This window comes from Pseudorasbora parva, chromosome 4 (genome assembly GCF_024679245.1).
Source record: "Pseudorasbora parva isolate DD20220531a chromosome 4, ASM2467924v1, whole genome shotgun sequence".
Taxonomy (NCBI): Eukaryota; Metazoa; Chordata; class Actinopteri; order Cypriniformes; family Gobionidae; genus Pseudorasbora; species Pseudorasbora parva.
Window position 1 is genome coordinate 4,956,466 of NC_090175.1, and position 135,427 is coordinate 5,091,892.

General features: G+C 42.2%; 2 protein-coding genes across 2 annotated transcripts; both read left to right on the forward strand.

The window, feature by feature from the left end:
* Positions 1 to 18,339: 18,339 nt before the first annotated feature.
* LOC137072735 (B-cell receptor CD22-like) lies at positions 18,340 to 52,903 on the forward strand. The gene is made up of 10 exons (XM_067440660.1): positions 18,340 to 18,394; positions 26,344 to 26,688; positions 26,787 to 27,035; positions 35,607 to 35,864; positions 35,973 to 36,221; positions 36,310 to 36,382; positions 40,147 to 40,192; positions 40,473 to 40,544; positions 40,687 to 40,752; positions 52,718 to 52,903. Exons 1-10 carry the CDS (start codon positions 18,340 to 18,342, stop codon positions 52,754 to 52,756), a joined length of 1,452 nt encoding a protein of 483 aa, XP_067296761.1. The 3' UTR covers positions 52,757 to 52,903.
* An 8,875-nt stretch (positions 52,904 to 61,778) lies between these two features.
* On the forward strand, positions 61,779 to 89,755 carry LOC137073733 (B-cell receptor CD22-like). Its single transcript, XM_067442439.1, has 8 exons — positions 61,779 to 61,820; positions 69,854 to 69,920; positions 70,013 to 70,354; positions 80,344 to 80,592; positions 80,680 to 80,928; positions 88,954 to 89,045; positions 89,176 to 89,295; positions 89,630 to 89,755. The coding sequence occupies exons 1-8, from the start codon at positions 61,779 to 61,781 to the stop codon at positions 89,753 to 89,755; spliced, it is 1,287 nt and encodes a 428-aa protein (XP_067298540.1).
* Positions 89,756 to 135,427: the final 45,672 nt, after the last annotated feature.

Below are 135,427 nucleotides of genomic sequence, written 5' to 3' on the forward strand. Positions count from 1 at the left end.
CGGGTTAGCAGTGGGAGTTTCCCTTTGTGGGATAATTTCTACATTCTACATTACTATGGAATTTTAGCTAACATGATATCCATGCTAATTGTACCTGCACATTTTTAAGTTGGATGTTGAGTTATCTTGATAAAGAAGACATCTTCATAGTTGGAACTAAGGCATAGTTTGCACTATAGGACTATGTTGTTTTCTCTTTCCTATTTGAAAACAGAATAATTATGAATTTTCAGGACATGAAAACATTTTTCCCATTGGAAGCATCATGATTAACTTACCTGTTCCTCCACCTGCGTCTGAGGAGAATGATTGTAGACAGGTGTTATTTACGCGTGCACCAGTAGATTGTTCATCTGAGACAACAGAACCAGGAACTATATTCAAGCAGCTTACTAGTTAATCTCAACATGAGCTCCCAGAATATCCGGGATGTGGTCAAAATGTAAGGTGTTCCAGAAATGATAGTTTCATCCTATACCTGCTATATATAACACACTATTTTGTAGTGCAGAGATTATTTATGTTAGTGAATAAATACATAGATCCGCTGTGTATAATTATTTTCTCATTTAAACCAAAGATTTTAATCAGTGATTGTATATCAAGAACAGGGACCAATCACAATGGGTGCATTTCGTTTTGTGATTTCAACGGAATGAATCACTGACATCCATTGAACAAGTGTCTGTTAGTTTTTACCTGATCTCTGATAAGTTTTATACATGTGTAGACATTTCAAGTACACATTAGTATAATTAAAAGGACTAATAGTAGTCATTGGCCTGTTTAGTTGATCCATCCAGGGAACAAACAAAACAAGTCCTCACAATTGATAAAATAACATATAGACAATTAATATATAATTTGATTAGAAGAGGAGTTAATTGCATATAAAATATTGTACTTTCAATCAGGGGCATAGCTAGCAATTTTGGGCCCTATGAAAGAATATGAGCTTGGGTACCCCTATAGCACCCAAACATACAGGCCAACCTATAGCGATCCAAAATCGTTGTCAGCATTATATATACCAACCTGATCTCACAGATTTCCGTGAAATGAACACGGACCCTTAACTCAAAAATCCGTGGTAGTGTCACGGAATGGCCGAAAATTCCGTGATGGGTTCACAGAAGTGATGCCTATGTAAGTCAATGACAGGCAGCATCTGTGGTCCACACACAGATTCCCTGTTCCAACACCTTATATTCAACAGTTTGATTCTGTCAGCATAATTTATTTACATTTATTTTTCTTTTTATTCATAAATATTAAGATTAAATATTTATTATATTTGAACACATAACTCAATCCTTTCCCTAAACTTACCCATTTGTATTTAAAAAAAAAAACAGGATATAACAGGCAAGTAGTAATATAATCCACCTTATGACAAAAAGATTTATGGCTTTGACCTTTTGACCGATTGAACTTCCGGGGTTGCAGTCATGGAGGGGTTTCCGGTATGATTTACGACGTGACCTTTTGACCTTCCGGCGGGGTTATGGGGATTACGGGTATAATTTATGACGTGCCCTTTGACCTTCCGGGGGTTCATGGGGATTACCGGCATAATTTATGATGTTTTGACAGATGGTTTTATCCTTTGAAGTGGGTATGATATATTTGTGACAGAAAGTTTTTATCCTTTGAAGAGGGTATAATATATGATGTTTTGAAGTCGTTAATAATATATGAAGTCGTTAATAATGATAATATATGGTGTTTTATCCTTTGAAGTGGGTATGATATATTTGTGACAGAAAGTTTTATCCTTTGAAGTTCGGGCTATCAGGACCCTCCTCCTCCTCCTCCTCCTCATTCCGTAGCGACGTATATAAACTGATCAATGTGTAGTGTGTTCTACAAAAGAGAATCATGAGGTACATGAGGATGGATGGTTTATCCCCCCCTAATTTGCAGAAATAAGACATAATTTTGTTTTATTTGTTATTCTGGTAGATAATACATTTACAATTTATATTTCATTAGTACTGTTACTACTAATAAAACCGTCCTCTGGGGGCCCCAAAAGTTCATGGGCCCTTAGAAAACGTTTCCCCCCTTAGGTACGCCTGCTTTCAATAAAACATTTGCAATATATTTGTAAAAGGTCTTTTATGCATGTTTGGCCTGGGTTTTTGTTGCATTTACACTCTTGTGACCAACGGAGAGACACGTGTCAGATTGTATGAGAATGGATGTCACATGATCACAGGATGTCACATGATCTCACGTGTTGACTGAGGAGACATTAGAGATGAGACAGAGAGGAGAATACAATTCTCACTGTAAGAATACAAATCTTAGAAGATCTCTAAGTTGTGGTTTATCAAATGCATGAGCAATTATTTTCTTGGCCGTATAGGAACAGGTTAATATATGCATGCTCATGAGCATCTCTACAGACTGACATAAAGTTTCACCAGTTTAACTTTTATTACTTTAGTCTAATGTCATCTCTGATGTTGTCTTGTTTAAACTGTGCTTCTGCTATATGAGCACTAGTCAATCAACTTTATTTATATAGCGCTTTTACAATCACGATTGTGTCAAAGCAGCTTCACAGTGTCAAACAGGGTAATATTGCGACAAAATTAGATTTGGCTGTACAGCCGTACTGGAGAAAACAGTGATGTTATCAGCTTATTTTGATTTATCATATAGCGACAATGTTGGCAGATCAGTATTATAGTTTATAGAATTAAATAAGACCTAATTCATATATTTTATTTGTATAATAAGTTGAATAACTTTAATCATATTTTTAGTGTCCCCAACTGAGCAAGCCAAGCCAAAGGCGACAGTGGCAAGGAACCAAAACTCCATCGGGGCATGATGGAGAAAAATAAACCTTGGGAGAAACCAGACTCAGTCGGGGTGCCAGTTCTCCTCTGGCCTATTAACACACCGTGTAAGATTATTATTCTGGCAACCTTACAGGTCGGAAATCATATTAGATCGGATTATTCAAAATTTTCAGGGTATCACGGAAGAGACAGATTTATTTAGGATGGGGCGTCAATTACACAAGAGTATGAATACATGAAAGATCGGAATTATTGCGCCGAAGACGGGTTTTGAGCATGTCGTGCCAGTGAGGCAAATTCGGAGGAGACACCATTTGACACGGCTCAGCAGACACTCCAGGATGCGTTGGTCATGTCCAGGCAGGTCCACCATCCGATCCGGACAGGGCCCAGATCCGGGATAAACCTCGGGATAAACAGAGAGACTAACATTAGCGTAGATGTCACTCTTTTTATGATGTAACGAGTACATCAGGTGTTATGGGAAGTGTTCCCGGTTCCGGCTGACCTAGTTAATGCAGCCTAACAATCAGTCAATTGAAATGAATAATGAAAGTTAAAAATGTTCTATGTGTATGCCATAGTAAAGAGATGTGTTTTTAGTCTAGATTTAAACTGACAGAGTGTGTCTGCTTCCCGAACAATGCTAGGAAGACTATTCCACAATTTAGGAGCTAAATAGGAAAATGATCGACCGCCTGCAGTTGATTTAGATATTCTAGGTATTATCAACTGGCCAGAGTTTTGAGACCGCAATCGACGTGATGGGGTATAATGCGTTAAGAGCTCGCTTAAGTACCGGGGAGCTAAACTATTTAGTGCTTTGTAAGTAATAAGCAAGATTTTAAAATGTATGCGATGTTTAATAGGGAGCCAGTGCAGTGTTGACAGAACTGGACTAATATGATCATACTTCCTGGTTCTAGTAAGAACTCTAGCTGCTGCGTTTTGGACTAGCTGGAGTTTGTTTATTAAGCGAGCAGGGCAACCACCCAGTAGAGCATTACAATAATCTAGCCTTGAGCTCATGAACGCATGTACTAACTGTTCAGCATTTTGCATTGAAAGCATGTGCCGTAATTTAGATATATTTTTAAGATGATAGAATGCGGTTTTACAGATGCTAGAAACGTGGCTTTCAAATGAAAGATTGGTATCAAAGAGCACACCCAGGTTCCTCACAGACGACGAGGGCTTGACAGAGCAGTCATCAAGTGTTAGACAGTATTCTCGGTTACTACTTGTGGAGCTTTTCTGTCCAATAATTAAAAATTCAGTTTTATCTGAATTAAGTTGCAGAAAATTACTATTCATCCAATTTTTTATATCAGCTATGCATTCTGTTAATCGTGTGAATTGGTAGGTTTCATCAGGGCGTGAGGAAATATAGAGCTGAGTATCGTCAGCATAACAATGAAAACTAACGCCATGCTTCCTAATGATATCTCCCAGTGGTAGCATATACAGGGTGAAAAGCAACGGTCCTAACACTGAGCCTTGCGGTACCCCATACTGAACTTGTGATCGGTGTGACATCTCTTCATTTACTGCTACAAACTGATAACGGTCAGATAAGTACGATTTAAACCATGCCAAAGCAGTTCCACTAACGCCAACATAATTTTCGATTCTATTCAGAAGAATATTGTGATCGATAGTATCAAATGCAGCGCTAAGATCGAGTAACACTAATAGAGAAATACAACCACGATCAGATGATAAGAGTAAATCATTTGTAACTCTAATTAGAGCAGTCTCAGTGCTATGATACGGTCTAAATCCTGACTGGAAATCCTCACATATACCATTTCTTTCTAAAAAAGAACATAATTGTGAAGACACGGCCTTTTCTAGTATTTTTGATAGAAACGGTAGATTCGAGATTGGCCTGTAATTGACTAATTCTTTAGGATCAAGTTGTGTTTTTTTAATAAGTGGTTTAATTATAGCCAACTTAAAAGTTTTCGGTACATATCCTAATGTCAAAGATGAATTAATGATATTAAGCAGAGGATCTATGACCTCTGGAAGTATCTCTTTTAATAGCCTAGTCGGTATAGGGTCAAGCATACATGTTGTTGATTTTGATGATTTTACAAGTTTAGCCAGTTCTTCTCCTCCTATAGCAGTGAATGAGTGTAATTTTTCCTCAGTGACCCTACAATGCTCTGTCTGAAGTGATACTGTAATAGACGGCTGCATGGTTATAATTTTATTCCTAATATTATCAATCTTACTAGTAAAGAAGTTCATAAAGTCATTACTGCTGTGTTGTTTACAAACATCAGAAGCTGAAGCTTTATTTTTTGATAATTTAGCCACTGTATCGAATAAATACTTAGGGTTGTGTTTGTTTTCTTCTAAAAGAGATGAGAAATAAGCAGATCTAGCAGTTTTTATGGCCTTTCTGTATGCAATCATGCTCTCTTTCCACAAATTGCGAAAAACCTCTAGTTTTGTTTTCTTCCAGCTGCGCTCCATTTTTCTGGCTGCTGTTTTAAGGGCCCGAGTGTGCTCGTTGTACCACGGCGTTGGATTATTTGCTTTAATCTTCTTTAAGCGCCGGGGAGCAACTATGTCTAAAGTGCTAGTAAGGATAGAGTCCATAGTTTCGGTTGCAGCATCAAGTTCATCTTGGCTATCTGTAATGCTGAGGAGATGGAACTGATGAGGAAGATTATGTACAAAGCAATCTTTAGTCGCAGCGGTTATCGTCCTGCCATATTTGAAGCGAGGGGATGGCTTTGCAGCCTTAGGTAAATTAAGTATACATGATATTAGGTAATGATCTGAGATGTCATCGCTCTGCTGCAGAATTTTAACAGTATCAACATTTATTCCATGTGACATTATTAGATCTAAAGTATGATTAAGGCGATGAGTGGGTCCTGATACGTGTTGTCTAACTCCAATAGAGTTTAGAATGTCTCTAAATGCCAATCCCAATGCGTCTTTTTCATTGTCTACGTGGATATTAAAATCCCCAACAATTAGTACTTTATCTACAGCTAATACTAACTCCGATACAAAACCAGCAAATTCTTTGATAAAGTCTGTATTGTGCCCTGGTGGCCTGTATACAGTAGCCAACACAAATGTCAGAAGGGATTTATCATTTACACTACACAGTGTTACATAAAGCACCAAAACTTCAAAGGAATTATATTTGAAACTAGACTTCTGAGTAATACTGAAAATATTATTATAAATTACAGCCACACCTCCCCCTTTACCTTTCAGACGTGGCTCATGTTTGTAACAATAATCTCGGGGGGTGCACTCATTTAAAGTAATGTAATCGTCAGGTTTTAGCCAGGTTTCTGTCAAACACAGCACATCTAAGTTATGATCTATAATCATATCATTGACAACAAGCGTTTTTGGCGAAAGGGATCGAATATTCAGCAACCCAAGCTTTATCAATTGTTCATCCGTATTATATCTGTTGTTTATTTGTTGGACATCAATTAAATTTTTACTGTTGAATGGTTTTGATGGTTTTTTGTATTTACTAATTCGGGGAACAGACACAGTCTCTATGTGATAATATCTAGGTGAAAGAGTCTCTATGTGCTGGGATTTAGCTGACTTTGGTGACGTGAGACAGCTAGCAGACGGTTGGTTTAGCCAGTTTGTCTGCTTCCTGACCTGGGCCCCAGTGAGTCAAGGTTCTAGGTGCTAGGTGAGGTGTCATTTCCTTTTGTTAAATATAAGCTGTTAACCACATTAAACTCGCTGCTGGTTTCATTCTGTTCATTTGTCACTGGTATGAGTGTTGGAGAAACAGGTAAGAGCATCGTTTACTGATCGATCTTTAGATTCAAATGTGTAATGGGGAGAAAGGGGCTAGTTGTCACAAATGGAGGTTTGAGGTCAAAAGTTAAAGTGGTTTCGTATCCTGGTTACAATCTGCACACTACAGATACCTCCGTACATAAGGACACTAAATATGTATGTAATGAAGTAGATCTGAACTGAGAGCTTGAATTATGAACTTAAGGTTTGGGGCATGTGTCACATGTTTTTCCCTGAGTAATAATGATGATGTTCATTGGTTTTTGATATACAAGACTTTAAGGTGTGTCTCAGTTAGTGGTGTAACGGATCACAAAACTGGGTTCGGATCACATTGCCGATATTGAGTAAAAAGATCGGATCATTTTTCGGATCATTTTTCGGATAATTTTTGTGATCACAAATAAAGGGGGAGGAGACAATTTTTATTTTATTTCCATAGCATAACCTATATGGGATACGTTTTTAACGGGATCATGAATTGAGAAATAAACTTTCCCTTGACCTTTCGATATATAAAAGTTCATAGTAATATAAGATTATCCTGTAAGTTTCAGAGCTGAAAACACCAGACCCAGCAAACGAATATGAATATGCCTCACAATATACAGAATATGCCACACCTTAACATAATCGTGTGGTGAAGCACCGCCTCAACAGAAGAAGAACAATGCCTGATTCTGTAGCCCTGCCCACCGTCTTGTGCTTGACATGACATAGGCCTACACAGAGCTACAATGCATCGAATTTCTAAGCGGTAAACATATCACACAAGCTTAATTTGGATTCCCATATTATGAATGCATATCCAGTTCACATGGGGAAGACATTGCACATCTGTTTGCTCGTCCTTCATTTAACCATGGATTTGTTTGTAAACTTAAGTCTTGGACTTGCAGACAGGATGCGATTACATAAATGAATGAAGCAACTAATCTGAGAAAAACTTGTTTTTTATGTGATAGTTTTGCATTGTTACAGATAGTCTTGAATATGTGTTGGCTACATGTCTAACTGAACATACCTTAGAATGCTGTCACAGGCTGGAGAATCCTTTATTTGTAGTTTCATTGCAATTCGGGGTCAGCGATTTCCCTTACAGTAACGTAACTCACTGCATAACTACCATAGTACACATCGTTGAATAAATCAACTAGCTACTGACGACTGTTTCCCAAAACGGTGTTGTCACAAATCTTTTGTTCAACCACGTTAGTTAATAATGTCACGCAGGTGATGGAGCAATAACTGCTTTTAATTAATTAATTATTTTGAGATCGAATTCATGCTAGATTTTTGCTATAAACTAGGAACTGAAGGAAGTACAGAGGTGTAGTCCAAACCGGCTGTTCGCTGTAGGCTTTGAAAGGGAACTTCTGTTAAATAAAATATCTCTTACAGCAACATTACACACTGACTAAAGTTTGAAAGATGGGATCACGAAGAACGGGACCTTCAAATGCAGCCTAACAATCATTTAACTGATTTGAATAATACAAATTAAATGTTTTCTATGTGTATGCCATAGTATAGAGATGTTTTTTTAGTCTAGATTTAAACTGACAGAGTGTGTCTGTTTCCTGAACAATCCCACTAAGCAAAGTTATGTCCAAAAGACAGTTCCCTTTCGAAAGGGAACTCGCGCTGCGTCAGCTGACGCTACGGGGAACGCCTTCAGCGTGACAGGTGTCTGAAATCGCTATCAAATCACAATCCTACTGACCGTCGGCAGCTGGTGATGTCATCACCGTGCGACCAGGAAGTATAAAAAGGCACCGTGCCAACATGACAACATCCTTTGGTCTTCAGGGACTGTTTTGTCTGGTTCGCTGGAAAGTCGTAAAATGAAGTGCACACGCAAGGTTAAGGGAGCGTACAGGAAGTGCGCTGATCCGTGTCCCAGGTTTCTTACGCCTGAGGACACACACACCCTTTGTGTGCTCTGCCTGGGGGAAGAGCACGCGCGGGAGGTTCTCGAGGGGGCCTCCTGCGCGAACTGCGAGCGTTTTCCGTTGAGGACGCTCCACTCTCACCTGGCCTTCTTCTCGAGGGAAGAAGAGAAAGTCCATGAGTGTCACCTGTTCTCAGGGAACTAAGGTTACATACGTAACCGGGGACATTCCCTTTCGAAAGGGAACTCGCGCTGCGTCAGCTGACGCTACGGGGAAGGATATAGCCACGCTGCCATGCTTACTGGCAGTGAGAACTGCCTGGACGAGTGTTCGCGGAAAGTCTGAACCACTCCCCCTCTAGCCACACAGGCTGCCAGTGACATCATTCCCTACGGTCATAGCCCAAGCTATATGCCTAAGAGAGAACCTAAACAAGTTTTAACTGAGGTTTCCTACTCTCGGCTTGCTCGAGGGCCTGGGACCTACTACTTTCGAAGGAAGGGGTCCCTTAAGGGAATGTGGCTAGGGGACCCGAGGGCGCCACCAGCCGTCACTAGTTCGGGAAAAACCTTCACCGAATGCCACCAGGGAGGCCTCACTTGGCATCACTTCTGTGGGACACCCCAGCTTGGCCAACCCTGTCTGTCAAAACAGAGCCTCCGGACATCGCTCTTACTCATGAGCATCCAGACTGAGGGACTGCAAACTGGCAATGTCCTCCTTAGACCGGAACTCGGAGATGGGAATCCTGGAGAGCAGTACTCAGCTTAGTGCTTCTTACCCTTGCCATCGAGGGGAGTCTCTTCTGCTCGATCCTAGGATCTACAGAGCACATTTATTACAGGGGTGCTCAGGAGGCCTAAAAAAGGCCTATGGACTGATCTACCCGGGAGGCCCCGAGGGGGGCCTGCCCGTCTGATCAGACTCAAGCTGCCGTAAGCTCGCAGATGACCCTCAGTGAGGGGAGCTCTTAAGCCAGCTTGGTAGGTAACCCATGCTGTAGGCTCGCCAGTCCCCTGTCCTGAAGGGACTGCGCAGCAGAAACGGAGTCTCGTTGTGCTAGGGCATGAGCCCGCCCTTGAGTTATACCGGCTCAGGCCGGGACCCACCGGCGGGCAGCCACTAGCTGTCAGCCCAAAGCCAGTTATACGTTCCCGTTCCAAGGAACCGTTTTCCCTCCAGGGAGGCCATGAGGCGCCTCCACCCAGCACCGTTAGTGTTAGCTGTTTGCTGTTAGCTGTTAAGAGCCGCAGGAAGGTGGCTTTACTGGTTCCTCAGGGGGCTCATGAGGCTATAACGCCAGAAGCCACCCACGCTAATGGCTAGCTTGTCACCGAGACCTTGGTCCGGGAATCCTCTCCCAAAAAGGCCCAAAGAGGCCTGACAGCATAATACACTGGCCTAACGAGCGTCCCAGCTCGAGGCTCACCCTCAGGCGACCTGCAGGCAGGTGGCTTTACTGGTTCCTCAGGGGGCTCATGAGGCTATAGCTCCAGAAGCCACCCATGCTAATAGCTAGCTTGTCACCGAGACCTGGTCCGGGAATCCCTCCCAAAAAGGCCCAAAAAGGCCTGACAGCATAATACACTGGCCTACCGAGCGTCCCAGCTCGGGGGCTCACCCTCAGGTGGCCTAGAGCGGCCTACTTCCTGCCAGCCAACGTGCAAACTGTTGGGAGCTGTAGTGTTCCCGGGGCTCGCCTCCAGGGAGGCCTGTTTGATGCCTACGTACAGTCCGGTCTTTTAGGGCGGCCCGGAGAGGCCTATTGCCGAATGGCAGTTCCCCATTAGATTGGTGACATACGGTGCTTATCCGATGGCAAATCCCACCGGAAACCCCGCAGGGCCGGGAAACGACCATAGTACGGCCTGAAGCGGCCCGTCCCTGATAGCAGACTATGCTAGCCGCCTGGCTAGCACCCACGCACACTGTTGCAAGACCTGGGACCCGGGGCTCACCCTACAGGAGGCCTAAAGCGGCCTAGATCCTGTCAACCAATGGTCGGAACCCTAGGTCACCCCCTCAGGGGACGCCATGTGAGGCGTGCTGAAACTCAGCGAGCCCTCAAAGTCGGGCTGACAGTGGCTGTCTGCTGGCTGATGAGGACTGGGTATCCAGTCACTACCTGGGGACTCATCCCCAGGGAGGCCGTTAGGGGCCTACTTATGACGAGGTTTCTGCTGCAGCCGACATCGTTGGGGAGAACCCTCCCCGCTCACATGGGCCACGATGTCGGAACTCACCCGCAGGGAGGCCTACTGAGGCCTACCACCTGACCCAGAGTTAACTGCCCGGACTGCCTCGGCTGGCGTCTCCCGCCAGCCAGCCTTCTATAGTCGGTCCGCCCCAGCGGCCCATAGCAGCCTTCTGCGACGGCGCAGTCTCTCAGGCAGCGCCTACCAGCGTGGACCTAAAACACAATGCCCACAGCAGTGCACTCAGCATAAAGCGCCTTGAACCCTCTAAAGCGAGGGGAGTACAACTTACGCCACCTGCCTCCAGGGCGGCCGTCTGGTCGTCCAGCGGTCCGCCGTCCGCGCAAGAGCATCAGCCGTGACAGTGTTTCGACTCCAGGGGAGCATCCTACCAACCGATGCTTTCAGATGGTTGCGAAGTACAGCTCGACCCGAGCCTAAAAGGTGAAGCAGAAGACACAGAGCAAAAAGTGAAAGATATTGAACACACACATAACCGGCCATTTCCTGAACCAAGCCGGGGGGCCCCCAGAAGTGGCGGCCGCACTAGCTCTGGGGGGCGGGGCTAGCAAAACCAGTCTAACTGCGCACCGCGAAGAGACGCCTACCCCGTCCCCACGACCACTGGCTGAGTCGCGATTCATTCTGCTAAACACCTTTATGCATTAATAATAACCCCCAAATGCAGAAGGGGGGTGGGCATTGGCCGGACGACCCTACTGCGGGGAGTCCGGGTAGGGATATAAAGCTCCTGCGGGACTACCGACAGGAGCCCGGGGCAACTGCCAGGGTGATATGCCACCGCGAGACGCCACCTTCATCCCATCAACAGCCTAGGCCAACTTGATGCACTAGCATCGGTCTGATAATCCCACAAACAACGGCCCTAAACAGGGCTGGGACAGACCTTACTGTAGTTCATGCGCTAGCCTAACCTCACAAATTCATCTAGAAATTTCACTAGCAGAGGTGCCAACGCTACCCAGAGGTGGCTACAGCTAAAAACGTTCGCCAGGAGAACATACGTCAGTTTATATCGCCGCTACATGCCCGCGGCATGTGCGGTGGCCTCAACTGCTCATATTACACATATCCAGAAGAGAAACAGCCTTATAAACTACTGTTGCTACACTAGCAAACATACAGCCTACATAAACACACTGTGTTTATACAACACATTGTTCTAGCCACCTTTACCGGGGAACTACAGGCCCACTTCTCCAACTGTTACACTTTTCTTCATCTTTTGTAGACAAAATATCCCTCAGGGAAGCATAGAGTCCAAACATACGGCATTAAAAAGAAGAATGTTTGCCCTAAAAGGGGACTCACCCGCTGTCTTCAGTGCCTCATCGCTTCATGTAACATGCATGCTTCGGCGCACTAACCTGACGGTGGGGCGCTTCATTCTCAAACAAGGCCGATTTTGGAGGCGGCCGCGAAATCCCGCTATTCCCAGAGACGATGCACTGTGTGCGGGCAGAGCACACACCGGCCTGGCAGGCCGTCAGAGTCTCACATCCGCTCATCATCGGCCCGCGCGGCCTGGTGTGAAGCGCGCCCGGGGAGAGAAAAGAAACACAACAGAAAAACAAAGGAGGGGACACCTTACATCACTTCCGCGCCCTCGGGGGCAGAGACTCACCACCCCGCTTCCGGCGCTGGAAGCGGCTCTTCTCCCCGATGTCTCTCCTCCTGTTGCGGGTGTCCTGCCTCTTCTGCGTCCTACTCCTCCACGGAGGGGGCGCCCGAGAGGCTACGCTGCTGCGTTGGCCCAATCGATGATCCTCGGATCTCGAAGGGCCAGGGACACCCTCCTGCCTGGGCGCCGCCCCGGACCTCAGCGGAATACACGTTCTATATGCCGCTGAGCGCGCCCTTGCCTCTCTGAACTTTCCCACCACCGCCTCGACGGACGGGCGAGACCGGGGCATCAAGGAGAAAAGCCTTTTCTTTCCCCCCGATGTCCGCCAGGTTCAGCCACAGATGCCTCTCCGTGGCGACCATAGGTGACGCTCATGGACCTCAAGGTTAAACACCTGTTCAAATCTGCTCATTGTGGACATTTCATTTTCTATTTGTAATTGCAAAGCAACTCACAGACAATGTGTGTTTATCCAAAAATAACCCTCCGTGTTCTAGGATTTCATTCATTAGGTGCTCCGGAAGTTCCTCCATGAGTTTGTGGTGGGTCGCAAGACTTAAAAAATGGGTCACCAGGACAATTAAGAAAATTGGAGTAATTTGCATAAAATCAGTCTATAGGCCTATATAAAAGGAATAAATACATTAAATATATTCGAATTAAATTTCATTTTATTTAATTAACAGATTGACACAAAAAAGGGAAAAAAATGTGCAACAGTTGCTGCTGACTGGTTCATTATCGTGAGGCGCAACGCTCCTCCAAACAAGTTCATGGAATAGAAACCCAGACGACAGAAAGCCAATCTTGTTTTCTTTAGGCTTTTTTACAATAACAAAATGTAAGTAAACACTTTTACAATTTTGAACAATGTCCTTCTCTTATTATTTGTATGACCATTACAGATTCTATTTGTTTCCTCTGCTCTGCGCACAGGCGCCTCACACGCACACAACATGCGAACTGCGATGCCATTGCAAACTTGACATTGCAGTCAGTTCATTATCAAAACAAAATAGCCAACCTAATATATAAAAGTTACACAGCTCAGTTTAAATAGTCAGTAGAAGCCAACAGTTATTGCCATTCAGCGTGAGCACTGCTCCACTGAGGTGTTTCCAAGTAGACACCCGCTTGCAACATTCATGTTTTGTCCCACTCCTGTCCGCATACAAATAAAAATCTTTTTTTACTGTACGTCCATGACACTATTTCAAGTAATTTAACGTAAAATCAAGCATGTGCATGGTTTGGCGTGGCAGAATACGCGCAAAGTGTGCGCTACCTTCATAATTTCAAAAAAGCGATCATCTCAATTCAATGCGATCTCACAAAGCTCTGTTATCAATAAAAATGACTGCAGAATGAATCTTTCAAAATGTCTAAACTTTCTTTGTTATAATCAGAGGATTTCAGCATAAAGAATTCAGCACTGCACAAAAACTCTTTTGAGTGGATTCTCTCTTAAATGCATCGATTTGGCCATTGCATTCTAGAAATAAACATGGGCTTGGTTTAACAATATTCTGGTTACATTGCACAACGCAGCAAAAACGTGTTATACTCTGCCTCCACCCGTAAATCGTTTGTTTCTAGATGTTTTCTTTTTAGATTTTTCTTTTTATTTTGCGGTATAGTCATGCAAATAGTTTTATTCTCCCGAAATTCGCACACACACGAGAGTACCTTACCGCCCACACTCAGCCATCAAATCTAGTCCCGCAGCGCAGTTAAGTAGCCAAAACCTATAATAAGTAATGGTTTAGCATCCAAATACATCACGAATATGGAAACATTTGGACTCAAATGAGGAAGTTAGGCTACGTGAGTCCAACGCTGGTTACTTTCAGTTCCCCATTAAATTATTTCATTTTGGCTTTATATAGTTATAGCCTACTGTTCTGAATACCCTTAAATTTGAAGGATTTGTTGTGGAGTGAGGGGAGCTAAAATAACCTGTGTTTGTAGTATTTAATGTTTGGAGTGTATATTATTTCGCTTTATTTACTGGTATTATTTCTGAATGCAATCAAATGCTAGCCTGACAAGCCAGACCCACATCAAGATGTTTGGTCTGGAAACTCACCATTGACAGCTCAATCCGAGGGGCGGGATAAACAGTTGTCTTTCAAACTCCCTCTGCACGCGATAGGATAGCGCTACAACCAACCAGAGCAATGAAGGTGAAGCAGAGCTTGTTGATAGATTAAACATTCGCCGTATCCGGTTAGCAAAACTCTGAACACATCTTCCCTTTTTAAGAATGACTTCAGTGCCATTCTTTGTTCTTTTCTCAGAGAAAAGCTTAACTCCAACTCTTCCAGAGTCGCGATCAAAGCTGATTCGAAAGACCGCCGTTCCCCAGTTTCTGTGTTTACTAGAAGCACGCAAACGCAACTCGGCCATCGTCATTATGGCCCCGCCCACCGACTCTATACACGATGTGATTGGCCTGGCAAGAGTTCATACAGTTCAGAAGGGTATTGAGAGTTGCTAGACGACACTCGCGGTCAGATTAAATTTGCTGCCGCTAGGATGCATCTAGGTTTCTAGGCTAATCCAATGCGACTTATACATGACATACCTGTTTTTATCTCTCTCTCTCAAAACTCTTGTTGGTTAACGGTTAACCCGTTATTAGGGTCCCATATATAGGCCTAGCTATCAAATTAGTGCAGAATCAACTTTCCGTTGCGAATGCATCAAGGATCAAAAGCGGTTGTGTGGAAAAGTGAGCTGAGCTGAATATGTGTGCCATCTAGTGGTTGAATGGAGAATACACTCAAATGACCCATTGTATACAAGTATTGTTATGCTTGGCTTGACTTATTTGAATGTAAATGGTTGTAGGCATATGGGTCGCGACATTAAAATAAAATAAAATAAAGAGGGTCGCTCTTAAAAAAGTTTGAAAACCACTGGTCTACATTGATGACATCCTTATCTACTCCTGGAGCCTGGCCGAACATTGTCACCATGCTGCGGAGGTCCTCCGACGCCTGAGGGACTTCCACCTGTACCTAAAAGCGTGAGAAGTGTACATTCCATCAACCCTCAGTGCAGTTTCTCGGGTATAACATCGACCGCAGTGGCATCTGGATGGACGAGGGGAAGGTGGAAGCCGTCCGGTCCTGGCCAACTCCCTCCACTGTTAAAGAGCTCCAAAGATTCTTTGGTTTTGCTTACTTCTATCGACGATTCCTCCATCAGTACAGCACCATTTCCAGTCCTCTCACCAGCCTCCTCCGTGGTAAGCCCAAGTCTCTGTCCTGGACTCCATCTGCCACCGAAGCATTCCAATCTTTGAAGAACGCCTTTACCACCAATCTAGAGCTCCCGGGGTAGAGGTAGACCACCACCGCGTTTGGGTTCTTCGGCCCTCAGGAGATGGCCGTGGAGAGGGGGGGTAATGTTACAAGCACGCCAGGCTCCACCCTTTCCCAGACACCATGCTCCCAGTCACCAGAGTACTGATCACACGCACCTGCATTCCATCAGCACACCAATCAACACCAGCACTTAAGCCCCGCTCACGCACTCAGTCACTGTCAGGTCTCATTTGCACATGCTACTGCCTATGCTCACTACCACGGACTCACCTGTATACTTACCTGTGTCTCCTTGTCTCCCGACTGTTTCCTAATCTTGTCTTCTGGCTCCTCGTCTCCATCGCTCCAGCGCTCCAGTCTCTCGGTCTGCCATTCCACCATTCATCTGCAAGAAAGATGTATCATATTACCCTATTGTCATTCTGCCCGGATTCATCTTTCCTTCACTCACCTCAAACTGATCCTGGTTCAGCTCAATAAACTCTGTGTTTCACTGTCCCCAGTTCTCCGTGTCCTCTCTGTTTGTAATACTTCCATTTATTGACATGACATGGTTAAGATTCAAATGGTAAATATCTTACTTTGGGTGTCCATCTTAGAGGTAACAGCATATTTATAATAAAAATATATAATACAAATATATTTAGTTGTTGCAACGATAAAACTGTATTCAATTATGATGGGATCTCATTCATTCAGTGTTTTTAGATTATTTACTTAAAAATTTGATTCTGTATTTTAAAAATATTTTTATATTAACATTTTAATTATAACTGAACAATAATTATGTTATTCATCTAAATGAACATAAAATACTGCAAATGTTGCTAGAGATTTTTTGCACAACTTTTTTGAAAAATTAGCACATTTTTTTAGGGTGTGCTTTAGCCCCATTGTACCCTGATATAACTAATTTATATTTATAATAGCCTTTATTACCTTTTTTAAATTGTGTATACAATTAATATGGTCTAAAAAATATTAATATGAGATAAGTTTATAGATCGGGGGTTTTCAACCTTTTTGTGTGTGTGGATCACCTAAAACAATTCAACCAGTTGGAACAAAAGAAACATCAAGATAAGAGATCATACATAATATTAGATATCAACGTGAGATAAGCAAAAATTACTGTTTCGTTGCATTTTGTAAAAAAAAAAAAAATGGTCTTTTAAAAAGTGCAGGGTTTATTTTACTTGCTGTTGCACAATAAAGCTGCACAATAATATTTTCAAAATTAAAATGAAAAATAGGTACATAATATCAAATAATTTGCTTAAGCAGCATAATGCATATCTGTATGATACATATTCCACCTCCTGTTATTCACATTGATTTAAGACATAATGGACTGTGTCTAAGATTAATACCTCATCGAGATTAGCCTTTTTATGGAACTTTGAGTTTTAAAATGGGAGCGAGCGCATTTCACAAAACAAAACTCTGTCAGTGTCAGTTTGGTGTTTATGTCCACCATAGACTGAAAACAATATGGACATGTCGTCTTCAGTGCCTCCCATTGACGAAAAGTTAAGTGTTATTTGCTTATAGAAGAAAAAGATTAATTCCCACAAAGCTGCAATGCCTTTTGATTATTTGATCAAAACTTCTCTCATGGTCCACTTACACACCCACACATACGAGAGAAGTGCCAATCATATGCATATTCCACATTTTATCATAAGTGTGGGGACATGCCTTGGTCTTGGTCTTGTCTTAGTCTCGGTTTAGGTGGGCTTGACTACAACACTAGTGCTCAAACTTCCAATTTGCAAAAGCTACCTTTGAAGTCGTTGACATGTCATCGCTCTGACTACTCCTGGTTGTCGGCTATGTTGGTCTATGTGGTTTACAGGGACTCTCCATAGGCGTAATGGTTTTTATACTGTACAAACCGTATTTTCTATCCCCTTACACTGCCCCTGCCCCTAAACCTACCCATCACAGGAAACATTCTGCATTTTTACTTTCTCAAAAAAAAACATCATTTAGTATGTTTTTAAGGCCATTTGAATTATGAGGACATTTGATATGTCCTCATAAACCACATTTATAGTGTAATACCAGTGTAATACCCATGTAGTTATACAAATTTGTGTCCTCATAAACCACATAAACAGGCTCACACACACACACACACACACACACACACACACACACACACACACACACACACACACACACACACACACACACACACACACACAGGTTGCATGTCCGCCTGCTCGGGTAAATAAAAAAGACTTCAGTGAGCTCAATTATAGTAACGCCACATTTTATTTTCATTAACTGTCACTGAAACTAATTACTGAAAAAAAATAGGCTTTTTATCTATTACGCCGTTATTCCCATCACTGGTGAAAACGCCAATGCTGGTTCCAGCCTGATCATTTACTGCAACAGTGCACTGACACAAAAGTCAACTAAGGTGCTCTATAATATTTCTTTCAGCATGAAAATAAAGGGCATCATTCTGGCAGTGTTTTACTGTCTATAATGTGCTGTCATTCAAAACGGGTCAAGGAAAGATGTTGGACAGTTACAAGCTCATGTAGTGCAAACATGACTGTTGCTGTCATTTTCTTGAATAAATAAAGTAGTGTTTATTATGTTTCATGCAACATTAAAACTGAAAAATAATCCACTGTACATTTGTTGTAGGTGTTGATAGTGATGTCAGTCAGAATGGCTCCTCCTCTTCCTCTGATCGTTCTGCTCATGATTCACGGTGAGTCAATGCAACACTTCAGAAATGCTCAGGAAGTTTTGCTTAGTGCATTTAAGTACATGCTGCTGCTAATTTGTCTACTGTGAACTGTTCAGTGGTTTATAGTCAGAAAGAGGATGTGAGTTTCTGTGTTTATTTCTGCAACATCCTTCTACAAAGCTCATAAAGTATTAAGATCATTTATCACTCAATAGTTTCTGAGAAATTGATCTTATATTTCCTGTCATGAGTCACTGTACATATATGAAGTTTTCCGGTTTGGATATTTTTGTGGAAAACCAAATAAGAACGTTCTGGGAACGTTCTCTATTGGTTGTATTTTTTTTATCCTAAAGAGAAAGTTCCCAGAATATTCCCTCCAGGTTATTTTTGGGTTATTTGTATTTTTCATTACTGCACGCTTCTGATCTGCATTCGCTTCTCCAGCACATGCTTTCTTCTGACTTCCAGAGAAAGACGCACACTTGGCTAATTTAAAGGGGTGATGAACTGAGAAATCAACTTTCCCTTGAGCTTTTGATTATAATATAATATTTGATTATATATTCATGGCTGAAAACTTCCTTGTTCGTCAAAGAAAAGCTTTTATTGACACCAGGTCCACAAAACACTCATTCTTAGAATGAGCCTCATACTGACGTCATGTATTGGCAAAAAAACCTCTACAGAATAATAAGTATGTGTGATTCAGTAAAATAAACATTTTTGTTAGTTAAGCTGAAACCGTTTATGCTAATTTTAAATCACTTATACTAAGGAGTGGGGGCATCTTGCCTGTCTTGTTAAACATGGGGATGGTGGGTCTTGCAGAGTTCCCTTTCAGTCGGTCAATATGACGTACGTCGGGTAACTGACAAATTGGGATCACTTCTGGGAGCCCCTATCAGCTTCGAGATATAGAAAACGGGCCAATGAACATTGGTGTGCGTGCTTTGCATATCGCCCCCCGCCCTGCTGTGTGGGTATAAAGCGGAAGTGATCCCATGAGGAGCTGACTAGGTCGTGGAAAGCACCGTTTAGCGCCCGCTCAACCTGGCCGATATGAGGGAGACCGATAAGACCCAGTTCCTGGACTCCCCTATTTCGTCGGCTGGGTTGTTCGGTGACGCGGTCAAGAGCTTTGCCCAGCAGTTATTGGCCGCCCAGAAGCAGATGGAGGCCATCCGGCACATCCTGCCCCAGCGGTCCACCGCCGCTCCCGCCACAGCCCAGCAGCAGCCTCCACCCTGGCGTAGGTGTGGAGCCGGCCGCTGGAAGGACGTCCAGCCCGCTCAGGCCGCTGCCAAGCCGGGAGGCAACATCGTCAGAAGAGATCCTGAGACGGGCCACCCAGAGATGGAGGAGTCTGCTCTACAGGATGTGGCAGCAGCACCACTTCCTCCCCCCGGAGGAGGGCCGGGGGGAACCTCTGCCGTCCAGGTCGGATCCCTGCATGCCACGGCGCTGCCCCGCTGCGGGTACCTCTGTGGTACCGTTGGTCCCGCTGGTTCAGTCGCTGGGGGCCTGGCTAGCGCTCCCCAGCCCATCTCGCTGGCTCATCCGTACCATCAGACTCGGCTATGCGATTCAGTCCACCCAGATTCAGTTCAGGGGCATTCACTTCACCTTGGTGTCGAAGGAGGGCACCCCGGTGCTTGATCGCAGTCGGTCACTCCAGCCGATATGCAGACCGGCTTTTACAGCCTGTACTTCATTGTACCCAAGAAAAGCGGCGGGTTACGGCCGATCTTGAAACACAGAAACGCATCTTCAGGTGCATCCGTCCCCAAGATTGGTTTGCAGCGATCAACCTGAAGGACGCATACTTTCATGTCTCGATTCTCCCTCGACACAGAACGTTTCTACGCTTTGCGTTCGATGGACGAGCATATCAGTACAAGGTCTTACCCTTGGGCTCTCCCTGTTGCCCCGTGTCTTCACGAAAGTCGCGGAGGCGGCCATTGCTCCCATTAAAGAGAGCGGGGTGTTCGCATCCTCAATTACCTCGACGACTGGCTGACTCTAGCCAGTTGGGGCTTTGGGTCAACTGGGAGAAGAGCAAACTCTGCCCCACGCAGAGGATCTCTTTTCTCGGTATGGAGCTGGATTCGGTCGCTCTGACAGCACGCCTCACAGAGGAATTAAATCCATTCAAACGCAGGACAGCGGTCCCACTGAAACAATTTCAGAGGCTCCTAGGGCATATGGCATGTGGTCACGCCGCTCGGATTACTCCATATGAGACCGCTTCAAGGCTGGCTACACGACCGAGTCCCGAGGTGGGTGTGGCACAGCGGGTCCCTCCGTGTCTTAGTACACTGAGGTTCCGCCAAACCTTCAGCCCGTGGTCGGACCCTGCATTTCTACAGGCGGGGGTGCCCCTATAGAACAGGTATCCAGGCATGCAATTGTCTCCACGGATTCCTCATCCACCGGCTAGGGTGCCATGTACAACGGGCTTGCAGTTTCGGGTCTGTGGACGGGGCCTCAACTGCAATGGCACATCAACTGGCTGGAGTTTTTAAAAGTTCATCTTACCCTGAGCCGTTTCAAGACACCACTCCAGGGCAAGCACATTCTGGTCCGTACGGACAGCACTGCGGCCGTTGCGTACATCAACAAACAGGGTGGTATACGCTCATGTCACATGTCACAACTCGCCCGCCACCTCCTGTTTTGGAGTCAGGAGTATCTGAGGTCACTTCCTGCCACTCACATTCTAGGCCTGCTCAATCGTGCGGCCGATGAGCTCTCACGACAGCCAGTGCTTCCGGGAGAGTGGAGACTCCATCCCCAGGTGGTCCAACTGATTTGGGACCGCTTCGGGGCCGCACAGGTAGGCCTGTTTGCCGCCCTGGACACGGCCCATTGCCAGCTGTTTTATTCCCTGACCGAGGGGACCCTCGGCACGGATGCTCTGGCGCACAGCTGGCCCCGGGGCCTACGCAAATATGCGTTTCCCCCAGTGAGCCTTCTTGCACAGACATTGTTCAAGGTCAGGGAGGACGAGGAGCAGGTCCTGTTGGTAGCTATGTATTGGCCCAACAGGACATGGTTCCCGGAACTAGTGCTCCTTGCGACAGCACCTCCTTAGCCTATTCCTCTGAGGAAGGACCTCCTGACTCAAAGACGGGGCACCCTCTGGCACCCGCGTCTGGATCTCTGGAAACTCCATGTTTGGTCCCTGGACGGGACGTGGAGGTTCTAGGTGATCTGCCACAGGATGTGGTAGATACCATCACTTCCGCTAGAGCGCCCTCTATGAGTCACAGCTATGCGTTGAAGTGGAACCTGTTCGTCGATTGGTGCTCTTCTCATTGAGAAGACCCCCGAAGATGTTCGGTCAGGGCCGTGCTTTCCTTTCTGCAAGATGGGTTGGAGCTGCAAGCATTTTTGGTCTATGAATCGTGCCTGGAATTCGGGCCAGACAACTCTCACGTAATCCTGAGACCCCGTCCTGGATACGTGCTCAAGGTTCCCACCACTCCCTTTGGGGACCAGGTGGTGAGCCTGCAAGCACTGCCTTCGGAGGAGGCAGACCCAGCCCTGGCATTTCTCTCCCCCTTCTGAGCCCTTCGGACTTACTTGGACAGAACGCAAAGCTTTAGGACCTCAGAGCAGCTCTTCATCTGTTACGGAGGCCAGCAGAAGGGAAAGGCTGTCTCCAAGCAGAGGATGGCCCACTGGATAGTGGATGGTATTGTCTTGGCATATGAATCCCAAGATGTGCCCTGCCCGCTCAGGATTAGAGCCCACTCCACCAGGGGTGTAGCCTCGTCCTGGGCGCTGGCTCGTGGCGCCTCGCTGACAGATATTTGTAGAGCTGTGGGCTGGGCGACACCCAACACGTTCGCTAGATTTTATAGCCTAAGTGTAGAACCGGTATCTTCCCGTGTACTCACTTCCCATAGTCGGTAGCACCGGAGTGCCCGTTCTAGTGTCGGTTTGCTGCGCCACTCCCTTCCTCATGGAACGGATACGTGCGCTTATATGCTCCAGTCGAGTTCCCCAGAATAGCGAACCCTGTAGAGTCCTCCGCAACCAGCGGCAGTCAGACGTGGCAGAGCGTCTGATGGCAGGTCCAACCCTCGTATGCATTGGTGGAACTTGTGTTAGGTTGTGACCCCCACGGCGGTCCCATATGTGTATGATTCACGGTACGGCTCCCTATGGTGAGCCGTCTCAGTGCGCTTTCCCAGCGTTATCCAATAGTCCACTGATTGGGTCTTGCGGGATGGCAGTGTCACTCTCCCTGCAGGAATTTCCCCGCCCGTACAGACGGGGTCCAAGAGACCCCGGTAGGGCGCTGGAAGTGGTAGTAACTGTGGCGTTTTCCATAGGGATCCCAATTCTTCGGACACCCGACGTACGTTGTAGTGACCGACTGAAAGGGAACGTCTCGGTTAAGACGTACATCCCGTCGCCACAGTTGCTGTACCATCACTGCAGGCCAAGCCACTAGTTCGGCTCCTCAGTGAAAAACAACAGATATGCGATATGCAAAAGCACGCACGCCAATGTTCATTAGCCCGTTTTCTATATCTCAAAGCTGATAGGGGCTCCAAGAAGTGATCCCAATTCGTCGGTCACCCAACGTATGTCTCCGTTCCCTCCTTCAGGGAACGAGGGTTACCATACGTAACCGAGACGTTTTCTGCACTTCCGGTGGCTGCCGTGTATTGAGTAAATTCTGAAGCCCACCTCATCATTTATTCATTTTTTTATATCTGTGAATAAAATTCATATTTTAAAACCCTATATTGTGTTGAAGTAATTGTTATTTGGCACTTAAACGTAAAACCTGGTTGTGCACTGTCAGTGATCCAAGATACGAAATCTTACTTATTAATGCATAAATTCAATCTTATTTAATCCTTCTGTCACAAGGGTAACTCAAAAATAAGTGCAAGAGGATCCAAATGCAAGTAACAACAGTTTCAGAATAACAAGTTTTGATCGCACATCAAGTCCATAACACAGGGCATAGAACCAGAGTCCTGAGCAGGTAGAGACAGGCAGAAGATCTGATCTCGAAGACAGGTGACTAGTGACGCATAGACTCAATGGGCAAACCTCCACGAAGGGTGAAGCCAGGACCAGAAACCGAAAACTCAAACTTCCAGGGAAACAAACACCAGAAACATACACACACGAGGGAGACACAGGACTCTCTGCAACGAACTGACAACAAAATGTGGGTGAGGAGACATTATATAGGCAGGTGAGATGAGGTGAAGCTGGTGGTGATGATGAGATTGGCAGTAATCAGTGACCACGCCTCCAACACAATCAACACACACACAGAGACAGAATGAGTCCATGAATAGATGAACCGTGACACCTCCATACTAAAGACCCTGTAAAGTCAAAATTAAGTATGTGATCTGAGTTTGTCACACCACAGAAAAATATGTTATTAACCACCCAGCCAAATTTGAATGATAATAAAAGTCGCCAAGTAAATAAAATAAGCTAGAGATCAAAATCTTGCAAAAATGAGCAGTATTCTCTGCTCTTAAACGCTGGGGCGTGTCCGCTGGCTGCGCCAAAACAACCCCCACTCGCAGGAAAGCTACCTCCACCTCACTCAAATGCCATACATACATGTTTGAGCCTCCAGTATTTTTTTACGGTCTATGCTCCAGAGCCAGAAACAAACTAAGGCCAGTTTCACACTGCACGCGTTAGCAGGGCGCAAGCAGCGCATGTTTTTTCCGGTGTCCATGTTAACAGATTAGAGCATTGACACCGTTTACTGATAATACTCACTGTTAATAATCACACAAATTATTAAAAACTACCTATACAACATGTTATATGCATGTGTTTTTGGGACAGAGGGGAAAACGGTCGCATTTACAGCATATATGCTTCCCATCATAAAGCACGAGAATGACAGTGTCGGAGGAGAACGAGCCACGGTTCATCTGCGCGAGACGAATGCTGAACAACCACTCTCCATACGCACTGCTCCTGCCCTGAAACTTAATCTCATCGGTGTGCTCATAACGTTATTGCGGATGATGTCGGCATCAGCTGTCAGCGGGACGGGAGGATGAAAGCAGGAGATAGTCGGTTCAGCCCCATTCACCAGTAACAGCGGAATATCAGTGAATCCCAGTTGTCTCGGACAAAAGTTTATAAAACTATCCTGTGTAAAGTCATCACTACAGAGGCAGTTGTTGGTTAGCTATCCTCAGCTCTTCATCAAAGTGGCTCTTCATAAAATGAATCCACCACTTCTTGATATGATCGTTTTTCGGAAATTTAAATAAGGACACCGATCTGTTTTGTAAGTGACTACATCCAGGTAGTATGCATTTCCCCGACGAAGGCATAGCTAGCTAGCAAACTGTAGGCTATAGTAACTAATAGTAATCGCGATTGAGCGGCAAACTGATGCGAATGTGCTCTAGTTATGAGCCTCAGTGGCTACAGTGTGTCATTGACAGTAGGGGCGCAGAAACGTCGTGAGAAGAGGGGACGTGAGAAAACGTGAGCACAGCAATGGTGAAAAACTGGATAATGGTCTAATTCCACAATTTAGTACTTCACAGTTCATAGTCTTTGCAGTGTGTTTTAGCAATACATTTCTAACATTTATAATGTGTTTAGAATTTTTTCATAGAATTGCCTTTACAGGGACTTTAAGTGCTTGGATTATTTCTATTGATTAAACAAGTCCAAAACAAGACATGGTTTGTAGTAGGCTACTGATTATTGACATCAATTTATCGGTCTTCATATACCATATGGGATACAGGAATTGCTGGCCGATTGCAGACATACAGCAGTGTAAATGATATCGGAATAAAGAGGTTAGGGAAACATTCTCCAAACCAACAGGGAACGTTATATTTACGTAAAGAAAACTTTCCTGACTAACCAATAGAGAACGTGAGGATCTGGGAACGTTCTGAGAACCAGAAATTGTTAACTGTGGAGCAAGACACGGGGCCGGCTTTCTGGGAGTCATAAGTGCTCTTTTATTTATCTTTAAGTCAGTAAACAAACTGTGTTCACATCACACAAGACATAAAGCAATAATCAAACTCTCTTTGCAAACTCGTCTGTTTAATTAGCAGTTCCTCTCTGTGTTTGTGTCATTAGAGTCCCAGGCTACATCTACATTAATCCAGATTATTAGTTATAGTTTTTGGATAGTTTTCTTTTCAAAATTCTCTCTGTCCACACTAACGTCAGTAAACGGGAAAAATTAAAATTACTGCACATGCATAAAAGCTCACTGAGATGATACAGACGTCATTAAGATATCACGCAATTCTTCTGGCAGGATCATTTTATTTAGCAAAATATCTCATCATTTACTGATTCGTCAGGTCGCACTCGGTCAACCATTATTCTGTTTGGTCTAAAACGCAACTCCACTCGTGTTTTGCCACAGGACGGCAAATGCAAGTACATTTTCTGTCATCCTTGCAGGACTGTGATATGAAGTGTGCAAACAATGTATTTTACAACTGTGTGAATGTGAATAGTGCACAACTGGAACAATATGCATGTACCATATATTGGTACAATATGCACCACATGACTAAACATGCATCATCATTTTCAAATCCCACTGCCTTCACAGTCCACACTACAGTGACAGCATTTTCAAATTTATCTTCTTTGGAGAGCATTTTCAAAAAGCTACGTTTTCATTGCCTTAAAACGCCATCTCAGTGTGGACGGAAGGCCAAAACAGAGAGAAAAAGATGCGTTTTCAAACAAAAACGTATTAATGTGGACATGGCCCCAGTCTGTGTGTCTCTCTCCCTGGTCCTCATTTCCTGATGATTTTATTATGTCTCCCCACGGCAATTACTGCAACAAAAGACCTGTTTATCATTTGCAATTGACCCACTTACAGCTTGTCCTCCAGATCTCTCTCCCATCACAGACCTTGCTAGACCGAGCCCCCTTACCACAACAACATTTAAAGTTTGATGAATTCTGTGTTTCAGGGGTTTCTAGTGCTGATTGGGGTGTGAGTTACAGTCCTTCACACATCTGTGCACTAAAGGACTCAACAGTGATAATGAGATGCTCTTATACATACCCTACTGGACATCAGATAATCAAAGTGTTCTGGACTAAAGACTCTATAAGGGGTGAAGAGCATCCAGATCTGTCTAAGGACCCTGAATACAGTCAGAGGCTTCAGTATCTGGGAGATAAACAGCAGAACTGCACCGTCAGACTGAGTCATGTGACACTGAAGGATTCACGCGAGTACTATTTCAGATTCATCACTAATATAACAGGTGGAAAATGGACTGGTTATCCAGGAGTGACTCTTACTGTCACAGGTGAGTTTCATGAGGTTTATCTCTTCTTCTGTGCATTATGTTGAATAATAATCAGTGTGTGACAGCAGCACTAGATATAATGTGTGTGTTGTGTTCAGATCTTCAGGTGGAGTCTCCTGAGAGAGTGACAGAGGGAGATTCAGTCCGTCTGACATGTAAAAGCAGCTGCACTCTGACTGACAGAGCAATATTCATCTGGTCCAGAAACTCACAGCCATTAACTGAGAGAAGAGACGGAAACAATGAACTCCTGCTGCAGTCAGTCAGAAGAGAGGATGCAGGCAGATATAGCTGTGCTGTACACGGACACACTCACACATCGCCTGATGTTTATCTCAATGTCACGTGTGAGTACAGATTCATTTGTTGTTTTAAAATTATGTTTTATTATCAAGGTTCGTGAGGATCACGGTCAGATAATTGGCACAAGTGGAGAGCACTCAGCTAATCAGCAAAAAGAGGTATATATACGCAGCAGACCTCTGATCATTGACAGTTTATTAGCATTCTCAACATGGCTCCACATACTGCTATAAGCAATTTCACAATGCTAAAATATTTTCCTTACAATTTTCTAAGCTACCTAAAATCCCCTTTTCGGCTGCTTCAACTTGGATTATTCCAAACAATGACTCATCATCATCACGGTAAAATTATTTCTGCTTTTCCTGAAGTGGGTTTTTGCTGTGATTCACAATCACGATTCTTTCTAACGATTCACAAAAAACAAAAAAAAAACAAAAAAAAGTTATCTCAATAACGTGGTGTTTTCGGAGCAATGATGAGTGTTAAGGCAATTTGTCCTTAACTTAAAATCAAACAAGAAATCAAACGGCCACTGAGGCATTTAAAGATTGTATCTTACGCAGGATACAATAAATCCAATGTCCAGGCTTTCATATCGTTCATGCGGTTTATTTCCATTTGAGCAAGCATACAAACAAAGGGTGTCTGCAGCCTCTCTTTCCCTGGTAAAAAACCAACAACCTTTCCCAGTGCCTGCTCGTCCTAAGTGTAATCACCAATATATCCGAACAGGTGCTCAGCACTATCAAAATAAAAGTCCCCAAAATATGGCTCAAAATGATGAAAATAATAAGTTTAACGTTCTGTATCTATATCAATAAAATAATCATGCAAATTAGCTAAAATAAAACAAAAAGTAATTTAATGATTAACTTAATTACAAAACAAGAAAATAGCTCCAACATTCCAGCCCCCAATTGTGAAATGTGTAAACCCACAATTACTTTTCTTTCTGTAACGGAGCTATTATCTAGCTAGGCTCTAATTATAATACATAAATTCTTCTGATCTTCTTCCCGTGGCTATCTGGAAAAGAAACAAATCAGAAGAAAAATAGAAGAGAAGAAAGAAAAGAAAGAAAGAATACATGTCCATGATGCTACACTGTGGCCTCCAGAAGATCTTCGTTATAGGTCTCTCCTGGTATGTGTCTTAGTTTGGAGGAGCACAGAGCGAACCAATCCTTTGGAGTCGGACTTAACACTCAGAACTCGGCCCATCATCCAGGATCCTCTCGGTGCCGTGGCTACAGCAATGATGACAATATCCCCAGGAGAGAAACTTCTTCTTGGTACAGCCCATTTTGTCTTTCCTGCATTAGAAGTAAGTATTCAAACGTCCATCTTTTCCAGAAAAGTTTGTCAATGTACTGTACTTGTTTCCATCTTCTCCTGATATACATGTCACTTGGTGCAAAAAGTCCTGGTGGAAGGATGGGCTTTCCTTTTAGCAAAAGTATATCGTTTGGTGTGAGAGCCTCAAGGTCATTAGGGTCATCAGAGACCTTTGTAATGGGTCTGTCGTTTAGTATTGCCTCTACCTCACAAAACAGGGTCTGCAGGCCTTCATCACCCAAAACTTGCTGCCCAAGAACCGAGGTGAGTATGCTTCTTACGGAGCGGATCAGACGCTCCCAAACACCGCCTTGATGTGAGGCTGTAGGTGTATTAAAGCTCCACTTAATCCCATCCTGAATCAAAGCACCTTGGATCTTTGCATTATTCAAAGCAGCAAGACTTTGTTTTAACTCTTTGTTTGCTCCAATGAAATTCGTGCCATTGTCTGACCTTAGGCTGAACACAGGACCTCTCCTACAAATGAATCTCCGCAAAGCATTAATACAGGAATCCGTTTCCAAAGAATATGCCACTTCCAGGTGTATTGCCCGACTGGTCAAACAAGTGAAAAGCACTCCATTTTTAGAGCGCTTCTTCCTCTTTAAACTTCTATGGGGCCGAAATAATCAACTCCCACATCTGTAAAGGGAACCTTATCTGGCATAACCCTCTCTTCAGGTAAGTCTGCGATCTTCTGCTCTCCAAGCCTTCCTCTGTAACGTCTACATGTTGTACATTCTGCAATTATTCTTCTTGCAGCAGAGTTAGCAGTAATTATCCAATATCTCTGTCGTGAGCTTATTCAGCATGTGGTTTCTACCCGGATGTCTTAGCTGTTGATGGAGGTGAAGCAAAATCAGTTGGGAAACATGCAAATCTTTGGAAAGGATAACAGGATGTTTAATCTCTGATGGTAATGCAGACTAGTGTAAGCGACCCCCGACTCTGAGAATGTCGCCTTGCAATATAGGATCCAACTTGTACAATGAACTGTCCTTAGGGACATTAACCAAACCTTTCTTCAGGGTGGCAATTTCACTCTTAAACCTACGGTTTTGAACAAAACAAAGTATTGCCTTTTCTGCTTCAACATAACTTTCTGGAGTAAGAGATTTTCCCTCCAAGAGTGGCTTTAATGCTCTGAAGTTTCTGTTCAACAACCCCTTTGACTCCTATGTCTTTGTCACTTTCAGCAGATTTTAACTCTTCTCTCTTTTGGCTCAGGAGCAAAATAACTCTTTTAAGCTGGAGAAACCAGGCAACAGATGTTTTAAGCTTCCTCCAAGATGAGAAGTAATTAATGAGATAGTCTGTAGGATCCTCTAAGTGCTTGACAACAGCATTCACAGCGACTTCTCTCTTGACCTCTGGGTCCTCAGAGGGAATTACAGCTAAATCCACATCAGTGATTGGCCACTCCTTCTCTGACAAAGAGAGTAACTCTGGACCTTTAATCCATTTCTGGTGTGTGAGAAATTCCTCTGCTTTCAGTCCACGGGATGCTGAATCGGCAGGATTGATCTTAGAGCCCACATGTTTCCACTGGTCAACTTCTATGGCTTCTCTAATAACCGCAACCCTGTTTGCAACGAAGGTATGGAAACGTCTAGTTTCATTGCAGATATACTTGAGGACAGTTGTGCTATCTGTCCAAAACACTGACCTCTCCAGTGGCAACTGCAACTCTTTCTGAAGCATTCTATCCATTCGGACAGCCAGAACTGCTGCTGCGAGCTCCAGGCGAGGAATGGTAACTGGCTTCAGAGGCGTAACTCTAGTTTTTCCTACAAGAAATGAAACATGTATTTTATGATCATCTTTCCATCTCAGGTACGATACTGTACCGTATCCAACTTGACTGGTATCTGAAAAGTTATGAATTTGTGCTGTTACGGATGTTCCAAAATCCGAAGGTTTAATGCAGCGATCCACCTGGAATCCAATCATCTTTTGGAGATCCATTAGCCAGTCAGCCCATTGTTTAGAGAAGACAGGGGGTATTTGTTCATCCCACTTCAAGTTTCTTCTACAGAGTTCCTGTAATGTTAACTTAGCTGACATGATAAAAGGACCCCAAAACCCCAATGGATCGTACATTGAGCTGACCACAGATAAAATACTTCTCCTGGTATGTGGCCATTCCTGTACTGAAGTCCTGAACCTAAACTTGTCAGACTTAACGCACCATTGCAGACCAAGCGCTCTTTCAACAGGAAGCTGGTCCGTATCTAGATCCATTTCTTTTGTTTCTGTTGCTCTGATGTCACTTGGTATTGACGTCAACACAGAATGGCTATTAGTCACCCATTTTCTAGACTAAATCCACCTTTGTCACAGAGCAAAGTCAAATCCTTTGAATTGCATCTTTTTCTGAGGCTATGGACTTCAGGCAGTCATCCACGTAAAAGTTATGAAGAACTGTACCGATCACTTCATCTGGAAAATCTGAAGCATGGTCCTCTGCAGTTCTTCTCAAAGCATAATTTGCGCAACTTGGGGACGATACAGCTCAAAATAAGTGTACCTTCATTCTATGTTCTACTGGTTCTTGATCAGTATCACCATTAGGCCACCAAAGAAAGCGAAGAAAGTTCATGTGTTTATCAGGGACCTGCACTTGATAAAACATGGCATGGATGTCGGACATGACAGCAACACGTTCTTTCCTGAACCGAATGAGAACCCCAATAAGAGAGTTGGTGAGATCTGGACCCTGCAAGAGCTGACAGTTTAGTGATGTTCCTTTATATGTAGCTCCACAGTCAAACACAACCCTTAACTTTCCTTTACTAGGGTGATGTACTCCATAATGGGGTATGTACCAGACTTTTCCATCCACTTGTTCCAGTTGGTCTATGGGTACGACTTCAGCATAGCCCTGAACCAACATATCACCAAGAAATGTGGTGTATTCCTCCTTAAACTTATCGTTCCTCTCAAACTTCCTCTTCAAACCTTGGAGGCGCTGTTCAGCAACACAGCTATTATTTGGTAAGACAGGATCTTTTTCTCTAAAAGGTAGGTCAATGCAATAATGTCCGTTTTTCAATTCTGCTGTACTACTCACAATCTTCATGAATTTAACGTCCTCTCTTGACATCTCCAATCCCCCCTCTGATGTTCTTTCATTAAAATCATGATTGTATTGTTTAATGAGCATTTCCTCCAGATATTCCACTGAAATACGATTGGTTGTAACAACAGAGCAGCCAGTCTTTACTCCATTGCCACTTCCACCTCGAAGTGGTCCATTAATTATCCAGCCAACTCTTGTTTGAACTACATATGGTCCTTCACCTTGGCTGTTGATCACCTCCCATGGTTCCATCACTTTGGCTGCATCAGTTCCAATGAGCAAATCAACATTTGAATCCACATCATGAAGCTTTATGTTCCCCTAGTAAGACCATTTAGCCACATCCTCTTGTCGTGGAATTTTCAACTTTGACACTGGCATAATCTTTTGAGTTAAAACTTTAGGTAACTTGATAATATCATCAGTATCCATGCCAGACACTTCTAAACCAGTCAAAACATTAGTACTCACAATCTTCTTCTGACCCATTGTCCTTAATAAAATGTTTGCTGGCTTTCATCTTAGACCTAGTCTCCTTGCCAAATCAACAGTGCAGAAAGTACCTGAACTCCCAGGATCCAGAAATGCGTAAGTCTGCACAACTGTATTACTCATCTGGCTTTTAACCTGAACTGCAACAATTGAGAAGACTGCATCATCCTCTTCACCAGCCCCTATATGACCACATGTCTGTTGTCCAGTTGACACTTTTAGTGGAAGGCTCACAGCATCCTGTGCTTCTTTGACTGATGTACCCTTTGTCTCAATGTGAAGGACTGATTGGTGCTTCTGATGACACACACTACAATCCAAACGACTCCTACAGTCTTTGCTCATGTGACCAATCTTTAAGCAACCAAAACAGATTCCATTTTCCTTTATGAAATTTATCTTGTCTCGGTGCATATTTAACTTAAACCGTGAGCATCTATCCAGAGCGTGATTGTTCTGTTGGCAGAGTAGACATTTAAGATTACTTTGGGCAAACGAGGACTTAATCTTATCATCACTGTAGACCTTATCTCCTTCCTTTACTGAAATGACACTGGTGGCAAAAGTGCTTCCAGTTCTTCTCTGCTTTGCATGGCCAGTGTTGGAGGCTTTAGTATAGCTGGTATGTTGACAATCCTGTATATTACCAAACAGAGGGTCAGAGATAATTCTTACTTGTTTTTCAACAAAGGTCACAAGGTCAGTAAATACAGCCCTGTTTCCACTTAGCTCCTGCAGATCACATGCAACGTTTCGCCACTTTTCTCTTAGTTTATAAGGCAATTTCATCACAAGGCTTCTGAGGTTGGATGGCATGTCCAACTCCTTCATATACATGACTTGCTGTGTTAGATTGGAACAACCTCTAAGAAACAGAGAAAAAGATTGCAATGCGTTCACATCCTCTGGCTTAATGAGAGGCCATGTAAGAATTTTGTCCATATAAGCAGAGGCAACTTTGTGCTCATTGCCAAAATGTTCTGCAAGAAGGGATTTAGCTCTTTGGCATCCCTGCTGAGGAGGCAAGTGCTGACAACTTTTCACCAGATCTCTTGGCTGACCCCTGGTGTACTGTTCCAAAAAGCTCAAGCAATCCTTTGTATTATCAGTCTTTTCTTCTACACAATTTACAAAAGCTCTAATAAAGGTTCGAAACTGAAGAGGGTCGCCATCAAACAAAGGAATACTTCTCATTGGGAGAGCAGAAGCTAAATTTTGCTGAACCAACAGTGTGGTAATATCGTTCTGTCATTGCATAATGCTCACAATATCATTCTGAGAGTTATCATTGCCTGCTGAGTTAAGATAGGATAGACGTCCTATTTGTTGAGCATCATGAACCGTTTGTGTCCTTTGTGTTTGTGTATCACCTGTTGCGAGTCTGATTGTTTCTTTTCCAACATTTTAGGCCTGACAATCTGAGCCTGTGACTCAGAGTGAGATTCAGTGTAAATATTCTTTATGTCAATTTGTTCTGGAATGAAATGGTCAGCGTGCGGATTCAGGCGGCCTGTACCTTGTTTGTTCCTTTCAAAATAGGAATTCATTCGGTCAGATCCTTTTGAACCACATTTTGAATTAATTTCCAACACCCGGAGTTTAGCATTGGCTGCAGCCAGGTCAGTTTCCAGAGACAATTGTTCCTTTTCCTTCCTTAATTCCTCTTTTTTGGCTTCTAACAAGTGTTTTCTTTTTAATGCAGACATGCGTTCCATAAGTGCTGCTTTATAAGCTTCTGCTTTTATCCTTGCATATGAAGTTGAGGATACTCTTGATACTTGAGAGGGTAATCTGGAATTATTCTCCTTTACCAATGAGATATTAGAGGCACTTTCTTCAGGTCTAATCCCATCAGAAGTTACACTTTGGTTATCAGGATGTTCAGCCGCAGTATCAACTAATTGTACGTGTGGGTGGGCAGCCTTAGACAACCAGCTCTCCACTTCCTCAGTGAAATCACGGAACATGGTCATTTTTGTATGAAATTATTCATTTTGTCTTTGAACTTCACTCTCAGGCATTTTCAAATTCAAGAAGGATTCATGCGTGTCATTAGCTTCCTCATAACAGTTAATGCATTTTGCCAACTGAGATTGCACCGAGTTCACATTGTCAGTGGACTCCATTAAGGCACGAATTTGTTCCATGTACCTCTTAGCCTGCTTGCATTTCAAAGACCTCTTTTCTTTACACGTTTTTGCAAAAAATGCCACTCCTTTTTCCGTGAACTTCAAACTTCTTTTTACAGAGTGCGAGGACGCAACGTCACTCTTAGCTCTTTATGTGTCAGATTGTTGCGACATGGTTTTTCCTCCAATTCCTATTGAGCTCAATTTTCACACAATTTGTTTTCCATAGAGCAAAAAAAAAAAAACAATTTGTTGCATTGAGTCACTTTAATGACATAGCTTTCCTATGAATGATGGGTAACGCTTTAGATTACGGCCCGGAAAGTACTGCATAATTAAAGTGAATTTACAGCATAACTTTCTGTAATTATAGTGTAACTATAAAGTAAGTATATGGGAACAATATGTAATATTGGGGGAATAAAGGGGTAACTATCAGGAAAATTTACAAATTATTCATACTGTAAGTATTTTTTATTTAAGGGGTAATTATACTGTATTCTTTAATTAAGGGGTAATTATACTGTAAGTATTTTTTAATTAAGGGGTAATTATCCATGTAGTTACGGGGTAAGTATGAATGTGCGGGCTGTAAATTAAAGTGGCTCTTGTTCTCCTCTTGTTTTGTGTAGTTATGGGGTAAGTATGGATGTGCGGGCTGTAAATTAAAGTGGCTCTTGTTCTCCTCTTGTTTCGTGTAGTTATGGGGTAAGTGTGGATGTGCAGGATGTAAATTAAAGTGGCTCTTGTTCTCCTCTTGTTTCGTGTAGTTACAGGGTAAGTACAATAAAAACAAAAATACATCTGATATCACTCAGAAACCTTTATTTAAAAAATGAAAAATAAAACAAGTTCATAAACAAGTGAGACAGGAAATCTTTGTTTTTCATTTAGTTGCATAATAAATCTGCACCCTAATAGTTGCCTAATACCGTTGTACATATAGATATTCTCTTAAGAAGGCCAAAACTTCACTTTTGCTACTTAAATGTTCAGGTTTGAGGGTTTGTTAAAAACTTGGATTGACCATGAGCACTGTAGTTGTACAATAACAAAAGTATTCCTCAAAAATACATCTTGCCTAATAATTGTGCACACAGTGTACTTACTGGTAAAGTTAATGAACATATTGTGAGGTTAAGTCACTAAAATGATGGCAATACAACAGCGCATATTATGGCAAACGAACCATCTGATAATCACTGCTTTTGATCCAATACTTCTTAACTTGACACTCACATAAGCTCTGTCACACAGGGCTGACACAGTGTGACCATAATCACATTTACGTTACATAATTAAGATATTATGTTGATATAGGCCTACTGTTGTCAGCTTTTGTTGAGGTAGATGTATCGTCATTGTGAGATAATGCAGATTATAGCTTTCTAACCAACTCTATAGACAGGAAATAAATTGCCACTCTCAAGGCCCAGAAAGGTAGTAAAGACATCGTTAAAATATTCTTGAATCTTGATCTTGAATGGGATGACTTATTTTATTTTATTTTATTTTATTTTATTTTATTTTATTTTATTTTATTTTATTTTATTTTATTTTATTTTATTTTATTTTTAGACCCTCCCAGGAGCGTCTCAGTGTCCATCAGTCCATCTGGTGTAATAGTGGAGGGAGATTCAGTGACTCTGAGCTGCAGCAGTGATTCAAACCCTCCTTCTCTGAACTTCAGCTGGTTTAAAGGAGGAACGATTGTAGGATCTGGAAGAATCTACAGCATCTCAAACATCAGATCTGATGACAGTGGAGAATACAAGTGCAAGTCCACCAATGAACATGGAGAGAAATACTCTGATGCTGTGACTCTAAACGTCTTGTGTGAGTTTTATTATAAAACAAGATGCTAATTCTCTGTTTTGAACATTTCAGTTCATATTAGTAATTTTAAAAATAAATTAAGTGAAATAATTTGGTGATTGTTATTAGACCCTCCCAGAAATGTCTCAGTACTGATGAGTGGATCTGGTGTAATAGTGGAGGGAGATTCAGTGACTCTGAACTGCAGCAGTGATTCAAACCCTCCTGCTCTGAACTTCAGCTGGTTTAAGGAGAATGAAACCTCAGCTGTTGGATCTGGACAGAGTTTCAGTGCACTACAGAGTGGACGCTTCTACTGTCAGGCTCACAATCAACATGGATCTCAGAGATCAGAAGCTGTAACTGTGACTGTGAAAGGTAGAGCAGCTCATACATTTATATTGTTACTTATTAAAGTGAAGAAACTATTTTTTTCTGATGTTTTATTCATTTATCTTGGTTTAAGGACATCCGGTGATAATATACATATCCATTGGAGTGGTTTGTGGAGCTGCAGTGATCATCATGATGCTGATTTGGTAGGATATGTATCTGTAGTAATATGTGTGTGAATAATAGACTTAGTCAAAAGGTTGTGAATTAGTGCTAAGGATAGATTAGTTGAAGACTAAAAAACTACATCCCACATTAAAATTTAATTGCAAGGTAATCTATTCACAAATTGTCAAAGCTTGTTTATAAAAGAGATGCATCATAAGTATACAGTTGTTGTTTAAGCCATAATTATAATAATATCACTAAGATTATATAGGCCTAACAGTCTTAGGTTCAAACACATCACACATCAGTCATCTGTGAACATCAAAAGGAGCATCAAAGACTGACTTAAAAAAAACTATGTTTTTAACAAGCAATATAGCCTATTGATTCAGTTTTTTTCACTGTCATTAATGTCTACACGAAAAATATTAAGTCAGTCAATTAAGATATTATGTTAATATAGGACAACTGTTGTCAGCTTTTGTTGAGGTAATTTTTTTCATCATGAGAGAATGCAGAGTTAGAGAGCTTTCTGACCCCTCTATAGACAGCAAATAAATTACCATTTTCAAGGCCATTTCAATATAGATAGATAGATAGATAGATAGATAGATAGATAGATAGATAGATAGATAGATAGATAGATAGATAGATAGATAGATAGATAGATAGATAGATAGATAGATAGTGGACAAACAACAATAAATAGACAGACAATTTCACACAGAGCGTTACTGCTGAAGAGCGATAACTGACACTACTATGCGCCGGCCTCCCCTTTATAGCTTCCGGTTATGCCATCACATCTACGTCATGACGTAACACCAATCAGGATTGGACTAGTTTCATTCATACTTCAGATGCGTTGATGCTTAGGGAGCATCCCCAATTCGTCGTTTCGACGCAGTGCGAAGTTTCCTCGATATAGGGAACCACAGACCACAGTAGTGCAGACTGTCTTGAAGACCCCCACAGCGGAGCAGACAGCAACCACAGTAGTGCAGACAGTCTTGAAGACCCCCACAGCAGACCAGACGGAAACCACAGTAGTGCAGACGGTCTTGAAAACCCCCATAGCAGAGCAGATGGCAACCACAGTAGTGCAGATGGACTTGAAGACCCCCACAGCGGAGCAGACAGCAACCACAGTAGTGCAGATGGTCTTGAAGACCCCCACAGCAGACCAGGCGGAAACCACAGTAGTGCAGATGGTCTTGAAGACCCCCACAGCGGAGCAGACGGGAATCACAGTAGTGCAGACTGTCTTGAAGACACCTACAGCGGAGCAGACAGCAACCACAGTAGTGCAGACGGTCTTGGAGACCCCCACAGCAGAGCAGACGGCAACCATAGTAGTGCAGATGGACTTGAAGACCTCCACAGCGGAGCAGACGGCAATCACAGTAGTGCAAACTGTCTTGAAGACCCCCACAGCGGAGCAGACAGCAACCACAGTAGTCCAGACGGTCTTGAAGACCCCCACAGTAGAGCAGACGACCAACACAGTAGTGCAGACGGTCTTGAAGACTCCCAGAGCAGATCAGACTGCAACCACAGTAGTGCAGACGGTCTTGAAGACCCCCACAGCAGAGCAGACGGCAACCACAGTAGTGCAGATGGTCTTGAAGACCCCCACAGTAGAGCAGACGACCAACACAGTAGTGCAGACGGTCTTGAAGACTCCCAGAACAGATCAGACTGCAACCACAGTAGTGCAGACGGTCTTGAAGACCCCCACAGCAGAGCAGACGGCAACCACAGTAGTGCAGATGGTCTTGAAGACCCCCACAGCAGAACAGACGTCAACCACAGTAGTGCAGATGGTCTTGAAGACCCCCACAGCAGAGCAGACGACCAACACAGTAGTGCAGATGTTCTTTGTAGATCACCATGGCGGAGCAAGCTGAGCAGGTGGCACAGCTAGAGACACAGTCCATTCTGGATTTGGGACATGAGACGGAGTCCTCTCTGAACTCGGGACAGGGGAAGGAGTCCTCTCTGGACTCTGTGCAAGAGACAAAGTTGATGTGTGTGCAGGCCACACACACAAAATGGCTGTTACCTAACAGTCAGTGCATCATTGCCAGGAACTGACACAGGTTCAGGTAGAGGAATAGGAAATTCTCTCTCTGAGGAGAGCTCGCAAAAATATTTGTGGGTAGAATCTTTCTCTACTTCCCCAACTTTGTAGGAGGAACCAGACAACTGTTCATGTCAGGTCCTTTTGACCTTGTGGCATGAAGGAGTTCATGGGTTCATTTAATCCATGAGTATAAAAGTCCTTAAAAACAGTAACCTTCCAATTTACTATAATAGGCCGAGCACAGAACTGTGAGCTGTAGTCCTCAATACTACAGGTACCTTGATGCAGGAATAGTATATCTAACACTGGATCCATGTTTGGCGAAGTCTTTTGTAATAAACTCATTAGAATGAGGGTGTTTTTCACACTTGGTCCTTTTCAGGGGTCGGAGCGCGGTTTCGCATAATTTTTGGCCCATATGTGAACACTCTTAACGATCTCAGATCCCTTTATAGCGAACCGAGCCGAGACCATCGCGAGAGGTGGTCTGGGTATGGTTCGATATCATGTGGTATGGTTCGCTAAAAACACGCAGTCCGAAGACAAACTGCTCTGGGCTTACTTGATTTTTCTGTTCGCAAATTCCTATATATATATATAAAATGTTTTTTGTAGAAAAGATAAACTAGTTAATTTAATAGCATTTGTAGCAATGTCATAAAATACTAATAATCTTTACAAACAAATATTATGGTTACTGATGAACAAACAATGTAAGCGAATGGGATCAGATGTTGAAGGCCATAAGGTCAGCCATCAAACACTGAGCTGGACTAGATCCAAAAAGCAAAAGTCTGAACACAAAGGGGTCTAAGACCACATTCCTACTAAAGTGGACCAAAAATGATCTGAGTCCTCTTTCAGGTACAGGGACAGTGTGAACGTAAAGAGAACCAGGTCATTTTTCACTTGGTTCACTTCTTGGTCCACTTAAAGGAGTTCGGTTCTTCTAAATAGGACCCAAGTGTGAAAACACCCTGAGTCTCATTTGATCCCCTTTGCTTACATTTTTTATTCCTCAGTAACCATGATATATTTGTTTGTAAAGATTATTATTACTTTGTGACATTTCTATAAATGCTGTTGAATTAACTAGTTTATCTTTTTAACAAAAAACATTATATATAATACTACATATTCTTACACTAGCTATGCCTAAAAGCAGCATTCAAGTAAGAAATTGAATAATCACATGAAAAAAAACTGCATACATTGCCTATTCTTCACTGTATGATGGTCTCGGCTCAGTTTGCTTTAAAGGGGTCTGAGATCGTTAGGAGTGTTCACATATGGGCCAAAAATCCTGTGAACCACGCTCAGATCCCTGAAAAGGACCAAGTGTGAAAACACCCTCAAAGATTGAGGATCCAAGTACAGTATTTATCCAGAGGGTATTCCACAATCATAGTCAAAAACATTCAGTGAGAGCATTCTCTGACACAGAGCACTTGCAAAAGGCACAGAAGCTAGCGCTGGTCTGTTTGACTGGCTTTATAGCTCCTGGCTCATGGCATTACCTGCCTCTGACGTCTCATCTCACCATTGGTCTGATTTCACACATGCTTCACACCACGATCATGCAGAGCGTTCCCACAGTACCAATCGGTGCAGCGCGAGTTCCCTTGAGAGGGAATCTCATTGGTTCGAAATCATAACTGTGTATGAAACATCAAATACGTTCTGATTTGTTGTAATTGTGTCAAATCATTGTCTTTAAAGGGGAAGCAGGTGGATGAAAAAGAGAAATATCACACAGGAGACTCAGGTGAGAAAAGTAATGTTGTTTTCATTAGTTTACTGACCAGCTAAATGAACTGGTAACAAAGGTTACAAAGTCTGAATGTATTTATGACTTTATGTTGTGACTTTATCTCTATCTAGTCTATCTATTCTGTTTTTTTTTATTTAATGTTGTTGTTTTCAGTAGTTTACTGATCAGCTAAATAAACTGGTAACTACAGTATAAGATTAACTAGACTATAGTTGTTACTTTATCTAGTAGTAAGTTATTTTCTCTATTCTGTTTTTTTTCTTTAATGGCAAAGATGGTCCCTCATCATGACAGACGCCAAGCTTGTGGTATTGAATTGAATGAACCTGTGTATGAGAATTTATCGGTAAGTGTTTTAACTGAGGATTTCCTACACCTTTACCCAAAAGGAATGAAACATTCCTCAATACCAGTTAGACAATATCAAATGTCTTTTGACTAAGTAAAATGTATATACTTACACACTCTCGTTTTTCTTTTGTCCCTAGGCTTCTCGACTCGGCTCTGATGATTATAAACCCGATCTGAACTCGCCTGTGTATGAAAATGTTCCAGTAAGAATACTCACTATAGAAAACCCAAACTATTATCCTTTCCTCATGACTAATGTTCTTAAAGGGTTAGTTCACCCAGAAATGAAATTGATGTAATTAATGACTCACCCTATTGTTGTTCCACACCTGTAAGACCTCCATTCATCTTTGGAACACATATTTTATATTTAGTCAGACAGTGTATCCAAGTGTATGCACACTATACTGTCCATGTCCAGAAAGGGAATAAAAACATCATCAAAGTAGTCCATATGTGCAGGGCCCTTTCTAGCCTTTCTGGCACCCTAGGCAAGATTCATATGTTGGACTCGCGCCAGTTTCATATGTTTTAAAGGTTAATCACATATTTTTTTAGGGGGGGCTGAGGCATAAGTTCATAAAAAAGGGCCTAGTGACGCCTATGGTTATGACCGTATTAGCCTACTTGATCAATTTAAACAGATATCTCTGATGTAATGTTTTTTTAATCAAATTAACTATGCTATAATGTTCTGCACCTGAAATGAGCATGGCGTGTGGTCCGTCCAGTACTAATATTCAGTGTAATGTTTTGCTCAACGTTATGATAGAGCGACCAGCTTAGTAGAGAACAAGTAACCAATAAGTAGACTAACATACCTGTATATTTCGCATTCTTTTTTATATTTCCTCTTTTTTCTTTTTATGATACTGAGCCCCTGATGGCTTTGACCTTTTCATGATGATGAAACTAAAGCACGCTGTAACGAGTAGAAATATAGTGTGGCCCCTTTAAGAGTTGCGCGCGCTCCCTGCAAACGAAGTCTGCATTTTGTGTATGTGCACGCTGAGTCTTGAGCTCCCATGTGTGGGGATTATTTTCTGTTTTCTGTTTCTAACAGTCAGTTATTTTGTTTTATTAAGTAATATGCTGTGGACGGAAAGGGAGTTTGTGATGAGAGTTCAGCGGGGAATAAAGTGCGATCTCTTTGATGTTAATCGCCATCGTGTTTGCATCCACTCCAGTTACATTAAGTGAGCTATACGCCCGGACACAAGCGTTACAGCGCCACGGATGACAACGTTCCCTGCCGCCCTCTACATCAGGGCTATTCAATTGGCGGCCCGCGGGCCACATGCGGCCCGAAAGCAACCTCCAAATGGCCCAGCCCGTGGTCCCGCCAAAAAATGCACATCCCTACGTAAATTCATACAGTAGTACAGACCACGTAGCCTAGCAACAACGCAAACAATGCAGAGCGAGCCGGTTGTAGCCTAGATTACAATCAATATGTCTTTCTCAACACTAAAACGCAAAATTGCCAATGAAAACCGTCAGTTTAACCCTGCCTGGACTGACAAATATTTGTTTATTTTACCGCCACATCCAAACGCCAAACCGATGTGTTTAATTTGTAATGAGTGCGTTGCCGTATTTAAAGAATACAATGTGCGGAGGCACCACAGCGAGAAACACCAGACTTTCCGCACCAATTTTCCCGAGGGATCTCAAGAGAGGGTAGCAAAAGTGCAGAGTTTGATTGCATCTTACAAACGGAGCAGTACTACCATGGTGCGGTCATTCACAGCCCAAGAGAGAGCAACCGCAGCATCCCTTCGTGTTTCCTGGATACTGGCAAAAAAGAAAAGGCCATTCACAGACTCTGAAACCGTGAAGGACTGTATGCTGGCAGTCGTGGATGAGGTGATAAATGACGATAAAATTAAAACAAGCGTGGCTTCTGCTATAAAAAACGTACCCCTGTCAGATACTTCCAACATTCGTAGGGTTGAAATTCTTGCTGCAGATGTGTATGAAACACTGTTAGGAGACCTGATGAAAGCTGATACTATGTCTATAGCAGTAGATGAGTCCACAGACAAAACTGATACTGCTCAGTTGTGCATATATGTCCGTTTTTTTGACAGCAAATGCTTCAGAGAGGAGCTTCTCTGCCTACTGCCGTTAGAAGGACACAACGGGCGATATAGTCTTTGGGAAAATTTCCGCTTTTTTTAAAGACAATGGTCTGGATATGACGCGTGTGTGCATGCTTGTGACAGATGGGGCTCCATCCATGACAGGTAAAGTGAATGGTTTGGCAGCACGTTGGTCCGCTGTTGCACCTCAGTTGATCTCCTTACACTGCATTGTGCATCAGGCGGTGTTGTGCGCGAAACTAAGTGGGGCGCTCAAAACGACCATGGACAACGTGATGGCTACAATTAACTTTATTCGCTCCACATCAAGCCTCCAACACCGCTTGTTCCGCATGCTGCTGTCAGAACTGTCTGCTGAGCACCACGACCTGCTTTTGCATAATGACGTGAGGTGGCTGTCCAAAGGCAAAGCACTGGAGCGGTTCTGTGGTCTCAGAGAGGAGATCATAACTTTCCTCCGCAGCAGCAAGCAAAAAAAGGCAGAAACGCACTTGAGTCGCATACTGGACGACAACTTCATGGCTGATGCCTGCTTTCTGTGTGACATATTCAAACACCTGAATGATCTCAATTTGGCACTACAAGGCAGAGACAAAACTGTCATCGACCTTGTGGAACATATGCGTGCATTCCCAGTTAAACTGGACCTTTTCGCAACTGATTTGAGCACAGGCCGAATGCTGCATTTTCCGACACTCCGCAAATGCATCTCATCCCCCGCACAAATCACGGATGTGATGACAGATTTTATTGCGAGGTTGAAAATTAACTTTGCTGGTCGATTGGATGGACTTGTTCTGCCCACAGAGGTGGCCGTTTTTGTCAGAGACCCGTTCACTGTTGCAATAGAAGGGGACTTATCCGCCAGAGCAAAGCAAGTGGTTCCTTCCATTGACGAGGGGAAATTCACACTCGAACTTGTTGACATGCGGTCATCTGTAACCATGGCACAGGAGCTTCGCACTAACGGGCCTACAATGTTTTGGACTGATGTCAACGTACATCAGTTCCCTAACATTAAGAAAGTAGCGATCGTCATGCTCAGTATGTTTGGTTCAACTTACACATGTGAGTCAAGCTTTTCACACATGAACTCCATAAAAAGCAACTCTCGTTGCTCCCTGACAGACCGTACTCTCCACCAATGCCTTCGGATTGCATTGACAACGTATGAGCCTAAAGTCACTGCTCTCGTTCAAAATAAAAAATGTCACTTCTCCCACTAAATTAGCTGAATAACTGTAGCCTACATCAGTATAATGTTGGATGTGTATAAAGGCATGCCTAATCACAAATGTGGTGATTTAAAATATGTTCCCTCAGTATGTGCAATATGTGCAGTAGTCCACCTTGTATTCATGTGTTAGTTGTGAATACTGTGCACTTTTTTATGCACTTTGAGATGTTCCTGGGTAAAATGTGAGCAAAATGTTTATTTTGTTTCAAAAGGAAACTTAATGTTATTGCTTATCTACTACTGTGCACTATTTTGTTTTATGCACTTTGTGATCAGATAAGTGAGATATGTTGCCTAGATAGGCAAAGACAAGAGGTGCCTAGATCAGTTTTTTTGAAAAATTAGGGGCTACCTCAGATTCTGTTCAGTAAGCTCTTTTATAGTATTTTGATGCACCTTTTGATGTGCAAACTAACCAAAGTTAAAAGAGAAACAATGAATAAACATTACATGTATTCAATACATTTGTTTGTGCTGGTTTTAAAATGTGTCTTTACGAGTTGCTTCGCCGCTGAAATAACTGGCCCAGCTAACTTTCTTAGTTTGAAAATCTGGCCCAGCTGATTTTGTAATTGAATAGCCCTGCTCTACATGATCTCATTTCATTACAGCAGCATCACTATCACCATGGCGACTTCACTCCAATAATCACAACTAATCATAATGCCTTGAAATAGCAAAAGTACAAAATATTAATAATAAAATCTATATGAAATAACTAAAAAATCATGTTGGGGCGGGGGCTCACTGGCGGCCCCCAGCTGTTGGCGCCCTAGGCGACCGCCTAGTTTGCCTATGCCTAGAAACGGCACTGCATATGTGACAAATCATTGATCGATTCATATGTGACATCAGTTAATTAATTAGAATCTCTTGAAGCATCGAAAAATACATTTTGGTGCAAAAATAGCAAAAACTATGTCTTTATTCAGTATTGTCTTCTCTTCCTTGTTTGTGTTCACACCTCAAATATAGATTCAAACGGTTGTAATTCAGTGAATCGATCAATGATTTGGATCGCATGCCAAACTGCCAAACTGCTGAAATGACGTGACACTGGCAGGGCCGTACCCAGGATTTTCTAAATACCGAGGTCCAAATATGAATTTTGGAGGGTTTGAAAAAAAAAAAAACATTTCCCTCCTTTACATATGCATTTTAAGACATAAGAAAATCAAAGAATCAGCTAACTGTAGCTTTAAAACCATGTCAGTGTGCAGTATAAATTATTTTAAAAAGACAACAGATTTTTATAAATGAGAATCTGGTTAAATGTTGCAAAAAAATTAGACTCCAAATTAAAAAATCTGAAAATCATTTGTTGTTAAATTGAGCCAAAGACGACATATGTGTGACTCCGTCTTTGAAAACCTAACTAAAGTTAATTTTTGTGATTTACAGTATGTAAAGAACATTATTTGAACATATAACCTTGATATATTTAATGTTGAACGAGTAAGATCATTTCAAAGATAGATATCAATGTGAAAATATAACCAATGAGTGAAATCAAAATTTGATGCTCCTAATCTCAATATTAGATTATGAGACTTTAGCGTGGATTTCACAGACAAGAATAACATTATGTGTAGCAATTAGGAATATATTGTAGGCTAATGCTTTTTCTATTCTGAGCACAGTGGGCTACCTGCTCTTTCTGTCTCATCGCCATCATCTTCTCTCTTTCTTTTTCCCCCAGTCTCCTGCTTTTGCCCTGTATCTTTTCTCTTTTCAAAGCTGAGCTTTGTTTGAAGCAGTCTTTTCATTTGCGTCTGTATCGGTAAAAACAAAAGTTGTAAATGTAAATTTACTGAAGGCTTCCAAGAAAACGAGGTAAAGAAAACGTTATTAGTTTGCATCCCTGATTATTAAGCGCTCTCGCGGTGTTGTGATGTCAAACATCAGTTGTGTTCGAAGCGCCGGTTGGTGGTTGTGGCATTTGTCCCGCCTCTCCTCCACTGTGATTGGACATTTATGTTCACCCAAAGTTGAACTGTGGACGCTCAACGCGTAAAAATAGACAAAACCTGCCAGCTGTTGGCGCTATTGAAAAGTGCGGCGCATCAATTGGAAAAAATTGAAAACATACGCCGGGTGAGGCGAGAACACCTGTTTGTACACGCGGCCTTAATAGGCTATTATTTTGCAACTTCTTTTATGTACATCTCTGAGAATTAACGGGGTCCGGACCTCTGGGACCTCAATGGTGGGTACGGCCCTGGACACTGGTGATCCGAATCATTGATTGATTAATTGATTCATAACCGTTTGAATCTTCATTTGAGGATTGAAAACAAACGCGGAAGAGAAGACAATGCTGAATAAAGTCGTAGTTTTTGTTAATTTTCGACCAAAATGTATTTTTAATGCTTCAAGAGATTCTAATTAACCCACTGATGTCACATATGCAGTGCCGTTTCTAGGCATAGGCAAACTAGGCAGTCGCCTAGGGCGCCAACAGCTGGGGGCCGCCAGTGAGCCCCTGCCCCAACATGATTTTTTAGTTATTTCATATAGATTTTATTATTAATATTTTGTACTTTTGCTATTTCAAGGCATTATGATTAGTTGTGATTATTGGAGTGAAGTCGCCATGGTGATAGTGATGCTGCTGTAATGAAATGAGATCATGTAGAGGGCGGCAGGGAACGTTGTCATCCGTGGCACTGTAACGCTTGTGTCCGGGCGTATAGCTCACTTAATGTAACTGGAGTGGATGCAAACACGGAGGCGATTAACATCAAACATGGTTAACATTAACATGGGTTGTTATCTTAGCTATCCAAATCCAGTGTTCTGTATTTTCCGTACGTGAGTATTTGTTGTAGCTGGCTATAAAAAAAAAAAAAAAAAAAAAAAGTTGTGTACTCTGCTAATTAATTGAGATTTCTTACAGCTCTTACAGGTTGTTGGCTTTGTTTGTTACGTTGCTTCTGTTGCTCTACCCTTTTTTTGTAAGTCGCTTTGGATAAAAGCGTCTGCTAAATGATTAAATGTAAATGTTAAATGTAATCAAAGAGATCGCACTTTATTCCCCGCTGAACTCTCATCACAAACTCCCTTTCCGTCCACAGCATATTACTTAATAAAACAAAATAACTGACTGTTAGGTTTGAACACAAACAAGGAATAGAAGACAATACTGAATAAAGTCATAGTTTTTGCTATTTTTGCACCAAAATGTATTTTTCGATGCTTCAAGAGATTCTAAATAATTAACTGATGTCACATATGGACAACTCTGATGATGTTTTTATTCCCTTTCTGGACATGGACAGTATAGTGTGCCTACACTTGCATACACTCTCGGACTAAATCTAAAATATCTTAAACTGTGTTCCGAAGATAAATGGAGGTCTTACGGGTGAGGAATGACATTAGGGTGAGTAATTAATGACATCAATTTCATTTTTGGGTGAACGTCTCGGTTATGTCTGTAACCCTCTTTCCCTGAAGGGGGGAATGGAGACACCACATCGGAGTTGCCGACGAATAGGAATCTTGCTTGTGAGAGCCAATCTACTTGGAGTCTAACTAAACGAGCCAATGCACATTGGCATGCAATGATTGCACCAGGTGCTCATGCCACGCCACACGGGTATAAATGAGACACAGGTGATTGCATCAGATTATCTTTTTTGCTGTGAAGCTGAGTAGGTAGCCTGGCACCCCGACAGGGACAGAGGACATGGCGACGGGAAGTGGCGTCTCCATTCCCTCTTTCAGGGAACGAGGGTTACATACATAACTGAGACTTTCCCATTCAGTCAGTCACACTCGACACCACGTCGGAGTTGCCGATGAATAGAAACCCCTACCAAAGCACCATGGACTCTGCCCCCTTCCAGTGCCCTGTGTGAGCCACCTGAGCTCTCTTACCTGATGAGACGGGGCTCACACAGAGAAGTCCATCACTTCTGTTCCGTCTGACCCGTTCAGTGACTATTGGATAACACTGGGAAGCATGCCCAAAGGGGCCGCTGCGGAACCACATCATACCAAGAGGAGTTATGTGGAGACAGAGCTGAGCCATAGCCCGCCGCCGTGAGGATGGCTCCATTCCAAGAAGGGAGGGCTCTCCCAAGGGAAAGACATGAGCTTCCAGGAGAGCAATCATGGAATAAATGTGGGATCCCCAAGGGGTCGCTCACATAGCCCAAGCCAATACCGGTTCTCAAGGATTCAGCGGCAAGAGGCCTGATGCTGGGTGCTGCGCCACGTCCGGCACCGAGGGCGGTGGAGGAGTGGCAGAGTTTCATCTATGGAAGAGTAGCGCTGAGGCGCAGCAAGCTGACAGGAACCGGGCCTCTCAGTGCTTCTACCTGTTTGAGGTGAGAACACAGGAGGAGACCGGCTCCACACGTAGACTATAGAACCTAGTGAACGTGTTGGGTGTTGCCCAGCCTGCAGCTCTAAAGATGTCTGACAGCGAGGCGCCATGTGCCAGGGCCCAGGAGGATGCAGCACTTCTAGTAGAGTGTGCTTGCACCCTGAGCAGACAGGGCACACCATGTGCTTGGTAAGCCAAGGTGATGGCATCCACTATCCAGTGGGCCATCCTCTGCTTGGAGACAGCCTTTCCTTTTTGCTGGCCTCTGTGACAGACAAAGAGCTGTCCTGAAGCTTTGGGTTCTGTCCACGTAGATCCGCAGAGCATGGACGGGACAAAGCAAAGCTAAAAAGGCTGGGTCTGCCTCCTCCAAAGGCAGCACTTGAAAGTTTCACCACCTGGTACCTGAAGGGAGTAGTGGGAACCTTGGGCACGTAGCCAGACCGGGGTCTCAATACCATGTTGGCGTCACCCGGCCCGAACTCTAGGCACGATTCGTCGACCGAAAATGCCTTCAGGTCCCCTACCCTCTTGATGGAGGCCAATGCAGCCAACAGCAAAGTCTTCATGGACATAATCTTAAGCTCTGCTGACTGTAAGGGCTCGAATGGGGCATTCTGAAGTGCTCGGAGCACCAGAGCAAGATCCTAAGAGGGTATGGAGGGAGGTTGAGGAGGATTTAACCGTCTCGCCCCCCTAAGGAACCTGACAACCAGGTCGTGCCTGCCAACTGAATTGCCTTCTACGTGGTCGTGATAGGCAGAAATAGCAGCAACGTAAACTTTGAGGAGGGCGACAGCCTACGCTCCAACTTGCTGGAAGAAGGAAAGCACCGACGCGATCAAAAATTTTCGGGGGTCTTCTCGGCGGGAAGAACACCAATCGACGAACAGGTTCCACTTCAAGGCATAGGCCTGTCTTGTAGACGATGCTCTAGCCGAAGTGATGGTGTTAACTACTCTTGGGGTAAGTCACCTAGAACCTCCGAGTCCCATCCAGGGACCAGACATGAAGTTTCCAGATGTCTGGACGCGGGTGCCCGAGGGTGCCCCTTCTCTGAGTCAGAAGATCCTTCCTCAGAGGGATCGGCCAAGGAGGGGCTGTCGAGAGGAGCATGAGTTCTGGGAACCAAGTCCGGTGGGGCCAATACAGGGCCACCAACAGGACCTGCTCCTCGTCCTCACTGACCTTGCACAGTGTCTGTGCCAGTAGGCTCACTGGGGAAAAAGCATATTTGTGCAGGCCCCTGGGCCAGCTGTGCGCAAGTGCATCCGAGTTTGCCCTTGGTCAGCAAAAATAAAACCACTGGCAGAGGGACGTTTCTGGGGAAGCAAACAGGTTGACCTGTGCCCTCCCGAACTGAACCCAGATCAGCTGGACCACCTGGGGGTGGAGCCGCCACTCTCCCTGGAGCGCCGCTCGTGACAGCTCGTCGGCCACACGGTTGCGCACACCAGGAACGGCCCGAAGCGACCTCAGATACTTCTGACTCCAGAGGAGGAGATGGCGGGCGAGTTGCGACATGCGACGGGAGCATAGACCACCTCGACGATTGAAGTACACAACGGTCGCCATATTGTCTGTACGGACCGGTATATATTTGCCCCGTAACTGGCCTTTGAGGCGGCTCAGCACACAATGTACTGCCAGCAACTCAAGGCAATTGATATGCCAATGCAGGTGCAGGCCCGTCCAAACCCCAGACATTGCATGCTCGTTGTACGTGTTACCCCAACCCCTGGTCTAGGCATCCGTGCCCATCTTGGGACTCGGGCCGTGAAGCCAATGCTGAAGCGGTCTCATATGAAGTAGTCCGAGCAGTGTTACTGCTGCCGCGGCCGCCATATGCCCCAGGAGCCTGTAAAATTGTTTCAGTGGAACCTCCATCCTGCCATGAAACGTGTTCAGGCAGTTCAGCATCGACTGGACTCGCTCTTCTGTGAGGCGTGCAGTCCGCTCAGCCAAATCCAACTCCATGCCAACAAAAGAGATTGCTCTTTTCCCAGTTGACCAGCACTCACAATGAAGTACGGGCTGTAGAAGCCTTTCCTCAGATCGGCTGGAGGGGCTGGCTCTATCGAGTCCTTCGACAGTAGGACTGCGATTTCCAAAAGCAGGGCATGGACGTCTGCAGCATTCACTGAAGTGGACGCCCGTGAACCTGGCTATGAATCGCATAGCCGAGCCTGATGGTCCGAATGAGCCAGAGAGACAGACTGGGAAGCTATAACCAGGCTCGCAGAGACCAAACAAGCGGGATCATCGGGACCACCGGCGTACCCACCGTGGGGCAGCAAGGTAGAATACAGGCACCGGTCTGGGGCGGCTGTCTCGTGGAGGCGGCCCGCAGAGAGGTGTGAGTGTGCTACGCGACACATTCCTGATTCCACGGCTGGGCAGAGGGTCCCTCGGAGGTTGTGGTGTGTCCGTGCATTGTCCGCTGCTGCCCGCTGGCGACACAAGAGGAGGATGAGTGTGTTCCCTTGCCTTTGCCCCTCGTCGGGGCTGCCTGGACGGGCGGGGCGGCCGGCTTGCGCCCGGCTCCATGACGCCGCTTGTTTGGAGGCTGCTGCGATGCGGGAGCGGAGGCAGACGCAGGCGGCTGCACTCGGCGACGAGCTGGCTGAGGCACTGCCGGCGATGGGGTGGAGGCAGGAGCTGACCGCCGTGGCATGATGTGACTGAAGTTCTGCACCGCATCGCCGAAGAGGCTGGTCTGGAACAAAGGGACATTAAGAAACCTGATCTTGTTGGTATCCCTCATGTCCGCCAGACACAGCCAGAGATGGCACTCCTGGACCACCATAGTGGACATTGCACACCAACGGCCCGCGGTGTAACCTTCGTCGCACAAAGCACGAGGTTTGTTGCAGCTCTCAGCTCTTGTACAACTGCGGGACCGTGACCACCCTCGTGCAGGTCCTTCAGTGCCTGGGCCTGATGGACCTGAAACAACGCCATAGTGTGTAGGGCGGAGCCTGCCTTTACACAAGCCTAGTAGGCCTTCCCGATCAGATCGGAGAAGTACCTACAGGTCCGGGAGGGGTGACACGGGTCCCCCCTTGATGTGGAGTTAGGGCACAGTTGCATAGCAACGGCCTGTTCCACGGGAGGAACCTGTGTGTAACCCTTTGCAGGTCCATCAAGGGTGGTGTGGGAGGAGGACCCACTGGGCCGGTTTCGGGCAGTATAAGGTGCCGTCCACGACCTAGTGAGCTCCTCGTGCACCTCTGGGAAGAAAGGAACCGGGATGGGGCGCTGAGAACCAGCATGGGCCACCCCGAGAAACCTATCATCCAACCTGGATGGACGGTGGAGGGCTCCACACGAGCCCGACCTTCTCGGCGGCCCGGGAAAGCATGGCCATCATCTCCGGATCAGTATCAGGCACAGCGGGTCTTTCCGTAGGAGCCCCCTGTGCCGACACGTCATCTCCAGACAACTCTGATCCTCCCTCCGATGCAGCGATTGACATCTCCTCATCGCGGGGAGCCCCGAAGGATATGGGTGGTGCGCATCTCGAGGACGGCCCACCTTGTTCCAATGGCAGCTCTACTGGCTGCGGAACGTGGGAGGAGTGAGGATTCCCCATGGGTTGGTTCCCTGGGGGAAGCGTGCTCATCGTCACCCTCAAATCGACCGCGCTACTACCGGAAGTAACCCTTTGTGGAGGGTTAGATCGCGGCAGAGACCTTAACTCCCGAGATGGTCATGTTCCCACAGTAAGAACATGAGTCATCCATCAGCGCTGCCTCAGCGTGCTGAATGCCCAAACACGAGATACAGCGCTGATGACCATCCCGCGGTGAAATGTAACCACAGCACCCAGAAACACACAGATAGAATGTCATCTTTAAAAAGCTGCAAGCTCTATTTGTGTTGCTCTTTTAGAAGGGTGCTCTCCTTGGTGCTGAAATATGCAGGGGTGGGGCCGCGGTGACACAGACAGGAATGTAGTGCAACCTGTCGTGCGTACGCTCTCTCACAGGACGCTCTCAACAGCCGTGAGAACGGCTTTTTAGCGCTCTCCACCTAGCGCACCGAACCAGCTGGGAAAACAGCCCATGTAGTTGCTCTTATAGACAGCAAAGAGAGAAGATCCGAAGAACACACGACCTGCTGCTGTGTACTCACACCAACACTGACCGAAGAGATCTCTTCCAAAAGGCAAGCTCTTTCTCAGTCGAACTGCGAATTGAGACGTGATATCTGGCAAAACCCTATACCACTTGGCTCCAAAGCAAAAGGATAATCTGATGCAATCACCTGTGTCTCATTTATACCCGCGTGGCGTGGCATGAGCACCTGGTGCAATCATTGCATGCCAATGTGCATTGGCTCGTTTAGTTAGACTCGAAGTAGATTGGCTCTCGCAAGCGAGATTCCAATTTGTTGGCAACTCCGACGTGGCATCGAGAGTGACCCACGGAATGGTAACTAACCCTTTAATGCTTTTATTGACAAGTTTCATACGTCTTTTAACTTTCTTTCTCAATCAGGCTAACAAGAAGAGGCCGTATCGTTTTGGACACACATGAAATGTATGAAAGGCAAGGCAAGGCAAGTTTATTTGCATAGAACATTTCATACCAAATGGCAATTCAAGTGCTTTACAAAGAAATTAATTAAAACAGTGGTAACAAATGCATGAGAAAAAAGAATACCATATGGACAAATAAAAAATTAAAAACAAGCATAGTTAAAACAGTTGTAAAGATAATAAGAAATAAAATAAGAAATAATAATACAAAAATAAGATAAAATAAAATGGTCAGATCCACAATAATGGTCTGATATAAAAATAAAACATCCTTCAGTTTACAGCCTACATACATGTACCATCTTTATTAGAACACCTCTCCTTCATTTCTTTCTCAAACACGTTCATAACATCCATTTTAATCACTATTCCCTGATTTTTACTCAGAAACCTTCTTGTTAAACCCATTTTCACTCATCATACCCTCCACAGACTTCCACATACTCAAACCTTATTGTCAAACTTACTATTTCCATCAAACCCAGTTTTCACTCATCATATTTAACTCAAATGAACATATAAAATAGCAATAACCAAAGATAAGAACAAAGGTAAACTAAAACAATTATAAAAAGAATAAAGATAAAAGATAGGGTGCAATCAGTCGGACATACAGTGGCTCAGAGCTCATTCAGTAAATGCGCAGCTAAACAGATGTGTTTTGAGTCTGGATTTGAATGTGGCTACTGTTGGAGCAAATCTGATCTGTTCAGGAAGCTGGTTCCAACTGTGGCTGGCATAATAGCTAAAAGCAGACTCTCCTTGCTTTGAGTGAACTCTTGGTATTTCTAACTGACTTGATCCTGCTGATCTGGATGATCTGTTGGGTTTGTATTTAATCAGCATATCTGCAATGTATTGAGGTCCTAGGTCATTGATTGTTTTATAAACAAGTAATAGTACTTTAAAATCGATCCTAAATGTAACTGGAAGCCAGTGTAAAGACCTGAGGACTGGTGTGATATGGTCATATTTTCTGGTTCTGCTCACAATCCTGGCAGCAGCATTTTGTATGAGCTGCAGCTGTCTAATGGTCTTTTTGGGAATACCCGTGAGAAGGTCATTACAATAGTCCACCCTACTGGTGATGAAAGCATGAATGAGTTTCTTTAAGTCTTGCCTGGAGACAAAACCTCTAATTCTTGCAATATTTTTTCAGATGATAGTATGCTGATTTAGTTATTGCTTTGACATGACTACTGAAACTCAGGTCTGACTCCAAAATCACTCCAAGATTCCTGACTTGATTTTTTGTTATCAGGCCTTTAGCCTCAAGATATGCGTTCACCTTTGAGAATTTCATCTTTGTTTCCAAATGTAGAGATTTCGGTTTTGTCTTTGTTTAACTGAAGATAGTTTTGGCACATCCTGTTGTTAACTTCATCAATGCATTTGCACAGGGAGTCAGTGGGGCTGTAGTCATTAGGTGATCGTGCTAGGTAGATCTGGGTATCGTCAGCATAGCTGTTGTAAGCAATATTGTTATTTTTCATTATTTGGCTCAGTGGCAGCATATACAGGTTAAAAAGGACTGGTACAAGCATGGACACTTGTGGGACTCCGCATGTCATGGACGTCCACTCAGACTTATGGGCTCCTATACTCACATAATAACCTCTCCCTTCTAAGTATGACCTGAACCATCTGAGGACCATCCCAGAAAGCCCAACCCAGTTTTCCTGCCTATCTAGAAGTATGTTGTGGTCAACAGTGTCGAATGCAGCACTGAGGTCCAGTAGTACCAGAATTGATATTTTGCCTGTATCAGTATTTAAGCAAATATCATTTATAATCTTTATGAGCGCTGTCTCTGTACTGTGATGTGGACGGAAACCAGATTGAAAATTGTCAAAGTATCCATTTGAGCGTAAGAATTTATTCAGCTGATTGACAATTCAATGATTTTGCCTATGAAGGGGAGATTTGAGATTGGTCTGTAGTTGCTCAGTATGGAGTTATCCAGATTTCTCTTTTTCAGAAGAGGCTTAACTATTGCAGTTTTAAGGGAGTTTGTAAAAGTCCCATAGAGAAGTAAGGAGTTCACCACTTCTAGGAGATCTGCTTCCAAACAGTTAAACACACTTTTGAAAAATGAAGTGGGGAGTGTGTCTAGGGCACAGGTTGATTTTTTAAGATGCTGTACTGTTTCTTCTAAAATTTTGCAGTCAATTGCTTCGAAATCTGACATGGTAATTATCCGAGGGTTTGGTCTGATCTGACTGACCCCAGAGCAACTAGAGGATGTGCTGATCGCCTTTCTGATATTATTGATTTTCTCTGAGAAGTAGGAAGCAAACTCACTGCATTTACTGTCTGAGAGCATTTCACTAGTAATAGTCATAGTAATAGTAATAGTTAATAGTCTTGCGACAGTATCAAAAAGAGTGTGCGTGTTGTTTATGTTTATAATATTTGAGAAGAAGGTCTGTCTAGCTTTTGACTAGTTCAACATTGAAAGCATGAAGGGTGTCTTTATAGATATAGTTATAATGGACTACAAGTTTTGTCTTCTGCCACATGCGTTCAGATTTTCTATTTTGCAATATTGAATCCAGTACAACAAAAGAGCTCATGACTGTTCTTAACACTTTTGATTTGACATAGCATGAACATGGACCCACACACAATCATGGACACACTCTAGATTTACTTATCAGTAAGGGTCTAAACATTTCATCAATTGTTATTAAGGATGTGGCCCTGTCTGATCATTTCTGTATTTTCTTTGACATATCAATGTTGTACTGGATTCAATATTGTCTATGTGAATGTTAAAATCCCCAGCAATAGCAAAACAGTCAAACTCTGAGGAAATTATTGATAACAGTTCTGTAAAGTCCTCAGTAAATCCTAAAGAGTATTTCGGAGGCCTGTAAATAATGATAAGAAGGATGCGTGGAGCACCTTTTTGGTCGATATTTGGGGGGTCACAGCGATCAAGTGAGATTCCAGCATGAACCAAATCCTCCATTTTCTCTGAGAAGCTCAGATGCGGGGATGCTGGAGAGAGGAATGACATGTCCGGTGAGAGGGGCTATTGCTCTGGTGTTATCGGAAGCTGAAATATGTTGTCCTGGCTTCCCTGTCCATTTTCCAGAAAATCACCCTTGGGTGCTGAATCTTGGAGCAGTTCTAATCCTTCACAGTCTTTCTGTGGTGAGCTCTGTGGGCAGGGCCCAGCTGGGAGTGTGTCTGTGAGCTATTGTTGTTGTGGCGGCGTGGTCTTATCATTGTCCTTGTGGGATGTGTCAGCCACATGTCCATTCAGCTGCTGAAAAGTCCTGTGGTTGGCCATACTCTTTATCAGTTTGAGTGGGTTAAAACACACAGCTGAAGGATGATGAAGGGAAAAATAAATATTGTCCTTTAACACTCTTGCACCAAGTTTGTTTGGGTGGTGGCCATTTGATGTAAACAATTGTCTCTGACTCCAGAAGAGATTAAAGTTGTCGATGAAATTCACTCCCTTCATCATTCAGGTTTTTTTGCAGCCATCTATTAAGCCCACGCAACCGTGAGAATCTATTTGTTCCTCTTGCGTGCAGTGGTCCACTGATGAACGGCTGAACTTTCAGTTTGCTAAATGTTTCAAAAATTGCATTGACAGTTCTGACTGCTCTCTCTGAATATCGTTCTTCCCTACATGAATGATAAGTCGATTTGCAGTCTTATGTTTTATCAGGATCTTCTGAATTTCCCTGTTTACATCAAAAATGGTTGCTTGTGGAAGGCAGCCTGTAGTTGTACCTCTGCTGCTAATGTTTCTGACTGTAGAGTCACCCACTATCAGAGTCCTTGGCTCGGCTGCGCTCTGAGCTGAGGGCCGCTGTCTGCTCGACCTTGAGCGCCTGTTAGCATTAGTGTTAGCTGTGGGCTGATTTAATCTGTGTTCGATCACATTTATCACGTTTTGGGATTCATCACCCTCATTTATTAATACTTCAAATCTGTTTTCAAGATGTATAGATGGTGTTCGGAAACTAGTGTTTGAAATCCTTGTGTCTGGGGTAGAGCATGCTACTGCAGCAATATATGAAGCACGTGACAATCTGACGTCTCGAGTGCGTTTGGGTCTTGCCCCCTGTTTGTGCCATCGATTAATGTGTTGATCAGTTACTTGTTTCTCTATCTGTTGAGTAGCACTACATTTATGGGACTCACCAGCTGTGTGCAGAGGACGTTTGTGATGAAGCTCTGCTGTGTGATTCGTCCGGTTTGGTAGTTCCGCAAATAACTTTGTTTCAAGAACTGCAATCCGTTGTGAAAGTCTGTGGCAGTTTGTGCAGCAAGTAGATGCTTGAATTAAAAGAGGCATTTTCTTATCCTTTCGATAGTAGGCAGCTGTGTTTTCCCTTCCGTAATGTAAGCTGATGGCAGGGAGAGGCTGGTCAGATGAAATGTTCGCTTTTTTGTAGTAATCCAGTCTCCAGAGTTTCAAGTTTTATCATCAAAGTCAAGCTTTGTTGTTTGAGCACTGTGATTGATTTGCTGAAGTTGAAGTAATGAGATAAAATATAGAAGCGATAGAGCAAAGCGCGGAGCAGTAAGCAAGAGCGTCCGAACAGTAGCGAAGCAGGAAGTAGCCCTTTATGCATCTCTTTGTGGCTGGAGCCGTGGATGATTGACACTTTATGACTTAATTCATGTGAAGATAATTTTATAGATGAATTAACAATGCAAAAGGTTAAAGGTGCCCTAGAATGAAAATTGTTTTAAAATTAATTGATATTTCCACAATTTTGGTTGCTGATTTAATAGAATATACAATGTTACATCGATCGAAAATGCGTGCATGCTAGAAATAGAACTAGAAGAGAGTCTCATTTTAGTACTTTATTATTATAAATGATTGTTAAAAGTTAGCAGAAAAAGAGCAAAGTATTTCTGACGACGCTCAGGGTTTTTGTAGATATTGTAAAATGTTAATCCATGTTTTATTTTATTTGCTGTTGTCACAGCCCACAGCACAGCAGATAGACGCATGTTGCAATTCAGTCCTACAAATGGCGGCCGCACCACTGTGTGACGTCACATGAAATCTAAGAATAGGAAACACCAAGTACCGTACCAAACTAAATAATGTGTCTAATGACAAAGGGTAATATTATTTTGTATTACAAAATACAACCGTAGATACTTTGCTTAGATCGTTCACTCGATCCTTTTAGTAAACGTCACCTTTTCCACCATATAAGTTAAAACGATAGCCATTTGACAAGGCTATTCATTTTGGAAAAATATAAGTTATATATTAATATTTTTGAGAACTGAAGTATGGTGTTTTTTATGATGTGTTTGCCTATTTGTATTTCAGATTAGGCTACATCACAGTCATTGTGTAAGGTTAGACGGTTAGTTGTGTGTTTTTGACATGTGTGGATTTTTTTGTTACTCACAAATATCATTGTATTTATTTGTGAATCTAATTTATTTTTGTGAAATTCCTGCATATATTTGTGGATCTCATTCTGTTGATTTGTGGAATTATTTATTTTTTGTGAATCGCTTTACATTTATTTGTGGATAACAATATATTTGTTTGGAATAATGCAACAATATTAGCCCCATAACTGTCCGGTCTCGTCTATGAGAAGGTACTAACATTCTTTGCTTTACCTCAGGACTCCCTCAAGTATCCCTGTGATCTTCTACGTCTCTTGTCAGAATCTCTGTGTGTTTCCCAGTCCGGTGTGTGTGTCTCCCGGGATCTCTCCAGCGAACTCTCCATTGATTTTCTCCAGCGATCACTCCTGCGAATTTTTTTTTTTTTTTTTTTTTTTTTTCCTACCCTCACGAAGACTTTCATTCACCTGCCCACCTACACTTCGCTACAGTTACACTCTCTGGTGCTCAATAAACTATGCTAACTAACATCTTTGTCTCATGCAGTCTCTGTACCCTTGACAATTTTAATTTTATTTAAAATAAGAGACTCATTTAAAGCTCAAACATAATAGGGAATAAAATTGTAGCTATTTAACTATTTGCTATTTTGCAAAATAGTAAAAAAATGTTGACCATTTGCAAACAATATTTGCATTTTTTTTGCGTCAAATATATTATTAGTCCTGAGAATCTTGACATGAGTGATTAAATACATATATCTGCTGCTAATATTTGAGTTCCCCAGTGGTCTGGTGGTAGAACTTTAGTAAACCGTCTCTATAGCCCATTTTTCAGCCAAATTACCCTTAACAATTTGCACCAGGAACTTTTTTTACCTGTCACATCATATAAGGACTCAAAAATAATAGGGTCAGGTCGATTACATGGATGAATTAATAACAAGCATGGGAGAGATTCAAGCTGCGCCGCTTTTGCTGGTTATGTATTGGTTTACTAAAGAGGTAATTAACGAAACGGCAGAAAAGATTACTAGCGTATTCTGAAAGCTTGTAAAGCTAGATTTAAAAGGAAATGTATGTTATAATCAGCTATTATGGACATTGACCGTGAGATGGCTGAGACGAACGCGCACCATCAGAAAGAAAGAGCAAGACTGATATTTAATGAATGCAGAACGAACCTCAAGACTTTTAAAAATGCCAGTTGAAATAAAATGCTGCATGAGCTAAACCAATCAGCATGTTCAGCGCTCAAGTCCTGCCCTCGAAAGTTCATGGGCTTTGAAAAAGTACTACCTCCCATTTAGACCCTGAGGTCGAAACACATCAAGTACCATCCCCAAAGTTGCCAGTTCCTGGGGAAAGTTCCTGCGGTGGAAACGCAGCTAAAGGTTTCCGAGTTCTAATCCGGTGTCATAAAGTTTTTTTTTTTTTTTTCTTCTTCATTAAAATTAAAAACTAAAGTGTTCATCAATGATTGTATATTAAGAGCATGGGCACGTTGCATTTGTGTGCGTTTGTGTGAGTGCATTTTCTTTTTTGATTTTACCGGAAAGAATAGTCTCTCTCCACAAAGCTGTCAAGCGATAGATTGACATGCTCATCTGTGTGTGTGTGTGTGTGTTATTAACGCAATACTTTTTATTTGGATTTATTCTGCCTGTTTTATACAGATTATTTAGGGATATTTTTGCCGCGCTCACCATAAAGCCCGTCTTCTGACTGCACGCCTCTCCGCGATCGTGCCAAGACTATTGTGGTGGAGACTTTATCTAATGACATTGGGTATGTTAGAAGAGGTCGAAGTATTCATAGGACAGTTCAGGGACAACGTGGAGGAAGGGTGGGGAGTCAAAATGACAGTAACAGTGGTCCAGGCTGTGCACACTCGGCGCGCGCGAGGCAGATCTGGATTTGTAGCAGTTTGTAGCAGGAGCAGACGCGGTGTGACACGGGTCAGGGGCTATAATGCATTTTATATATATCATTTAAACATGTGGCAAATGTAATCCCTACAGAAACGTTGGGTCATCCTTAATATTTCTCTAATTTACAGAAAGTTTCTATCTTTTATCGCTTTTAAGATATAGCATTTTGAAATTAAGATGTCAAAATCAAATATTTTAGGAAAAAAACTCGCCTAAAGGGTTAATTGTAAAATATAAATAAAGCTTTTGATTGCAAATGTCAACTCAGATGCCATATATATATATATATATATATATATATATATATATATATAAACCCCGATACAAGCATATTTGCCCCATTCATGCTCCGACTCCGGGAACGTCTGAAGATAGCAAAGCTGCGCGCATAGGATTGTGGGTGATTTGAGAACGCGAAGAGCGCGAAGGCTACTCATATGCATCCTTTCCTGTATATGACATATTTTTCGAACAAAGGACTCAGTCCTTGGTTGAAATTCGGAGGATCCTCGACATTGGAACAGTCCTTCGTCGGATGTCGATGACGTAGCATGCTTGGAATTCTGGCTTCCGAGGATCCTTCCTTGACATAGAGAAACGCCTATAGATATAATATACGTAGACGCCTCATAGACTGACGCTGCCTATTGGAGCGGACGTATCAGCGCGGCGCCATCTTGGATGGGTCCCCAATGCGCCGTCCCCCGCATTTATTTCTACTGAGGAAGATGTATTCTCAACTACAATGATCGTAAATTTTTACCGGATTTTCACACGGTTTGGTTTGTTACAAACTGCAGAGACTTAGTTATGATCCAGGACGCTGTCACACATTGAAACATTCTGCTTTCATGTAGAAAGACTTTGTATCACGAGCTTTAACTAAGGCATATGTTAGACTTTGACATATTGATAAATGTATTAATGAATTAATTTTATATTTTAATAAAGAAACAAGTTTGATTGTTCATTTGAATTTATTTCTCTCTCAAACACTCACTCACTCACACACACACACACACACACACACACACACACACACACACACACACACACACACACACACACACACACACACACACACACACACACACACACACATTCTGTACCAGCTCAGAATTATATATTTTTTAAAGGCCTAAAGTAAACGTTATAACTCCAGGTCATTCCAGCATCTTACATTACCCTGTCAGTCTTGCAACTGGTACTGGGGAGGTAAAATCCTTTAAGAAGAACTGTTTTGCACAGCTTCTTGCGTATGCTTGCACTCTGTAACTCCAGGGTAGTTAATTTTGCGATGGGGTGCAGCCTTACTTTGTGAAATACAGACACCACAAATGACACAAGCATGAAATGATAATGATGTATACATTGTAAAATAACCTAAATTATTGTCCAATCTTACTTGTGAAATGTAATCCCATGCGATCTGGTATCAATATTGCATTATTGCAATCGTAAGCTGCACAAAATACGGGCATAATTGCTCGCTCTCCGTTGACTCTGACTGACTCTGAATGTTAGCGTTGAGTGGAGAGACCCAACCAATATGGCGGCGACGCTGGATCATGCTCCAGCACGTCATGAGGCGTTTACGTATATTATGTCTATGGGGTGATCAGCGGAAATCGCCGGCAGCCGTGCACGTTGGGACACGATGCCATTATTGTAGGATAAAAGGAGAGAGGATGCACCAAAGAGGGGGGGCTGTTTTTGGGGACTGTGAGTCTCGGAGGAAGCGTGAGCGATGGAGAAGAGGAAGTGGAACTGGCAGATCGGGCACAGCATTGTGAGCTTGGCCGACTCAACCATAGATGTCCATAATAAAGGCTAGATGTCTTATGGCGGAGTAACCATTGTCATCACCGGTGGCCATCTTGTCACAGGCAGGCTTTCTGTCGGGCTCTGTGGAACGTGATGTAAGATGAGTGATCTGTATGAACATAAATACTCTTATCTCGCTGAAATCTTGTCGGATTTACAAATGGTTTGGTTTCTTACAAACATTATTAACATGGCTACAAATCTGGATGCTTTAACACGTTGAAATTGCAGCTTTTCATTTCGATAAACGACTTAATCGTGCAGCTTGTTTAAAAAAAAAAAAAAACATTCTAGCTGCTATAAATCTGTGCCAGTACTTCCCACAATTATTCTGCTCATTTCTTAAGAAACTACAGGGTCTCAGCTTTCTAAAGAGGTAAGGCATTTGATGGTAGGCAAAATTCGGGGGGGGGGGGGGGGGGGGGGATCTCTGAAGTAGGCACAGTGAAATGTAGGGGGAAAATCCTAGTAAATTGCGTTTTTGAAGTTAAAATAAACTTAGTTTGCATGTTTTTTTTTTATACAAATAATCTTATTATAATAGTGATATTCTTATTATAAAGTGTGTGTATATGTATGTGTGTATATGTATATATATATATAATCTTTTTGCACAGTTTTAGTAGTCTATATATTGATTTAACATAAATACCTTGTTTGTGTATATTCATTGCACCTGTCTGTTCTGTTCAATGTTACTTTCACATTGAAGTCCATGGTTATAATTATTCATAAGTATGCAGTGGCATTACTACATCTCTGGCAGTTATAACAAACGAAACAGTTTGAAAATCGGTTGAAAACTGAGCAAGTTATGGTTATTTAAAAGTACATGCACCATTAAAACACAGTTACGAGTGAGCGAGCTGCCTGTGAAAAGATGGCCGCCAGTTGCGGACGGCGACCACCATTGGCCAACAGCGCGCACGAGACATCTAGCCTTTATTATGGATATCTATGGACTCAACCGGAAGGAGGAAATCGCTGGACAGGAAGATTGTTTGTGAGAGACTGTGAGTAGTCCAATTGATCTCCATCCTCTCTCTCTTGTCTATGGGACTCCCTGATGTGAATGCCAGGTCAGAAAATGGGCGACGGCTATTTATTTATGTATTTCCCACTGAGTGTTAAATTGCAGTGATGATGTGATGCACTATTTTGATGTGTGAAGTGATAACTTAAACCCGCCGGGTGTCCACTACTTACCTGAGTTTTCTGTCACGTTCTAAGTCGTAAGAAGAGGCTAACACTACTGTACTACACAGAAATTTGAGCATGCTATCTGACAGCCCATTGTGAAGAGGGACACGTACGTGAATGCTTAACCGACTGCTTTGCAGTAAATTCCTCCAGCCGTAAGTTCTCTGTCCGTCATTGCTGAAGAAGAGGATTACGCATCTGTATTCACCTGTCTGCTTTGCAGCGAACTTCTCCCATTGTAAACTCTGTGTCTGCCAGTCCTTTAAGAGGAATTCATACCTGAACACTCACCTGACTGCTTTGCAGTGAAGCCCTCCGGACGTAAGTTCTCTCTGTCATTGCTGAAGAAGAGGATTACATATCTGTATTCACCTGTCTGCTTGCAGCGAGCTTCTCCCGTTGTAAACCCTGTGTCTGCCAGTTCAGACGCGTTATTTACCTGAGACGAGCGGTGTGCATGTAGTCACATCATGTCAGAATCACATGTAATAACACATCTAACTTTATCAGTATGAATATAAACAAATAAGATGTCTTTTAGTACTCACTATCAAGCTAGAATATCGATACTGGTCAAGTTTAAAATATATTTTTTTGTTTAATAAGGCAAAGCTAAAAACGGGCAGCATTGATACATTTTTATTTTTTTCCCCCAATAACATCAGTTATACTGTGATGAAGATGAATTTCGTGTAAGATTCATAACATATACTGTGTTTTGCATGTAAGAGTTTCCATGATGAAAGCATTGTTGATTAGTAGCTAAAGCTAACTTAGTTCTGAAAAAAAGTTCCTGGATGCGGTGTACTAGCTTTTACACATGCATTGTATAATCTAAAGTTAAGTTTTGTGCAATTCAACACAACAGCGATCAATCTGAGCTAAGCATATTGAGTATTTATTATCTCTACTAATGGCTAAGTGTATAATATTGTAACTTTATGCTAAGTAATGTTATGTTAGCTATATTAGGCAGCTTCATGTGCTAGTGATTTGGACAAAAGTGTTTTAGATCATTCCTACCTACCCTACCTTTAAAGGGGTGATGAATTGAGGAAACAACTTTTCCTTGAGCTTTTGATATATAAAAGGTCATGGTAATATAAGAATATCCTCTAAGTTTCAGAGCTAAAAACTTTCTAAAGGCAAGTAGCGTGTTATCTATATGCATTTTGAGCTATCCGCGTGTATGTGTATGCCCTGTGATTCTGTGTGTATGTCTTCGCAGTGTGATTCCGCCAACCTGATCTGACAGAATTAATATTTATAGCCTAATTTTATATTTTGGAGCAACTAACTCCACTCCTACCCTAAACCTACCAACTCTCAACAATATAAAACACGTAACAGGCCAATAAATGTACAGTCTCATGTATTTATTGCAAAAACGGACCAAAAAACAGTATAAAAGTATTAACTCATGTTGCATTCCAGGTCTTCTGAAGTCAGACAATATCTTCATGTGAAGAACAGAGTTGATCTTAATGTTTTAGTCGTTGAAATGATGATCGCGCCCCTTTGTGAACAGAACACACACACACACTCGTGATATTTCTGATTCAAATGATACACGAGACGACAATGATGAGAATGACGCGATCGGTCATGAGACACACGAGAGCCAATGGCATTTTACAATCAAAGCTGACGTAATGACGCAATTGGTCTCATGTTGATCTTCCTATACCTACCTATTGTAATTAACTGTCGTTTTAATTGTAATCGTTAGCATCGTATCACTCTCCAAAAAACTTGCTTTTAGCTTTTAGATGGTAATGTTAGCATCTGCTATCCTTTATTATCAATAGTATGTGGTCCGATTTTTCCCGTTGCATCTGTCGTTACTATGCAACCATGCAGCTGTACAGGGGGTATGGCTTATCTAAATGAGATGTAAATGAGCCCTATTGTCACTCCCAACAGGTGAGAATACCAGGCCTACATGTACAAATTAAAGCAGTTATTCAAGAATAAGAACAGTTTCTTAAGAACAGGTTCCTTGCCAACGCTGTCAGTATGAAACTGATTGAATATAGATATTCACAAGTTTGAAAACATTATTCAATGAGCATCTTTATGGACATAAAGTGTCTCTCAGATTAACTTTCTTGTCATTAGTCGAATATTATCAGCTAAGACTCTTTTTCTGCTCGATCTGCAATAGTTGAGGTGTCATAAATTCATTTTAAAAAATGTGTTAATCACGTGACACTGAGTGTGAAAACTCCCAAACTGGTTCCAGCCTGATCATTTGTAGTGCTGTCACTGGACACGGGTGTTGGTGAAACGGGTAAGAGCATGATTTTATAAATGTTCTGTCAAATATCTTAAGTTTGGGGATTTATGGGAGATTGGTTGAGGCTAGTTGTCATAGGGCTTTGTCTAAGTAACTATATGGTTGAAAATCTAAAGTCCTACAGCACAAATATGTTTTCTCTTGCAGTGTTTTGTATGTTGGTGACGAACACCTCTATAAAAATCCAATTATATCAAAAACTTTTATATTAAGGTGAGGCTCTATACAAGAAGTGGCTTTTGAAAAAAATAAACCTGCCATGATACATATTCATCAGAGAGTAACAACTAGCCTCACAGTATTTACTGTAAACATTAACAGTGCATTGATAAAAAAAAGTCAACAAAGGTGCTTTATAATAATTTTGCGCGACGAAATACCGCCTCTACTGAATAATGAGCACATGTAGTTCAGTAGCCCCACCCACCGACTCATGGAGGGCTCGCAACATGACATCACGACTTTCCGTAAACATACACGCCACTTTCTAAAGGCAAGTGGCGCGTTATCTATGCGCATTTTGAGATATCCGCGTGTATGTCTACGCCGTGTGATTCCGCCAACCTGATCTGACAGAATTAATATTTATAGCCTAATTTAATATTTTAGAGCAACTAACTCCACTCCTACCCTAAACCTACGCACTCTCAACAATATAAAACACGTAACAGGCCAATAAATGTACAGTCACATGTATTTATTGCAAAAACGGACCAAAAAACAGTATAAAAGTATTAACTCATGTTGCATTCCAGGTCTTCTGAAGTCAGACGATATCTTCATGTGAAGAACAGAGTAGATCTTAATGTTTTAGTCGTTGAAATGATGATCACGCCCCTTTGTGAACAGAACACACACACACTCGTTATATTTCTGATTCAAATTATACACGAGACGACAATGATGAGAATGACACGATCGGTCACGAGACACACGAGAGCCAATGGCATTTTACAATCAAAGCTGACGCAATGACGTGATTGGTCACGAGACACACGACAGCCAATGCTGTCAAAGCTGACGTGACGTTTCTTCCGGCGGCAATATTTGAAATGTATTATTAATCTTTGGCGGATGGACTCGATGTTCTGATTGCTTTTGGGGATTTTCTTCACACAGACCAATCGTTTGGCCTCAGAACACTTTCTGAATAAATTGTATAAGAGTATTTGTACTTTGTGAATAAATTGTGCCTGCAGTCGAATCCGCCTGTTATCCTGTTTTTTATAATACACAAATGGGTGGGTTTAGGGAAGCGTTTGATTTATTCGTTCAAAATGTGTCTGAATGTGTGTGTGTGTGTGTGTGTGTGTGTGTGTGTGTGTGTGTGTGTGTGTGTGTGTGTGTGTGTGTGTATGTGTCCACAAGGTAAATGGATTCATAAACATACTAAATTGTTTTTTTGAAAATGTAAAAATGCAGAATGTTTCTTGTGATGGGTAGGTTTAGGGGCTGTGTGTGTGTGATGGGTAGGTTTAGGGGCTGTGTGTGTGTGTGATGGGTAGGTTTAGGGGCAGTGTGTGTGTGATGGGTAGGTTTAGGGGCAGTGTGTGTATGATGGGTAGGTTTAGAGGCAGTGTGTGTGTGATGGGTAGGTTTAGGGGCTCTGTGTGTGTGTGATGGGCAGGTTTAGGGGCTGTGTGTGTGTGTGATGGGTAGGTTTAGGGGCTGTGTGTGTGTGTGATGGGTAGGTTTAGGGGCTCTGTGTGTGTGTGATGGGCAGGTTTAGGGGCTGTGTGTGTGTGTGATGGGCAGGTTTAGGGGCTGTGTGTGTGTGTGTGTGTGATGGGTAGGTTTAGGGGCTGTGTGTGTGTGATGGGCAGGTTTAGGGGCTGTGTGTGTGTGATGGGCAGGTTTAGGGGCAGTGTGTGTGTGATGGGTAGGTTTAGGGGCTGTGTGTGTGTGTGATGGGTAGGTTTAGGGGCTGTGTGTGTGTGATGGGCAGGTTTAGGGGCTGTGTGTGTATGATGGGTAGGTTTAGGGGCAGTGTGTGTGTGATGGGTAGGTTTAGGGGCTGTGTGTGTGTGTGATGGGTAGGTTTAGGGGCAGTGTGTGTGTGATGGGCAGGTTTAGGGGCTGTGTGTGTGTGTGATGGGTAGGTTTAGGGGCTGTGTGTGTGTGATGGGCAGGTTTAGGGGCTGTGTGTGTGTGATGGGCAGGTTTAGGGGCAGTGTGTGTGTGATGGGTAGGTTTAGGGGCTGTGTGTGTGTGATGGGTAGGTTTAGGGGCTGTGTGTGTGTGTGATGGGTAGGTTTAGGGGCTGTGTGTGTGTGATGGGCAGGTTTAGGGGCTGTGTGTGTGTGTGATGGGCAGGTTTAGGGGCTGTGTGTGTGTGATGGGTAGGTTTAGGGGCTGTGTGTGTGTGATGGGCAGGTTTAGGGGCTGTGTGTGTGTGTGTGTGTGTGTGTGTGTGTGTGTGTGTGTGTGTGTGTGTGTGTGTGTGTGTGTGTGTGTGTGTGTGATGGGTAGGTTTAGGGGCTGTGTTTGTGTGTGATGGGTAGGTTTAGGGGCTGTGTGTGTGTGATGGGTAGGGGTAGGGGTAGGGGCAGTGTGTGTGTGTGTGTGGGGGGGGGGGGTAAATGGCATACAAATTGGTGTGTCATACATACAGCATTTAATGAGATCAGTCTGGGTCTTGTGCTAGCAGCTGGTCAACAACAATACCTCGAGGAAGATTAAGATATAGCGCTATACCTGGTTGAGGAAGAACACAGTCGCTGCATAAGCTTCCTGCTGATCCTAATATTAGGAATGAGTGGTTGAACTTTATTTTAATAAAGTTCCAGCTCACATGGGGAAGACATGCTCACTTCAGTTCACTGCGGGATTGTTTGTAAACTAATCTCCAGTCGATGCTGGATTTGAATCTGACAGGAATGGTGAAAACCTGATAGATTTAAAAACAATGTTAAAAAGAAACAGTTAGATTGACTATGTGGCCTGCCTGAACTAACGCAGAATGCTTGATATTTGTGCAAAAAACACACCGACCACAACACCATGAGGTCCTCTCCTTCATGACCAAGGGGAAATTGGAGGGGTTTTAAAACATAATGGCCATATGACCACAAATGTGTTCTGTTGTCCAGATACAGGGGGTGTCTCACATTACCCCACTCTCCAAAAACTTCAGAGATGGTTACATGAATACCCCCACAAACAGAAAGTGTCCCCGAAAGACTTATTTCATTGGAGGCAACAAGATCTGCAAGAATATCTTTCTGTTTCTTATGGGGTGTGTTTCCATAAACATCAAAGTTTGTTGTTTTGGGTTCATTCTAAGAACACACACACGTTATCTCATGTTGATCTTCCTATACCTAACTATTGTAATTTATTTTAATTGTAATCGTTAGCATCATATCACTTGCCAAAAAACTTGCTTTTAGCTTTTAGATGGTAATGTTAGCATCTGCTATCCTTTATTATCAATAGTATGTGGTCCGATTTTTCCCGTTGCATCTGTCGTTACTATGCAACCATGCAGCTGTACAGGGGGTATGGCTTATCTAAATGAGATGTAAATGAGCCCTATTGTCACTCCCAACAGGTGAGAATACCAGGCCTACATGTACAAATTAAAGCAGTTATTCAAGAATAAGAACAGTTTCTTAAGAACAGGTTCCTTGCCAATGCTCTCAGAATGAAACTGATTGAATATAGATATTCACAAGTTTGAAAACATTATTCAATGAGCATCTTTATGGACATAAAGTGTCTCTCAGATTAACTTTCTTGTCATTAGTCAAATATTATCAGCTAAGACTCTTTTTCTGCTCGATCTGCAATACTTGAGGTGTCATAAATTCATCTTAAAAAATGTGTTAATCACATGTCAATTAGTGTGAAAACTCCCAAACTGGTTCCAGCCTGATCATTTGTAGTGCTGTCATTGGACACGGGTGTTGGTGAAACGGGTAAGAACATGATTTTATAAATGTTCTGTCAAATATCTTAAGTTTGGGGATTTATGGGAGATTGGTTGAGGCTAGTTGTCATAGGGCTTTGTCTAAGTAACTACATGGTTGAAAAACTAAAGTCCTACAGCACAAATATGTTTTCTCTTGCAGAGTTTTGTATGTTGGTGACGAACACCTCTATAAAAATCCAATTATATCAAAAACTTTTATATTAAGGTGAGGCTCTATACAGGATGTGGCTTTTGAAAAAAAAAAACCTGCCATGATACATATTCATCAGAGAGTAACAACTAGCCTCACAGCATTTACTGTAAACATTAACAGTGCATTGATAAAAAAAAGTCAACAAAGGTGCTTTATAATAATTTTTCTGCATGAAAATAAAGGTTATCATTCTGGCAGCGTTTTACTGTCTATAATGTGCTGTCAATCATAAGGGGATGAGGAATGATGTCGGACATTTACAAACTCAAGCAGTGCAAACATGACTGTTGTTGTAATTTTTTAAATAAAGAAAGTAATATTTATTATGTTTCATGCAACATTAAAACTGAAAAATAATCCACTGTACATTTGTTGTAGGTGTTGATAGTGACGTCAGTCAGAATGGCTCCTCCTCTTCCTCTGATTGTTCTGCTCATGATTCACGGTGAGTCAATGCGAGTCAGAAATGCTCAGGAAGTTTTGCGTAATGCATTTAAGTACATGCTGCTGCTAATTTGTCAAGTGTGAACTTTTTAGGGGTTTATAGTCAGAAAAAAGCTGTGAGTTACAGCCCTTCACACATCTGTGCACTAAAGGACTCAACAGTGATAATGAACTGCACATACCCTACTGGAGATCAGATCATGAATGTGTTCTGGACAAACACAACGGTAAAAGATAATGGAGAGTATCCAGATCTGTCTAAGGACCCTGAATACAGTCAGAGGCTTCAGTATCTGGGAGATAACCAGCAGAACTGCACCGTCAGACTGAGTCATGTGACACTGAAGGATTCACACAAGTACTATTTCAGATTCATCACTGATAAAGATGATGGAAAATGGCTTGGTAAACCAGGAGTGACTCTTACTGTAACAGGTGAGTTTGATGAGGTTTATCTCTTCTTCTGTGCATTATGTTGAATAATAATCAGTGTATGACAGCCAGGGGTGCCGCCAGAAATTCTGGGCCCTATGGAAGACAAAATTTCTGGGCCCCCTACAATTTTTACAGATAAAATTTAACCCAATAAACATGCCCTATATACTTTAAAAAAGATACTTAGCACATTGCATAGTTAAAATGTCTAAAGAGGAGTACAAAGCCTACAAAAACAAGAAAAAAATATAGAAAGATGTACTTGTTTACATAAAAGGGAGAACATTTATTTTATCAATTGCAATTGCAAGCACAACAGAACATATTGTACACATATTGACATATACTTTACATGAACAAGCTTTAGCTGGGTCAAACTGCTCAATCAGGAAACATCAGCTAGAACTAACCCATAATTAAATCAGTCCAGGAATAAAACTAGCAAGGCCAAAAGGGCTCAAAATCAAGACACACCAGGAGTAATGCCAGGCTTAAACCAGTCCAGGACTAAACAAGTACTGAACCTGTAGTACCTGAAGTACTGTTTGTTATCCAGGTCTAACAAAGTTATGTTCAACATCACTTTATAATGGCCCAGCGGCGTGCCTTTCTGCTGGCAAAATCATGTATCAAATCATCAAAGTTCAGCTTTCTTGCCAGTTTGCTTTCAATGGATAGTATGGCAAGGTGACAAAGTCTATCCTGCAACATAGCAGACCTCAGATAATTCTTTATCAGTTTTAGCTTACTGAATGCTCTCTCGCCACCAGCAACGGTCACAGGCAGTGTGCAAAATATTCGCAAAACTATGCAGACCTGCCCAAAAATACTCTGCAGCTGCATCTTGTAAATGCCGTTGAGCAGATCAATTGGTGACAGACACCCTGGGAAAGTGGCTCTATATACAGAGTTGAGGTGTCTGACTTCATCTTCAAATTCACAAGTCAGATCAGTGTTGTATTTTGAAATCAATGGCTGGCATACAGAATGGATTTGATCATCATGTAACTGACCCATTTTTACCACTACAGAAAACTGATCCAAGATCTCAGCTGTTGTGGCAAACCTGGTACTTAAGTCATTGATTATGTGGTCCATCATGGGAAGAAACACAGTGTTTCTGAATATGGTGTCTGCACTGTGCTCCCTTGCTCCCTCTACCTCGGTCTCATCGTGAAACCGTTTTCTTTTCCTCTGGCGGCTGAATCCTGACCTGAACAGAGGGTTAATGCTCATCTGTTGGGCAACGAGTGATGCTTCAGAAAAGAAACTCTCCCATTCATCCCTCAGATGTTGCATCTCCTCCTGCAAAGCTCTGATATTTTCTGCCTCTGTCTCAAGAGTTAATTTCCCTGACTGGAGAATAATATTCCTTTTGTCAATGGCTTGCAGAACTTTGACCCAAACAGTCAACAGAAAAACAGTATCAAAAGTTTCAAAATACTTTTTTAGGCCGCTGGCTTCAGACCGAGCCTCTGGTGTTAGACTGCAGGTTGAGAGAATGGCATCAAGAGCTTCTAGGACACTGGGCAGGTGCTTGGCTATAGGTTGAACAGCCTTAACCCTTGCACTCCACCGAGTGTCTGACAGACGATGTAAAGTGCAACCCGTTTTTGCCTTATAGATGGCCCATCGCTCTGGGCTGGCACTAACAAGTGCATAAAGGCGATTGAGCCAAAAAAGTTGGTAACCTCTGGACTTGATTGAGCTGCATGCACACCAACAAGGTTCAGAGTATGAGATGCACAAGGGGAAAAAGTAGCCAGCTTATTTTTTTGTAATAATTGGGCTTGAACCCCCTTGATTTTTCCAGACATATTTGCCCCATTATCATAGCCTTGGCCCCTGCAGTCATTCAGATCTATGCCATGACTGTTAAGCACATTTACAATCATGTCTGCAATTTCACTTCCTGTTTTTTTGTGAAAATCTTTAAACTCCAAAAACCTTTCAACAACCTCCCACTTGTTGTTTTCTTGATCAAAACCTACATATCGTAAGAGTAACACATTTTGCTCTGTATGTGAAATATCAGGAGTAGCATCGCAAATGACTGAATAGTAGACTGATTCCTCCCTTTCCTTAAGAATACTACTTAACACTCGTTTTCCACATAACTCAATAAATTCGTTCTGAATATCTGAGCTTAAATAGTGTGTCAATCTTGTTCCTGTTTTTTTGTCTCTTACTTTTTGTAGATGTTCGTTAAGTAGTGGGTCATAATGGGACAGGAGCTCAAGGGTGCCCAAGAAGTTGCCATTATGAATGTCCCCCAAGTCTTTTGTTTTACCCCTAAAGGGTAAATTTCGAGAGGCCAAGAACAAGGTTACATCTAGAATCCTCTTCAGAATAGCTCTATTTTTGTCTATTTCTGTTTGTATGAGCTTCTTCAGCTTGCTGTCTATTCCCCCAGGGACAGCTGTCATTACAGACTGTTGTAAGGTTTTCCATTTTAAGTAGCATTCCCTGTGTGGTTTGCTGCTTTCGTGGTTAGGGAATTTATCATACATTCGACGCCATGTTATGTCTTTGATTTTATAACCATGTTGACTGCTTAGTGCGCTCATACAAGGTTTCTTTAGCTCATGACCAAATAATACACAAGGAATACAAAATAGTGCATTTGTGCTTTGGCTGTAAATGACCCAGTCTCTCTTAATCTTTTCCCTGCAATTTCCTGACTTTGTGTACTTGAGGTATTCGGGGAAGGCTTTACCTTTTGAATCATGTGGCATTTCTTGTTCTTTAACTTTAGAAGAAGCTATTTTTTTCACTATTTTTTCTCTGTCTGCATTGCTAATTTTTGCTGGCCACAAACCAGGATCATCTGACACAACAGTCTCTTCTTCATCTTCCTCTGAGTCTGCTCTCATGGCATCCCCTGTTCTCTCATCTTCCTCTGAGTCTGCTCTCATGGCATCCCCTGTTCTCTCATCTTCCTCTGAGTCTGCTCTCATGGCATCCCCTGTTCTCTCATCTTCCTCTGAGTCTGCTCTCATGGCTTCCCCTTTTCTCTCATCTTCCTCTGAGTCTGCTCTCATGGCTTCCCCTGTTCTCTCATCTTCCTTTACACTTAGGGCTCCCTCTGTGCTCTCATATTCCACTATTCTCACCACTTCCTCAACTTCCACACTCTTTCCTGGCAAAACGTCTCGGGTTACTATTGTAACCCTTGTTCCCTGAGAGGGAACGAGACACTGCGTCGTCGAGTGACGACACTCTGGGAACGCCCCCAGCGTGACGGCTCTGAAGTATGAATGAAATCAGCCACCAATCCGATTGGTGCAACGTCGTGACGTAACCGGCGACGGCGTACACGGAAGCTATAAGAAGGCGCCGCCCCAAACAACAGACAGCCTTTGCGATGAAGCGAGCGCTCTACGTGTAGGTGTGGCGACGAGACGCAGTGTCTCGTTCCCTCTCAGGGAACAAGGGTTACAATAGTAACCCGAGACGTTCCCTATATCGAGGGAACTCAACACTGCGTCGTCGAGTGACGACACTCTGGGAACGTCAATACCCACTATGCCACACCGAGACACGCCCATCCTGGTGTGAAGCTGGAGCCCAGGCACACTCAGGACGCAAGCACTCTAGCACCCGGCGTAGCCGGGAGGTCCAGCTTATAAAATCTTATAAAGGTGTGTGGATTAGCCCAACCCGCCGCCTCACAAATCTCAATAAGTGAGGCTCCCGAAAGGAGGGCCACCGAGGAGGCCAAGCCCCTCGTAGAGTGAGCCCTCACGGCCATGGGTGAAGCCATATTGCGCACCCGATAAGCCGTGGCTATCGCCTGCACGATCCAGTTACTAATAGTCTGTCTCGCCGCAGGCAACCCTTTCTTAGGGGGGCCAAAGCACACCAGAAGCTGGTCCGATTTCCTCCATTGAGCCGACCTGTCTAGATAGATCCTCAATGCCCTAACCGGGCAGAGCAGGTGCAGCCTAGCTTCCTCTGCCGTCGCGTGAGGCGGAGGATGAAAAGCCTGAAGAAATACTGACCCCATCCCTGAAGATGGGACCTTGGGCACGTAACCCGGTCTGGGATGCAAGATAGCTTTCACCCCGCCTGGGGCAAACTCCAAGCAAGTAGGCGTGACCGCCAATGCCTGGAGGTCCCCCACTCTCCTCAGAGAAGTGATGGCGAGGAGAAATGCTACCTTCAGGGTCAGATTTCTCGCCTCAGCCGACTCCAACGGTTCGAAGGGGGCCTCAGCCAACCCTTCCAGAACCACTGCCAGGTCCCAAGCCGGGACTCTGGGATGAGCCGCAGGCCTCAATCTCCTAGCCCCACGGAGAAAACGCACAACCAAGTGGTGTCTACCCAAAGGGCCCCCTTCCAAAGGCGAGTGGAAAGCCCCTATGGCTGCCACATACACCTTCAGAGTGGATGGGGTCAAACCAGCGGAGAAACGGTCTTGGAGGAACTCCAGTACTGAAGCGACTGCGCAGTCAACTGGGTCCACCCCCCTTTCTCTACACCAGCTAGTGAAGACATTCCACTTTAGGCTATACAGTTTCCTCGTAGAGGGAGCCCTAGAGCTGAGAATGGTCTCAACGACCTCTTGTGGCAGACCCTCCTCTAGGTACTGTGCCCCCTCAGAGGCCAGACCCAGAGGTTCCACAACTCTGGCCTGGGGTGGAAAATCACACCCCCTGCCTGAGACAGCAAGTCCCTCCTCAGAGGGACCTGCCACGGGGTTCCGTCTAGAAGTGCCACAATGTCGGAGAACCAAGCTCGGGACGGCCACCGGGGTGCCACTAATAGGAGGCTGACGCCCTCCCGGCGGACTCGCTCTAGAACTCCCGGGAGCAGAACGATCGGGGGAAATGCGTACAGACGCTGCCTCGGCCACGTCTGTGTCATGGCATCCAGCCCCAACGGGGCCGGAGGCCTGAGGCTGAACCACAGTGGGCAGTGGGTCGTTTCTACGGAAGCAAACAGATCCACTTCCACTGGGCCGAACCTCTTGCACATGGCCTCCACCACCTCTGGGTGGAGCCGCCACTCCCCGGGCCTCAGCCCCTGCCTCGACAGGACATCTGCTCCCTGGTTCTGGTCCCCTGGGACATACATCGCTCTGAGAGACGACAGTTTCCCCTGGGACCACAGGAGGATCTGAAGCGCCAACCTGCATAGTGGGCGTGACCTCAGACCCCCCTGGTGATTGAGATACGATACCACCGACGTATTGTCGGATCGTATCAGGACATGGTGGCCGTGAAGGTCTGGGAGAAAGCTCCTCAAAGCTTTGTAAACCGCCAACATTTCCAAGCAATTTATGTGCCAGGAGGAATGTTGGGGTCCCCACGAACCCCTCATGAACCGGCCTTCCATGACCACGCCCCAGCCCGTGAGGGAGGCGTCTGTTGAAAGGATCTTCCTGCAACATAACGCTCCTAACACAGGCCCTTGGGACAGGAACCTCGGATCCTTCCATATAACGAGGGAACGAAGGCATCTGCGCGTTACCCTGATCATACGGAAAGGTTTTCCCCTCGAGGAAAACCCCTTGGTTCCTAGCCACCACTGGAGGGGCCTCATGTATAGCAGACCCAACGGAATTACGTTGGATGCTGCTGCCATGAGTCCCAGCAGTCTCTGAAACTGCTTCACAGTGCGGCTGTGGCCTAGCTTCACCCCTGAGACCTCCGCCAGTATAGAACCCACCCGTGCGGGAGACATGCTCGCCCGCATCGAGGTTGAGTCCCATACCACCCCGAGGAACGTGGTCCTCTGGGCGGGTATCAACACGCTCTTGGCCGTGTTCAGTCTCAGCCCCAAGCACCTGAGATGGGCTAAAACGACATCTCGATGCCGAATCGCCATCTCGCGCGACTTTGCCATAATGAGCCAGTCGTCGATGTAATTCAGCACACGGATGCCCTGCAGCCTCATAGGGGCCAGAGCTGCATCCATGCACTTCGTGAAGGTGCGAGGGGAAAGAGCTAGACCGAAAGGAAGCACCCGATATTGGTACGCTTCGCCCCCGAAAGCGAACCTCAGGAACTTCCTGTGGGCAGGAAGGATGGAGACATGAAAATATGCGTCCTTTAGATCTATCGTGACGAACCAGTCCTCGAACTGGATCAGATTCACGATCATTTGAATTGTGAGCATCTTGAACCTGAATCTCCTCAGAGACCGATTCAAGTACCTCAGATCTAATATTGGACGTAAGCCTCCACCCTTTTTGGGAACAATGAAATAACGGCTGTAAAAGCCCGACTCCCTGTCTGGCGGAGGGATTTTCTCTATCGCCCCCTTGACCAGCAGAGACTGCACTTCTTGTTCCATAACCTGCCTCTGGGCCGGGGGGACCACAGTCCAGACCACCCCGCTGAACTTCGGTGGTGGAACTCTGAACTGCAATCTGTACCCCCTTCCCACTGTACTCAGGACCCAAGCAGAAATATTCGGGAGGCACATCCATGCGCCGATATATTCTACTAGGGGAACCAGCCTCTCGAGGCTGGTCTCTGGTACCCACCGAACCCCCTGCCTGACCTCCTGAAGCGGCCACCCGGCAGAGCTTAGTCGGGGAGGATTTTCGGTGTGCGCACGCATTCGCTGCCCCGCCGCAGGTCGATTTCGAGGCGGCTGGGACGGCGCACGTACGCGGGAAACCGATGAGGCCCGAAGCGTTGTTAACGGCGGGAACACAACATCGATTTCCCCAGAGCTGCGGGCTCGGAACGACCTCGGTCGTCCGCCCCCGGGAGGGCCAGCTCTGAGCGATCCTGCCGCAGCTAGGACCGCTTGCCAGAAGCCTTCTTCGCCTGAAGGACTTCCCTCAAGTCGCCCTTCGGCTTAGAAGACTTCTGGCGAGAACGTCGCCTCCTTTGCCAGGCTCCCTCGGGAGGGGCGCGGGAAGCGACGCTCTCCTTTTGCGCCTGTCTGTGGGCGCTGGTGGAGGGCCGGGACTGGCCACCAGAGACCTCCCTGCTGGCTACAGGAGGCCCCTGGCGGCGAGGGAGATACTGCCGGAAAGCCGCCGACTGTTTCCTCACCTCCTGGAATCTCTCGACAACGCTATTGACTGCGTCGCCGAAGAGACCCACAGGAGCTATCGGGGAATCCAGAAGGAAGGATTTCTCCTTCTCCTTCATCCCCGACAGGTTTAACCACAGGTGCCTCTCCACGCACACCATGCCAGCCATAGAGCGGCCGATAGCACGGGCCGTCTCTTTGGTGACGCGGAGAGACAAGTCGGTAGCTTTCCGCAGCTCTGTAATATCGTCCGGAGACGGACCCTCTCCCTCATCTAGCTCTTTGAGGAGCTCAGCTTGGTATGCCTGCAGTACCGCCATGGTGTGCAGGCAACTACCAGCTCTACCGGCCGCTCGATACGCCCTGCCCACCAGGGACGACGTGTCCCTGCATGGCTTGGTGGGCAGGACAGGGGCTTTCAGGGACGCTGCTGCCTCGGGAGACAGATAGCTCGCTAACGCCTCCTCGACGCGAGGCAGCGTCCCATAACCAGCCTCAGCCGCGCCCACGACACACCCGAAGTCGAGAACTGGGGGTGTCGATAGGCGCGACGAGTATGGTTTTCCCCATGATTTGCACAACTCGTTATGCAAATCCGGGAAAAACGGCAAGCCCCTGCGTGGCGGCTGAGCACGCTTTTTGAAGAAGCGTCCATCCAACCTGCTCACAGGCTGGACTTCCACCTCTTCCTGTGGCCAGTCGATACTGAGTTTGGCCACAGCACGTGTCAGCACGTCCACCAGCTCTTCTTGAGCGGGAGAGTGAAGAGGTGAATTCACTTGCACTCCGCCCGCCTCCAGGCTGAACTGATCTGATCCCTCGGAATCAGACAGCATCAGCACTGGGTTATCAACCTCGTGGGAAGAAGCCGCAGCGCGGGCTTCCTCACGAGGCGGAAGAGCGTCTGAATCATCGGACGAGGATTGGGAAGATGCCTCAGCATGCCCGCCTCCCGTCGCGAGATCCAGTTGTGAGCCCCAGGATCTACGCCGCCGCGCTGCCTCAACAGATGCGGGACCAGACCCACGGGGCTCGCGAGCCTGACCGCCTTCGGTGAAGACGGCCAGCCGTGAGCGCAGCACCCGGAGCAGCAGCCTCTCACACTCGCTGCAGGCGGCACCCTCAAGCGCCGCCTGAGCGTGCTGCGCTCCGAGACACTGCACACACAGCTGGTGTGTGTCCGAGCCCGTGATAAAGCGCGGGCACGGATGAACACACCTTCTAAATTGCTCGCTTGCCATGCTTATTCGAAAAAGGGACTGATATTCAGACAGACAACAGTAAATAGAAAAACAATATTCACACAGAGCGCCTCGCTGAAGAGCAAAGACTGTCTGTTGTTTGGGGCGGCGCCTTCTTATAGCTTCCGTGTACGCCGTCGCCGGTTACGTCACGACGTTGCACCAATCGGATTGGTGGCTGATTTCATTCATACTTCAGAGCCGTCACGCTGGGGGCGTTCCCAGAGTGTCGTCACTCGACGACGCAGTGTTGAGTTCCCTCGATATAGGGAACTCTCTGTCTCTCTCTTGTTTCTGTGGGGTTAGGATGGCAAAATCATTTTTGTCCCCCAGTCAACAAGTTATATTAATATTTTCTTAGGTGCATTGTTGAATAATATTATATGAAACATATAACTATAAAATACAAGAAAAAAAAATTAGACAATCCAAAACCTAATTCGTTTTTTACTACCTCGTTTCTGACCATGTTCACCTTACCTGACACTGAGAGGACTGGGTCATTAGTAGGAGGACGAGGTACAGACAATAATGCTGACTCTGCATCTGTGTAAGTCAAACGCACGTGCGCGCACACACACACACACACACACACACACACACACACACACACAATAAACATATTATTTTTATTGGCCTATTTAATTTTCTTAATATAAAATATTAAAATATCTATTTTGTAAACTCCTTTATAGCCAATTGTTACTACACAGACATGTTTTATTAAATTTTATATTATTTTTTCTGGGGCATTTTGTTCATATTAAGAACATCAAGTAAGACAGCATCGATCGTAGCAGCAGCACTGTCACAACCAGGTCACAACACAGAACATACGACACACACAGCAAACTGATTTTTTTAATTTTTGAAGCGTGTAGATTACTTTTTGTTTATCATCATGTGGTGAACACAGTAGATAAGACGTGTTTAAAGGCTTAAATCTTGGTGAAGTTTCGCGCTCTCGCGAAGTCAGGCTCTCGTTGTATTGTTCTGGTTATGACATTAATAAATAAAAAAATAATAATAAAGTTTCGCGCTCAGGCTCACCTTGTTCGTCTGAGACGGGGGGTGTGGGGGAAGGGTGTGCAGCAGCCACTGAATCTGTGTCTAACCCGGAGACAGCACAGCAGTCAGCAGAGATGTATTGTTGGATGTAAATCATAATTCATAATTAGTTTACTAAGCTAGCTAGATAAAAGCAGGTCATGTAGCAACAAAAATAAGCAACTCTGAAAGTTTTGGAATAACGTTACAGGAATAGGGCAAGCTACCTTTCTTTTTGAAAAACTGTGTGACATACTGTCGATTTCGGCGTTCTCTGTCTTCTCTTTCCTTCTTTTCTTTTCGTTTTTGATGCCCCGACTTTGGATGTGACATGCCTGCGTGTGTCCCTGTCTGCGCTTCGTCATAGCAAGTGCAATAACCAAGAGACGCTAGCGATCTACCTCGGACCGCGCAGGTGGAATGAACCATTGTAGGGGGGGGGGGGGGGGGGGGGGTGACTGACATTTTGAAATTAGTTTTTTAAATATAAAATCTAAGGTCAAAACGGACAAAATACACATTTAGTGCATGAGGGGCCCTAGCACATTTAATGTATGTATAAAAAATAGAAAATAAATAAGAAAAGAAAAAGGAGGTCTGCTCTTCTGGGCCCTAAATCAGCCTGGGCCCTTAGAAACGTCCTAACCTTCCACCCCTTTACGGCGCCCTTGATGACAGCAGCACTAGATATAATGTGTGTGTTGTGTTCAGATCTTCAGGCGGAGTCTCCTGGGAGAGTGACAGAGGGAGAATCAGTCCGTCTGACATGTAAAAGCAGCTGCACTCTGACTGACAGAGCAGAATTCATCTGGTCCAGAAACTCACAGCCATTAACTGAGAGAAGAGACGGAAACAATGAACTCCTGCTGCAGTCAGTCAGAAGAGAGGATGCAGGCAGATATAGCTGTGCTGTACACGGACACACTCACACATCGCCTGGTGTTCATCTCAATGTCACGTGTGGGTAGATTGTTTTAGTATTAATTTGTAAAAACTGGAGATTGTGTTTGAATGAGATGATTTACGGCTTTAATTTGTCTTTTATAGATCCTCCAAAGAGCGTCTCAGTGTTGATGAGTGGATCTGGTGTAATAGTGGAGGGAGATTCAGTGACTCTGAGCTGCAGCAGTGATTCAAACCCTCCTGCTCTGAACTTCAGCTGGTTTAAGGAGAATGAAGCCTCAGCTGTTGGATCTGGACAGAGTTTCAGTGCACTACAGAGTGGACGCTTCTACTGTCAGGCTCACAATCAACATGGATCTCAGAGATCAGACGCTGTAACTGTGACTGTTATAGGTAGAGCAGCTCATATACTTACATTCCTCTTTATAAAGTGAAGCATTTTTTTGTTTGAAGTTTTATTTGTTTATCTTGGTTCTAGGACACCTATTGATAATATGCATATCCATTGGAGTGGTTTGTGGAGCTGCAATGATCATCATGATGCTGATTTGGTAGGATATGTGTCTGTAGTACTATGTGTGTGAATGAGGGACTTAGTCAGAAGGTTGTGAATTACTGCTAAAGATTGATTGACAATAGATTAGTTGTATATGATATTTTAATTTAAAAAAACAACAACAACATATCGTATTGGAGAATTAGCGGCTCATACACTGAGAAAAAAAGGTACATTGGAAGTAAAATTTTATATGGAAGTGTATTACAGAATAAATCACATTATATTTTGCAGTATATTCACATATATTTCTGTTTTCCGTAAGATAAATCAGAGAGAGTGTAAAGACACAACCTCATCAATGGCCTCCTATGGTAGTAGGGGTACAATTTTGTCTTTTGGTAACAAAACGTATAACTGTACCTATAAAGGTACACAACCGGTCCTTAGTGTACAATTATACCATTGTTTTCCTCTTCTTAGAGCAGGGGTAGGCAAGTTCAGCCCTAGAGAGTCGGTCTCCTACAGACGTCTACAGAAGCTCTCATTGAGAATGAACAGAGGTTTAGATTTTGATGATTTATTGAAAATGTTTGGTCACCATTATGGAGATACGTGTTTTCTTATGTTGGGCAGTTTGACACTTGGCTTTTTATGAGTTTGTGGGTTTTGTTAACAAAATACATAATCTGTTCAAATCAAAAGAAGCCATGAAGAAAACTGTCATGAAGAAACATGTTTGACTAATCTCTTCACTGACTAAAAATGTTAATAAATAATATTCACCAACAATACCGGCTTAACAATACCGAGGCAGCAGTGGCTCAGTGGTTCAGGTAGGCTATAAACCGAAAGATTGGTGGTTCAATCGCCTGACCAAATGTTGAGGTCAGGACCTGAAATTAACTTTTTTGACTACCAGACACTGTGGTAGGATTAAAAAAAACACCTTCCACAGTGACTTTTTACCTGCCACATTTTACCGGCCTTTTTTGAGGGGGGCCTTACAGGGCTCAACATTAAACCTTTTTTCACGTGCTGTCCTTCGGACAAGTAAATCTGTAATGTTTGCTTTTTTGGTGTTTGTGTGTGTGTGTGTGTGTGTGTGTGTGTGTGTGTGTGTGTGTGTGTGTGTGTGTGTGTGTGTTTTCAACAGTGTTCAATCAGCTTTGACATTTAAATCTGCATATCTTTGATAATTTTACATTTTATAAAGGGCATTTTTTTCCTTAATCTTATTAAATATAGGCTATGCTTCAGCTCTCAGTTTATATTCTTAAATTTGATCTATAAACTAAGTTTGAATAATATGGTATAGGGCTGTTACCAATCAAATTAAATAATTTACAATGAAAATTTACAACTGCATTAAAAAGTCATGAGATATATATAATATACAAATAAGAAATGTTGGAAAGAATTAAACATGAAACTAAACTACCAGTAGGGGGCGCAGGTGACCGTCTTAATGAATGAGTCATTGAGTCGATTTGTTAAATTCTCATTCAAGAATGAAGCAGTCTTTATGAATAGTTTATTGAATCTTTGATTCAACCGAAACACTGAATCATTCAGTAACACACTGTTGCTGTGAGATGCGTTATGGTTCTCCTGTGATCTTTGTTTGGAACGTTGTTGCTGAAATCGTACAAAAACAGTCAATATTGCATCCAAAATGTAAGCGACAATGTAATTTAATTGTTAATAAAACTGTCATATGAAATCAGTGTAATTTTCAATCGTGATGGCAGGATATTCAGGAAAACTTTACTCTTGTGTTATGTTGCTTAACTGTTATAAATATAAAAACTCCACAATTTGTCATTTTAACCGCTTATGTTAACTTAGTTTCTTTGTGTGAGAGATGCTTACTTGTTTTCAATTTCTCACTGAGAGCCTGCGCGAGTGTCAATATCTGAGTCCATAGATATAACATTCAAATATAGACCTACCACAGCTCGTATGCAATCATCTCACCAGCAGTTTAACCCTTTAGAACCTGAAGCTAAAAAGGGCCATTTTCACATATTTTGTTTTTTTGACTGAAGAATTATAACAGAATGTGCTATCCTTGAGGTTATCAGTGCAAAGTGTTATTTTTTTTTCAGAAGACAACTGGCTTTCAATAAATTACAGTTATTGACTCTCACTGTATGTGGTAAGTTTGAAAATAGAATTTAAATAGGCAAAAACTGCAAAAACGGGAATACATTTTACTGCTTTTTATTGAGAAATAATCAGAAACCCACTGAACGAACGAATCTAACACTTTAAACTTGAAGAAAAAACTATAATACATATATACAAGTCTTTTTGTGACACTGGGTTGCAGAGTTTTCACTCAGGAGGCTTTTTCTTTACCCCACGGCCCCTCTGAGGTGGTGTTGTGGAGGGCCCGTTTGCTTTTGTATAAGCCACACTGGGGAAAAAAACAAAACAAGCTTGTATTACAAACTCACAATATATTTATAAATGTATTATCCATTATAAAATAATACATTAGTTAAAGCAAAATTAAAAAAACAAAAACAAAATAAACACTTAGTTATAAATACAACCAAATAACAATGAAGTAATAATACAAATAATTACTTACACACATGCCAACACACACATGTACACATCACACACATGTAAACACATGAACGGATGGATACACATACACATGCATGTAAACAAATGAACACAGGCAAACACATGAATGACATGCATGCAAACACATGAACAGACACATGCAATGCATATGCGCGTGTACACACACACACACACACACACACACACACACACACACACACACACACACACTATGATGCATGAAACAGTGGTATTTTAAACTAAAACATTGAATCTATGCCTATTTCACCGACATTTCTCACAGTTTCAGCATAGAAAAGACAAGCTTCACTTACCAATCCATGTCTAGATCAAGGATAGACACAAATGCCTCCTCAACATCTGAATATGCAGTCTCTGGGCCTGAAGAGTCCCCCTCAGCCGCCTTCCAAGTGTCAAAGATAAACTCAATAGCCTCCTATCTTGTATACACTGTCTTTGCCATGTTTTTGATTTGCAGATGGAAAACATTACCGTAATAAGCCGTATATAGGCAGAAAGCGCAGGGTGTCTACTTTCAGGAGCAATTTAAATTATTATGATAGTGCAAAGGGTTGAAGAGTTACGGTAACTTCAATACAGCTTGGTTGGTCGGTTTTAAAGGGTTAACTCACACATCCTAACGCAGTCAGAGAAGGGTCTCATCTTTCAGATCACATGAATGTTCCGAAACAGCCGTCACATCCTCTCAAACTGCCTAATGAATCACTCAATGCTCATTGGCTATACCTGCCTATGTGCAAGGTAGATTGAAAGTGTTACCCGCCAATTGCAAAATTCACCCGCATTTGGTGCGTGGTCGTGTGTTAATTTCATGCCCTGGTCAAGGTGTCCATGAGCAAGGCATCTAACCTCAGCTGCTCCCGATGAGCTGGATGGCGCCTTGCATGGCTGAAAATGAATGGATGAATGCGAGGCAATATGTAAAGCACTTTGGTGGCCATGTAGGTGGCTGTCCACTGATTGTTTCCACCAAGATTGTTGCTAGTTCAGACCCAGAGCCTAGTTTCAAATCGGTTCTTTGTGTTTCCACACCCAAAGCACCAGCTCTGAGCCAGAAAAAGTAAAAGTGGTTATTAAGTAGCACCAAAACATTGCTGGGCTAGAAGTAAGAACCGATTACGTCAGGTGCTGGGGGTGGGGTCAACAAGATGAACACAACCTTGAGATCTGCCATTTTTTAAATAGCAGCTAATGGAGCTAATAGCTGCTGCTCATTTGTAATCACCGTCTATATAAATTACTGCGAACTGCATGAAGGCTTTGGATTCGCTGTGTTTGGATGCCGATGATTTACAATGTCGTAAAGCCATGTGAATCAATAGTAACACGAGGTTTGCCATTGTTGATGGAAGGCTTATTCGAGATGCATTGTCTCTGTGCAGACCCGAATGCTGTATGACAACAAGTCCAGCGAGAGCATATGACTCCTTATGCTTTTGATTCACTCATGCACTTTTTTTTTTAATCATACATGGGTCGGTCTGCACAGCGTCGATGCATCTAGAACATGCCTGTTGTGTTTGTGTTTCCTGCTGCCTCGCTAGCGTTGCTGAGAAAGATGAGATGTATACGTATACAGTGACGTAAGACCTGGCTCTGTTTTAGCTTTAAGCATGTGGAAAAGCAAACGGTTCTTAGAAGGCTCCTCAGTTAAACCAACTATGAACTGGCACTAGCACTGGCTCTGAACTAGCACCCAGTTCATTCTGGTGGAAAAAGGGTATTAGAGGTACAACAATTTACCCATAAAGGCCATCACTGTGGTGGTACCCTTAAGGCAGTGGTTCTCAAACCCGTCCTGGGGACCCCTCACTGCTGCACATTTTGTATGTCTCCCTCATTAGACACACCCAATTCAAGTCTTGGAGTCTCTTCTAATGAGATGATGAGTTGAATCTGGTGTTTTAGATGAGGGAGACATGCAAAATATTCACTGGTAGGGGGTCCCTAGGACAGGTTTGAGAAACACCGCATTAAGGATTACACCCCAGTGACGGCCACTTGTACCTCTGTACTTTTTTTTGAGAGTGTGTTGGTTAATTAGTGAACAGAACCAATCAGAGTTGAGGCTGCTCCCAGCAGAAGTGAAACTGTCTGAAAATGTTGGAAGAAATCTGGTTGCCATCAACCAGTGTTGTAGTCGGGACCAGCTCATTCGAGTCCGAGTTGAGACAGAGACACGAGGCATGATCATAGATATATTTACATAGATTCCTCATTTGACCGGTCCACATAGGCACTAATGAGGAATATATACATAGGGATGCAGGATTTACACCTTCTTCGATAGAAGTAATGACGCTGGGGAAGACTAGATAAGATTCATCTGATATGAGATAAAAAATAACAAATACTGTTGGGTTTCTCGCAGAAACCGATTCTTTCATGTGTCACCACGAGCCACAGTGTTTAATATGGATTTGTATGTCTGTGTTTGAGAAGTGTGCTGGAGGAAGATACAGCCTTCTGTTAGACATTTTTGGGGGAGATGCTAATTTTATTATTAATTAAACAAGGTTTGGATTTATCTGTGACACTTGTCCTACTTTGTAAACAGTAAATATATTAAAATAATAGTTGAGACAAATAATGTAGCAGCAATGTGACTTTCTGGAAACTGCGATCACTACAGGATGCCAGGTGGACACAGCAGAAAAAGCGAGCATGAGCGTGGGCCTAAAAAGTCACTTGCAGACTTCTACAACGAACAAACTACTAAGCATGTGCTGTTTGCTGAGATTTTATGCATATACAGAAATGATTAGTTCTTAATCTTTGTGTTTTTGCTCCACATGTCAATGAAAATTGGAAGTTATTCCCTGTGCTTCGGTAAATGATGTTCCGCAGAATTTACACATTGCAGAATGTCTTAGTTTTTTTAGAGTCTTACTACATATGAACTCTTTTTGGCTCTATGCAAACTGAATAACAGATGATGTAGCAGACATTTTCACACATAGTTAAGAGCTAGAGGTTCGCTCCACATGATCCTTTCTGACCTGGGTCCTGCTATCTTGTACAGTTGGGCTTAAGAAAATCACACATCATTGGACGTGTCAAACATCAATTTAAAGAAATATTAACATAGAGTAATAATCATGAATATTTTGAATGGGACTTGAGTGGGCTCGGAAATTAGTCAGAGTCCTAATATGTTCGAGTACGAGTCAAGACCGAGTTCAAATGCACATACAAGTGTATGTGTGTTTGGTGCTTATATCCTCCGATCGAGAGGGCCAAGTAATAAAAAAATGATATTCCAATTGATCGCGGGTGGATGAGAGGATAAATCATTGTGTTTGATTGATAAATACGTTTTGTGAGCCCTGCAAGAGAATCATTCCGGTTGCCACTTTCGAAACAATCCCTCATGTGAAATGACAGGGGAGCAAAAGCTCATTAAATATGCATATCTTATCCAATCTTAGCCATGGGCGTTTACTTATTAAGTATCCAGTGCAGCAGGCCCATCAAAACCCAGCGTTCAGGGGAGAAGCTCAAAACCAGGGTAGAAAATAACCTATTACTTAATCATTATGATGTTTTGAATTAAAAAAACACACAAACATCATAAGTTGACCTCAGACAACAGTATACAAAAAAAAAAAAAAAAAAAAAAAAATCCTTCATAGGGAAACAGCCAAGCAACCAAAAGAGATAATTTGCACAGGCTCAGGCCAATTATTGTTTTTTTACAGATCGGGCATGGGGTCGGACTCAGACTCTTTAGCTTCTCTCATTTCCCTTTGCCTATATATGCATAGAGCAGACATGGGATTAGGCTACTGTATGAAATATTGTTATATAGATTATATTATAAATATAATACATTGCATCACCTACGCAATACAAATATACACGCACAGGCATTAGCATAGAGGTTACAGATGACCATCCAGAGCATTAGAGAAGTTGGAGCATGGAGAGTTATTAAAGTTCCCAAAGCTTCAGGAAAAGCTGCGTTTTTGAAGGGTTTTGATTTGCTTACCAAGACAAACAGTGGATGCTATTCTAGCTGTTGTTATTCTTTTTCTAACTCCTGCAAATAAACAGTGAATGATAAACACCATACATGTAGCCTACACAGTTCCACAGACTTATTTATTTCTTATTATTATTTAACATTAGCCAGTTGGCGAGTTCTTTGAAACATAGTTCTTCAGTTAGTTAACGTCACTGCTGTCCCAATAATAATAATAAAAGTTTACCTCTTAGTAGTATGTGTATGTGTGTTTGCATGTAGCAGAGACAGCATGCATCAGAGAGAGCTTAAATTTATATTGATGCTGGTCTCGTCTTGGGTCGTTTCAGGCTTTAAAATTGCAGACATTGTCAAGCTGGGGCTTGGTTAGGGCTTGAACACCACGGGTCAGGGCCGGGTTTGACTTCCCATCTCACCATTGGTCTGATTTTACATGTGCTTCATGACACAATCATGCAGAGCTTCAATCTCATTGGTTCGAAATCATAACTGTGAATTAAACATAAATTAAGAGTGGTTGTAATTGTGTCAAATCATTGTCTTTAAAGGGGATGCAGGTGGATAAAAAAGATAAATTGTGCACAGGAGTCTCAGGTGAGAAAAATTATGTGGTTCCCATTCAATCAGTCATGTTTGATGTACGTTGAATGTCACCGACAAATTGGGATCACTTATGGGAGCCCCTATCAGCTTTGAGTGTATACAGAATGGGCCAATGGCCATTGATGTGTGAGATTTGCATCTCACACTTCACCCCGCAGCACGGTTATAAATACGGAAGCGGATGCAGTGCACATTTGTTATTCACTTCGGAGCAGTTTATGTGCTGGAGAGTGTAAAAAATTTCCTGTATTGAACAGAAAACAGAACAAGAGAGAGAAGAAGTTCTAAGTTTTTGTGCAAAGCCACAACAAGGAATCTCACAAACTCATTGAAAGTTTAAAAACTGCTGTTATTACAGCAACTCTGTTGATTTTGTGGTGTTTTCTATTGTTTTGAGTGTTTTTGCTGTGGCCATCTTCCTGTGTTGAGCACTTTAAAAGAGCTTTTTCCCCTAAAAGTGTGACACAGTGCCTTTTTCAAGATATCATTCCACACATGCGTTTCTGGATGCGGTCGTTCTCTGTCACCAGCTGATGGTCAGAACCATTGTCTTGCGTGTCTGGGGATGCAGCATGCTGAGGCAGCGTTTGTGGATAGTTCATGACTATCTCGGCATTGAGGTCGAGACTCACCTAATCTAATCTTGAGCTATTCTTGCTAGACAGTAGAATAGAGCTACGTTGGCGAATAGCCAGGGTGTCAGGTGCCTCGTCACCCTCAGGCTCCTCTACCATCGCCAGCAGGGGTGCTGGGTGTGCCCAGGATGAACTCAAGAAGCCTCCTCACACCCATGCAACCTCTCAACAGAAGCAGGTATGTGCTGCACGGCACACTCACACCCCACTTTGGGCTGTCCCTGTTGCGCCCATGTCTTTACAAAGGTCATGGAGGCGTCCATTTCTCCCATGAGAGAGTGTGTTGTTCGCATTCTCAACTAACTCAGCGAGTGGCTGATTATGGCCCAATTGAGAGAGCAATTGTGCTCAGTCACCTCAGCCAGTTGGGGCTTTGTATCAACTGGGAAAAGGCCAAACTGTCTCCCGTACAGAGGATCTCTTTCTCGGTATGGAGTTGGACTTGGTCAATCTGACAGTGTGCTTCAGAGAGGAGCATGTGCAGTCGGTGTTGAACTGCTTGAATTCGTTCAAATGCAGAACAGAGGTCTGTCCCACTGAAAAATTTACAGAGGCTCCTGGGGCATATGGCATTCGCAGCCACAGTAACGCTACTCAGGTTGCTTCATATAAGGCTGCTTCAACATTGGCTCCATGATCGAGTCCCGAGATGGGTGTGGCAGAGCGGGCAGATGTTCTCCTACAAAAAATTCAGGGAGGATGAGGAGCAGGTCTTGTTTGTTGTCCTGTATTAACCTAACCGGCCCTCATTCTGGAATGTAGCACTCCTCGTTGACCCATTCCTCAGAGGAAGGACCTTCTAACTCAGAGACAGGGGACCCTATGGCACCCATGCCCAGACCTCTGGAAACTCCATGTCTGGCCCTGGACGGGACATGGAGGTTCTAGGTAATCTTCCACAAACAGTGGCAGACGTCATGGGGCCGCTTGGGTTGAGAGCCCACTTCACTAGGATTGTTGCCTCTTCCTGGGTGCTTGGTGCTTGGTGCCTTGCTGACAGATACTGGTCAAATAATTAGAATTTCATCAAAAGTAGATTTATTTCACTAATTTCAGTATATTATATTATATGATAAATTTCAAATGTTTATTTCTTTTAATTGTGATGATTATAAATGACAACCTTAAAAAGACACCTGGTGCCACACTCTAATCAGCTAATTAACTCAAAATACCTGCAAAGGCCTTTAAATGGTCTCTCAGTTCTGTAGGCTACATAGTCATGCGGAAGACTGCTGACTTGACAGTTGTCCAAAAGACAACCATTGACACCTTGCACAAGGAGGGCAAGACACAAAAGGTCATTACAAAAGAGGCTGGCTGTTCACAGAGCTCTGTGTCCAAGCACATTAATAGAGAGGCGAAGGGAAGAAAAATATGTGGTAGAAAAAAGTGTACAAGCAATAGGGATAACCGCACCCTGGAGAGGATTGTGAAACAAAACCCATTCAAAAATGTGGGGGAGATTCACAAAGAATGGACTACAGCTGGAGTCAGTGCTTCAAGAACCACTACGCATAGATGTAACCAACGTCATAGCCACTCTTGAACAACAGACAGCATCAAAAGCATCTTGCCTGGGCTAAAGACCAGCAAACTCTCCTAACCTTAACCCCATAGAAAATCTATGGGGTATTGTGAAGAGGAAGATGCTATATGCCTGACCCAACAATGCAGAAGAGCTGAAGGCCACTATCAGAACAACCTGGGCTCTCACATCACCTGAGCAGAGCCACGACTGATCAACTCCATGCCACTCCGCATTGCTGCAGTAATTCATGCAAAAGGAGCACCAACTAAGTATTGACTGCTGTACATGCTCATACTTTGCATGTTCAAAATTTTTCGGTTGGCCAAGATTTCTCCTTTCTTTGTATTGGTCTTAAATCTGCAGTAGGTAACTTTTGTAAAAACATATTTTTTACATATTTGTTAAACCTGTCATTATATCCTGACAGTAGAATATGAGACAGATAATCTGTGAAAAAAATCAAGCTCCTCTGGCTCCTCCCAGTGGTCCTATTGCCATTTGCAGAAATTCACCGCTCCCTTTAAGAAACAACCAATCAGAGCCAGGAGGAGTGTCTTAGCAGTGTCAATCAATGCACAGCACATACAGGTGTTCAAATTCAAGATCCCCGGTCTGTCGCAGCTTTGCTTATGGCAGACAAAAAAATCCAAACTGCCAATTCCTTGAGTGGCACCTGCTCATAAAATAAAGATGGGTAAACGGAAAAAGACAGATGACGATGATAAAAAAGACAAAAAGAAAGAATTAGATATAGCCCGAAATAAAACAAGGGTACATATCGGAGCAGTTTTTCCAAGGTGGAGGGAGCTACATGTCCTGAAAGGATTAAAAACTGATGCAGAGTTAACCACATTTCTGCTTGACAATTAAGTATCCCTGCTTGATTTGTTTCATTCCTCGAAGTCGCTGTTAGTGTGAATTCCTCGTCGGAGCCCATTGACGCAGTGTCAAAACTCTAGCCTCATAACATACAGAAAAAATGTTGCACACTGTGCAAAGCAACTGTTAAAACCTACTAATTCACTGGCTTGTCATGTTGCTTAAATAATGTACTAGCAAACCTTATTTAGCATTACATATCGATAAAATAATTACTTGCATAGATATTGCCAGTCCATATGTGTATCTTCCACATTATGCCTCCCTACGTGTAGGATGTGGACTCTGCAGTGTACACTTGGGGCATTCTTTCCCAGCGTTATCCAATACTCTGCTGAGTGGGTCTTGTGGAACAGCAGCAGTGACTTTCCCTGCGTGAGTTCCCGCCCCAAACAGACGGGAATCTGAGGGGCTTACGTGGGGTGCTAGAAGTGGCAACAGCCGTGGCGTTTTCAATAGGAATCCCAATTCCCTGTAAGGGAATGTCTCCGTTACGTATGTAACCCTTGTTCTCTGGAGGAGGGAACAGAGATGTACGTCCCCTTTCCACAGTTGCTGTACCATCACTGCACGGCCAAGTCACTAGTTCGGCTCCTCAGTGAAAAACAAATGTGCTGCATCTACTTCTGTATTTATACCCGCACTGCAGGGTGGAGTGCGAGATGCAAATCTCGTACACCAATAGGCATTGGTTTGTTCTGTATACTGATAGGGGCTCCCAGAAGTGATCCCAAATCATTGTAGATGTCTGATGTACGGTTCCATTCCCTCCTTCAGGGAACGAGGGTTAAATACGTAACTGAGATTTTTTCAGTAGTTTACTGATCAGGTAAATGTAAACTGGTAACTAAAAGATTAATGGTAACACTTTACAATAACAGGACATGAATAACCATGTATTAATACATGAATTAATAGTTAATTCAACATGAGCTCATGATTATTTAAGATATGATCTAATCATGAACAAATTAGGAGCTATCCTGAATTAAGACATGAGTTACAAGGATTCATGCATGAATAAAAGCAGTATTAATACATGTTAGTACATGTTTGATAATTAATACATTAATTAACAAGTATGGGTAAACTAAATTAAACAGGCTCTATAAGAAGGAATAACAAATATTTTGACTTTGAAATACATTTTCAAATGAATTGTTGTCATAATTTAAACCATTTTTATCAAAGCTTCATCATAAATATTACTGAAAGCCACAGGATTAGTTTTTCATGCGACCCGTACAGTTCTCTCTCCACCCAGATATAGGCCATGATGATACGGTACCTCTGTTCTCTTAACTGGGCTGAATACTAGTTATACTAGTTAGATGTGTATTTTATGGTAAGTTTATGATAAATCATGAGCTCAATTTGGTAAGTAGTTAACAGTGAATTAATTATAAAGTCATGACACAATGATGCATTAACAAGCCATGAGTTGATGTTAGTGTATCGTTAGATAACCATGAGTTAGTAATGATGTGACCCCTGAAGTAAAGTCACTACACTATAATGCACTAACAATTCATTAATTACAAAATTAATTAACATATACACAAATAATCCTTATTCACCCCTGGTACAAAAAACAAAAATATAGAAAGTATTTGTAGGCTAGTTATTTTTTTTTATATAATTAAACTTATATGGACTTAAAATTAAAGCCCAAACATAACTGTAAAGACACACACAAGGCACGTTTACATGTAAAGCAGCGCATCCACCAGCTAATGCTAATTGAATCATATATATTTAAACAATTAAAAAATACAGTTAATTACTGTACACACCTCCAGAAATATCCCAATACAACAATCATACAAACATGTCTTAAATTATTATTTCGGTTAACCAAAACATTATTATTTGATAAAATGTTCATTTTGAACAAATCTTTAATATGACTCGGGACTACCGAGTTGTCTCAGAGAGTGATTCGTTCATTTTGTGTTGACCGCGCATGTGCATTACGCAACATATGGCCTCTGAATCAGCTCTGAATCTCCGAATGATTAGTTCTTACGAGTCTTTCGGCTTTGAGTCTTTCGTTCTTCCTGTTAGTCCCATAGAGTCTATGCTTTTAGTAACGGAAACAGAAAAGATTAGTTCTTTTGAGTCTCGGGTTTGAGTCTTTTTGGCGGCCAGCCCCCAGATCTGATCAGAGACAGACACAGACGAGTTGACAGCTAACGTCTCGAGGAGCTCGAAGACACGAGAGGCGGAGAACAAACGTGATAATTATGAAGTTGCAAAAGAAAGAATGTTTTGGATCAGGAGGTGAGGTGATAACAGAGTTAGACTGCAATAGCCTGACCCAACAACTAATCAATTAATTAAACATTTCAGTTTCTTATTTGGCTTTAGTTGCAGTACGCTATAGTTTTTTTAATTTAGTTTTAAAATGTAATCAACATTTTCATAAGTACTAAATGTGTTGGGCTATTTAACATGTCATTTTGGTGAAGTGAACGATATGACTCAAAATGACTTGAAAAAAGATTAGTTAATTTTGCTGAATGAGACTCAAAGATCCGAGTCAGTAAAATGATCCGAACTTCCCACTACTAGGCTGTTTCTCAATACCAAGTACGCAAACATGTGACTTGTGTCCATGGCAGTTCAAACTTGCTAAGTTCGACTCGGGAGAACGAACTCAAGAGGACGGGAGGAATCGTCATCAATCTCAATGGTGAATCATCATCAGACGCTGGTCGAGTACTGTTCCAATTCAACGTTCACATCTAGCCAAGTACAGTTATAATCTCCGGATGTGTCCTTGATCCTCCCCTTTTATCGAGGATGCATGGAGAGGTGACTTGTGGACTTCAGACAGACCGGTATCCCAGAATGCATCACGCTCTCGCACCGACCAGCAAGTAGTGTATAGCGAACGGGAAAACCCGCACAATTAAAAAATACTACAGTTAATATGTCACAAAATGTAGTTTTAAGACTTTTTCCGGCGAGAATGTAGTTGTTTAAAGCTCAAATCAGTGGTTTATTTATAAAGAGAATACCTTTTTGGCAATTTGGTCTGGCGTTTTCGGAGTTGTGAGATCCATTCGATCAGCGGGTGCTCAGCGCTCGTTAACCCGCCGAGAGCAGCCATTTCTCGGGTAGACCTTCTGACGTCTGCTGCTGGCTCTGATATCTCTGTGGTGGTTAAACATGAGATACATTTGTCTTGTGTAGATCTAACAGGCGATCTTTGTTCTCATTAATCTATAATTTGTTCCCTGACAGATCGTTTTGGCTGATGGCAGAGTGAAGTGTTTTATTTTTTTAATTTATTTTTTTGTGGCTATTACCGACCGTTGTAGATAGCACTTGATTGGATTGTTCACTTTATTTCTTGTAGGCTATAGCTTCTTATACCTTTTACTTATAGGCTACTCTTATATCATTGATCACACATAAGCTGACATTTAACAAAAAGAGACTGGGCTGTGTTTTATGTCATATTTCATTTTATTAGAGTGAAAATCATATATGCACACTTGTCTGAAACACTTATTATTATTTAATGTAAACGAAAAGAGCCAGGGTTTTTTATATTTAGTTTTGTTAGATACATACATTTGAAGATAATGCATTGCCTGCACTACATTTGTGTGGCTATAATAGGCCTATGTTACTTTTCTTTTTTAATGAAAATTAAGAGAGGCAGAGTGGTGTTTTATCATATATTTCATTTTATTGTAGCCTAAAATACATAGGCCTACACTTTCAGTGACACTATGAAGAACGCTGCTGTTATCAGATCAGCATGACTTGACTTGTGTCCTGCCGTCCTCGGGAGTTCGTTCTCCAGTCGAACATGGCAAGTCTGAATTACACGGACGCAAGTCAGAAGTTCGCGTAGCCTACTTGGTATTGAGAAACGTATATTCTAGGATACAATAAAACGAAATATGTCAAAAAAAAAAGAGCTGCCTATTTTTTTTCTTTTCATAAAAAATATCTGTTTAATATCAACAAATATCTGTTGATAAAAAAATGTAATCATTTTAGGCTAAAATAAAACGAAATTATGTCATAAAACGCCACTCTTCCTTTTTTCCATTAAAAAAATTAAAAAATCTATATTTTAGGCTACAATAAAATGAAATGTGTTAAAACGCTCTGCCTCTTTTATCCTTAAAAAAAAAAAAAAAAAAAAAAAAAAACTTAAACGTATTATAGCACACAAATGTGGTTCAGGCAACTCTTGATTATGCATGTATATTTATAACAAAATATAAAACACAACCCTGCCTCTTTTCTCATGTTTCTGATATCTGATGTTTAACCACACCAGAGCCAGCGGCAGACGTCAGAAGGTCTAGCCGAGAAAAGGCTGCTCACGGCGGGTTAATAAGCACTGAGCGCCCCCTGACTGAGCTCACAACACGCCTGATAAAATTGCAAAATATGCGCTCTCTTTATTAATAAACCACATATTTAATCATTAAACAAGTACATTCTCGCCTGAAAAGTTAAAACTAAATTTTTTGACACATTAACAGTAATTTTAAATTACGCGGGGTTTCTCATCCGGGATGTCTCCTCTCGCTGCGTCCTTGATAAAAGCGGCGGATCAAGGACACATCCAGGGATTTTAACCGTAACCTGCTTGGCTAGATGTGAACTTTGAAATGGAACAGTACTTGGGCAGCGACTGATGACGTTTTACAAGTCCACAAGAACACAAGTACAGACAAGTACGCATATTGAGAAACGGCCCTAGATAGGAGCACCAAGAGCACCAATAATGAATGTCCCAGCAGAAACAAACCCTACATACTGTAGTTCCGGAAGAAAACTAGCTATGACTAAACGTAATTATTAGTGGTAGTTATTAGTCTATTTTCCAGGTTTGATTAGACAAATCTGTGAAATTGATGGCTAAATAATCATGTTATTTGTCACAAAGCAGCAGATGGCAGATTTTAATACAGTTACAGTTTAAATTATGACAGTATTAAATCACATGTTTAATTAAAGGCCCACTGAAGTGCCTTGAAACGCGCCTCATTATTCAATGTGTTGACGTAATTTCCCCTGAAATGGCTTCAGCTGTTAGCAGCCCCTCCCCTTTTTTGAAACAGCCAATAGCGTTTCGTTAATAGTTTGACTAGAGCACAAGAGCGGACCTTCTCTGTTTGGTAAAGCCAGTTTCCTCCAACACTGTTTACCATCATAATCTCCTCCACATCGCTTTGAAATGCAGCATTCTGTGCAGAATTAAAATGGGTCGATATGTTTGTTGTCTGTGCCGACTCGCGCATATGATCCGCGCTGCGCTGTAGTGGATCTTGTCTTGTCTTGTTCGTGTCTGTAGTCTAAATATAGACCAGAAACATTGGGGTGTGTGCGCTGTTGCGGTGTGTGAAACTAATGTGAAAACAGACTTCATTCGCCTCAAACTAAAGTATATTTACACTGAATCATTTCCTATCACATATATAGTGTGCTATGTGCCTTATGTAGAAATTAGTAAATGTGTGTTAACAACTGACCGATTTCAGCAGCGAAGGGGGCGGGCTTTAGATTCTAGAGAGCAATTTGATTGGACAGAAGATTTGACGAGAAAGTGAAGTCTGCGATGATGTCACCAAAATCTGAGATTCGTTTTAGCAGAAGTGAGAGACTGTAAATTTTGAACGCTTATATCTACTAAATGCAAATTTTGTCATAGTTTTGGATCATACCAGCTTATTCATATCTTTAAGACTAACAGTCATACTAAAAGCTAAACAACTTAAATTTTGATTTCAGTGGACCTTTAAAAGTCAGAGTACTTCTAATTTATTTTAAGGAACTTGTTTGATTTAGTTTACCCATACATATTAATTAATGCATTAATTACCAAACATGTACTAACGTATTAATGCTGCTGTATTCATGCATGAATCCTTATGACTCATGTCTTAATTAAGGATAGCTCCTCATTTGTTCATGATTAGTTCATATCTTAACTAATCATGAGTTCATGTTGAATGAACTATTAATTCATGTATTAATCCATGATTATTCATGTACTGTTATTGTTATAAGTCTTACAAGATTAACAAGTCTGAATGTGGTTGACTTTTAGTTAGTTGTTTATAAAACAAATTCTCTCTATTCTGTTTTTTTCTTTAATGGCAAAGATGGTTCCTCATCATGACAGACCCCAAGCGTGTGATGTTGAATTGAATGAACCTGTGTATGAGAATTCATCCGTAAGTTTTTTAACTAAGGATTTCCTACACCTTTATCCAAAAGGAATTAAACACTCCTCAACATCAGTTAGAAAATATAAAATGTAATTTGAAATATAAATAGCACACTCCTATTTTTCTTTTTTCCCTAGTTTGCCCGACTCGGCTCTGATGAGTATAAACCTGAACTGGACTCGTCTGTGTATGAAAATCTTCCAGTAAGAATACTCACTAGATAGAGAGAAAACACAAACTATTATCCTTTCCTCATGACTAATGTTTTTTATTGCTTTTATTGACACATTTCATAACTGTTTTAACTTTCTTTCTTAATCAAGCTAACAAGAAGAGGCCATAGTGTTTTGGAAACACATTAAATATATGGCAGCCTTTATGGATCTCTTTGTGGGCGGAGCCCTGGATGATTGACACTTCATGACTGAAGTCATGTGAAGATCATTTTATAGATGAATTAACAAAGATGAAAAAGGTTAATGAATTGATGTAGCATTGTGTAATCACTGAAGTGTAGGTTTCTTTAGGGTTTATATCACGTTTGAAGCTTATTTCATTTAGATTTTTATTTTATTTTATGTTTTAATCCTTAAAGATGTAACATAAACAAAAACACATTTTGGAAGAATGTGTTTTTGCTCATTGTATATAATTTTGTAAACTTTGAACAAAAAAGTTGCATGTTACATGGTGTACAGTATCGGTATTGTTTCCAATGAAAGGCAGACAAATACAATATCATCCAACTGCGGCCACAAATGGGCGTTATCGTGCTTCTTCTTCACCTCTTCTGCTGAACTGCTAGCTGTCAACATCCGGATTAATATGTTTAACATTCACTAGTTAGTTTTTCTCAAACAGAAGCTTCAAAATAAGATCCAGCATCTTGCAACATGACATCATGGCTTTGCGTAAACATACACACCACTTTCTAATGCCAATGGCGTATTCTGTGTACATTTTCAGCTATCCGCGTGTATGTCTACAGCGTGTGATTCCACGTGAATCTCTACGTCTAAACGAACCATTATGTGTGTGTGTGTGTGTCCACAATGTAAAAGGATATATAAACGTACTAAATTAATTTTTTTTGAAAATGTAAAAATGCAGAATGTTTCTAGTGATGGGTAGGTTTAGGGATCAGGGTTGGATGTTGGCAACCGTTATTGTGATTGACATGGCCAATTAAATGTTTAGAATCAGTTGCAGGGCATTTCCGCTGAACTGGTATGGGGAACAAATCACGCATATGGAAGGGGAAATGACATCATACCCAGTGTGCCTTAAGAAACTCATCGCAATTGGTCGATGAGACGCTATCAGGAACGCCCAAGCCACAGCTGGACCCTTCTTGTCAAATAAGGATTTAGTTGTACAATTTTACACTTTTCTGACTTTTCAAAACATCAGCATAACAAATATTAAAGAGCATAACATTGAGAGATTTTAGCATTTCTAGTTTGATATTTGAGCATTTTTATGTGTTTCTATATGTACTGAAGCATTCCTCGCATTCAATTCAAATTGATCCGCAAGGGAAGGATTTGTTACTTTTTAAAATTCCAACAACAAAACTCCTTAAATCCACTCAGTTTTGGTGTATTCATGGTTTATGTGTGACAAAAGTCCTAGGTTCTTGGACCACTCTGAATGCTTTTTTATTATTATTTTTTTTATTATTATAAGGTTTGATTCAAAATGAGGGAAGGACAAGGAAAACACTTAGCATAAAAAAATAGAACAAAACAAAAATGTAATTTAGGAGTCACACTGATTGATTTGATTCAAGACATTCATTAACATTTGGTCTGTATATTATTAATTCATTTTCAAATAAAAATGAATATTGCCAGAACAGTTATAAATGTGGTGTATTTACTGTACCATAACTGTAAACAAAGAAAAACTATATGCCCTACATTTTGTTTTAAAAAAAAATCATAAAAATATAACTATTACTATAGTGATTAAAGAAGTTTGCGAGCTTATCCAACAAGCTTATGTTTTTGTCATATTAAGCTTATGTTGCTTGAATCAGTGGTTTTATTCTGCTGGTTCAGACATGGAAAAGGTGCGACTGGCCAAAGTCATATCTAAATAACACTGACATACTGTCAACAGAAACATATCCGTGAATGTTGTTTCTTATGCTCAAATAGCAATATCAGGTTAAAGCTGTGTCCCAATTCAAAGGCCACGCCCATTCATAGTGATACGAGTGAACCATGGGCATTATACATTGTTTGATATAATATAGAGGTCTGTGGGGGATGTTTGTGATTGTCACTGTTAAAGGGGTACTTCAGTGCTGGGAAGATGAATCTGTATTTAAACTGGGTCATTAATGTAGTAGAAATGTAAAAAAAAATGTTTTGAATTTGGTGCTTTCTAGACTGAGTATGTCTATGCCGATCAGTTTTATAAATGTTTGTGAAGAGGCCTCATATTTAACTCTGACAGGACTGTTTTCACTCACCGTCTCACCATTGCTCATGGAGGTCACGTGATGATCACACAGAATGTTGCGACTCTCAAAGGTTCACACGTTTGGTTTTCTTGACTTTCCGACTAAAGAGGAAACTGCATTTGTGTTTAGAGCGAAATTACACTTCCAAGAACAAGACCACTGACCGAATTTTTTTACAGTCCCAGATCCAGCAGTCACCATTCCAGGATACCAGGCCTGCATATGCAAATTAAGCAATTGTTTTCTCTGTTTCTTAAGAACATTGAATATAGATATTCCCAAGTTTAAAAACTTTATTACATGAGTAATAAACTTTATGGATTGATGTAAAGCATCTCAGTTGAACTTTCATGTCTTTAGTCTAATGCTATCAGCTAAGACTCTTCTTCCGCTCAATCTGCAATAGTTGAGGTGTCATAAGCTCATATTAGAATATAATGTGTTAATCACATGTCAATCAGTGTGAAAACAGCCCATACTGGTTCCAGCCTGATCATTTGTAGTGCTGTTACTGGACACGGGTGTTGATGAAACGGGTAAGAGCTTGATTTTATAAATGTTCTGTCCAATATCTGAAGTTTGGGGATTTATGGGAGATTGGTTGAGGCTAGTTGTCATAGGGCTTTGTCTCAGTAAGTATATGATTGAAAATCAAAAGTCCTACAGCACAAATATGTTTTCTCTTGCAGTGTTTTTTTTTTTTTTTTTTTTTTGGATACAAACACCTAGATCAGAATCATCTTTGTTACACACTGCTACACAACAGATAACTATATACTGAAGGCAGATTATATAGTTCACTAGACTTATATCTAAGACTTTAAAGTGTGTATCTGTACAGAAAGTTAATTCAAATAAACATTCCATGAGAATTATTCACCAGAGTAAAAGTGTGACGACTAGCTCCAGATTATGTAAACATTATTTTACATTAGTTTGATGTTTTTGAATCGTGGCGTTTTTTGCGTACAAAGGAAATATTGTTAAAACGATCTCTGTTCACACAGATCTGCAAACAGGATTAAAAACGTTGTATTCTGCTGCTAGGGCAGTAGTTGATTTCATTCTGTAAAGAAAGACTATTTGCCTATAGACTGAGTTAGTAATACGCATGTGCATGATGTCACCATGTTCAAATTTTGTAGTTTACACAGAGACAATATGTCACGGTTCATGGATTCACTGACTCATTCTGTGATGTGTGTTTGGTTGTGTTGGAGGCGTGGTCACTAATCACTGCAATTATTCACCAGCTGCACCTCATCTCACCTGCCTATTTCATTGGCTCACCTGCAGTCTGTGTTTGTCGATCGTTGCAGTTGTCCCCATGTGTTTCCTCGTGTGCAGTCGTCTTCCTGCTGTCGTCTTCCTGCTGTCGTGTGTGTGGCTTCTTCCATCCTGGATTTCCCGTTGCCTGGTCCTTGCCCATTGCGTCCCTGTGTCACGTATGCTGCACTGTCTAGGATCTCCTGACATCGTCTGCCTGCCATGAGTTCTCTAGACTTTGAGTTTCTGCTTCTTGTCACTCTCTGGTCTATGTCAGTAATAAAGAGATATTTTGCACTCACTATTGGATCCCCATCTGTTTTCATCTGGCGTGACATAACGATCGACCAACATGGATCCTGTGAGGACAGCAGAATTACAAGAATATCTCTCCAATACCCAGAAGTGTATGGGTCAACAGGATGAACAGGTACTTGCTATCACGCGAGTGGTGGAGGCGTTTATGACACAGGTGTCCGAGCTCGCCACTCAAGTTCGACAGCTGACTTCACCCACTGCGCCAGTCCCAACCGTGGTTTTCCCTTAACCAGTCAACACCAGCTGCCAGCACGAGCCGTGCATTCCCACACCAGAGAGGTCTGCGGGTGAGCCTGATCTTTGTATGATGTTCAGTGTTCTTCTCTTTACAGCCACGTACATTCGCTACTGAGGCGTCAAGAGTAGCATTGATGTTAACCCTGCTATCGGGACGCGCGGCTCTGTGATGATCGGTGGTTTTATCAGTATGGTTCATGTTTCAAATACATTTTTTTTTAATAAAAATAATGCTCTAGATGTACAACTCCACAATTAAACCAGTTCCAAGTTCCAACCATAGACATAATAAATACATAGACTGGCTTACTGCATGCCACGAGTCCACCATCTTGATCCGGGCAAGACCGCTCTATAAACAAATGCAAGTAAACGCAGAGCTGTGGCTTTTTTGGACAAAAAGCACAACATTTATATTTCTCAACGGTGGAGTGGAGTACTACAAAGGTTCTGTCTCCAATTATTCAGAATCTCGCTAGTTAGAGATTGAACATTATTCATTGTAATTAGAAATTATGAAAACTTACACATGTCAAGCATAGCTTTTTTTTTCGGGTTAATAATTGTAGAGATGTTCCTAATGTAATATAATTGCATGTGCATGAAATATTCATAATGTATTTGATTGTTGAATTGTCTTAAACTCTTGTGATCCTTAAGCTTCTCTCTTCTCTCTTGATAGACATGTCAGGATGGATGTCACAGGGCAATTTCAATTAAATGTGAAGATCATTTGCAGCTCAACCTTATTTATCTGAAGCATCATCTTAAGACTCTTTTCATTTATATTACTTATTTCTTTATGTAGTTTGTCTCATAACCTTATGTTTGCAGTTTAACACACGTGTTTGTTTCATTATTCATACCACAGCAATAAATGTCTTTATAGAAATGTTATAATGTAGTGAAACATAAAAATGTCTCTTCATGTTAAATGGACAACATTATATTTAATTGTGTCTAGCAACTTGACAATGTTTTAATTTTTACTACATACTTTGTCATTGTACAGTACAACAAAATTATGTCTGGTGAATCTCGGTTAAAGACCTAAAGAAACACTAAACTTAAATCAGACAACAATAAACAGCCACAAACATCAGCAATTACAGCTAAAGTGCAATTATGTTACTAGATTGTGAGTAGAGGGTGTAATGGAGGTCACAGCTCTCAGAAAAAGCAGTTTCTCAGTTTGTTTGTGTGATTTCATAGCCTCGTATCTCCACCTTGTAGACCTTTTCTAAAAGCATTTCACATATTTTACTGTCAGTACACTTTAGTTATTCAAATAAACTAAATGCATTTATATCCATTCAAATGGATGGAAACCTATAGAAAAAGATTGGGCTTAATAGATACCTTATCCTGTGGCTTCTTCTAGTGGGAAACTGGGTGGCATCCTCATTGCATCATTTTTATTGCATCCTTCATTTCTCCGAAAAGTCTGTAGGCTGTACCGAGTCTTTCTGAAAAAAAAAAAAAAAAAAAAACGAGTGGCTGGAGGCATATCGTGTGGGTGGAGCTAAAAAATCACGAGCGCACGCAGCTATTCCATTGAGAGCATCTGAAAGCTCTGACATCCAAACGTTATCCTAAATAAACCATTGAGATTACAACATTTGTGTGCTCACTCGTGGTTTATAAGGATATAATTCGGTTTATGAACTATTGTGTGCCATTTTACTGTTAGCAGTAGCAAGTAGAATGGTTTTACACATCAGACTAGTGTGTTTACACAGAAAACAATGGAATAGTTTGAATGCTATATACATTTGAAGGAACGAGTCGATACCTAACAACACAAAGGCATTTGAAGCAGTTTTACTCACCACCTGCTTCCAACATAAAACCATGAATCTTAATCGCTGGAACCGCTTTATTTTTCAGCATTAGACGTGCTACAAATCCGGAGTTGAACTGTACCATCTCAGGGAATGGAGATGTAACGTCCCTCTGCCAAATCTGCTGTACCGCTGGAACGGCCGAGAGTTCAGTCTTGGCTCCTCAGCAGGTAACATAATGCGATCATGCCAGCTAATTGCTAATATACTCACGTGGGTAGACAGAGTCATGCATGCAAATCTCGCATGCCCATGGCATTGGCACTGCCATTGGGCGCTTTCTAAGATCTCGAAGATGATTGACTTCTAGGCGAAACCCCCATTCGTCAGTCACTGACGTTATGTCTCCATTCCCTCCTCAGGGAACGAGGGTGACATACGTAACCGAGACGTTCCCATTCTTTCAGTCACTCCGAGTAATGTCAGTGACTGACGAATGGGGGTCCCAATATAGACACACCACTCAGCTGTCTTCCAGTGCCCTGTGCAAGCGTGAGTGCCCTGGCGTAAGACTAGTACTGCCGAAGGCCTCCACTTAACACAGGAGATACAAAGGTACACTGGGAGGCATATTCCAGGTGGAGATATGAGCCCAAATGCCTACCCGTAGGGAGGACTTAAGAATACACCTATGACTGCATAAGGAAGATCACTGGGGTACCAGCCATGGGAACAAGCTTGCCAAGGGAAGACATCCGCTCGAGGGAGGCTTATGGTGGAAATACACATTTGGGGGTCGCCGGAGGGGGAACCATGCACATGGAGCACGAGGCCGGACATGAGTGTCTGGGCTGAATAGGGCAGACTTACTGGCGTCGGCTTCATCAGTGTTGGAGGAGCTCAGGGCTTTCGGAGAAGCTAGTAAAGTGAAAACACCTGAGCCAATCCATTACCGGCCACTTGTAGAGGCGAGTACATAGTCGGATACAGGCTTCCACTCAGAGATTGTAAAATCTGGCGAATATGTTCGATGTCGCAGAGCCTGCAGCTCTGCAGATTAGCGGAGCGCCATGCCCTAAAGCCCAAGAGGAGGCCACACTCCGAGTGGAGTGTGCCCTAACTCCAAGGGGGCATGGGTGACCCTTCTGCTGATGTGCCAAAACGATGGTGTTTACTATCCAGTGAGACAACCTTTGCTTTGAGAGAGCCTTCCCTTCAGCTTCCCACCATAACAGACAAAGAGCTGGTCTGAGGTCCTGAAACACCATGTCCTTTCTACGTAAGCGCTGAGAGCGATTACTGGATAGAGCAGTGCCAAGGCTGGGTCTGCCTCCTCCAAGGGCAGCGCTTGCAGGTTCACCACCTGGTCTCTGAACGGAGTGGTGGGAACCTTGGGCACATATCCAGGCCTGGGTCTCAGGATCACGTGAGAGTCACCCGGCCCAAATTCCAGGCACTCTTCGTCAACCAAAAATGCCTGCAGGTCTCTTGATGGAGGCCAATGCGGTCAGGAGCGCTGTCTTCATAGACAAGAACTTAATATCTACTGACCGCAAAGGCTCAAATGGGGCCCTCTGCAGTGCACTTAAAATTACTGAGAGGTCCCAAGAGTATACGAGAGGAGCACGAGGAGGATGTAAGATGTAGAGTGCCGCTTAGCCTGGCGTTCAGCAGTCTGCGGGGCTGGCGCGGACTGGGGCGGCTTCCTGTGGCACACTCTGCGGCGTGGCCCGAGTGAAGGCTGCTACGGTGGCCAAGCGGCGAGGAGGCTGAGGCAACTGTGCCGGCGGCGCTTTAGGTGCAGCAGCGGGCCGCCGGGGCAGTAAGTGTTTGATGGCCTCAGCCTGCCTCTGGGGATGGCCAAGAACTGTTGGCCGCAGTCCTCGCCCGTAGCAGTGCTGGACTATGCCACCGAAGTAGACGAGCCAACAGGCTTGGGAGGGCGCTTAGGATAGCCTCACCACGTCAGGTCAAAACACTCCGTGGACACCGTAGTGCACAACAGACATTAACACATTAGCTTTGATTATTTATGAAAAAAAAATTTGGGTTTACTTTTTCTCCGTAAAGCCACAGACACTCCCTGAAAGAACCATATATGGCTGCAGCCGTTTCCGAACAGACTGTGGAAAATCAGCCAGTAAAACGCACGCAATCCAGAGCAACGTGTTATGGCAACGCCTCTGATAAGAAAAATAAACAGACATTTTCCAACTTTTGAGCTTCTCGTTACTATTTTACACATTGTCATGTTATTATAAGTCCAATTTATTTTGTTTTATTGACCACCAATATTATCATCGATATTTGTCTGAGAGAGGCACTTTTGATTTATTATGAAAAAGGGCAGGGGCTCGAGCACCCAAAGATCACCCCTCTGCACGTGCCCGCTCTTCGTATACAATGGTGGACTATAATAAGCTCAGTGAGGGCAGGTCTGAGTTGAAACGCTGCTTGTTAATCAACAGTCATGGGAGGGGCGTCCGTTCATGTAATGTCACACGATTTGAGAGAGGGTAAAACTAATAAGGAGATTAAAAAAAAGGATTTTTATCCTTATAGGATGGTTGTGTACAGGCACTGTCAACACACATTTCCATACAATCAGCTTGTAAAGGTACATGTACCAATATATGACCCCTTTAAAAATGTCCTTCTGAAAAAGAGTAGGAAATTTGCGCAATGGCCTTTGTCCATCATGGGCTCCTAATAATCCCCATACACGGATGGCTTCATCACTTTAGTCTCCTCTCCACCATAAGCGGGCGCAATATGGCTGCCGTCGCATCATCCAGGTGGTTAAGAAGATCCCCCCCTTCTATGTAAAGCGATTTGAGTGCCTTGAAAAGCGCTATATAAATGTAACAAATTATTAATATTATTATAAATAGTTGAAAATGAAGTGAGTGGTCTGTAAAAAGTATTGTACATGTAAGAAACTGTAAAAAATCTTTACAAAAGTGCAAATACGCACATTTTATGTTGTTGGTAGTTTATTTTATTTTATTAATATTCACGATAGAAAATGTAATTTTCTAATATCAATATTTTTACATCTTGGTACAAATATTTTTATTTAAATGTCCTAATATTTTATTTTGCAATAAATGTGTTATTAATGGCCAGTATGTGGATGTGCATGTGATTTGTCTTAAATTTAAACAACATTACTGTAAGAACATGTGGTTGATCTGTCTCTTAAAGGGTAGTCTCAGCTTTAGATGACACATGCACGTTGGCTGAACGTTTGGTGCTTATGGCAAACTTAACTGGAAACACTTCAGGGGTTTCAAAGTCGCTGTCTGATTGGTTGAATTCTACAGGATGTCAGTGAGACGTGTTTCCATCCATGACAATGAGCATTTACCAGAATCAACTAAATGCTGTATTTTGAACATGAGACGTGACAAAACAAACTGTGATTGGTTGCGTAACATGTCAGTCAAACGTCCTCTAGGGCAGCCCTTGACCAATTAAAGCTGTGATAGAGTCCAGACGTTCTGCCGTCAGTCTGAAGCTCCGGCTATGCGAGACTACTTAAAGGGTGTTTCTCATTTCTTATGTGAGTATCCTCATTTCATGTCCTCGCGTCTTAGCTCCACTTCCGGATGCGATGGAACGGAGTCAAGGAGGCTTGGATCCTCACTCACGACTCCTCAGGGAGCTTCCTCGCAGAGCAATAGGGGAACTGAGATTTCCTTCAGGATGGCTGAGTTTGATTGCTCATAGACTGGAGAGTGTTGTTGTTCTGCTGTTAGACATATCTCATATGTGCTTGTTCAAACCCTTAAACTTCCACCAGAGGTCACATCTCCTGTGACTGACATTAACCCTGATGATCCTCACCTCTCAATCACTATCATTCATCTTCAGCTTAGAGAAAAGATCATTAATGCTCTTCAGTTAGTTTTAGTTCAGTCATGTTGTTCTCTTGTTGAGGGAGGGACTGATATTTCCACTACTGGGCTTTAGATAAACAGTGTTAACCACACACATCAGCCTGAAGCTGAAAGAGCATGTGTTAAACCGTCAGTTGTTCAGTTGCTGTTGATCTGATGAGCTTCAACACGGTAAGACAAACACACTCTTACTTAAATGAAAACTGATGATTATTTCTATAGATGAAGCTCATATAACACATGATTCCTGACATGAGAAATATCTTCTGTTCATCTAATGATCAGTTCATTCACACACACTGATGTTGAGCATTAATAATCTCCAGATGTGCAAAGATCTCACTAACACTAAGAGCTGTTTAGGGTGATGAACACACACTGTTTATGAGTATATGAGTGATGTTTAATGCTGTATTATAGATGTATTTTATGCTGATGTCGGTCAGAATGGCTCCTCCTCTTCCTCTGATCTTTCTGCTCATGATTCACGGTGAGTCTCTGTTACATTCACATTACAAACACTCTGATGTTTTACTAAAGGCCTCATGAGCGGCTGATCAACACTTCCTTCTGTCCTGCACTCACATATTTCCCTTTGAAACAGGAAGTTTGGGTTGAACGTGTCAAACGTTTGTCCCTTCTAGAAATGTCCAATAGTCTTTTGCTTCTAGTCAGTGTCATGTGGTTTAAGGGGAGGGACTTTCTCATTGTTCAGAGCTTTTGATTGGACAGAAGTCATTGAAGCACCAGATCATGATTATAGTTTGCTCCAGTTCTCAGAAGTGAATGTGTGTGTGTTAAAAACGTTTCAGTTCACATGCATACACTGTAAAAAATTTCAAGTGCTTTCAACTAATTATTATTTAGTAACTAGTTCCACAGATTTTTTACGTTCACTCAATTTCGTTCTAGAAATTGTTACCTGAATAAATATTTTTTAATTGGCTCAAACTTGACTTCAACATTAAGATGTACGTTTGCTCAATTATTTTTAAAGTTAATTGAATTAATAATTTTTAGTTGGCTCAAACATGATTTACACTTTAAAATGTACGTTTACTCAACCCGTTTTTATAATTAATTCAACTAAAACATTTTAATTAGAGGTTTTATTTTTAAATGGTTTTAATTGTTACTAGAAATTGCAGTGGTGGAACTAGTTACAACATGTTATAGCGAAGATTAAAAAAAATCCTCATCTGCATTTATAACATTTGTCATACAAACAATACATTTTCATAAGAATTCATTTCAAATTTCTTAAAAAAAAAAAAAAATGACCAAAGCCCTTGTAACTTTTCTTTAATGTCTTTAATGCACCTTTAGTTTTGAAAATACACACACGGTCAAAGTAGATACAGTGGAGCATTCTTGCTACTTGTCAGTTTTTTAGCTGGTAAAGGCATAGTTCACCAAAAAGGAAAGTTCTGTCATCATTTACTCGCCCTCGTGTTGTTCAAATCCTGTATAATTAGGGCCCAAGCCCTGAAAGGGCGCAGAGCCCTATTGTTCTTCTAAGGACAATTTAGTTTTTTCGACTATTCGGGCACTTTCGGGGGCCTTATCATGCTGGAAAACTCTTGAAACTTTGCACACACATCGGAATCTGCTGCCATCAGGGCCGGACTAAAGCTTGTACCCGGGCGTGGCAGGGGGGCTCGACAGCACCACTTCAATTGGGGTCTGAAAACTTGGTCCATAAATCAAACACACTTGCATGTAGATGTATGAAACTCGGTACACATATAGATCTCATCGGGCCAAACAACTTTCGTGTTCTAAGTAATGCGTCAGCCCAACAGGAAGTGAGCTATTATGGGTTGTTCAGAAAATGCATGCTCTGGAATTTAACATACTCCTCCTAGGTGATTGACCAGGTCAGTGCCAAACTCGGTCAGCATGAAGTCAGGACATTGAGGATGCTAAATTGCGAGCAGACTTTTGATATCTCAAACGGCTTGGCCGTGGCAAGGAGACAAATTTATGGCGAGAAATGGGAAACAGGAAGTGTGTTATAAATTCTGTATACATTGACTGATTGGGATGAAACTTCAGCTGTGTGTTCGTTGTAAGAGGCCGATCACATGGATGTGACTATTGTGAGTCAAAGTATAGAGTATAGCACCACCAACTGGCAGCAGGAAGTGTGTCACTTTCAAAATACTTTGAAATCACGATCTTTTTTTTACCCGATTTACTTCAAACTTCATCAGTAAAATGGCAAAACATAGCAGATATAAAGCTGGTAAGCACTTATTGATATTGTAAATACTGTTGCCACAGCAACACATCAAACTTTAACATTCTTTTTTGCTGCTTTTGAGACTCTTAAAATGCTTTAAATTACCCGAAACTTGACACACACATCAAACATTCTGTCCAGTAGATATGAGCAAAGACCTAAAAACGGGTGTGGTGGAGGAGCTTAGTAGCGCCATCTTTTGACAAAAGTAATGCAATCTTTTGTCAAAAGTGTGGGGGGGGGGTAGTTTTATCTTCAGTCACCAAACTCTGTATATATATTATTACCGGACAGCTTTCTAATTTACAGTCATTAGCTCTGACCAACAGGAAGTCTGATATTTAGGGCTTAAGGTGTGAGGACCTTATTTTAATTCCTCAGTCCATCATTCTTCTTCTCCCAAATGAATTACATTTTTGAGGGCCTAAACACGCATGAAAACTCATAAAACTTTGGTTCGATAGCGGCACCAACAAAATTTAAATTAAGCGTCATTCGCACTACGTTTCATGTAGAGGTCTTCACGGGTCCAAAAATTTGCACCCGAACCCGAAGAGACCCGCAATGTTAAACACAGACCCGACCCGGACCCGTCTATTATTTCAAAAACTGGACCCGGACCCGTGCAGATCCGAAAAATGCCAAAAAAATATTACCCGGAACCGACATGGACCCGTCTATTAGTTGATAGCTGGAACCGAACCCGCCGGGAAGACACAGACGTGACTGGACCCGATTGTCTCATATTACACAATATACTGCTGTTAACAAGTTAATGAACAAGCTGCGAAAAATAACTTTGTCTCAGCCTACCTAACGATATAGCCGTTGTCTCCCTTTTACCTTGATTGTGATGTATTACAATTTTCCTCATTAATTGTTCCAAGCATGCTTAATTCACTCATTTCAGCTGTAAAAGTCAATTTTATTTCACAGTGACGGATTTATGAGTTAATTCGCATAATAACTTTGACTGTTTGCCCTTTTGAACTAATAACTATTGCTCGTTTAGTGCCATGGCCGCTTGCGTTACCATTATTTATTTGCCATAATCTCTCTGAGTCTGACTAGCAGAACTTTAAGATTAAACAAGACGGTTCATTCATATTATTTTTAAAGTCATTACAGTCACTGCGGTCTGCGGAAGCTCGGGTTGCCATAGAAACATGACACGCGCTTGAGACTGCACTGGCGCTCAGCTGGAGCAACCTGAAATATGAGCCTTTTTTACGCAATTTGAGCATCACAGAAAACATTTATGTGACAGTTCACCTGAGGTCTTGTTGCTGATTTGAAATATATTCTTGAGTACATTATTACCGTGCGCATGAATTAAATCTGCCCGCTTTCTAAAAGGCTGAGAGAGCACGCGCGCGCGAGAGAGCGAGCGCTCGTGTTTTTGTTGTTGTTGTGTATTTCTAAACCTCATTTCCCGGCTCACACTTTTCTTATCCTAATTTAGCAATTTGTAAGTTACACAAAACACACAAGCCGCGCTGACTCTCACGGCAAGGTGTTCTCCGAGTCCGATTGACGTATTACATAGGCTACAACGTTAACAGACCCGGGAACCGAAGTAATAGATTAGGACCCAACCCGGACCCGGCTGACCATTTAAAAAATAGACCCGAACCCGTACGGGTCCCGGGTCGGATCCCGGGTCCACGGGTCTCAGGTGCCCCGTGAAGACCTCTAGTTTCATGTATGAAAATGAAAATTTGGTAGACGCATTCAACAGCCCAATACCTACAAAAAAAAACCTGGGCGCCAAATCTGAAAAACCAACAGGAATTGAGATATTTTGAATTTTCTTTGGAAAATTGGTGCAGTTTTTGCCATTACCAGATGTTGTACTTCAACAAACTCCTCCTAGAGATTTAATCATATCAACTTCATATTTGCACAGTCTAATTTAAAGGCCTTTGTGGCGTTACATTTTGAAGATCTCGAGATTTCACTGAAGGGTGTTTCCGTGGCGGCCTCACAAATGTTGATGTTTCGCCATGACACAGGAAGTTATTGTAACTCAGGCATACGATGTCCGATCTGCCTCAAACTTCACATGTTTGACAAGAGTCCTGGCCTGAAGACATCTACATGCCAATATTCAGTCAAAGTTATAGTGTCACCAACTGGCAGCAGGATGTGTGTCACTTTTTGAAAATGTTTTGAATCACTGCCTTACTTTCACCAGATTTACTTCAAACTTCATCAGTATAATGTGAAAACATGACATATATAGATATACGAATGGATTCCTGATATTTTATATACTGTTTCTATGGCAAAGTGTCAAAGTTTAATTATCTTTTTGGGTGTTTTTGAGACTTGGCATGATTGAAATTGCGTGCGTGCGTGCGTGCGTGCGTGCGTGCGTGCGTGTGTGTGTGTGTGTGCGCTTGTTTTTGTGACATATCAGGACAAAAATGTGTATAATGACTGTCGTAAAGCCACAACTACCACAGCCACCTGGGGTTGGTATGGCTTACCCCACCAGGGGTGAAGGGCTGGGTGTTTGCAGTTTACCTTGTAGAGTTGTTCCTGTTTGCCGGCAAGCCCGGGGACTGATGAAATGATTGGAGTACAACGCTGGCCAACTTACAGTCCAAGTGATGTTTAATTCAGACAGCTGTCTTTACACACGTGCTCCAAATTAAATTCAAAACAAAGATGACGAAATAAACAAAATACTCAAATTAGACAACACAAAACATTAATACAAATGCTGAGAACAGCAAACTAGGCATTAGGCCTCACCTCACTGCATAGCCATACATGCTACAGCCCTTGGGCTGTCCCTGGCCCCACTTCCTGAACCTACAAACACTCAAGCTGTGTCCCAAAGTGAAGGGTGCGCACTTCGAAGGCCATGCACTTCGAAGGCCAGACCAGGCCACGCCTTCAAAGTGCACGAAGGGCGAACCGAGGGACTGGGTTGCCAGGTCTGAATAATAAACCCCCTACAATTGTTATTCAAAAGTATCGGAATCACAGCCAGAATGGGCCAAAATATCCCAAAATGCGGGGCGCGGGCAGTAGAAATATTGCTTAAGTAAAGACAACTTAACCTGTGGACTATAGGCTACAAACACCCCAAAGCAACAGTAGCCTAAATGCAACCCCATTCCAGACTTGGCAACAATGAACCAAGCGCCGTTAATGGACTAGCAGGTTCTGACAACTGACAGCGGACGTTCGTGAGGAGATTTTAAAAAGAGAAATGGAGCATATACTACTACTTATATATATATATATATATATATATATATATATATATATATATATATATATATATATATATATATATATATACTTTTTTTGAGCTTTCTATTGGGTTTTGACATGGGCTGGACCATAAGCATGTAAATATGTAGCCGGTTAAATATTGTCAAATTGCAAATATTAGCTAACAGTTTATTTATTATGTTAAATGTAACTGTTACAATATATTTTAAACATTTAGCCTATCTACGTCCAAGTTTTTTTTTTTTTTTTTTTAAGTAGGCCTACTTATTTTTATTCAACTCATCATCTCAGATGCATTTTTTATGGCATGCCATGCAGCCGTCAACCGATTCGGCCCCGCAAAGCTGCGGACAGTGGAAATATGCACTCATCCCAGAGTCTCTATTGAGCATTATTCCCCATCCCGGTCCAGCTCCAGCTTCTCCCGCTCAGCACAATGAAAGTGTAGAAAAGTGTTTTCTTCTGGTTTGGCTGATAATAAAAATGTGTTGTTTCTAATGTTAAACTTAGCCTAAGTTATTTTATTGGTCTATAATATTGTAAAAAGCCTACGTAGGCTAATAGACCAATTTATTTTCATTTACACATTTTAAATTACATGACAAGAAAATATATGTATAAACATAAATGTGTTTAATGCAGCTACAAATTATAACGTGCATTACAAAAATAAACAATAGCTAGGCTATAGAAAAAACACTTCTCTTTAATTTAGCCTACGTTTGAAGTTAACGAAAATGAACAATAGACAGCAGTTCATTTAATTTACAAATAAATTAATTTAGCATAAAAAATAATAAGCTAGCCATTTAAATAGTTCTGTGTCGGCCACGCATTCAGCCTTTGGAAGATTGATGTTGACCGTCGTCAGTGAACATTCATTCATATAGCCTATATAAACTTTATTTTAGCATCTAAGTCAGCAGTTTTCGTTTGTTGTATTTTTTCTTATAATTCTGAGTGACAGATGTCACATTTGATTTAGCCTATTTTTCTGTGATATTTGTTTTAGTTACGGTGTTTACAGGCTGTAAGAAAAATAAATGATTGCACGGACAATTCCTATCCAGTGTCTCTCTTTCTGTAAGGGAAATTTAAAAGATAGATTCTGGAAACAAAATCTAAAATTAGCTGGATCAGTCGGGTCGGGAATAAAATAATTTATAGCGGATGAGCACGGAGTGAATTTTGCGCGAGCGGAATGGTGCGGTGCGGAATAGCGGGAGCAGGACGAATACAGCCCCGCGCAGATTATATTTTGAAGGCTATTTAAAGAAAGTGTATGGGAAAAAAAGAAAGAAACAGCGAAAAGGGTGATAGGACTGATTCATCTTCTTGAGATAATGGTTGAGAAATGAATAGCATTTAAAAATTGGGGAAATTAAAGTTCATCTTGCTCAGGGCAGAGAACTGGGAACTGTGTGAATGCACTAACGTTGGACGTTTTATTTACTTCTAGCGCTTGCGCTGTTGTGTTCAATAGTACCCAGGCTACACTTGAGTTACCGACCGCTACCGTCTTTAACTGGAATCTGATCGAGTGCCACGGGAATGTGGACCAGTCAAATCCTGTAGTCACCAGTGTGCTATGAATTCTGGGATAGGGAAGGGTGCGAAGTTATGGGAAGGTCCCATCTGCTGTACCCTTCCTTTGCCTGAGAACCGAAGGGTGCATTTTGAAGTCGCTCATGAATTGCGGCAGCCTTCGTCGCACCGCTGTGACGCAATCGCACTTCAAATGCGGCCTTCAGAGGTGCAGCTCTCCCTTTGGGACAGCCTACGTAGTGCCGCTGTGACGTAATCGCACTTCAAATGCGGCCTTCAGAGGGTGCAGCCTTCACTTTGGGACAGTCTTCGTAGTGCAGGTATGACGTAATCGCACTTCAAATGCGGCCTTCGAAGTGCGCGCACTTCACTTTGGGACACAGCTTCAGGCTTGTGTAAGAAAATTTCCCGCCAAACACTCATGGATCATACCATCTACGGGGGTCGACTCAGCTAACACCCCTAACACAAGAATAATGGTTTAGACCAACAGTGCTATCACATTCACATTAAAACACAATTCAAATCATGAATATCATTGATCACACTATAAACAATACTAAATAAAGAAAATATAACAGTCCACAAAGTCTGGGTTCAATAGCTGCCCTCAGCTAAGCAACTCGGAATGAACCCAAGACTTTAAGACAAATTATAATTATGAAACTAATAAACAATAATAATGTGAACGGACGTTCACGTGATTATGAGCCCTGTGTTCATCATCACACACCCCCCTCCCTCTAAACAGTCACGACCTCAGGAGTGACGTGACAAAAAGTCTGCCATAACATTCAACACTCCTGGTCTATACTGGATTTCAAATTTAAAAGGTTGAAGGGATAAATACCATCGTGTTATTATTGCATTAGTGTCTCTCATTCTTCCGAGCCATTGCAAAGCTCTATGGTCTGTCTCAAGCACAAAGTCTTTACCAATCCGATAGTACCTTTAAGTGTCCAAGGCCCATTTGATGGCTAGAGCCTCTTTCTCAATTGTGGAATACTTAGTCTCTCGAGGAAAAAGCTTTCTGCTTATGTACTGCACAGGATGGCGATCTTCCCCTTCACCCTGTAGCAGTACTGCACCCAGTCCTAGCTCAGATGCATCTGTTTGTACCACAAAAGGACAATCAAAGTTCGGACTCTGCAAAACGGGGTCTTTACACAAACAAGTCTTAAGGTCTTTAAAAGCACGTTCGCATTCGGATGTCCATTTGACTTTAGTGGAACTGCTTTTTTTTGTAAGATCAGTCAACGGAGCAGCTCTGCTGGCAAAGTTAGGTATAAACCTTCTGTACCAACCTATCAAGCCCAAAAATGACCTGACACTTTTCTTCGTTGCTGGCGGTGCACATGCCAAAATTGCTTGTAGTTTGTCCACTTGAGGCCTCACTGATCCTCCTCCAGCAACATAGCCCAAGAAAGAAACTTCCTCTTTAGCAATCTGGCATTTCTTTGAGTTTACCGCCTGTTGAATTCTTTCAAACACCTTTGCCAGGTGCCCCAGGTGCTGTTCCCAGGACTCACTGAAGATGACAATGTCGTCAATGTACGCTGCTGCAAAACTGTCCAGACCCCGTAACACTTGATCAACCAGGCGTTGAAAGGTTGCTGCGGCCCCGTGCAGACCAAATGGCATGTACTTGAAATGAAATAGCCCTGCCGGAACACGAAAAGCAGTCAAGTTCTTAGCAGAATCAGACAATGGCACTTGCCAATAACCTTTACACAGATCTAAAGTCGTCAAATACTTAGCTTTGCCTAGTCGTTCGATCAGCTCGTCGACTCTTGGCATCGGGTACGGATCAAAAGCTGATACCGCATTCAGTTTTGAGAAGTCCACGCAGAATCTGAGCGTTCCGTCTTTCTTTGGCACCAGTACGACTGGGCTACACCACTCGCTTGTTGAAGGCTCAATGATGTCCGACTCCAGCATCACTTGCACTTCCTCTTTAAGGGCTGGAATCAGGCGTGCTGGTACTCTGCAGTGTGTTTGCCTGATCGGCTCTGTTGCTAACAGACGAATATTATGGTACAAAAGTGTTGTTTTTCCTGGCTTGTCTGAAAAGAGACCCCCCGATACCAGGTTCTGGAACTCTTTTTGCTGCTTAGGTGATAGGTGGTCTATCAGTGGGAAAGTTGGCTTTGGATTTACCGGAAAATATTGTTCCTCCAACTCCTCTTCGTCCTCCACTTTCCTCGCCCACAACAGCTCTGACCACGAACCCTTTCTCTCGTTCCAAGGCCTCAAAAGATTAATGTGAAAAATTTGAGACTTTTTCTTACGATCAGGTACAGAGATCTCATAGTTCGTGTGACTTAGCTTTCTAAGCACTTCATATGGTCCTTGCCATTTAGCCAACAGTGAACTTTTAGAAGTAGGAAGTAATAACAGTACCTTCTGACCTGGCATCAGCATCCTTTTCCTACTTGACTGGTCGTACCAGTGTTTTTGCTGCTGCTGTGCTTGTGTCATGTTAGCCCTCACTACCTCCGTCATCGAGTCCAATTTCTCTCTCATCTTCATAACATATGACAGAATGTTTGTTTGCTCACATGCATTACCTCCTTCCCAAGCCTCTTTTAGCACATCCAACGGTCCACGAACTTGACGTCCATATAGCATCTCAAATGGTGAAAAGCCTGTTGATGACTGTGGAACTTCACGGTAAGCGAACATTAAATATGGAAACCACTGGTCCCAATCCGCACCTGTATCAGACACAAACTTGCGTAGCATTGACTTCAATGTCTGATTGAATCTCTCCACCATACCGTCAGTCTGAGGATGATAAGGAGTGGTCTGTATCGGATGTATGCGTAACATTGAGCAAACTTGTTTCATTAACCTAGATGTAAAGTTAGTGCCCTGATCTGTGATTATCTCTTTAGGCAATCCTACCCGAGAAAACAGTTGAACCAGTGCATTCACCACCTGCCTTGTCTTGATGTTTCTGAGAGGGAACACCTCGGGATAACGAGTAGCGTAATCTGCAACTACCAATATGTACCTATTACCCACTCTACTCCTTTCCAAAGGGCCTACAATGTCCATTGCAATACGAGAAAAGGGTATGTCAATGATAGGCAAGCTTACCAGAGGTGCTCTGTCACTCTTTCTAGCTGGCCTCACCAACTGACATTCTGGGCATGATTTACAATAATCAACAACATCCGTATAAAGTTTGGGCCAATAAAACCGGCTAGCAATTCTAGACAGCGTTTTCTGTTGACCTAAATGTCCTGCCAATGGCACTGAATGCCCCAATTGTAATACCTTAAACCTCATCGCCTCCGGTACTACCAATCTCTCACATTCCGCACTCGCCAAATACAACTTGTCATCTTTAACCCTCAGCTGATCTTTCTGAATTAATGTTGATGCTGTATTACTGGTTTTAGCTTTCTCAAACAATGGTTTCAAAGTTTCATCCTGCCTTTGTAACTGCACAATATCATGAGGAATTTGCTCAAGCTCATCAGTATTTGGTTTTGGCACAGTTTCCCTCACTTCCGTACCCACAACTTTATCATGACATTTCTCCCTCTTAGATTTTCTATCTTTAGCAACCAAATTTAAAAGGTAAATCCTGTAAAAGCTGTTTACTGGACTCTTCTTGTTTAGCCTGTGCTCTTGTTACAACCATAGCCTCCGCTACCCTTTTGTCACTCTGCAACAAATCCACCAACACCGGTACATCTCTGCCTAATATCACTGGGTAAGGTGCTTTGTCAACTACACCCACAATCAAACTGTAGGCCTGGCCTCCAATTGCCATCACAATCTCGGTTTTGGGATACTCTTTTTCGTCACCATGAATACAACAGACTCTCAGCTTATCCTGTCTCAGTACATTTGACTTTCCCAAACACTCTGGTCTCACTAATGTCTGACTTGAACCTGAATCTACCAATGCTTTAAACACTGTGTTTCCAATCTTCACCTCAACTATTGTATCAGTATTGAGTTCAATCTCATTCAGCTTCAATGAAGATCTTAACTCATAACACAGGCGCGTATTAGACACATTCTGCACCGGACAATCAGGTTTTTTATGTCCTGGCTGGCCACATGCATGACATATAATTACTGACCGTCTGTTGTACTGGCTAACACCTCCTGCCTGCCTGTTGTTACTCTGTGCAGAACTACTTTGTACCTTTCGACTATCATCATCATCAAAATTTCTCAGACCACCACCCTTAGCATCCCCAGACTTACCGGTTGCGCTGTGGTTGACGCCTTGCCACCGTCTCGGCTGATGTAACGATCGCCTTGCCGCCATGGAGGTCTCTGCCAGTTCTGCTGCTTGTTTGCTTGAAGTAGGGCCATTCTGCTTTACCCACGTCCTTACTTCTGGATTCAGCAATTTGAGAAACTGTTCCAGCACGATTTGATCACCAATCTCTTGTTTGGTTCGTCGCCCTGGGACCATCCACTTTTCATACAGATCTTTAAGTCTTACATACAGCTCTCGTGGCGTTTCATCGTCGCGTACATTGAATGCTCTGAACCGTTGCCGGAATGTTTCTGGGTTAATTTCAAACTTGTCAAGTATCACTTGTTTAACGCAGTCATAGTTCAATGAATCATCAGGCTCCATGGCCACATAAGCTGCTCTTGCCTTGCCTGTTAGCAACGGTAAGAGATGTAACACCCAGTCTGGTCTCGGCCAATTGCACGCTTGAGCAATACGTTCAAAAGTCATTAAATAATGCTCAATGTCCTCTTCACTTGACCATGGGAGCATTCTAGGGCTGTTAAAACTTGTTAAACAGTTACCTTGTCTTTCCCTTGCGTCTGCCCCTGCTGAAGTAGTCCCTTCATTTTGTTCTTGTTGTCGTCTCGTACGAACTATTGGAGCTGAAAGCCCCTCTGCAGCCGCTGGTGTCTCACCCACCTCTGACGTTCCTCCTAGCAGTCGTTCTTGCCTTTCTTGATGAACCTCAGACTGAAGTTGTACAAACTGATGTTGAAGTACACGATATTTGTGCTCGTTACATTGCGCTTCCTTTTCCAGCCAGTCTTCTCTTTGTTGCTGACTATGTAGAAAAGTTTGCAGCATTGCAGCAATCTGCCCTGACGTACTCTCTGACGCCATTTCATCCTGTGCTAGAGACGAACTTGCCACCTCAAGCTGCTCTGCTGGTCTACCGTCGTCTTTGCCCCTCGCCCCATCTTGTTTCTTTGGCCGCATTGATTGTTATGAACTCGCCGGAAAATCAGCGTCTGCTGCTTTCCTTTAAACGAGGCACAGCTGTGACTGCTTAGTTTTCTTGCTTGTGTACTCCTTTCCCCTTTAAGGCCTGGAAGCACCGCTGCCACCATGTGTCGTAAAGCCACAACTACCACAGCCACCTGGGGTTGGTATGGCTTACCCCACCAGGGGTGAAGGGCTGGGTGTTTGCAGTTTACCTTGTAGAGTTGTTCCTGTTTGCCGGCAAGCCCGGGGACTGATGAAATGATTGGAGTACAACGCTGGCCAACTTACAGTCCAAGTGATGTTTAATTCAGACAGCTGTCTCTACACACGTGCTCCAAATTAAATTCAAAACAAAGATGACGAAATAAACAAAATACTCAAATTAGACAACACAAAACATTAATACAAATGCTGAGAACAGCAAACTAGGCATTAGGCCTCACCTCACTGCATAGCCATACATGCTACAGCCCTTGGGCTGTCCCTGGCCCAACTTCCTGAACCTACAAACACTCAGGCTTGTGTAAGCAAATTTCCCGCCAAACACTCATGGATCATACCATCTACGGGGGTCGACTCAGCTAACACCCCTAACACAAGAATAATGGTTTAGACCAACAGTGCTATCACATTCACATTTAAACACAATTCAAATCATGAATATCATTGATCACACTATAAACAATACTAAATACAGAAAATATAACAGTCCACAAAGTCTGGGTTCAATAGCTGCCCTCAGCTAAGCAACTCGGAATGAACCCAAGACTTTAAGACAAATTATAATTATGAAACTAATAAACAATAATAATGTGAACGGACGTTCACGTGATGATGAGCCCTGTGTTCATCATCACAGACATGTGTATGACATAGGTATTACAGAAAAGTGTGACATATAAGGACATTACCCCATTTCCCCACTTTTCAAAATCCTTATAAATCATACAGGATGAGTTTTTTTGAAAAAGTAAAAATGCAGAATGTTTCCTGTGATGGGTAGGTTTAGGGGTAGGGGTAGTGTAAGGGGATAGAAAATACGGTTTGTACAGTATAAAAACCATTACGCCTATGGAGAGTCCCCACAATTCACAAAAACAAACGTGTGTGTGTGTGTGTGTGTGTGTGTGTGTGTGTGTGTGTGTGTGTGTGTGTGTGTGTGTGTGTGTGTGTGTGTGTGTGTGTGTTTTCTTTACATGGGCTTTACAGAAGGCTATACATTTGCTGTTTTTGAAAAGACACAAATGTCTTTAAATTAATTATTTACTGATATAAATCTAATTGATTTAAAAAGTCAATTTCACATGATTTTCTAGTTTATAAGTTATCACCAGACCAAGCTCAATTAAAGATTGAACATTGTTCTGGGGAGTCTGCTCTGTATTTTCTACTGCACAAGAGGCGTGATCAATGAGCATCCTGTCTTGCCTGTCGTGCACAATTTGTCTGAAGCCACCGGGGTGGCGGTGCCACCGGCTTGGGCCCGTCATTGCTGCTCGCAGCTTTAAATGGCTTTTTTTTTGACTGGCTTGGATGAGAAACTTTGCAATGACCTCAAAGCATCAATGGAAATCTTGGTCACACCCTGTTGGAGAAAAAAAGGGAAAAATTAACTAATTTTAAATAATTGTCAATATTAAGAATTTACTTGCATGTGTGACTAAACTAAAGTTGCAAACTAAAGTTTTTTTTTTACCCTATATTGCAACGTAGGCCTACATGGCTTTCTTTCTCTTACGCTGTTCAGAATTCGTCTTACTTGTGAGGACGATGAAATGAGCGGCATTTTATCATAGTATTCGTGGTTATGTCGTTCCCTTAACTTTACGGGACAATTTCAAAAGTTGGAACACGAAAAATCACGTTCAACACAACCACGTAGCCTAAGCCTAAATAGCGTACATTATTTGGCCTACATTACACGTTTGGCATGTTTCAGTACATTTGCTCTATAAAAATCACCACCCTGGGCTAGGGCTGGGCGATATGACGAAATATATCGTCTGGACGATAGAAAATGTCTATCATTTTATATAAGGCTCTATCGCTTACACCACAATAAGGCGTTTACGGCAGAATTTTACGTCAAGATGCACGGCATGCCCATGTACGCTGCAATACATAAACAACAAACATGGAGGAAGACGGTAGTAGATGCGGTTCAGACCAGGGTAATTCTCAGAGTAATTATGCCAGAGTCTGAACAAACTTCAGACACAGACGCTGCAACGGGCTTTTACGCGTGGCACATCATATAGCCATATATTAAAATATTTTAATGGCAGGTGTAGGGATGGCGAAAACATTTTCTTGACCGACCACCGACCCTCATTAGCCGGTTGAAACCGGTTAACCGATTAGTTTAAAATATGCTTCGCTATTTGAAATAACAGCCCCACTCTCACACACACACACACACACACACACACACACACACACACACCTAGCGCTGCCACCTCCCTTCCCCTCGCGTCACTTTTTTTAAATCCCCCACAGTGCGAAACATGAGTCCCGCAAACGCGCCGCCGAGGAGAAGTTTGTAATCTGAGGACAATGGCTCCTTAGTTTCGAAATCGTTTGGGTACAAGCTGATCGCATTGAAAATAAAGATGTAATATATTTCCAAATGTAAGCCCATCTTAATCGAAATGCACGCTTCATACTGTCGTCTGCCCTGAATCTAACCTTCAGTGTTTTAGCCTGTTTACTTTTTGCAAACCTTGTGAGCATGCGCCAAATGTTTTTATTGGTTTATTAAGTACAAACAGGCGAGTTATGAAATACTGAGTGCGAGGGATATGTTCACTTCACACAAAAAGATTTTGGAATGCGATGGCTAATTGTAGTAGCGTTTAGTCCACTGTCTATAATAGCCTAATTTAGAGATCACTTTTTTTTTTTAACCGACAACTTTGATCGGTTAACGTTGATATGGTCAACCATCAGTCAAACGGTCATGGGTTAACATCCCTAGGCAGGTGTTATCTTTACCAACAGTCTTACTTAAAAAAAGGTTCTGAATAAAATAAAAATGTAGTCCATCCTACCTTTATTTGTTTTATATATAATTTCAAACTGCATTTCCACATTGCAATTTTGTATCACTATTCATAAACTGAATTAACAGAAAAATTGCTATATCGTTATGTATATCGTTATCGGGATATCAAATGAGCTATATTGGGATATGACATTTTGGCCATATCGCCTAGCCCTACCCTGGGCTATAGCTAATGAGAGAAAGTTTGTCTGATACAAAAAAAGCACACATCCTGAGATTAAATCTAAAATACATGATATTGTATTATAGTTTAACACAAAATTATGTATTATTACATTATCGGGAAACTGGGCCCAGATCCCTAGAAGTTCCTGCATAATGACTAAGTAAATAGGGCTGCCTTTTATGATCACATTGAGAGTAAAGAAAGACACTTTCTCACATCTCGGACATATTAATGTTGTGATTAGTAATTATTTAGTAATTCTTTATAATATTTCCTTGTTACTTATTAGTTATTAGTGACACCAGTCTTATTCAGTAACTATTAATTACCTAATGAGGAACTATCTTAGTCCTGAATTCAATATTACTTACCGATTAGTTCGGCTTGTTTCCCACATTACCTCCTGCATAGTTATCTATTAATAACAGACCATGGCCGGGTTTCCCGATAAGGCTCACTCTTAGCCCGCTAAGAAGACTCGAAAAGATATATCTTACCAAAGTTGTTTACCTCTAAGAATGACTTAACAAAGGCGCTGTGCCAAGTAAAGGTGCTGAATCGATTGCTCAGAGATCGATTTTCCACTTCACGGGAAGGTGCATTACGGCTTTAAGAAAGACAACACGTTCTATGCAAATTAAACATTCCTCAAATTATTACAGTAATATTTATTTCAACATAGTTTAAGTTCTCAATAAAATATAGAATATTGTCAGTAATATGTTCACACGATATGTTGTGAAGGGTAGACGGGCTAATCATCCACCCTCCTTATGCCGTTGTTCTTGACATGGGTTTAAAGACTTCTAAAAATTATATAATACACTTTTATATTAATGGTACACTCTAAAAAATAATGAGTTAATTTGAACGCAATGTAGTGTGTTAAACTACTTAACACATCATGTGTCATTTTAACACATTGTGTGTTATTTTGCGTTGCTTTTGAGTTCAAATAAATTAAATGGACAACACACTTGGGAGGCAAACATGTTTTAATATAAACAATGCTAAGAGCGCTATGAATGGTCCAGACCAACCTTACGAAAGTGTGACTAACATAAGATATACTTAGCGTACGAGCGTTTTGGGAATCGTGCCATAGGGTTAAGAGAAAGGTTAAGGAATAGGTTAAGAACTACTTAGCGATAAGAACGTTTTGGGGAACCAAGCCTTGGACCATTATTTTAAAGTGGAAAACATAGTTAGATCACTAGTAGTTCTTAAAAATTGTAATTTGTTACTCTGAATAAAGTAATAAAATGCATCACTAATTACTCAAGTACCCGACCACTCTTCAAGGACTACTGGTGATCTGGACTATTATTTTATAGTGAAAAAAAACATATTTTCCACTTTAAAATAATGGTCCAGATCACTAAAAGTAGCTCCTTCATAATGACTAGGTAACACTTAAGTAATTAGTGATGCATTTTATGACTTTATTCAGGGTAAAGAATATGATTAATTACATCTCAGACACACAATAATGTGATAATTGTCAATAGTTATTAACCCTTGTGTGGTGTTCATATTTGTGTTACTCAGCCAGTGTTCGTGGGTCTGGTGGACCCGCTGCATTTTTGGGTTTTTAATTCAACACAATCAAAAAATGTTATGTTAAAATACTCAACAGATATTTACTTCATCCCAATTACAAGAAATGTAAACAGCATATATGGTTAATATTTTCTCTTTACCTTTGTTAGATCACATTTAAGAATTGCAACCTCGTGTGGGAACGGCAGGGGTAGAAACAAAACTCACTCTTGTAGCTACTCTCTCACACTTACACACAATCTCTCTCTCACACACACACACACCCATAACACATGAACACATGAACACATGCACACAAGCACACACACACACACACACACACACAAACACACACACACACACACACACACACAAACACACACACACACACACACACACACACACACACACACACACACACGGATATGTGGTATATGGTTACTTTCCATAGGCATAATGTTTTTTCTAATGTAGAAACTGTATAATCTCCCCCACACACACACTAACCCTACCCCTAAACCTACCAATCAGAGAACATTTTTGGCATTTTTCAATTTCAAAAAACACCATTTAGTATCTTTGGTAACACTTTATTTTAAGGGTCCAGAATAATGCACTAGTTAAGCATTAATTAATGATTAACTTGTTCACAATTAAGCATTAGTTAAGCGCGAACACACAAGTAATTAATGATTAATTTAACATTAATTATGCATTTGTTAAACTAGTAATTAATTATTTGCTTGTTCACAATTATGCACTACTTAAGCATGGACACAATAGTAATTAATGATTAACTTAACATAATAGAAAGAGCATATTAGCCATTATTTACAACTTAATAAGCCATATATTAATTTTGTGTAGTGATGTAATTATATTTCTGTGCCATTCTGTTAAGTTAACTGAACAATAAGCTATTAGTTATGTTTAATTACTGCTGATTTTGCCATTATAAATGGCTAAAATATTGTAATAAAGCAAATTTGACCCCCTATTCTAAAGTGAACTTTTTATCCTCCTCAATTATGGCACTTATTGAGTGATATTTAAGTTTACTAACCAAAATAAGTCAATAATTAAGCCTAACTACCATTAATAAAGTACTGATAAAGGAAAATTGACCCTCTATTCTAAAGATAAGTTCTTATTGTTTAGCAGTTATGTTTATTTTTATGTTAAGTGTGGATCTACGTGAATCCAATACGTAAAACATTAAAAGCAATAAACATTCTGCTGCACACTCAGTTCAAAGGATTTACATTAAACAAACTACACCTTAAAACCCTAAAATGAATAAGATTTCTGTAATCATTTAACCATGATTTATCATGTAATACTTATTTTGCTTGCCATGGGCCACAATGGCTAGAAAGTACACCAAAACGCAACATAAATTCACAAAAGACACTAATTTAATTATTTTGGTGTAATCCACATCTTAAAGGGTCATGAAACCCCAAAACACTTTTTTTGAGATGTTAACAGATATGTATAGGCTTCACATCATTGAAAACACTAAGGGTACTCATTAATGGTATTCATATGTGAAAATAGTTATTTTTGCATTTTTCAGAGCGGTTTCTGTCTTCCGGTTTGAAAAGTTTAGTCGGAGCAACGTCACAAATGCTGACGTCGGCACGGCCTTTTCGGCCCAAGTATGGGCTGCTGGGCACATGCTGACGTCGACCGCTCTGAGCAATTCTCGATATATATTCATGACATGAAGCTCATTCAGTCCAATCCCTGCGCTGTAGTATGCATACAAGATAATTTAGTTAATATGCATGAGACAGTCACTTCTGTCAGGCTCGTCTTCCATCATTATTGTAGAGATATGGTGGGGAAGTTTTGGAAGCAGCGTGCGGAAAAGTCACGGAGGAAAGCTAGGCGTTGTGCTGATACGAAATAACGTAAAGGGCGCCGAGCGAGCTGTAACCGGCGCCGTCTGTGGAAGCCTTTGCTACAAAGGCTCGGTAAAGTAAAATTCACCTGAGGAATCGCACGCCGAACCTGCAAGCGCTGACTATCTATGTCAGGAGTGCAAAATAACCAATCTGTAATCTGTAGGCCAATGAACAAAAGCCACGTCCTCTCCGTTTTATTTGTCGTCACAGCCATGCACTAAACTGCATGTGTTCGGGCTCTTAATGAAACAGTGTGCATATTTGGACAAATATAGATTTAGCTGCCGAGTGATAGACAGCGCGGATCGTCACGGCAACTCAGCGCGCGTCGCTCTGTGCTTCAGATGCGCGGTCGAGACTAGCCTCAAACCCCTTCGCTTTTACCCCGATCTAGAATTACACATCTCTGTCGCATCGCATGTTGGGTGGTTCACGTTCTCTTATCACGTCGGCGCGTTGTTCATCTTGCCAAACAGCGTGCATATTTGGACAAATATAGTTTTATCACGTTTGAAAAATATTTCGTCATACATTTATTTTCATTTCTCACTGAATTATGCTGGTTTGAAGAGCTGAATGATTTGCGATCTCTGCTGCACGCCACTCATAGCTCTCTCATTCGCTGTACTCATCCCTCATTTAATCTCACTGTGGTAAACTATGCCAACGTGAACCAAGAACATGTCTCAGAACCGCTCAGCACCTACTGACAGACACTCCCCTATTTATGCAAACATTCCCTCTTTCCACACAATACCATCCCACCTTTTCACAGTCGACCACTCCCCTTTTAACAAGCTTTTTCAAATCGAAGGTGTGAAAAAACACCGCTGCAGCAGGGGGGTTTCATGACCCTTTAAGAATCCATACGAGGAACTTCTTTATCCATCTTTCTTCATCTTTCTCTTCAACAGCGACCGTAAACAAATCCCGCGCTGTTTGGGAATTCAAACACTGCGTTTTACAGCAGTGATATTAAACACTCATTAGGTGTTTCTCAATGTTAAGGAAGGATCCTCGGAAGCCAGAATTCCAAGGATGCTGCGTCATCGACATCCGACAAAGGACTGTTCCAATGTCGAGGATCCTCGGTATTTCAACCAAGGACTGAGTCCTTCATTCGAAAAATATGTCATATACAGGAAAGGATGCATATGAGTAGCCTTCGCGCTCTTCGCGTTCTCAAATCACCCATAATCCTATGCGCGCAGCTTTGCTATCTTCAGACGTTCCCGGAGTGGGAGCGTGAATGGGGCAAATATGCTTGTATCGGGGTTTGTAAATGGGAAGGAAGGAGGTGGGAACCGGCAAACGTTCAACAACTTTATAATAAATAATAAACAAAACGAAAGTAACGCGGGCGACTGCCCGCACACACATAATAAAACATAAACAAACCATAACATAAAGTCCAGGCCTAGTCCTCTCTCTTCTTCCACGCTCCTCCAATTATACTGCCGTGAGCCGAGACCGGTGTGCCGATCAGCTGCCGCTCATTATCACTCCACCGGCCCGCTCTCACGGTCCCTCACCAAGCTGCTTGCCACAATGCTTTTACCAAACATTTGTTATACCGTAGTAAATATAAGTAAAGTTTAACGTTTAAATGCCGGTACAAATTACTACTGTATTGATATAAAAAAATACAAATAACGTTACACATAACGCTATTGATGGCCAACGGACCTTTTCACTGACGTAATGACGTGCACTTGCTAGCCTGTTCCATTTGCGTGTTCTCCGAATGCTAAAGAGGAGCCTCGCCTCGCCTCTGAAGGAAGTGACTTAGAAGGATCAGTCCCTCCAAGGAAGATTCCTTGACATTGAGAAACACCTATTGGCTCTCGTCTGCTTCGTCACAGATTGCGACATGCCGTGTTTTAGTTTTTAGTTTGTGGTGAATGAAAAACGTGCGCGCCTTCAAATAGTTCAATTAAGTTTAAATTAAATAACTTAAATTCTCTGTAACGTTACCTCATACAAAACTATATCACCAGAGAGGACTGCGACTGGTACCGCTTTTGACATTTTCACAATAAAGAAATGATTGTGATTACACTTTTGTTAGTTATGTTTTTCTTTATACATTTTCATTTTTAAAAAATGGTTATGTGTAGGTTTAGAGGTTTGAGTGAGATTAGGGGCTCAAAATATAATTTTAATGCTATTAATATTGAGTTTTTAGAGTGTATAAATGAGCTTAGAGCTGATGGACAAAAAACTCAATATTTGAATGTCATTATATGTATCGTGTTGTTCTTGGCTAATTTCTTGCTTCTCTCAACTCTTTCTCAACTTCACACTTCATTATCACTCAATTCTGAGAAGACAAGCTTCTATTTCCTGCAAAGAGTTACTGTTTTCAAGTTGTAAAAAAAAAAAAAATACATATATATATTGTTTTTTGTTTTGTTTTTCAGTGAAAAAGGTTATTCTGTTAAAAAAATTAAAATTATCATGTTTCCACGGTGTGTTGTATCTGATCATAAAACATGTTCATAATGTGATGACTTCTGTGTTTCAGGGGTTTCTAGTGCTGGTTGGGGTGTGAGTTACAGTCCTTCACACATCTGTGCACTAAAGGACTCAACAGTGATAATGAGCTGCTCTTATACATACCCTACTGGACATCAGATCAGGAACGTGTTCTGGACAAACACACCGGTAAAAGATAATAGAGAGTATCCAGATCTGTCTGATGACACTGAATACAGTCAGAGGCTTCAGTATCTGGGAGATAAACAGCAGTACAGCGCTGTCAGACTGAGTCATGTGACACTGAAGGATTCACGCATGTACTATTTCAGATTCATCACTGATAAAGCTGGTGGGATATGGATTGGTAATCCAGGAGTGACTCTTACTGTCACAGGTGAGTTTCATGAGGTTTATCTCTTCTTCTGTGCATTATGTTGAATAATAATCAGTGTATGACAGCAGCACTAGATATAATGTGTGTGTTGTGTTCAGATCTTCAGGTGGAGTCTCCTGAGAGAGTGACAGAGGGAGATTCAGTCCGTCTGACATGTAAAAGCAGCTGCACTCTGACTGACAGAGCAACATTCATCTGGTCCAGAAACTCACAGCCATTAACTGAGAGAAGAGACGGAAACAATGAACTCCTGCTGCAGTCAGTCAGAAGAGAGGATGCAGGCAGATATAGCTGTGCTGTACACGGACACACTCACACATCGCCTGATGTTCATCTCCATGTCATGTGTGAGTACAGATTCATCATTTCTCTTTAAAGTTCTCTTTGAAAAGCTAGCAGAGTTTAAAACTACATAACGCTAATAAATGATCAGTCAGTTGTGTGGGAGCTTTTGTGTTATCACTAAAATCTGAGAGAAAAAAGATAATGTGTCTCAAAAAGTGTTGTCAATTTCTAAAATGGCATGTAAATTATGAATATAAATATATAAATAAAATTTCACCTTAAGCAATGGCAGCTGGCCAATAGACAGCACTGCTCTCCCTGAACAACACAAAATAATTAGTGGTGCTTGCGGTAGCATGGCATCACTATTGTTCTCCACCATGCTTATTATTATTCTTCTGGACAAATATTTTGGCACGCTTCTCCTCCCACAGTTTTTGTCACAGACCCACCACTGGATAGTCAAATCGTGCGGATTATTCTGGAATGAATGGAGTCACCTTCAACACTTCCTAGCTATGCCCTAGCAACCACTTTTGAGCATATAAGCCCTGAGCTATAAAGTTTATCCGCTTTTAGATCGACGAGGGTCCAGAACCTAGGTATTATTTTTGACCAGCATTTAAAATTTGACAGACATATCTCCTCTGTCATTGGATCTAGTTTTTATCAGCTTCGTCTTCTTTCTAAAATTAAAAACTTTCTCTCCCCGAAAACTCTGGAAATGGCTGTTCATGCGCTTGTTACATCGCGTCTAGATTACTGCAATTCTTTATAAATAACGGGAAAGCGGCTTTACCAACGAAGCAATTGCGCTCAATTGAAAGAAGAAAGCCATCTCAACTCTTCCGAAGAACAATAAGCTATTTAGCTATCACTCTTTTGTTGGCGAGCGATATTCATCAAAACCCTGGACCTAATTTTGACCGTGATGAACTACACCCTGCTGGAGTTTGCAGACGGCAAGGTACCGGTACTTTTAAATTGCGTGCTCAAAATGAGATCAGGGAGAGCTTACATCTGTTTAAAACAATGAATCATTCAAAAGTTCTATGGGATCCACGCTCCAAGCCTAAAGGATTACTAATGGGACATTTAAATATCAGAAGCGTTGCTTCAAAAATGAACAATTGGAACAGTTACTTACAAACTCGAATTTCGATTTGCTTTGCTTGTCTGAAACGTGGTTGACAGAATCATCGCCGAATACTGCATACTTGGTCCCGGGATATAAAGTCTTCAGAAAGGATCGAAAAGTTGGGAAAGGTGGTGGACTCTTAATATATGTGAAGGACTGCATAAAATGTAAGGAAATTGAATTTAACACTTTAGTAGATATAGAATGCATTGCTGTAACAATTGTTTTATCCCCATGCATGGCATTTACTGTTGTTGGTGTTTACAGACCTCCATCATCGAGTAGTATATTTTCTGATAATTTAAGAAAAGTTTTAAAAGGGTTTGATAGAAGTAAGGAACTAATTCTGTTTGGGGATTTTAATGTAAATTGGATAGACAAATTAAATAGAAAAAAAAGCTTCAGGAGATAGTAAGTCAGCTTGATCTTGCACAGTTAATTCAGGGCCCAACCAGAGTTACTTCATCATCTAAAACTCAAATAGATTTAATATTTAGTAACAAACCAGAAAGAATAACTAAGTCAATGATTTTATTAACAGGGTTATCCGATCATAACCTTATATTAGTAGTAAGAAAATTAACAAAACGTAGGTTAGAATATCAACAAGAGAAAGGAAATGTGCTAAATATTATACCAAAAAGATTGCTAAATGAATTTGAAGAGAAATTTAAAAAAATAAAATGGAATGAGATTCTGTACACAGATAATGTAGATGATGCTTCTGAATGTTTAATGGCCACAATTAATAAGGTCAAAGGTGAATTCAGTAAGAATGTTAAATTCACTAGAAAGAAACAGAATTTACCCTGGCTTAATGAACAGCTATGAAAGTTAATGAAACAGAGAGACCATGCCTTGAAAACAGCACTCAAATCTGGGTTGGCTCATGACAGAAGAACATTTCAGTGCCTACGTAATAAAGTTGTAAAGGAATTGAGAAAAGCAAAAGCTAAATTCTTCATTGAACTTATAAATGATGCAAAGGGCAATAGTAGACAAGTTTGGGCAAATATGAATAGAATACAAAAGAAAAATAGTAACAAAGGAAATAAAGATATTCAATTACAAGTTCAGGGAAATTTAATTCAAGACAAGCATCAAATTGCTAGTGTATTCAATAATTTTTTTATAGATTCAGTTCAAAATTTAGCACAAGGGTTTAGCGCAAGAAATAAGGACATTGTGCCATTAAACTATAATGTTTTTAATATTTCTGAAGTATCCGAGTCTAATATAATACACATTTTGGGTCAACTCAAGAGTTCTAGGGCTAAAGATGTCTTTGATTGTGATTCTACGTTTGTTAAAAAGTATACACATGTTCTTAGTACACCCATCACTCATCTGGTTAATTTGTCAATAAAGCAATGTTATTTCCCGAATGCTTGGAAGTCAGCAGTAATAACACCAATTTTAAAGAATGGTGATCCTACACTGTAAAAAAATGCTGTAAAAAAACGGCCACATTTTGACAGTAAAATGCTGTTTTCCATTAAAACAGTAATATACAGTAGAAAACAATGCATTCTGGGTAATATTTGTCATTTTCGAGAAAATAGCCAACAGTAATATACTGTGAATTAACACGCTTAAAGTCGACACTCAGAGGCTGTGTTCAGAATCACTCCCTATCCCCTTATTCACTATTCCCTACACTAGTTCACTGATATAGACCACTCGACAGAGAGAGAGGAAAGAAGAGAGTGAGTTCAGACACTGATGAACACCTGCTGTTAACACTGAAGGAAAGAGAAACATGATTTCATCAACGGAAGATAAAGAGAAGACATTAAATCTCTGAAGATCTCATCAGAGGATTAAACAACTCCACAAACAGCATTACCAGCTTCACACATTACTAACCAGACTGACTTTATTTCTGTCAGACGACTACAGAAGCTCTTATTGAGAATGAACAGATGATGTTTTATTGTTTCTTCTGACGTTACCATTATGGTGATCAGTGTTTGCTTTAGTTGGGCTCTTGAACATTGACACAATAACATTAGTTTTTCTCTCGCTGCTGTAACGGTGTGTTTTCAATACATGTGTTATAGCAAGCAAAGCTGAGACAAAACCATGAGTTGGTTATGTTGACTATTTAATAATGGTCTAATTCACTAATAGTTTAAAAGTCTTATCTATAAACATGTAGTTGACACTTAATTTTTTGCAAAATTTGAACCCTACAATTTTATAACATCATTGTTGCAACAACCAGATAATATGAAGAGCATGGGAACGCTTGTGGTCAAAACATCTGAATCAATCGGACTCACATAGACATCAAGAATCGGCGTATGAATCTCAGCCGTGGTGACACTCAAAACTCCCAGCATGCATTGTGGCACGAATAAATTATGCTGCTGAATAGCCTGGTTATTTTCTTTAATTCTTACTATTTGCCTTTATTTTTGCTGCTGATGTTGTGTTGACTTTGAGTAGTGTTTTGTGATGTTCAGAGTTGATCTGTTCGTTTTTTTAATTGATTGTCACCATTGTTGAGATTCATATGCTGATTCTTCATCTCTATGTGAGTCTAAATGACAGCAGAGAGCAAACTAATTTTTGAAATCATGACTTTATAAATTATAACTAATTCCTAATCAGTAGTTGATATTTTCAGAAGGGTCCCAGTTTAATAACATAAAATAAGAGTAAATGTATGTGTTTTTAAAAGAATGGGTTTGTTTCGGGAAGAAACACTGGACAAGATTAACAAGCTAAACATCCTATTACAATTATAACAAAACATAGCCAATAACTTCTGACCATGTATTTTTCTTGGCTTTTTTGCTACAATAAATGTGTTTAAGAAACACACAGTTATAGCAGACAAAGAAAGACTATCATTACAAAGTCAAGGGCCAAGATCCCAACTGAAGCAAACACTGATCACGATAATGGTGACCAAATATTTTCAATTAAACATCAACACCTAAAGATCTGATAATTCTCAATAAGAGCTTCTGTAGTTGTCTGACAGAAATAAAGTCAGTCTGGTTAGTAATATGTGAAGCTGGTAATGCTGTTTGTGGAGTTGTTCAATCCTCTGCTGAGATCTTCAGAGATTTAATGTCTTATTTTATCTTCAGTTGATTTCATCTAAAGCTGTGGCTGAAGTCAGTTGTAGTTCTTGTGTTTCTCTGTCCTTCAGTGATTCTTGTTAACAGGTGTTCTCAGTTATCACTTAATTAATCTCTTAATTATCTCATTAACTTCATCAATGCTTCAATTACTCTAACACTCTGTAGTGTGTACACTCTTCAGTGTTCATTTAAAACTGAAGATTTTGCTGTAGGTTAAAAGGGTTAAATGGGTTAGATGAAAAAACCCACAGAGGGAACCGTAAATTAACAGTAAGAAACTGTAAATTAATTTACGGAAAAGTTCTGTAAAAAAAGGCACTTTACTGGCAACCAGAGCTGCCAGTAGATTACCGTTAAATCAAGGAAAAACAGTAATATACTGTAAAACGTAACAGTCAGATTTACCAGATTAATCAAGATATTTGCTCTGAAATATTAGTGAAAGTTAATAGAAAAAAGTTGTGCTAAGTCAGTCACTGGTAAGGAGAGTAAATATTAAAATGACCTGTGTTTATGTGTTGTTGCACAAGATGATATAGAAGAGATCTTTTAGTTGAATTCATTAGTTCCCTATATCGAGGGAACTCAACACTGCGTCGTCGAGTGACGACACTCTGGGAACGCCCCCAGCGTGACGGCTCTGAAGTATGAATGATATCAGCCACCAATCCGATTGGTGTCGTTCAGCCTGGAGATCAGTTCAGCCTGGAGGCGGGCGGAGTGCAGGTGAATTCACCTCTTCACTCTCCCGCTCAAGAAGAGCTAGTGGACGTGCTGACACGTGCTGTGGCCAAACTCAGTATCGACTGGCCACAGGAAGAGGTGGAAGTCCAGCCTGTGAGCAGGTTGGATGGACGCTTCTTCAAAAAGCGTGCTCAGCCGCCACGCAGGGGCTTGCCGTTTTTCCCAGATTTGCAACGAGTTGTGCAAATCCTGGGGAAAAAAGTACTCGTCGCGCCTATTGACACCCCCAGTTCTCGACTTCGGGTGTGTTGTGGGCGCGGCTGAGGCTGGCTATGGGCAGCAGCGTCCCTGAAAGCCCCTGTCCTGCCCACCAAGCCATGCAGGGACACGTCGTCCCTGGTGGGCAGGGCATATCGAGCGGCCGGAAGAGCTGGTAGTTGCCTGCACACCATGGCGGTACTGCAGGCCTACCAAGCTGAGTTCCTCAAAGAGCTCGATGAGGGAGAAGGTCCGTCTCCGGACGATATCACTGAGCTGCGGAAAGCTACCGACTTGTCTCTCCGCGTCACCAAAGAGACGGCCCGTGCTATCGGCCGCTCTATGGCTGGCATGGTGTGCGTGGAGAGGCACCTCTGGTTAAACCTATCGGGGATGAAGGAGAAGGAGAAATCCTTCCTTCTGGATTCCCCGATAGCTCCTGTGGGTCTCTTCGGCGACGCAGTCAACAGCGTTGTCGAGAGATTCCAGGAGGAAGCAGTCGGCAGCTTTCCGACAGTACCTCCCTCGCCGCCAGGGGCCTCCTGTAGCCAGCAGGGAGGTCTCTGGTGGCCAGTCCCGGCCCTCCACCAGCGCCCACAGGCAGGCGCAAAAGGAGAGCGTCGCTTCCCGCGCCCCTCCCGAGGGAGCCTGGCAAAGGAGGCAACGTTCTCGCCAGAAGTCTTCTAAGCCGAAGGGCGACTTGAGGGAAGTCCTCCAGGCGAAGAAGGCTTCTGGCAAGCG

What these genes read in the sequence shown, in the direction of transcription:
- LOC137072735 (XM_067440660.1), top strand. Translation starts at nt 18,340, where the DNA reads ATGTCAGTCAGAATGGCTCCTCCTCTTCCTCTGATCGTTCTGCTCATG. An exon ending in AGTGACTCTTACTGTCACAG is followed by an intron (nt 26,689 to 26,786) that starts GTGAGTTTCATG and finishes TGTTGTGTTCAG; the next exon opens with ATCTTCAGGTGGAGTCTCCT. An exon ending in ATCATCATGATGCTGATTTG is followed by an intron (nt 36,383 to 40,146) that starts GTAGGATATGTA and finishes TTGTCTTTAAAG; the next exon opens with GGGAAGCAGGTGGATGAAAA.
- LOC137073733 (XM_067442439.1), top strand. Translation starts at nt 61,779, where the DNA reads ATGGAGAAGAGGAAGTGGAACTGGCAGATCGGGCACAGCATT. An exon ending in TGTAACTGTGACTGTTATAG is followed by an intron (nt 80,929 to 88,953) that starts GTAGAGCAGCTC and finishes CGTCACCCTCAG; the next exon opens with GCTCCTCTACCATCGCCAGC. An exon ending in CAACCTCTCAACAGAAGCAG is followed by an intron (nt 89,046 to 89,175) that starts GTATGTGCTGCA and finishes CAACTAACTCAG; the next exon opens with CGAGTGGCTGATTATGGCCC.